The sequence below is a fragment of the Rosa chinensis genome, chromosome 1 (assembly GCF_002994745.2).
Source record: "Rosa chinensis cultivar Old Blush chromosome 1, RchiOBHm-V2, whole genome shotgun sequence".
NCBI classification, from domain to species: Eukaryota; Viridiplantae; Streptophyta; class Magnoliopsida; order Rosales; family Rosaceae; genus Rosa; species Rosa chinensis.
Window position 1 is genome coordinate 10,641,239 of NC_037088.1, and position 140,932 is coordinate 10,782,170.

At 38.8% G+C, this 140,932-nt stretch overlaps 5 protein-coding genes, 4 long non-coding RNA genes and 3 pseudogenes across 17 annotated transcripts; 3 read left to right on the forward strand and 9 right to left on the reverse strand.

Moving 5' to 3' along the window:
- Positions 1-5,935: 5,935 nt before the first annotated feature.
- LOC112200564 (disease resistance protein RPV1-like) lies at positions 5,936-7,439 on the reverse strand. Its single transcript, XM_024341603.1, has 4 exons — positions 7,317-7,439; positions 6,871-7,146; positions 6,380-6,778; positions 5,936-6,295 (listed from the first exon to the last, which is right to left on the reverse strand). The coding sequence occupies exons 1-4, from the start codon at positions 7,437-7,439 to the stop codon at positions 5,936-5,938; spliced, it is 1,158 nt and encodes a 385-aa protein (XP_024197371.1).
- A 33-nt stretch (positions 7,440-7,472) lies between these two features.
- Positions 7,473-8,828, reverse strand: LOC112200574 (annotated as a pseudogene).
- Positions 8,829-14,484: 5,656 nt separating this feature from the next.
- Positions 14,485-16,034, reverse strand: LOC112200584 (annotated as a pseudogene).
- Positions 16,035-29,386: 13,352 nt separating this feature from the next.
- On the forward strand, positions 29,387-31,300 carry LOC112200595 (transcription initiation factor TFIID subunit 4b-like). The gene is made up of 2 exons (XM_024341629.2): positions 29,387-30,373; positions 31,217-31,300. The coding sequence occupies exons 1-2, from the start codon at positions 29,387-29,389 to the stop codon at positions 31,298-31,300; spliced, it is 1,071 nt and encodes a 356-aa protein (XP_024197397.1).
- A 7,402-nt stretch (positions 31,301-38,702) lies between these two features.
- Positions 38,703-41,700, reverse strand: LOC112181868 (annotated as a pseudogene).
- A 2,670-nt stretch (positions 41,701-44,370) lies between these two features.
- Positions 44,371-53,742, reverse strand: LOC112200616 (disease resistance protein RPV1). The gene is made up of 11 exons (XM_024341643.2): positions 53,127-53,742; positions 51,743-52,841; positions 51,302-51,577; positions 50,142-51,209; positions 49,280-50,057; positions 47,674-47,747; positions 47,357-47,400; positions 46,693-46,783; positions 45,732-45,813; positions 45,583-45,629; positions 44,371-44,562 (listed from the first exon to the last, which is right to left on the reverse strand). Exons 1-5 carry the CDS (start codon positions 53,717-53,719, stop codon positions 49,437-49,439), a joined length of 3,657 nt encoding a protein of 1,218 aa, XP_024197411.1. The 5' UTR covers positions 53,720-53,742; the 3' UTR covers positions 44,371-44,562; positions 45,583-45,629; positions 45,732-45,813; positions 46,693-46,783; positions 47,357-47,400; positions 47,674-47,747; positions 49,280-49,436.
- A 23,697-nt stretch (positions 53,743-77,439) lies between these two features.
- On the forward strand, positions 77,440-98,703 carry LOC112190669 (protein PTST, chloroplastic-like). Its single transcript, XM_040513054.1, has 8 exons — positions 77,440-77,474; positions 77,728-78,031; positions 78,391-78,459; positions 79,842-79,947; positions 80,405-80,464; positions 89,585-89,613; positions 98,455-98,567; positions 98,638-98,703. Exons 1-8 carry the CDS (start codon positions 77,455-77,457, stop codon positions 98,669-98,671), a joined length of 735 nt encoding a protein of 244 aa, XP_040368988.1. The 5' UTR covers positions 77,440-77,454; the 3' UTR covers positions 98,672-98,703.
- On the reverse strand, positions 80,020-87,114 carry LOC121051095. Its single transcript, XR_005805082.1, has 3 exons — positions 86,329-87,114; positions 83,709-83,908; positions 80,020-80,446 (listed from the first exon to the last, which is right to left on the reverse strand). It is a non-coding gene; the product is annotated as an uncharacterized LOC121051095 (long non-coding RNA).
- Positions 89,624-93,411, forward strand: LOC112190681. 8 transcript variants are annotated; one of them, XR_005805080.1, is made up of 5 exons: positions 89,624-90,423; positions 91,098-91,199; positions 91,565-91,685; positions 91,788-91,934; positions 92,778-93,411. It is a non-coding gene; the product is annotated as an uncharacterized LOC112190681 (long non-coding RNA). The 8 variants fall into 8 exon arrangements; XR_002932531.2 differs by having other exon boundaries at positions 89,625-90,423; positions 91,608-91,685; XR_002932527.2 differs by having other exon boundaries at positions 89,626-90,423; positions 91,608-91,685; positions 91,827-91,934.
- On the reverse strand, positions 94,031-97,285 carry LOC121051094. The gene is made up of 2 exons (XR_005805081.1): positions 96,633-97,285; positions 94,031-94,387 (listed from the first exon to the last, which is right to left on the reverse strand). It is a non-coding gene; the product is annotated as an uncharacterized LOC121051094 (long non-coding RNA).
- A 22,994-nt stretch (positions 98,704-121,697) lies between the features above and the next one.
- Positions 121,698-127,411, reverse strand: LOC121051645. Of its 2 annotated transcripts, XR_005806366.1 has the most exons (5): positions 127,271-127,411; positions 122,878-123,101; positions 122,670-122,698; positions 122,398-122,555; positions 121,698-121,870 (listed from the first exon to the last, which is right to left on the reverse strand). It is a non-coding gene; the product is annotated as an uncharacterized LOC121051645 (long non-coding RNA). The 2 variants fall into 2 exon arrangements; XR_005806355.1 differs by having other exon boundaries at positions 121,698-122,555.
- Positions 127,412-132,208: 4,797 nt separating this feature from the next.
- LOC112190651 (TMV resistance protein N) lies at positions 132,209-138,060 on the reverse strand. The gene is made up of 6 exons (XM_024330101.2): positions 137,357-138,060; positions 135,991-137,086; positions 135,551-135,826; positions 134,370-135,458; positions 133,454-134,275; positions 132,209-132,597 (listed from the first exon to the last, which is right to left on the reverse strand). Exons 1-5 carry the CDS (start codon positions 137,857-137,859, stop codon positions 133,673-133,675), a joined length of 3,567 nt encoding a protein of 1,188 aa, XP_024185869.1. The 5' UTR covers positions 137,860-138,060; the 3' UTR covers positions 132,209-132,597; positions 133,454-133,672.
- Positions 138,061-140,932: the final 2,872 nt, after the last annotated feature.

A 140,932-nucleotide genomic window follows, 5' to 3' on the forward strand; every position in this document is an offset into this window, starting at 1 on the left:
GACACCAAAGAAAATATACCATTCTTGCAAAGAATCCAAGGTGATATTTGTGGACCTATTCAACCACCATGCGGACCATTTAGATATTTTATGGTGTTGGTTGATGCATCGACACGCTGGTCACATGTCATGCTATTGTCCACAAGGAACGCTGCATTTGCTAAACTCCTAGCACAAATAATTAAGTTACGGGCTCACCACCCTGATCATCCCATTAAGTCTATAAGATTAGACAATGCTGGGGAGTTTACATCAAAGACTTTTGATGATTATTGCATGTCCATTGGGATTGATGTTGAACATGCTGTTCCTCATGTTCATACCCAAAATGGTCTCGCAGAAGCCACCATTAAACGACTACAAATGGTTGCTCGAGCATTGGTGATGCGCACCAATCTCCCTATTTCTGCTTGGGGCTATGCAATATTGCATGCAGCTGTGCTTATTCGTCTGAGGCCCACTGCCACTCAACCCTTCTCTGCGTCCCAGATGGTTACTGGGTATGAGCCTGATGTCTCACACTTACGCATATTTGGGTGTGCAGTCTATGTGCCTATTGCGCCGCCACAGCGCACCAAAATGGGTCCTCAAAGACGATTAGGCCTTTATGTTGGATATGATTCTCCAACGATTATCCGCTACATAGAACCCTTGACAGGCGATCTCTTTACCGCTAGATTTGCGGATTGTCACTTCGATGAGACAGTCTTCCCATCGTTAGGGGGAGATAGGAACATAAATGTTCAACAGGAACGACAGGAATTGTCGTGGTCTGTCCCCACTATGTCTCATCTTGATCCCCGAACCACACAGTCAGAAATTGAAGTGCGGAGAATTCTCGATCTTCAGAACGTAGCAGATTCGATGCCTGATGCATTTTCTGATATCGCTAAAGTGACAAGATCACACATACCTGCTGCAAACGTGCCTGCAAGGATTGATGTCCCTAAAAGTAGAGGACATGACGCCAACTCAAGAATGCATGAGCATGGCGCCAACGTCCCATCTCTCAATGATGGTGACGTTATGGCTAGGCCCACGGCTCCCACCAAGAAACGCGGGAGGCCCATAGGTTCGATGGATTCTCGCCCAAGAAAGAAAGCGAGTTCGGCACAAAATAATCCATTAATCATCGATGTAAATAATCCATCTCATGAGAATATTCCGGATTATGGTTATGTCCAAGAGACATCATTGGGGGACGCTCCAATGTCAGAACCAACTCCAGAGAATAGAGAGATCTCCATAAATTACACTAGTGTACATGAGATGATGGATAGAAATTCTATGGCGATTGATGATGCATTTGCATATCATATTGCAAAAGGAATTATAGAATATGATGATATCGAACCTCGCTCTGTTGAAGAATGTCAACAAAGAGCGGATTGGCCTAAATGGAAAGATGCAATCCAGGTTGAATTGGATTCACTAACAAAGAGACAGGTATTTGGGCCTGTAACGCAGACACCCCCAAGTGTAAAGCCTGTTGGCCATAAATGGGTCTTTGTTAGAAAGCGTAATGAGAAAAACGAGGTTGTTAGATACAAAGCCCACCTTGTGGCGCAAGGTTTCTCACAACGCCCTGGAATTGACTACGAGGAGACATATTCTCCCGTAATGGACGTTATAACGTTCCGCTACCTCGTCAGTTTGGCAGTTTCCGAAAAACTTGACATGCAGCTTATGGATGTGGTTACAGCATATCTCTATGGGGATCTAGATTCAGAGATATATATGAAGGTTCCAGATGGACTTCAATTACCCAAATCAAGTGGCTCTAAACCACGGAGCGCGTTTTCAATAAGGTTAAAACGCTCACTATATGGATTAAAACAATCCGGACGGATGTGGTATAACCGTCTAAGTGACTACTTGATTGGGAAGGGATATATTAACAATGAAATATGCCCATGCGTGTTCATTAAAAGAACAAGTTCCGGATTTGCAATCGTAGCAGTTTATGTCGATGACATGAACCTAATTGGAACTCTAGATGAGTTGAAGGAAACTGCTAAATACTTGAAATCCGAATTTGAGATGAAAGATCTTGGGAAAACACGGTTTTGTCTCGGTTTAGAACTCGAGCACCGTAGTGATGGAATCTTGATCTATCAGTCTGCATATACTCAGAAAATCCTAAGGCGCTTTAATGAAGATAAAGCAAAGCCTACGAGTACTCCCATGATCGGCCGTAGTCTTGAGCCCGGAAAAGATCCGTTTCGTCCAAGGGATGAGGACGAAGAACCATTAGAGGCCGAGGTGCCCTATTTGAGTGCAATAGGCGCATTATTGTACTTAGCTCAATGCACAAGACCGGATATCTCATTCGCAGTGAACTTGTTAGCTCGGCATAGCTCTGCGCCAACACGCCGCCATTGGAATGGTATAAAGACAATCTTTCGATACCTAAGAGGTACGATTGATATGGGCCTATTCTATCCCTACAGAGAGAAAAGGAATGACGGAAAATTGGGATTGGACCCCAAGAGGCAAAACGCCCCCGTCCATGGAATGGCCGCCGGCCATGTTGCCGCCGCCGGCGCCGCCACCGCTCATGGTGGCCGGCGTTCTCCTATCTCCCTCCATCAAAACGACAATGATGTCTTGATGGGTTTTGCTGATGCAGGGTACCTCTCTGACCCTCACAAAGGTCGCTCCCAAACTGGTTATGTCTTTACCATGGGAAGCACTGCGATATCTTGGAGGTCTACAAAACAGACCCTTGTTGCTACTTCCTCAAATCATGCAGAGATTATTGCTCTACATGAAGCTGTACGTGAATGTGTATGGCTAAGGTCCGTAATTCGACACATTCAAGGAAGTTGTGGTTTGAAGTCTACCACAAATGAACCTACATGCATTTATGAGGATAATGCAGCTTGTATTGAACAAATGAAGTTAGGTTTCATCAAGGGCGACAACACCAAGCATATATCGCCTAAGTTCTTTTATAATCAGCAACAACAATCACTTCTAAAGATTGAAGTGAATCAAATCCGATCAGAGGATAATGTAGCGGACTTATTCACTAAGTCGTTACCTAAATCCACCTTCGAGAAACATGTGAAGAGCATCGGATTGAGAAAGTTATCTGAACTCCCATGATTATAGCAATCAGGGGGAGATATCGACATCAGGGGGAGTTATGATGTCTACATGTTCGATCTCGAAGAGTGAAGGACGTGTTGTGCTCTTTTTGTCCTTCGACCAGGGTTATTTTTATCCCACAGGGTTTTTGTTACCTGGCAAGGTTTTTAACGAGGCAACAGATGAAGCGTCACCACCAAGTTTGAAGCGGCACAAGGGGGAGTGTTGAAGGAATATTGATTTAGTGTGCCTTATCAAACTAGGAGTAGCAATAGGAGAGAAGGTTCTAGATTTCCCAATCCTACACGGATTGGTATTCCTTGTAACATTAGAACTAGCACTTTGTAATCCCTATATATAGGGCTCCTATTCTCAATAATAAGAACACATCTCTCTCATCAATCTCTCTCAAATACATTATACTTAAACAATGCACGAATAATCCATTAAGTTTATCAACTATGTCCAAATACAGTGTAAGGTAAAGGGAAACAGTAATATGCCAAATTGATTCCAGCAGACAAGGTCTGGCAGATTGCAAATTTCCTTTATATTTTGGTATATGTTAAGTTATGAACTCCATGATTGGAACAAAACACGAAGTTAGTGCAGTTGGATTCATCAATACTTGAAATGCACCCATAAATGACTTTACCTTGTACCCAAAACAGTAAACAAGTTGGATTAAAATCACAGATAACCCAATTGTGAAACATGATACGAATAAAGTGACTATAAAATGATAATGTATGAAATCCAAGCAGTATTATAGGACTATTGTACGAGTACTCGACTTGATTATGAAATGACACAACAGCAGCCTGAAATGAACAAATAGCCACCCTATTAGGAAGGGAAGCCGTCTGTTGAAAACAAACTCACGAATCCGAAACAGGACAGGGCATACGTAAAGCCAGAAATTGAAAAAGCAGACATTTCTGTTGCATAAAAATCTTTCAGAAAACTTATTCATATTATACTCTTTAACCATAAATTATCAAAGTTTTTGGATTTCAATTCCCCCTTTAGCCTCATTCTCTCCCATGTCAGAGTAAAAAAAAAAATAAAAAAAAAAAAAAAAAAAAAAAAAACCAGTGGTCTCACCGTATTAAAAGACAGTGTATTACATTAGAAAAACTTGGAATCAGTACCAAACGAAAGCCTAACGTGCCGTAAATGGTGAAAGCAAACACGAACACAAACAGAAAGCAATTACATACAAGTTATATATAATGGAGAAGCAATGCAAGGTTACTTAAAAGTCTCTGTAACAGCAGACCACTTTACATGAGTAAACGGTATTCAAGTATAATACTAATGCTGCAAGCCTACAAGTGTACTGATAGCTTATACACTATAATCAATATGAGAAGCTTGATATGCTTTTCCTGTCAAACTAACTACAGAGAGGCAAACTCACTACAGAGAGGCAATTCAGTTTATTTTAAAACTACTTCAATAATATCGGTTATGCAAGCAAGATTATAGTGTCATTTGGAAATAACTTGGGGAGTCCACCAATAACTAGGCAAAATATCAAAACTAGAGTGATCAAGACTCACCTAACTGTAAAAGATGACGGCAAGAGAGCTCCAGAAAGTAATTACCGCAGAAATTCAAATGAGAGAAGAGAAGGCATTGGCCATTCATGATCTACAACTCATTTCCAACCACGGAATCAGAAAGTCCTTAATTATGGTCTTTCAGAGTGGCCAGTAGTGGATCCCCTATATTTCTGCCGGACCTATAATTCTTCAAGCGTGCAAGTTCTGCTACCACTGCCACTGGTTTCGCCTGCAACTGGAATGTCAAAACCAATCAATATATCCTCATAAGGAGACATCCCACTGCTTGATTGAGTGGTTGTTTGGTTCTTGATTGAGTGGTTGTTTGGTTCAACTCTTGCACATCTTGCTCATATATCAGACGGACTCCACACTCCTTCACCTTCAGACCTAGCCAGATAAGAACTCAAACTGACTGCAACTGTTATGCCACCACTCTGTACCCAAGTATTTATCACGAGATACATAGAATAGCCACAGGTGATCTGACTTAACCTTGCAAAAATTTTCACTGAAGCGAAATGCAGGATGTCTGCCATTACTTCCAATTCTCTTCCAACGAGCTTCAGACAACATACAAGATGATGTGTTGCATTAAAAGTCTTGAATTCATCTATATATAGCTTATCCACCCGATGGTGCTCATGAAGTACAAAAACAGCACACAGAGCAAATCCCAAAACCCGACTGTTATTCCAACGTGCAGGTAGAGATACACTTACAGAACACCCAACACTCTGATGGCTGAACCACTCAGGAATACTACTTCCGAGAATTACAATTTGAAAAGTTTCCCTGTTATTAGAGATTCCCTGTGCAAGAAAAGATAGGTTGTTAGTTGATTAATGTCTATAAGTATATGAGCAGAAATGTGCGCGCACACACACTTAAGGAGTACCTGATACATGAATGTCTTCAGCATTTCGTATGCTAAATTATTGCATCCTTGATTGCCATTTAGATTGAAGCAATTGATGAAATTGAAATATGATTTGTTTAATCTGTTCAACTTTGATGCATCAAACAAGTATTTCAGTGAAGTACAACCATCTGCCCTTAAATCTAGTATACTGTTTGATGGAAGGTCTGACAACTCTTGAAGTCTCTTGCAATTCTCCAAGTTAAAGTTCACAAGCTTAGAAAGCAATCCAATGCCTGAAGGAAGATGAACAAAATTGTTCCCACTTAGATTCAAGGTCACCAAAGAGGGAAAGTAACCAAATTCGTTGGCAAATGCTCCTTCACCAAGATTGCAAATACTCAGGTTCAGATATATTAAATTACACAGACCAGATATAGGCAAGGGGAAACTCATTGGCTCTGTATTGACTTTTTGTGATATAGGCAAGTGGAAACTCTTTGGCTCTGTATTCACTTTTTGTGATATAGGCAAGTGGAAACTCTTTTGCTCTGTATTCACTTTTTGTGATATAGGCAAGTGGAAACTCTTTGGCTCTGTATTCACTTTTTTCACCAATCCAGAAGGCAAGAACTTTTATAAAGATCGCCAAACTACTTTGCATTCTTGAAAGATTGGACCTCTCCCTTTTTTTCTTGCGATCATGGGTAGACGACATTTCTATTGCAGACCCACTATTCACATCAGTTTCCTCAAAACAGTCCATGACCCTCACATTTATCTGATGTTAGCCGAGTTTCAAGCATCCAGAAAGATTAAGATCTTTAATAGACTTCAATTTATTGATGGTACTCGGAAGACAGACAAGATTTCTGCAGTTGCTCAGATTTAATGACACAAGGCTACTCAGCCGTTCAATTGACACTGGCAGTTCCTCAATGGCAGTCTCATCAAGACAAAGCACCAACAAACGTTCCATATTTCCAACAAACTCAGTAATCTTCTTAACTTTTGAGCAGTTAGAAAGAATTAATGTTTCAAGAGATTCCATTTCAATTCTACTTGGCAGACTCTCAAGACTTTTGCAGTCTTTAAGATTCAGGACAATAAGCTTTTTGAGAAATCCAAGGGATTGATGGATTCTTACCAAATGAGAACATCCTTCGAGATCTAAAGTCTCAAGATTCTGAACACCTGCGAGGTCTGGGGTCTCCACAATTTTTTGAGAATGGCAGAGTTTGATGAACTTCAACTTTTCAAAATTCTGCTCATAAAATTGAAACAGTGAGTCACCACACAGAACAGACAACTTGCTTCATAGAGATAAACAAGAAATCTACTAACTAATAGCCATACCTTTGTTCCCTTCCAAAGCTGTTCAATGTTTCTGTGGCACAAGTTAAGTTCAATAAGTTCATCTGCTTCAAAATTTTGTGGGAGAGATCTCAAGGGATACCCAGTCCATTCGAGGATTCTCAAAGAATTAGAAAGACAAGTGAGGCCGTCAGGAAGGTCCACATTACAAATATGGAGAAGACTAAGTTGAGACAAATTTGAAAAGGCTTCCGGCTTCCAATGAGCCACTTGTAATTTAGTCAACTCCATTACCATGCCTTGGATTGAATCTGTTCCCTAATAATGAAAAACAAGAATAATAACTCAAGTGCAGAACACAAAGAATTCCATGACCTAAGCAGATTACAAGTAAATCTGCCTTATTTCTTTTTTTTAACACAATAATTGAAGTGCAGAACACAAATAATAATATGCTTAGCTTCTTTTTTTCATTATCAAACTCTTACCATATTTTTCTTCACCACATTGTTGATGTCTTCATGAGACCATAATCTACTACGTTTGCCTGGCTCGTTAGGAGATTGTTCACGAACAATGTCCCAGCCCAATTCTTGTAGCAAATCATGCATCCACAGTTCGTTGTTGGAGATAGTTATGAGAGATCAATCTGCAAGAACACTCAAACCAATGACAGGGTTTAGCTGGCAATAGTCTAGTATTTGTGTCACACGATCCTTATCCTTCCCCTTGTAAAAGCAAGCAATATGTAGGAATATTTCTTTGTCTTTTTCATCCAGTCCATCAAAACTAATCCGAAGCACATCAATAATGTGTTTATCAGGTGTGTTCTTTAGCCTATCTATTGCACTTGCCCATTCATCAGTTCTTCTACCAAATAGAAAAGAACCTAAAACCACGAGAGCCAAGGGAAGCCCCTTAGCATACTCTATAATATGGTAGCACAGATGCAAATAATCTTCTGGTGGGGGGAATTTCTTAAAAGCCTTAAAACTCAAAAGTTGAAGTGCTTCATCATAGTTTAACACGTTAGCCTTGTATGTAGCATCAACATCATGTGCCTTTAACAACAGAACATCTGTGGTGGTTATGACAATTCTACTCCCCGGACCAAACCAGTTGTGACTTCCAGCCAAGTTTTCTAATTGAGTCAACTGATCCACATCATCAATAACAACAAGCACCTTAATTCTACACAACCGCCTTTCTATCATAGCAGCTCCTGTGTATTCATCCTCTATATTTTCAATTTTTGCCATCAGGATTCTAGAAAGAAGTTTTTCTTGTAGAGAAACAAGGTCATTGTTTTTAGACATTTCTCTAACATTGGAAGGAAAGCAGGTCGGGTCAAAATCCTGACGGATTTCATCATGGATAGCTCAAGCAAGTGTTGTCTTGCCTATGCCTCGCATGCCATGGATCCCTATAAAACGCACCCCACCAAGCTGCGGATATATGTAATTGCTTAATAAATCATCAATGCGAGAACCCATTCCTATGAAGCCCTTGTGAACACTTGAAGATGTATACACGGACTTCTTTAGTATATGATTAACAATTTCCTCAATTAGTATTGGTTCGTATCTGAGAAAATTTAGATAAAATTAGAAACTTAGCAATGTAACATAAGCGGCAAAAACAATATTAGCAATTGGCAAGATTAAGTAAATGCAAAATGGTAATCCAGTGAGTCTCTCAAATTTACTGGATGTTCGTTACTCTCCATTCACTTCCACATCTACTTGGTGTTCCCATTTGATGAGCTCAAAACTTCGCCTTTGGTGTCGCACATCAGAAGGATCCACGCCCAAGTAGAAGACGGGGAAGACTTGTTGGCCCATATCTTTCATGCATTGAATAATCTTGACGAATTCATCCAAGCACCATGACGAAGCAGCATACTTCTTTGAGAGAATGACAATGGCAGATCTAGAGTCCTCAATTGCACCTAAAAGTTCAGGCCTAATGGATTTTCCTTTCTCAAGCTCTGCGTCATCCATAAAGGTCAGAATCCCTTTTCGAATTAGTGCAGAATACAAACGATTGGTAAAAGTATAGCGGGTATCTGCCCCGCTGAAACTTAGAAAGACATCGTATTTCCACTTTCTAGTCATCTCCTTCGGTATCGAATCAGAGGTCGCCTGTTGTTCACGGAGATACTCTCTCTTTCTAGTCAATGACCCGACTTGATCCCACTTTCCAGCTAAAAGGATACTCGGTGGAAACTGACATGGTACATTGTTGAATATAAAATTCAACTTCTATCGTGCAGATCTGTATTTGTATCATGCACATGCTTCTTTTATTCACCCTAGTGCCCGCGTTTCTCGCGTGTGGTATTGTAATGTTAATGGAGCCGTGGTTATTTATTTTTTTAGACATAAAATAATAGTCGTTTGGCTAATTTTTTTAATTTATATATTTTTTAATTTATATTTAATTTAATTTAATAATTATGTTATTGAAAGATATTATAGACACTTTATAATTTGGTGAAACCCTCCGACATCGAAAGAGGGCCTGCATTTATAGCAGTAAAAATAGATAGTATAATTTGAGATTTTCTATCATGTAAAGTGACCCGCTAACCTTCTCTTGTTGTTATATATTTTTTTAATTACAAAATTCAAGCGTAGTGAGTTCATACCTCGAATTTGTTCATTTAATAAATTGCATTTATAAATCTATCATCTATACATGAAGGTAAGCAGTAAATTTCTACTATTCTGCTATTCATAATTGAATTATCCTTATCAGATTAGATTCACTTGCTAACTGCAAAAAAAAACTAGTAAAGAATTACCAGAAGAACGAGAAAAGGTGAAAAAAAAAACAAAAACAAAAAAACAAAAGATTTTAGATCAAGACTCAGTAGAGAAACTCCAGATTATTGGAATATTATCTTCATTGTCCGGAAAAGAATATTTAAAGTTGAGAAAAATATTAGAACTATCAAAGAAACACTTGAAGAGGAAAAAAAACTCTTGATTATTTGTGCATCAGTCAGAACCATATAAGTTGGGATCAGAGCTTGCTTTAAAGCAATTGATGAAATAGAAATATGATTTCTCCAAACTGCTGAAATTACATACATCAAGTTTCAATTGAAGAACAACCATCCGGCCTTACACAGATAACTTTTCAAGTCTCCTGCAATTCTCCAACTTAATATTTTCAAGCTTCACAAGTGATCTAATGGTTGCAGGAAGACTGATAAAAAATTTCCACTCAGATTTAATGCCACCAAAGAGAGTAAGAAGCTAATGTCATTGGGAAATGATCTTTCAACAAGATTGCAATTGCTTAGGTTCAGCCTGAGCGGTTCAGAGAGGTTAAATTACAGAGACCAGATGAAGGCAAGCAGCACTTTTGGCACTAATCCAGAAGGCAACCATAAGAAATTGAATCTTTCATATCTTTGTAAACGTCATTGGAGGATGGCAGTTCTACTACAGCAGTTGTTACTTGCACCGTTTCCTCCAACCAGTACTTTTGATGACATTTGTTTCATCCCTGAAAACCAGACTGGCAAAAATAAAATACTCATCGTTTCCCTCCCAACAATACTTTCGCATGTGTACGCCAGCAGAACCACTGAATTTCATTTTAGTTTTACTCATTCACTCCACTCAATACTCTGTTTTGGTTTTAGTCAACAGTAAATAACAGCATACAAAGTAAACAATCTATGCTATGGATTTAAGTTTGTTAAAATATCGATTATTTGAATTTTTGAAAAGTGAGTGTCAACAGAAATGGGTTAATCTCCTTGGTCATAGTTTATGCCAGCAGGTAGGGATTTGAGGGAATATTCCTTTTGGTTGCAGCGTCGCTACCTAGAACAGTTTCCTTTTCACACATGAACATTAATAGTGAGGGAGGGAGGGAGGAAGAGAGAGAGGGGTACCATTTCATCAAGGTATTATATCCAATTAAGAGATTCTCTCAATCTTCTGCACAGACAAGACCATGTTGCATGCAACTAATGACTAAATCAAAACTTGGAGCAGATTGATAAAAAAATAAGGAACTGGTTGCAAATCTTTAGGTAGTAGTTTCCACAAGTTGTGCCGTAATATGAACCAAGTTGATACCAAAAATTTATTCTTTACTTTGAAAGAATTTGAAAATTGGGCTATGCTTATTAGATCCAAGTTTGACAACAGGCTTTTTCTTTTTCCTGTTACCTTCTTAATGGAGAGTCTAAACACTATCAATCCCATGAAAACAAAAACGGCAGACCCTATTCTAACCAAATATGCATCCCGCGAATTTGAGTTTTTCCCCCAGCTCCATATGATCAAACATAAAACAGTACAAACTTCTAATCGCATGGCTCTGAAACAAATTTGGAACAAAATCCAAGAGTCATGACCTAGATATAAGGAAACAATCAATCTGAAATCAACAATGGAGCAGTTTAAGCTAATAGATTTCCAATGACGACCTACTATGATATGAGAGATAAAGATGAAGGAAACCAGTAACAGGCTTCCCTACATCACCTAACAGGAAAATTGTTCGTTGACGTCCAAAGCTTTACTATTGTAATACTATGACCAGTGATTGAACCATTGAAGTTAAAGGAAGTATCCTTCTACCATTTTATCCCTACTCCAATTGCATAGATTTACATAATAATATACATATAGCATCACTCAAACACTAGCTTTTGATCAGATATATTTATATGCCATAAAATTCAGCTTATATGATCTCAAACCAAACAATAGAGCAGTTTAAGCTGACAGATTTCCATGACAAACCTAATATGATATGAGATATAGAGATGAAGAAAACGACTAACAGGTTTCCCTATATCACTTAACAGGAAAATTGTTCATTGACGTCCAAAGCTTTACTATTGTAATAATAAGACCCCTGACTGAACCATTAAACTTTGAAGAAGTATCCTTCTACTGTTTCATCCCTACTCCAATTGCATAGATTTACAAAATAATATTCGTATAGCATAACTCAACAACTAGTTATGATCAGATATACGTACATGCCACACTACTAGAAAAACAGATCCTTTCACACGGATAATGTTGTCACAGAGGTTCACACAGACGATTATCTGTGTATAAAGTGCTATAGTACATACTGAAATCCGTGTGTATATATTTTCCACACAGACTATTGTGGCCACATAAGGTTCAAATTGGGACCCAATATTTTTCAAGTCAATTACACACGGATTCCGTGTGAAATAAAGTATAATTCAGAGAATCCTGTAAATTTGTCATAGGGTAAATTAAAAATTCACACTGTTTTCAGTGTGAAATATTGTTTCACACGGATATCTGTGTAAAAATATGATTAGTAAGATTCCGGTACCAGTTTTTAGTCATGTCAAATAAGTGTAAATTTAATTTACACACAGTATTCCGTGTGAATATGTAAAAGCATAAGATTCTAATATTTTTTTTTGGACTAAATTCTGCTTACTACCCTGTAGTTTCAAGGGTTCATCAGTTCAGTCTCTGCATTTCTAATTTAATCAGAAAAGTCCTTGCACTCTCCAATTTCATCAAATCGATCCAATCCGTCACTATTCCGTCAATTTTCGGGGAAAATTTCCAAACTATCCATCTGCATTCACAACACTAACGCGTCGGCAGGCTGTCTAGAGATGGGTAGTTTGGGAATTTTCCCTGTGAGAAGGTCCCACGTCAGCATTTTAACAGTGAAAATTGACAGAATAGTGACGGATTGGATCGATTTGATGAAATTGGAGAGTGCAAGGACTTTTCTGATTAAATTAGAAGTGCAGGGACTGAATTGATGAACCCTTGAAAGTACAAGGTAGTAAGCAGAATTTAATCCTTTTTTTTTTTTTCAGTTTACACACAGACTACCGTGTGAATCCTATTCTTATTTTTGTTTTCACACAGATTTCTGTGTTTTATTCTCTCCATCACTCTCTCTTTCTCACATATCTTTCTCCGATTTCCTCTTTGTTATCTTCTTTTCTCTCTTTTTCTTTTTACATCTTCTTGCCCTCTCTCTGTCTCCAGATCTGCTCCAGATCTTTTTCTCTCTCCTCCTTGTCCTCGAACTCCTTCCACCCCTCGCTGAACTCGGACCCGTCAGGTGGCAGAGGCAGGACTCTCAACAAGGCGGCGAAGGCGAAGTCATGGTTTCAGGCGATGAAGACGTCTTTCTGATGTGGGTATTTGGAGGGGAGAGCGACGAAGAAGTCAAGGACTTCGTTGGTGTTAGGGTCGCTGCCGCAGTAGTCGCCGAGGAAGATGACGAGGGCGGTGGCGAAGTCTAAAGAAGGGATGGAGATTTCGAGATTGGACCAGAAATTTTGGAGCTTGGTGTGGAAGCCATGGACGTAGCCGATGCAACAGACTAGTCTGGGTTTTGGGTCTGACATGGTTGGATTGTTGGAAGGTGCGATTTGGTTAAACATTAACCTCGACAAACAGATCGACTTTGCTAGTAAGTTTATTGTGGGTTTTCAATTTCTGGGTTTTCAATTGATGTCTCGAGCTCGTGATCAACTTTGCTCTTTCTTGTGATTCTTTCTCGCCTCAGACAGATTGACACCATCGCCCTCGGCAAATAGATCGAGATTCATAAAGGTATATATAATCACTTTTGGTTTGTTGTTTGTTTGGATTCAAACTTACTAATCCATATTGCGTCAGAGATCGATTGAGTAGCCGAGATGAATTCTGAAAGTGGATCTTATTTGCAACAACACTTGTGTATGATTTACTGCCATAAGATCCCAGATTTGTAAATCTCAATGAAGAACGATGGAGGAAAGATCCCAGATTTGCAAAATCTCAATGAAGAACGATGAAGGAAAGATCCCAAATTTGCAAAATCTCAATGAATGACCCAAAACAACATGAAAATAAGTGGAGGACCTAAAAATAAATATCAAAATATTTGAATAATTCAATGAATTGATGAATTATATGTAACCTGGAAATTGCAAATTAATGATTGAATGTTTGTAAATTTGAAAATTAATATAATTGATTCATATGGGACTACTTAATATAGCTCACACAGATAAGTTTTCTGTGTGAAAGTGATTTAGCAACGCTCGCAACACATATAAATTGTGAATCTGTGACTGTATTGTGTGAAACTGCCCATACACATAGATTTCCGTGTGTATTTCAATGTATTCACACAGAATCCATCCGTGTGAAAGTACCTGTTTTTCTAGTAGTGCCATAAAATTCAGCCCATGTGATCTCAAACCTCCCATATGCCATAAAGTAAAAGATAGGAACAAAAGAAGTTCACTTGCAAAAGAAATTGCACATAGTGGACAGTAAATAAGCACTAAATGTATATGTATATGTAAATAAGAATAGGACATCACTGAAATTTTATCCAATATCCAATTATAATTAAACCAATTACAAAACTAACCATATTTGTGTTGGAGTGTCATTCTTGTATTCTCTTTAATCCTCAAAGAGAACAGGTGCATAAAATGCTTGATGGCACTACTTTTTTATTCAACACGATCTTCTAAGATGGCAGAACAGTTGAGTCAGCTATGTACAAAGTAATACAAACCTAGAGAGTTCATCCAGCATTTCCAAAACGACCAAATTTTCATGGCTTACATTATATATGAAAATTTCAGGCAGGCTCCACAAGTCGATGCGTCTATTTGGGCCTTCAAGAACAGAATGGTCTAGAAAACAGGTAGCTATGACAACCCTGCACGATATCAAGCAAAGGAATAGTTTGGCATGCTTCCTCAACTGGAATGTCCTTCCATTGATTCAGTATAGCTTCAGAGATAGGAGCAATATGATGTTGCAGAACAGCCGCACCAAGGGGTCCGACCAAATTCAGCCTTGTTGCGGCAAAAATAACATCTCTCATTGTGATAAACATGAAAGCTCTTTGAGAAGTACTGCTATCCAACCCAAGCAATCCACATATAAGCCCATACATAGGAGAACGATGAAAAGAAACAACTCCATTACATAAAGAAATTTCCCTCATAGATTTAAGAGACGATATTTCTGAATACACTGCTGCAGCCACTCTCATGAGTGCAGACCCTTGTGATGTTGACGCCTTTCTAGTTTCTACGCACTTCATTAGTTATCATTGCGTCCAACATCTTGTCGTGTTTCCGCAAGGTCTCCAAATCAGCTGACATTGTTGTAGAATATATAAAAGGAAGGAGTAAGCTTGCAGTATTCTCTGACAGATGAATTACGAAATTTGGAGATCTTCAGGACTCGAGACCATCCGAGCATGGATTGTAGCCTCAAGACCAAAGGAATGAGCAAAACCCCCGGTTGGGAGGATAGAATCAATTTGATCATCAATCTCTTTAGATCATCATCAGCCCCAGTGCCCAGTGTATCAAGCTTGCTAACGCAAGCATACAAAAATTTTTTTAGTAACCTGGGTATCCAGCCTTCCGCCAAAGTCAAGCGACACACTGGCCTCTTATGGCAACATCTTTTAGCTGTCAATGCCAACTAAAAAAAAAAAGAGCAAAAACAAAACTATCGGTGCCCATTTACTATGGACGTCCATGAATATAGTCTGGCCACCCAATTGCTAGCAAACATAAGCACGACTTCCGCCATCCTTGACGCACTCGATCATCAACACAACACCCACCACATGCCTCAACGTCGGACCGACATCCTCATTCAATTGCAGTAGTTCATCTTCTTTGATCAACGTCGTCACTCAATTTAGCGTCAGTGCTAGCAAGTCTTCATTGAATCACCCCATCACCTAATGTAACGGCCGTTACTTCCTTTTTAGCGCGTCAGTTCACCTAATTGGGTCACTGATAAGCAGTCAACCAATTCCTACATCACCGTTAGCGTCACACTTCTTGGCGGAGCTTCTCGATAAAGTTTCCTCTCACTATTCTTAAAGGCGATTATTGACGGAGCTCCTCATCAAGAATATTGACGGACCTTCCTAAATGCTTTTCTTCTTCGTTGCATCCAGCCGCTAAGTCTCTTGATCTATCATTAGCGGCAAAATGTTGATGACAAGCAAACAAGGGTCTCTCCTCGTACTCCCGTTAACTCTGCTCGACGAGCAACAAAAGCCTCCTGCTTATCTGTCATCAACCATTGTCGGCCAGAAACATGACAACGACGAGCCACCACCAAGCAGCGTCTGCCAAGTATCGTCGGCCAACCTTCCTCTGCCAAACATACTCCACCTAGCTTCTCTGTTCGGTCCATGTTCGATCCATCCTCTCCCCTAAGCGCTAGCGCAAGCCTGCGCCAGCATCACTATCTGCAAGTCACCGCCAACACAAATTGATGTCAAGCTTGACTAGTTCTCATCCTTGAAATTAATCATTCAATCTCTTGAGCAAGACAACTCACTGCCACATACTCCAAGGCAAACTTACCGTGCCCGTCGGCTTCCAACAACTCTAGCACTAGCAGCAAACATAATAAGATTATCGAGCTTCTTGACGGAATTTCTTTGCGGATATTCTTGACGAAGCTTCAGTCTTGGCGGAGCTTCAATCTTCTTGGCAGATATTATTGGCGGAGCTTCAATTATGGCGGCGCTTCAGTCTTGTTGACGGATACTCTTGACGGAATGTCAAGGCCCCTACATCTTAACAGAGCTCCTTGATAGGGTGTCAGCGTCACTCTCCTTGGCGGAACTTCAATCCATAGCGGAATGTCAATTGTGACGTGACTTCAATGGTGGCGAAGCGTCAATTGTGGCGGAACTCCAAACTTCTTCTTCAATCAGCGTAGAAGAGAATGGTCCTCACCCACGAAGCTTTTAGTTAGTGTCGAGAATCTCATCGATCAACGGTCCGTCAACCGCCAAGCGACGACGTCAATCGGCAACCGCCAAGCTGCAACTCCACTAGGCAAAGCTCCGCGAACCGCTAGAACGTTGTTTGCTGCACACCAAAACCTTCTCTTCACACCCAGACATCCTCTTTGGACACCCACTCGTTACTATCTTTCTGTACCGAGCAAGAAATGAGTTCTCAAGAGGCTCCCAAATCCTAGCAGTACATTGCTCCTAGCAACAATCTTCAACGAGCAAGCATGAGCTAAGTAGCTAAGTCTATACTCTTGCCATTCTTCAAAGTTAACAGTAATCATATGATGCCTATATACGTTTGTTGCTTCTTGTGCAAGTATTGCCCACAATCCCAGTCCCTATGCATCAATCTGTTTTCCTTTGGCCACTGCTATATACTCGTATAGCTCGTTCTGTTTCTGTTGCTAAACGAAGGGCTACTATTTACTAGTTAAAGATGCATGCCATGTAGACGTGTCTTTTTAGTATGCTGTGCCTATATGTGTCTTTCTAATATGTAAAGACTTGGCACATGAGATTGCTCACATCTCATAAATTTTCAAAGTAGACTGTCACAAACATACTTGCTGATTTTACATGGACGCCACGTCCTGTCTTCATCTTCGCACAGTTTACTCACACGTCTTGCAATTACTCAGAAATATGCATGTACAATATCAGTTGGTGTGATTTCAACGAGTTCATATAATAAGCATGATAAGTCTCTATCTTATACAAACTAGCTGCTACCTCATATTACAATATAATATTAGAAATTGTGACAGCTTCTCTCTTGTGCATGTACAAACACATCATGATAGCTAACGAGTACAGCATATATACTAGCATGCACAATCATTCACAGACAAATGCTAATCTCATATGCTCATAATCATCTTATCACTATCACCATTTTTCTTTAAGTCAAAACTACAATATGTTTCGAGGGCCCCGACCAATGTATTATTTCTACTATACTTGTTACAAAGCTGCATTTTGACTCATAATTGATATCATACTCAAATTGGAATATAAGTCAACCATAACCCCTAGCATGATCACACCAATCTCGTCTCTTCTCTGCCCATGCTGCTTTACTCCTCCTCATGATTGATATCAAATATCATAATTACCAGAGTCCGCATATCATGAAGCATTGCTAGCATCCACGAGTACTCTTTGTTTATTCATTGATAGTTTGATACAATGTCATCAAGTGGCCTGATTCGCTAGCTGCCAGTTTTTTAAGGCACATTATTTTCATACAAACACATTCTATAAGTGATTTATATTTGCTTCACCTACCACATAAGCTGCATATATAAACAATCTGTTTCATATTGACAATTTTACATGCTTATATATATATATATATATATATATATATTAAGTCATCCAATTTGTTTCAAGGAACTCCCACTACCTCTTTTGAGTAGTGCTTTTCATTCAAGCAATACCTTGATGACGGATTGGTGCACTTTACCGAGATACCTCATTCGCCAAAGCAATGGAGCGTCATGGTTGGACAACTCCAACATGATTTGGGTACTTATATCAATTCCAACTCCAACTCCAACTCCAACTCACTCCAAATCGGCATAAGATAAGTAACTATATCTTCTTTTTTACGCTCTTTCAATTAGAGCTATTACCATGCCTTAATATGCTTTTAATAACTTTTAAAGCATGCTACCAATATGTATCAATTTTAGTAGCACACCTACTATGCTTACATACTATTGGCATGCCTTAACATGTCTCCATGACCCTTAATTAAGCATGTATACAAATTTGCAAAATGTTAATAGCAACTTTATTACAAGTACACATGCTATACACATATGCCATGCTTCTATTAAATTTCAACTCAATTAAATAAACATGTTACACTCACTTAAATAAATTATGTCATGCTTAGAAGCTTGTGACACTTATGACTTAACTAAACTTGCTCGGATTACAACTTGTTTGGGTTACGACTCGCTTAGGTATCGAGCATGGCCACGACTTGTTTGGGCCAAGCCCTGCATGCTCGAACAACGCCAACCCACTCAACTACACCCAACTTGCTCGAACACAACCCAACTCGCTCGAACATACCCAACATGCTTTAGTTAAGTCCTAATAGTTCACTATGCTTCATACTATTCACAGGGAACTTACCTTCAAATTTTATATGGACACCCATTACACTTGCCACTATCTAATATGCATGTTACATGGTCATAAATATCCACATAATATTACTTGCTATGCTTATTTGTTATTGTTCATACAATTAGCAAATTTTACATATACTCTATATGCAAATATTTTGCCTAGCCTCCCGGCACCATACTTTGTCAAACTCTCCCCACGGGAAAAAGACCTAAACGGGTCTAAACGTACTCCATAAGTCTATGGTCCACGACCAACCGCCAAGCAATAATGCAACGCCTCATAATGACAGTGACCGCTACACGACATTGCAGTTAAGATTTTCTCCTCCGGGAAAGAGTAAAGGGACCGATTAACGCAGCCCATGGCAGCCATTGATCCGGCAGTTAACCCCCGACGCTTGGGTATGAAAGATTAGGTTCGCTACCTAACGCCCACTGCTTATACGCAACTCCCCTCATCAAACAATTTTCCGACCATACGGAGGTCTATAGCTAGGAGTAGGGGACTCCCTAGAGGGCCTGGCAGGGGCCCACCCGAAAAGGGCAAAAGCGTTTGCTCCAACAAAATCCTAGGTGGACAACGCACTCGCACTAATTATGCTTGATATATGGCACAAAGCCACACTTTGGTATCAACCCCGCAAGAAAACCCTCCTTGACTAGGGACTTCGGGGACTTGTACATACAGCCCAACATAATTAGCAACCGTTACGCTCATGCCTCATGGCATCACCTTTGAGCTACCCGTTCATGCCTCATGGCATCCTCGAGCTCTAACGCTCTTGCCTTCTCGGCAACCCGAGTTTCAACGCTTTTGCCTTCTCGGCATCCCCAAGCTTCAACACTCACGCCTGCCTGTCATTCCCGAGCCTTACACTCATGTCTCCTTGACATAATGCCCATTAACGGAACATTGAATTCTTCTACCATTTGTTGTTTGCAACAATCAAATTCTTTTCGCGTTCCATTAATACGAGCGAAAACCAAACTAACACAAACGTTCGCATTTGAGTTACAAACTCTCGCATTCACGGCATTCGTGCAACTTATGCCTCACGGGTGTAACCTCGTCAACTCAACCTCATTCATTTTCTTGCGCACATCACGCATTTTATGCATCATATTCACTTCATATGCTCATTCTTACTATGCTTACACAATCATGTGCATTCTCGAGCTCATATGTCATAAACCGATCACATTCGGCACCATTCATATATATACATCATCATGTATCATGCACCTCGTACATTCATACATGCTAATGCATATCAATGCAACTCACATATGTTGTCCGGTACAAGAAGCATTCTACATGCGCGTGCTTCTATATTTGTTTTGCAGGTTAAAGAGTCCCTTCTTGCTTAACGAGTTCGGGGACTTGTAGGGGTTGGGCGCAGCCCGGACATCACTTATGCTTGATGACATCATGTTTATAACTCCTTAACCAAGAAGGTTCTCTTACTTGGGGACTTCGGGGACTTGTACATACCTCCATTAGTATGGAGAAATAACTTCCTCTTACTTGGGGACTTCGGGGACTTGTACATACCTCCATTAGTATGGAGAAATAACTATGTCACCAAGCATATGTAACACCCTCTTTGGGGGCCCCACAAGCCATGGCAGGACCCAACCGTGATATGCATTCCATAGCCCGATGTCCAAGCTACGCCGAGATAGTCAGAAGTGCTCAAGAGCTTGCCGGGAAGCCAAATTTCCAACCTTGCCAAGTTGCCTTCACAACATGCTTTCTAGACTAGAATAGTTGTTTTTGTATCCCACATTGGAAAGCAAGTGAAGGAAGGAGCCTCCCTTCCCTATAAAAGGGGACTCCTTCCCACTTACTCATCATCCCATTACAACTCTTGTAATCCATGTTGGGCTGCAAGGCCCAAACACAGATAGTGCAATATTCAAGTGGACGTAGTCTCCCGCTAAGGCGGGAGACGAACCACTATACTTCTCGTGTCTCATTATCTCTCTCTCTCTTCTCTCTAATGTTAATTAGAGCCTTCGCTTTCTAATGTTAACACCGCATAATCCTAATGTATTATGATTTCTTACTTTTTGCCTACTCAACTATGTTGGTAACTTAAGTTCATCTTAAAGCTTTCTATTGACTAATTGATTATGATTTCCAAGACATAAAACAACTAGATATGGTAATTGCTAGGACACAGTCATCTACAATAGCATTGGAGCATATGCCATTTTCACCTTCACACGTTATGTCATCAGACTATCCTAAGATTAAATGAAAAGAAAGCATACTTTTTTCAATCAAGCACATTCATGCAAGATCATAGTTTCTGAAGGTTGTGACCTAAATATGCATAAAGAAAATGAAAAGTTATTAAATAGAAAACTCTATCTCTTTCTAAGCTGAATAGATTCAGACTTTCACCGCTTTTAAGAGCCGAGATTAGCCTAGAATCTCAAAGCAATTGAATTTTCTTAGTTGATTCAGATAAACATTTAGAAATGGAAGCCCAGAGAACTGAGAGAACCCAGAAGACAGAAAATACAAAGAATCATTAACATTTAACCATCGAGGAGAAGTTGACTCAACTGTAAAGACAGAAAGGAGAAGAGCTGACCTTTCCGAAAAGGTTTTTGTTTTGAATTTGGTGAAGTGAAGTTGAGAAGAGAGCCACAGCCTAAGCAGAGTTTGAACAAAGGAAACATGAAATGGAACAAACAGCAACAGTGACAATTTGCAGAATTTACTGATGGAGCCCCTCAATTTCGAAAAGTTATAATTTAATTTAGACAAAAAAAATTATGAGATTCCAAATCTGAAAGGTGCGGCAATTTTTACCTTATTATTTCTTTGTTTATCCTTTTTTTTTTTTTTGAATAGAAGTTGATTGCATTAATAATCAAGCCATGAAAACAGGCCAGAGTCTAACAGAACTTACATAAGAAAATCCAGAAAATCAGATAACTTATCTAAGCCAAACTAAACTCATTAAAGTCTACAGGGACGCTCGCATGACACAAGCCTAACTAAGCAAGAATAACCTCGCTTCCTAAGGAAAAATCATTCATCTAGTCTAATTTGCCGGCACGCAATTGTGGTTCAAATCACAACTAAAAACATCTTAGAAAAGCTTATAGAGTTTACCCCTACCTAAACAAGACTTGCATCCAATTGTCTAATAGCAGAAATTAAAATCTAGTAGCTAACAACCTCGGCAACAGGTTGGTCTTCTTGCTCTTCCTTGAAAATTGCTTACTCAAATTAGGCCCAAGCCCAAACCCTAGTTCTTGAAACAGAAGCCCAAATAGGTTGCTAGGCCGTGGCCGCCGCCGCCGGCCACTGAACTTCCGGCGGTCAGCCTTTCCACAACTCCATCTCTCTTTAATTAGCAACGATCCAAAACCAGACAACTCCGGTCAAAAAAACCCCACCAGATCTGGACACTCAACGATCAGAGCACCACCAGCCAACCCAAATCTGAGCAGGGTTGTATTCGGCGCTGATCCGGGACGACCTTGACCTGCAGCGCCTCTAACCTACTCCCGTCGACTGTCGATGCTGCTCTGCAGATCGAAACCTCCGATCTGCTTCAATAAAACCACCGATCGATCTTCTCCACACACAGTCCCTCCTTGGAGGCCGATGGCACCCAAAGCCAATCTCGTAGACCTCGAGTGCCGACACTGAGCACGACATGAAACGCCGCCGTCAAAGCTAGGGTTCGCTCTCGCTCTCCCTCTCTATTCCATTTCAGATTAAGTTATCATTTCTTTGTTTATCCTACCTACTCATTACATCATATATTTTAATTTGAATATTAAATTTACTTATCTAACTCATTTCTATTTTTAGAAATATTCTTTTATGACATATCCATCTAAGGAAACCTCTCATTTGGAGTTATACCAATAAAATGATTAAAATATATTCAAGTTTTCTAACAAAATCCATGTCAAAAGATTTTTTTTTTTTTGACGAAATCTCTCATTTAATTTTCTCTTTCAGTTTCAGTAGTCGTCTATTTCAGTCTATGTCAAAAGATTAGTAAGTTAACAACTGTGAGCAATGAAGAAGAGTGATTTTATACCAAACAATACGAAAAAAAGATGCTGCTCTCTAGGTTTTCTCTTTAGGGCACAACCGGCATCTTCATCTTCTGCTTTGTCCGGTGGCGCGTTGTCAAGAAGTCGTCGCTGGACGGGTCTTCTTGTGCTCGTTTGGTTTTATAAGATGATGAACTTATCAAATATTATTGCTTCTTTGCCTTACAGAACTATTATTACTTATTTTTCTATGCAAAATCTCATTATCACTTTTTAATATGCAAAAGATCGAATGCTCTAGATTTTGGAATTGTATCATGTAGGGAATGCCATTATACCTGCATGATTCACATGGCTCATACATTTTTTTATAAGGCAATGACTCTTGGTAGGGTATTTAATTGAAAATCTTGGTGAGAATTTGCTATATAACAAAATGTTAATCAGAGGCATTGTTTGCTGTAATTATGCCTGCATGACTCATATGACATAGTCCTTTTAACAATTAATGGTTGTTTATTTGACCATGTCACATTCTTTTTTTTAGAAAATGGAAGATAGTGATGAAAATTCAGAACAAAAGAAGCAGAGAGTATAATAAATATCGAATCAGGCTTGCATTGCATAATTTAGTCCAGTAAATCATCAAACATGAGACATCACTATTGTGATTGTTCTACTCTTTAATCCTACATAGTACCAAACATGAGTCAGGTACTAGTATAGCATAAGCCAGGTTAGAGGAGTTCTAGACTGTTATAGAAATTAAGGTGGGGGCATAAGAGTCTTGTGAAACTGTTTGAGCCCAAAAGGATTTTTGGCAAGATCCTTTGGTGGGTTTAAGCCGGTGGGCCGATACCTGCGGCCCAAAAATAAAACTACTCGGGTCTGGGTTATAGCTTCGCCCATTCCGTGACTCATAAGGAGACGAAACCTTCTTGAGTTTGAGTAGTAGAGATGAAATAGGAAACTACAATTAAGAATCCTTCCAAGGCAAGGAGCAGTCGAAGCCCTAGGGTATAAATACAGGGTTAAGCAGCGAAATCAAACACCCCTCTCTCGAATCAATCAATCCCAGCGATTACCAAGCCTCCCCGGAGCAAACCTTCAACCTCGTTGAAACTCGGTGACCGCCCGCCAGTCCTAGTCTCTTCGCGAGCCGACTGTCAGCCTCACCAGATCAACCCGGCGACCGTGCTTCCAGTTCTAGTCTCCTTGCGAGCCGACTGCAGTACTACTGCCACCGATACAACCAGCGAAGCAAGGGTAACGCCCTCGCAACCCAGCGAAGCTAAAGATACGCTTTGGCAAACCTCGTGCTTTCTCAGACTTCCCAGTGATTGCTCTGCTCAACCTACAACGTTGAGTATCGATTTGGTGACCGAAGAGATCACACCCAAAGTCCTTATCCGTAAGGCAGAAGTCCTTTTCCGAAAGGCTAGAGAAGAACCCTGTGACGAGGTTGGTGCTCTCCTCGTCCACAGCGCTTGAAGAAGAAGTCAGGTCAAGGGACTACCCCAACGACTGCACCCCGCGGTGCTGGCACGCCTGCGCAATCACTCGCTCAAAAGAGACAGTTTGCACACCAACTGGTTTTGGAGCCAAACAGAAACAAACATGCCTTATATGTATGTATTTTAAAAATGGGTCTAAAAATAGTACCCAAATTTTTTTACTGATAGTTTGTCAAAGTGACCTTTGAGAAACATATATTATCCCAACTTTTGGAAGCAAAATGGGCAAATAGATTGAGGTTTATCATTGTCACTATTTAGGATGAAATCAAAAAGTTTAGGTACTACTTGCATTTGATCAAAATGTAAGTCCAGGAGTTGTTTGTTTTTGTATGACTTCTAAATTTCTTTGGTTTTCTTTCCTTTTTCAATTTCAAAGGTTATTTATAGATACCTTATTTTTTTATATGACTCAAAGTCTCTTTCCTTACTAGACCCCCTCCTATCTCTTTGAACTTTTCTCAACCGTTTCAAAATGGAGTCTCTCAAATTCACTACTTGAGTCCCATACAAATCATCATCCAGGAATTTAATGCGACTCAAATTGGTTAATCACCATGATGTGATTTAGCAAGTGGTTTTTGCTCCTTTGTGGAAGAAAATAAGTAAAAGAAATGCATTGAGGCTTAGAGTGTCAGTTTTAAATAAAGCAGGCTTGCTAGATGGAGCATTAGTTGTTGAAGATGAGAAAGACGAAGAAAAATGTGTCTTATTGCATGCCGAGAGAGATTCACGCGGCTCCGTTATTGGGTTTAATCTATCTCCCCCTAATGGTGAAATTATGATTGACAACAATGAAGATATAACTTCTCATAGACTAGAAATAGCATAAGCTGTAGGTGGAAATTATAGTTTCTACATTTTCAGCAAGTTTCTCGATAGGATGATAAAAGCTTAATGCTTTTTCATCTACCTGTCTTACTTTTAGATCCACTCTCTGATTCATCTTATCCTAGATATGAGAGTTTCTAAAAGTTTTCTCAAGTTTTCTTGAGTGGTTCTTAATTTAACTGCTTGCTGATGGATGTAATTAGCAAGATTCTCAATTCTTACTAACTTCTTTTCAATATCAAAAAGATATTGTTTTTCTTTCAAATAATCTGGCTTGATTTCAAGCTTAGCTACTGTGGAATTTATTTCTTCGAGTTGATTAATCCTTAGATTAATTCTCTTGAGTTGTTCTATGACCTTTTTAGAACTCTTGTTCCTAGATAGATGATCTAGGTATTCAATTAAGCTTGGTCTTGCATGATCAAGCTCTTCTACTCTGATCTCTCTTTGGACATGAATATGTTCGTCGTATAGAGTATTTAAAACTCTACAAATGTATTCAATGGAGTATTGATTTTCTTCAATATTCCTTGTGTGAAAGCACACTTGCCACTTCTCACTTCCTCTTTCAATCCAAAAGGCTTGGTAATTCTTACGTTTGGATTCTCTTTTGCTAGTTAAGAGAAGCCAACTCTAAGGAGTAAGCTTTTTCTTTACCTGCTTTTGTGCAAAACAAGCTCTGATACCAGCTAGAACGGATCTAACCGATGCTCAAATAATCAAGAGGCTTATGTTTTTCCTCAAGAGTTTCTTTAATTAACTTAATTTCTTCTTCAACTTGGTAGATTCTTCTCTAAACTTGGTAGATAATATCCCAATAATGGGGAGCTTTTCTACTAAGTCTTGATCTAAAATGTTTTAGTGCTCTTAACTTTTCTCGTTCTTCTCGCAACTCTTTACTAGTGACTTTGCAAGCAGAAAGCAACTCAACTCTTCTAAAGATAGAAATTAGGGCTTTTTATGGGATATGATTTTCTTATGAGCTTTTTATTTCTTTTTTTAGTTTTTATTTTACTACTTTGTGTTAGTAATAAATCACTACTCTATACCAGTAAGGCGGGTTGGGCTTTTTGTCTTGGTGTGCACTCTCATTGCCGTGTCATTCCTAGAGAGGAGACAAGTCTTTATCAGATGGGCGCAACCTCCTAGTGACAAGATGAAACAAAGTGTCATCAGGAGTTCTGGTCGACAGCATAGTGGGAAAGCAGATTTTATTGTCTTATGGCTTTATATGAGCTTTATCTTTCCGATATGTCACTATTGTGAAGCAAATGGAGTTGCCCTAGTTATCTGGTATGTCAACCCTTGCTAGTTGGTGCATGTTTTAATACATTGGATTAGTGAGAGTTCCTGTTATTATCTCTCGTTACTAATTGTTCGGGGTTTAGACTTTATTTCCCCCTTTGTATTCAACAATTTCATTAATGAAGGCTTGAGGACAGCTACACCAGCCGTTATTTCAAAAAAAAAAAAAAAAAGATAAAAGATAAAAATTATGAATAATGAAAATTAAATGTTTACCTTTAAATATAGAGGATGGATTCTAATAGTAATAAAGGTTAATTATATATTAGTGCATCTTTGAATTTTCTTTTAGCCATGAAGTCACCAACAAGTTTTTTTTTCCCTCATAAGACCACTAGATTAAAATGGGTGTTATATTTTGGATATTAAAAACCAACATATTTACATAAATGCCACTAGAGTACAAAGTCAACAATCAGTCTCTCTCCTCTCCGGCGAGGTTTTCGGTCAACTTCGGCGGGTCTCCGGTCAACCTTTGGCCAATTTCCAGCGAACTCCGCGTGACTACAAAATGTATTGTCACTAACACCAAAAGCTACTGTGGCTAGCAACAAAAGCTACTCTGATGAGATTTTCGGCAACCTCTGGCGAGGTTACAAAAGCTACTATCACTAGCAACAAAAGCTATTGTCATTAGCAACAAAAGGTACTCTGGTGAGATTTCCGGCAATCTCCGGCGAGATAACAACAGTTACTATCACCAACAACAAAAGCTACTCCTTACCAAAAAACCTATGCTCCCCAAAAAGAAAAGCTATTATTCCCGCCAACAAAAGCTACTGTCACCAATACCAACAGCTACTCTCACAAGCAATAAACGCTACTCTCACCAACACTAGAAAACTACTCTCACCATCAGCAAAATCTGCTTTTACCAACATCAAAAGCTACTCTCACCAACAACAAAAGTTACTGTCACCAACCCCAACGAGCTACTCTCACTAACATTAGGGAGTTACTCCTGTATCAAAAACTACTCTCACCATCAACAAAAGTTATTCTCACCAACACAAAAGGCTACTATCACCACCGCAAAAAACTACTTTCACCATCAACAAAATTTACTCTCACCAACGTCAAAAACTACTATCACCACTGCAAAAAGCTACAATCATCACCACCAAAATCTACCACCACCGCAAAAAACTACTATCACCACAACAAAAGGCTACTTTCACCACAACAAAAGGCTACTTTCACCATCAACAAAATCTACTCTCACCAACGTCAAAAACTACTATCACCACAGCAAAAAGCTACAATCATCACCACCAAAAGTTACTATCACCAACAACAAAAGTTATTCTCACCAACTCAAAAGACTACTATCACCACCGCAAAAAACTACTTTCACCACCAACAAAATCTACTCTCACCAACATTAAAAACTACTATCATCACTGCAAAAAGCTACAATCATCACCACCAAAAGTTAATCTCACCAACAACAAAAGATACTTTCATCAACATCAAAATTTTTTCTCACCAATAACAAAATGCAACTTTCACCAAAACCGATAGCTACTCTCACCAACTCCAAAAACTACTCTCACCAACATTGAAAACCGCTTCACTTGCTCTGTTTCTGAAATGATGCAGGTCAAGACATATATTGCCAGAATTCAACCACAAAAACAAAAAAACAAACCAGAATAAAACACCATCAGAAACATAGATACCATAACATAAAAATTGAACAATGAGGCATAAAATTAAGATCCAATTTCATTACCATAGCTCAAAACAATACAATAGCTACTCAGAAGGGTTTAAATTTAGGAGGGCAAGTAATAACCGGAGTCTGGAAGGGTCTTTTGGGATTTGGATTGGATTCACCGAAGCTTCTCTTCTTTAAACTCGACCTCACCTCACTCTCCGATCCAATTGAGAATCTGCGTGACTCACACGAAATCTCACCGCTGAAGTATGAGCACGAGGTCGAGTTCACGGAGAAACCAGAAGCCTCACTGTGAGCATTCGGTTTCTGAGAGTAGAGAATTGGAGAGATCTGAGTTGGACTCCAGTGAGGTAACTCCGATCGGAGCTTCGTCGTCGTCGTCGTCTTCAGGCGTGGCGGCGCCGTTTCGAGGTTTTGCAAGCTTGGACCGATTGGAATCTCACCATATCAGAGGCGGCGGTCGCCGAAATCGGATGGGGAGAGAGAGAGTGTCGTGCCGACGATCGCCAGAATCAGAGGCAAAAACCAAAGACATGAAAAATCTGTGGTTGAGTAGAGAGAGAGAGAGAGAGAGAGGTACCGGCGTAAGGCTGATGGAATTAATTGGGTTTCTTAAGTGGGAGGGTAAAATTGTCAGGAATGAATTAATTTGTGAAAGCAGATGGCCTTATGTATACAAGAAAAATTAAGTGGCCTTATCACTAATTAAAGTTTCAAAAGTTCACTTGTGTGTAATTTTCTATAGCAATAAATGCTTAAAATCATAAATTCAAGATATGAACCCACCAAGCTCCGTCATAAAGGAAAAAAAAAAAAATATATATATATATATATATATATATATAATATTTTTTTAGAGTAACGGTAAAACTAAAAAAGTAAAAGTAAAAAGTAAAGTGATGAAAGTTAAAAGGATAAATACGGGTAAAAGGGCAAAAGTGAAAATATGAAAATATAATGGAGTTTTTTGTCATTACCCACTCTATTCTGACCTTTCTTTTGGTCTTTCCCTGAAAATAAATAGAGCTCCAGCCTTTTTCAACCTGTATATAAAACCTTCTCTAGTTCTATTCGAACTTAAGACTTGTTTTTGGCTTTGCCTCTGTGCTTTGGGTGAGTTTTCTGCTTGTGCTCATCAAATTTTCTCGTTAGAATTATATATTCGCAAGATCAGCTCTATTGCATTCCATTTAACTCGAGCCTCAAGAAACCAAATTTCCTATAGAAATCTTGGGCAGTCTTCATCAATGGGGTTTTCACCATTCTTCCCAAACCCTCTGTTTCCTCTTGTCAAAAACCCTAACAAGCGTAGAGCTTCTCCACCACCAAGTAAGAAGCAAAAGGTAGCTGATGATGAGATCGACACAGATCAAGAAGGCATTGAGCAACTCCGCGACGTCGTTTCTGTCAGTGGAGTCAATCTTGTGGAAGAGCAAGAGCGCATGCTGTTGCTTTCGGGGCCCAAGAAGCAGCAAGCATCTCGAAAACTTGTGCTTCAAGAAAACCAAGAAGGGCTGGTTTTGCAGAAGATTCCCCTGCAGAAAAAGTTGGCGGGAATCATGGGGAGTTGTGGTTTGAGAATTGGTGTTGACAAAGATGTGGAGAGATGCTTGGCAATGTGTGTGGAGGAGAGAATGAGGGGGATCATATGCAATTTGATAAGACAGTCGAAGCAGCGAGTTGATTGTGAAAAATCGAGACATCACACTGTTTCTACATCTGATGTGAAGCAAAAAATTATGATTGTCAACAAGAAAGCTAGGGAAGAGTTGCAGGAAAAGGCTCAGAAGCATAATGAAGCTAAGGTTAGCACTAACGGATTTGAGGGTGTCAAGGATAAACATGACGACGGACATGACAAAATGAGGAGAAATACAGCAGCAGCAAATGTTGCTGCCCTTGCTGCTCTTGGAGGACATGACATATTGGCGAAATGGCAACTTAAGGCGGATCAGCTGGCCCGGGAGAAGAGTCGAGGTAAAGATGTAAATCACAAGGCTACATCAACTGCTGGAAGAACAATGAATGGCAATGTAGAAGCGGAGAAAAGGGGCGGTGTAGAAGCTTTGGTGTCTGCAGCTGGAAGTGCTGTCGGAAAGTTTGGGAGGAATTGCCAAGTTATGATGATGCCTCAAACAATGGTGGCTAGTACTCGTAGTATATCTGTCAAGGATGTGATTGCTGTTCTGGAAAAGGAGCCTCAGATGTCCAAGTCTACTCTGATCTATTTGCTAATGAACACTGCTAGCCGGTGAATAATCCGAAAGTGCTAAACACTAGTGTATATGAGAGATTCCTAGAGCTAAGGTCTTTAAACTGTTACTATCAGCTCCTCTTCATTACCTGCAGAATGGCTGTTTGGAGTTCCTAGGATCAATTTCTTTACGCCAGAAAATATGTAGCAGCTGAGCACACATATGGTCTAGGCTTTTTGATCCTTAGGTAGATTGAGAACAAGATTTACTAGAATCTGTCATTCTGTGCAAATATTAGTATGCAATGAAGGTGAAATTGTTGTGTACTTTGAATACTTTTTTTTCCCCAAACTGTTGTTGTTGTTGATTTTCCTTTCCTTTCAGTTTACCATCCTGTTAATTTATATTGGAAAGCTGCAAATCATATTAACCTTGACGACGTAGGCACACCTACAAGCCTATGTGTGTAGGCGCAACAGTGTCACTTTTCTATAATTGCTATTCATAGCTTCAGTTTTACCACATGTACAAAAGAAGTAATTTTGGTCGGGGGAGTCAAGGTGTGAGGAATTTGATTAAAGTAGGAGGGAACAGAGATTCAGATCATAAAAGCAGGGAACAGAGATGTGATTCACACTCATGAACAAAATTTGGCGAACATGTTTGTACTCAATAGGATTCTTGTTTGGAATGGGTACAAATGTTATGGCCTCTTACAGTAGTCGTTACATTATGTCTTTTTGTCTGTTCAATTTGAGAGACACCGGCAATTACATCAGCTTATAATGGCAAAACAAAATGAAACTTTTTCTAGCTTTTTCTTGCAAGTGCAGGAGCCTAGTCCTACATCACTTATGATTGCCCCAAAAATCTCTATAAAACTATGATAAACTACAAAGTCCTGAGCCTCAGCTACTATTTCTGGGCTGCATCTCTGCTTTCAGCAGAGTCTCCAGATCATCATAATGAATGAGAGAATAGTGAAATATATCAAGCTACAAGTTCTCAACACTAGGGCCAACTGCCAGGAAGCCACCATAAGTCCCAGTTTCCGAGCTAGGATCTGAGAAAGAAGAAATCTCAAATTGAGACTCCAAAAGTTCGATACATGAGCTGGAATTAATAGACACAACATAAGGGCCAAACAATATGGGTGAAATGAGTGTTGTGTCTGAATCGACAGAACATGCATATGGAATTACTTCCCAAGTCATCTTCTTGCATGCTGTTCCAATCTGGTATTCCCTCTGCTGTTCATGCATGCCTTCCCATTTGAAGCACATTAGATAATATAGAGTTCACTGTTTAGGTACTACATACACTACACCATGTCTAGTTGGGAACTCTTCTTGGTATTTGTTTTTGCATATTGGATAACTTAAATTATACATTACTGAAATGAAATGAAATTGTCTGGTTTTACCTTCTTAAGATTACCCAGGGTATAACTAGCTTCATATTTACCCTTCAATACATAGTAGAAGTATCTTTTCCTTGAATGGCTCACAATAGCCACTGAAAAGAGAAGAGCTAGCTCCTCATATGCATTCTCAGTCAAGAGGGCTGGGAGTAGAAACTATTCAAACATGTAGCACAAGTTGGTTTCTGAATTGAAGCAGGACACAACACAGAGATTCAACATAAGCTTAACAGGTCCCATGATAAAACCATTGGAACAAAAAAAGAAAGAAAAAGCACACGGATAATGAAGAGTTAACAAGAATCACTATGCATATTTCGATATCATTTGGAAAAAAGAATAGTATAAGATCAATAGTCAGAAACAAAGAGATCCAATGGTGCACTCTTAAATAAAGAGTTATTAATACACTCAATTGTATCTTGCCATAATACCCTTGACCAAATCCAATATATGAAAATAGTCATAAAAAACAAAAGAGTGTTGAAGGAATATCGATTTAGTGTGCCTTATCAAACTAGGAGTAGCAATAGGAGAGAAGGTTCTAGATTTCCCAATCCTACACGGATTGGTATTCCTTGTAACATTAGAACTAGCACTTTGTAATCCCTATATATAGGGCTCCTATTCTCAATAATAAGAACACATCTCTCTCATCAATCTCTCTCAAATACATTATACTTAAACACGTTATCAGCACGACTCTAACCACAAAACAGAAAACCAAAACTCATTCACAAATCAGCCCCTAGCCCGAGCTAGCCGAGCCTTCGCTGCAGCCCGAGCGCCCGTACGCTTGCAACCTTGCACAGCAGCCCCTGCTGCCCCCTCCCTGCAGCCCTGCGTTCCAGCCTGCTGCCACCGAAGCATCCCTGCTGCGCAAACAAGCCAACGCACACCCACTGCATCTTTTTCCCGTTCCTGTGCACATCCGTCTTCTTGCAAGCCTCGAAACGTCTAGTTCGGAAGCTCAGATCGAAAAACTTTCTTCATCAAAGTTGTTCGTCTCTGTCTCTTCCATCTAACCTCCGAATTTCAGCCTTATCGGAGTCATATTGAGATCTGTACACCAATCGAGGTACAAGCTGTTCAGAACAGAATCTACTCGGATTGCTTCGCTCCATCACGCCTGCATCGACACGCGCGTGATCCAAATACAAGTAAGTATTCAAAAGAGTAAGTTTTGAAGTTCCTATAATTTCAGAATTTATATTTCTTCTTCTTTTCTCGGGGACTTGAAAACCTCCCTTCTTCTACATCCCACCTTTCTTATAACGTGGGTTCGATTTTTGAGAAAAGCGGAATCGTGGGGATTCACGCAATTAACGAACTAAGAGCGTTCGTAAGACTTCGGACTAAGAGCGTCCGTAAGCATCGATTTAACGAACTAAGAGCGTTCGTAAGCTACGGACTAAGAGCGTTCGTGAGCATAGATTTTGACCATTTAAACATCATTGTTTCGGTCTAATCCAATTATTCTTGGAAATCGATTTCTTGGTAGCATAGCTCGGAAATCTTATTTAGTTTTCGTGGAAGCATTGACTCCGAAACTAACTTGTTTTTGTTTCATCTTTCAGGATGTCAAACACAAACAAACTCGATTTTGTTCCATTGGATTATGCAGGCAAAAGGTACTTAATTTGGGTCACTGATGTCGAGATCCACCTCATTGCCCGTGATTTATTGCATACAATCCAAGAGCTTTGTCTTATAGAAACAGCTCCAGACCCTCAAACTGAGAAAGATAATTCCAAGGCACTTGCCTTTATGAAACGTCACATGGATAGTGACCTCCAGTTTGAGTTCATAAATGAGGATAGCGCCATAAAGCTTTGGCATGCGCTTCGCGAACGATATGGCAATGTTCGTGACTCCATTCTTCCGAATACAGAAGCAGAATGGAACGATCTTCGCTTCTATGAATTTGACACTGTCATGCAATTTTATTCGGAAGCTCTCAGCATCAAAGCAATGATGCGTCTCTGTGGAAAAACAATCACAGAAGACCAATTGATTGAGAAAACCCTCAATACCTTCCCCGTCTATGCTATGAGGTCCTCTGACTTATTCCGGACTCATGTAAATGCAAGGCGAATCACAAGTTTTCAACAGCTTATTGAAGCTATGGTCACTACTGAAAGACATGGCAATGAACTTGTGAAAAGAAGATTTGATAGGCTTCAAGATAGCTATCAAGAGCATCGTCCTATGGCTAGAGAAAGTCGCCATCGACGTCATGATCCATACGATCGAAATGCTCAAGAAGGTAATCGCTCAAGGCGACAATCCCACGACCGTAGGAGGCGTGATTTTGAGGGAAATAGGGTTGGAAACCATGGAGCCAACGTTGGCCATGGGCACCACTTTCCAACGCCACCAGTCCTAGGGACTATGCATATTGCGCCAATGCGCCTCAATCAAGGGAGAATCCTCTTTATGGTGTCTATTTCTGATATGGAACGTCTGATCAATGGACCTGAATTTGCAATGTACCTACGAAGGTAGTCGCATCATGGTGATCAAGACTTCGAGTTCACAAAGACTTTAAATCTGGCGATGAAGACAAAATACCGCAGATTTTTATTTATAGTCTTTTATTTTTCCAAGAATTATGTCATGGCAATTATACCCTATATCAATAAAATGACTTATTGTATTAACTCTTTCCCTCTAGGCGTACTCAAGAGTACTTGTGATGTCTAGGCAAGGTTTGATCTGAGAGAACGGTTTTAAAAGTGAGCAACGCTCCACCAAAATCTCGCCTTACCTTACCTGGTCACAACTAAATTGAAATTGCCGAACGGATAGAGTGACTACGATTTGTCTACGATTTGATTTTTATATTGGATTAGATTATGGTCACGAAACTTTGGTGTCATCATTGGATATTATTAATAAAGTATCGATTTATTTTATCTCATGTCGTAGACATGTTTTTCGAACTTTATTATTTCAAAGATATAAGAGCCAATGGTTTTCATGTGGAAACACATTGTGAGAATGGACAAGAGTTCCTTTGCATCACCTCTAATGACTACGGACATAAACGAGTATTAGAGAAACTTATGTGTCGCTCTAGTGGGTTGTATGCAACCACTATTCGAGTCATTGAATCCAACCATGTCATGAGAGATGATTTATGGGATTCCGACAAGTACAGGCTTTGGCACCACCGTTTGGGACACCCAGGTCGTGACATGATGATCCGTATATTAAAGACTTCACCCGGACATCCCTTTTTCAGAACGAAAGGAAGTAAAACTCGAAATTTGGATCAAGGAGGAGCACCTGCGCCTCACGGTGCCTTCCCCCTTCAAGTCCGGCCACCACTAGCCGGCGCCGCCATCCCCCTGCGGCTCAAGGGTGGCTTTGACGCCACCTCTGCTCCTCTGACTCAAATTTCGACTTCTAAAGTCCATTGTGACTTCATGGCTCAACCAAAATCCTCATTGGTTGTTTCCAAAGCCCATCATTCGTTCTGCAAAGCCTGCTCTTTAGCAAAGTTAGGATCGAGACCATCCTATGCAAAGGACACCAAAGAAAATATACCATTCTTGCAAAGAATCCAAGGTGATATTTGTGGACCTATTCAACCACCATGCGGACCATTTAGATATTTTGTGGTGTTGGTTGATGCATCGACACGCTGGTCACATGTCATGCTATTGTCCACAAGGAACGCTGCATTTGCTAAACTCCTAGCACAAATAATTAAGTTACGGGCTCACCACCCTGATCATCCCATTAAGTCTATAAGATTAGACAATGCTGGGGAGTTTACATCAAAGACTTTTGATGATTATTGCATGTCCATTGGGATTGATGTTGAACATCCTGTTCCTCATGTTCATACCCAAAATGGTCTCGCAGAAGCCACCATTAAACGACTACAAATGGTTGATCGAGCATTGGTGATGCGCACCAATCTCCCTATTTCTGCTTGGGGCTATGCAATATTGCATGCAGCTGTGCTTATTCGTCTGAGGCCCACTGCCAATCAACCCTTCTCTGCGTCCCAGATGGTTACTGGGTATGAGCCTGATGTCTCACACTTACGCATATTTGGGTGTGCAGTCTATGTGCCTATTGCGCCGCCACAGCGCACCAAAATGGGTCCTCAAAGACGATTAGGCCTTTATGTTGGATATGATTCTCCAACAATTATCCGCTACATAGAACCCTTGACAGGCGATCTCTTTACCGCTAGATTTGCGGATTGTCACTTCAATGAGACAGTCTTCCCGTCGTTAGGGGGAGATAAGAACATCAATGTTCAACAGGAACGACAGGAATTGTCGTGGTCTGTCCCCACTCTGTCTCATCTTGATCCCCGAACCGCACAGTCAGAAATTGAAGTGCGGAGAATTCTCGATCTTCAGAACGTAGCAGATTCGATGCCTGATGCGTTTTCTGATATCGCTAAAGTGACGAGATCACACATACCTGCTGCAAACGTGCCTGCAAGGATTGATGTCCCTAAAAGTAGAGGACATGACGCCAACTCAAGAATGCATGAGCATGGCGCCAACATCCCATCTCTCAATGATGGTGACGTTGTGGCTAGGCCCACGGCTCCCGCCAAGAAGCGCGGGAGGCCCATAGGTTCGATGGATTCTCGCCCAAGAAAGAAAGCGAGTTCGGCACAAAATAATCCATTAATCATCGATGTAAATAATCCATCTCATGAGAATATTCCGGATTATGGTTATGTCCAAGAGACATCATTGGGGGACGCTCCAATGTCAGAACCAACTCCAGAGAATAGAGAGATCTCCATAAATTACACTAGTGTACATGAGATGATGGATAGAAATTCTATGGCGATTGATGATGCATTTGCATATCATATTGCAAAAGGAATTATAGAATTTGATGATATCGAACCTCGCTCTGTTGAAGAATGTCAACAAAGAGCGGATTGGCCTAAATGGAAAGATGCAATCCAGGTTGAATTGGATTCACTAACAAAGAGACAGGTATTTGGGCCTGTAACGCAGACACCCCCAAGTGTAAAGCCTGTTGGCCATAAATGGGTCTTTGTTAGAAAGCGTAATGAGAAAAATGAGGTTGTTAGATACAAAGCCCGCCTTGTGGCGCAAGGTTTCTCACAACACCCTGGAATTGACTACGAGGAGACATATTCTCCCGTAATGGACGTTATAACGTTCCGCTACCTTGTCAGTTTGGTAGTTTCCGAAAAACTTGACATGCAGCTTATGGATGTGGTTACAGCATATCTCTATGGGGATCTAGATTCAGAGATATATATTAAGGTTCCAGATGGACTTCAATTACCCAAATCAAGTGGCTCTAAACCACGGAGCGCGTTTTCAATAAGATTAAAACGCTCACTATATGGATTAAAACAATCCGGACGGATGTGGTATAACCGTCTAAGTGACTACTTGATTGGGAAGGGATATATTAACAATGAAATATGCCCATGCGTGTTCATTAAAAGAACAAGTTCCGGATTTGCAATCGTAGCAGTTTATGTCGATGACATGAACCTAATTGGAACTCTAGATGAGTTGAAGGTAACTGCTAAATACTTGAAATCCGAATTTGAGATGAAAGATCTTGGGAAAACACGGTTTTGTCTCGGTTTAGAACTCGAGCACCGTAGTGATGGAATCTTGATCCATCAGTCTGCATATACTCAGAAAATCCTAAGGCGCTTTAATGAAGATAAAGCAAAGCCTACGAGTACTCCCATGATCGGCCGTAGTCTTGAGCCCGGAAAAGATCCGTTTCGTCCAAGGGATGAGGACGAAGAACCATTAGAGGCCGAGGTGCCCTATTTGAGTGCAATAGGCGCATTATTGTACTTAGCTCAATGCACAAGACCGGATATCTCATTCGCAGTGAACTTGTTAGCTCGACATAGCTCTGCGCCAACACGCCGCCATTGGATTGGTATAAAGACAATCTTTCGATACCTAAGAGGTACGATTGATATGGGCCTATTCTATCCCTACAGAGAGAAAAGGAATGACGGAAAATTGGGATTGGACCCCAAGAGGCAAAACGCCCCCGTCCATGGAATGGCCGCCGGCCATGTTGCCGCCGCCGGCGCCGCCACCGCTCATGGTGGCCGGCATTCTCCTATCTCCCTCCATCAAAACGACAATGATGTCTTGATGGGTTTTGCTGATGCAGGGTACCTCTCTGACCCTCACAAAGGTCGCTCCCAAACTGGTTATGTCTTTACCATGGGAAGCACTGCGATATCTTGGAGGTCTACAAAACAGACCCTTGTTGCTACTTCCTCAAATCATGCAGAGATTATTGCTCTACATGAAGCTGTACGTGAATGTGTATGGCTAAGGTCCGTAATTCGACACATTCAAGGAAGTTGTGGTTTGAAGTCTACCACAAATGAACCTACATGCATTTATGAGGATAATGCAGCTTGTATTGAACAAATGAAGTTAGGTTTCATCAAGGGCGACAACACCAAGCATATATCGCCTAAGTTCTTTTATAATCAGCAACAACAATCACTCCTAAAGATTGAAGTGAATCAAATCCGATCAGAGGATAATGTAGCGGACTTATTCACTAAGTCGTTACCTAAATCCACCTTCGAGAAACATGTGAAGAGCATCGGATTGAGAAAGTTATCCGAACTCCCACGATTATAGCAATCAGGGGGAGATATCGACATCAGGGGGAGTTATGATGTCTACATGTTCGATCTCGAAGAGTGAAGGACGTGTTGTGCTCTTTTTGTCCTTTGACCAGGGTTATTTTTATCCCACAGGGTTTTTGTTACCTGGCAAGGTTTTTAACGAGGCAACGGATGAAGCGTCACCACCAAGTTTGAAGCGGCACAAGGGGGAGTGTTGAAGGAATATCGATTTAGTGTGCCTTATCAAACTAGGAGTAGCAATAGGAGAGAAGGTTCTAGATTTCCCAATCCTACACGGATTGGTATTCCTTGTAACATTAGAACTAGCACTTTGTAATCCCTATATATAGGGCTCCTATTCTCAATAATAAGAACACATCTCTCTCATCAATCTCTCTCAAATACATTATACTTAAACAAAGAGAAGACTCTTTACCCTCAAGCCCATCCCGATGGTGCCTGTTGCTACCCGCAAGATTGTTACATAGACTGCCACCAATCACTAGATCAAACCCACCAAAGGAACTGATATAATGCTCTAAGCGGTTAGCATTCAACTCTTGCACATCAGCAAGGTGATACAAGTTCCCTCTCTGGTTTGTCTGCTCCCACCAACACCTCACAACATTTCTGCTCAACTCTGATATCTCCACTGACACAACATTCTTCATCGGGATACCAAGACGATGAAGAGCTATCTCTGCACCACCAATCCCAGAGAAAAGAGAGAGGGCATTGATGCCATTGGGAAATCGATCTTTCAAAACTAACAGGTGATAAGTCACTGTATCAATCTGAAGAAGTGGAACCCATAAGTAAAATGTAATAGCAGAGTATGCAATAAAAGTGAATTACTATAATAGAAAGTGTTCAAATATAAAGTTCATTAGATAACAGCGAAATATACAAGTCTACTCAAAAACTGTCATGCTTCAGCAGACCAGAAGTGAAAAACGAAGCAAATATAACTGCACGTGGTAAAGTGAAACTGTAGCAAATATAACTGCACGTGGTAAAGTGAAACTGTAGGAAATATAAATGCAAACGAACCCATGAGCAAATTTAATAGCAGAGAATATCTAAATGCCAATGAATCATTAGCAAAGGTAATTTCTAAATACTTGGACAACTGATAGAAAGGTTGAAACATAAAGTTCACTTATAGAGATGTTGAAATACAGATCATGCTTGGGAACAGAACAAAAAACTAAAGCAAATGGAACTGTCTGAAAATATTCAGTATTATTCATTACATGAACTGAACAATAAGGAAGAAAGAAATGTTCAATGCATATGGAAGTAGAAAGAACTTTACCTGGAATGAATTTCCCATTGACTTGTATCTAACTGTCCTGCTTATTCCCCTTGTGTGGTCCCTTAAGAACCCCAAAAGCATTTCAACTTCATCAAGCTCAAGTGGGGCCACCTTTTTCTTTCCTACCCAAACAAGATTCCACTTGCGGCATTCATAAAGAACATAGCGACGGACACTTTCAGGTGGGATTTCATCTTCGTCATAGTCTTTAAGAGCCTTCATGATCCTCTCAGTAATTGTTGCACTAGCAAGGCAAGTCTGTAAGCAATTTAGCTCATCCCAAGTAGGCCACCACCTCCTTGTCATGGGAAATGCATCAAATATAGTTTGTGGTGGAAGGGGAACGAGAGGAAATCTGTTTTTGATTGGAAGATTGTGAACATAACCCCTTTTTCTTGCAGCAGCACAAAAATATTTCTAATCAACAAACTCAGGCTTCACATCATACAAAAAGTGGGTTATTGTGCTCCAAACTCCTTTAGGAGTCAATGCCACATTCTCATAGTAAAAATAAGGAGGTCCTATGGGATTTGACAGAGATCAGCTGGAGTCCTAAACCTAGTCATTGGATTTGGGAGATGAATTGCATCAGCATCTTCCCCTATGATCTGGTTTCCATATCCCATAGTCCTTTTCCTTTTCAGCAATGGAGATTCATAAAGTTTCATTTTATTTCTTCTCAGGATACTCACTCCGCAGATGTGTACGCTGTAACAGTTGAACCAGCAGTTATGATCTACCAGAAAAGGAATATGTAGATAAACTGATTCTTCGTCCAAAATTTAACATTGAATATCAGCAAGAAAGACAAATAATACCATCTTTTGAAGTGGAAAATGGGCATCTTCTGCCTTTGAAATTTGAGCAGCTGATATGAAATCAGTCAAAATCAACAAGTGACGAGTCAATACCTGCAATGTTTGAATGAGAGAAAACAGGAGTAAGTTAATAGAGATAGGTAACAACATATATAGAATTGACAAAGAGACTGAGGATGAATGGCATCACCAACTGACTGAACTAGCAGAAAGTGGTTTATTGTCCAAGTCAAAGAAACTAGTAAACCTGGTTGGATTTCCTACTAAACAACAGATAATATTAGGAAGGAGTTTTGTGGCCCCAAAATCACTGGCCTTTTTATGCTATGAAAAACATTGTAGCCTAGTTCCACGAGATTATCCTACCATACAGCTCCAGTTACATGATTGTGATACTGATTCCTGACTACCCAGAAAGGAACCAATATAATTTTTGGATGTGTTGAAGATGAAATCAGAGTGTTAGACCCTAAACGAAATTGTTCTAGCTATACTTCTGAAGTTTGGTTTTGAGCTAAAAATATGCATATACCTAAAGGAAGTAAATAGCAGTATACAGAACATCAACACAATCATCAAAAAGAATTAAAGCATAGAGATAAATCTGTACATGAGAATTCTCCAAGAAATAAAGTTATACCGCATCTTTCTATTGCCATTGAAGCCTCCAATTCATTGTACCCCATTTTAACCAAGGACATAAAGTTTTGTCTCCGCCTCAGATGTAGGATCGATGGCTACCTCCAAAAATAGTTGATTAATTTTCTGTGAAGTCCACATATGTAACATGCAAGTGTCATTGCCATGAACTAATAATCCCATGTAAATTGATGTACTAGCCTATAGATGATGAGGAAGTGCCATCAGTATTGCAAAACAATGTAATATCATGTGGCGTGGATGATGGAGATTCTTATCAAAAAGGGCCAATGGCATCTACAGTATTCAAGACATTAACTACCTCATCATCAGAGCTATCTGACAAACCATTTAGAATGCCCCCATCATAGTCTGAAGAAAAGAGATCCGGGTCAATTTGTTGCTGTTCTTGAGGAGAGCACTGTTGTGATGCCCCGGAAATTCGTAATTATTTTCCGAGGATTTTCCGGAATTAATTTTATAACAGTTGGACGATTTCGTGGCTTGTGGACGGAGCGGAAGTGTTTCGGACGAATTTTTATTCGAAAAGTATGGTTTTAGGGGGTTTGAAAAGGTTGACTTTTTATACGTTGGGATTCTCCGAAAACTTCCTTCACAAAAGTTGTAGAGCGCGTCGATACGAGTTCGTGGATATGTAGAACGCGAGAATCGGAGTTCGTATGAGGAAGTTATGGCCATTGGAAGGAATTTCCATTTTGGTATAAATAGAAGTTTCCCAAGTTGGAAACTTACTATTTTCATTTCTTCCATTTTCGGAAGTTACTTCTCTCTCTCTTCTCTCTCGGCTGCTACCTTCAGAATCGAAATAAACCGCCTGACCCGACCCGAACCCGGCGTTCCGACCCGGCTTTTCCGGCCAACTGCGGCGGTCTCCGGCCGTGAAACTTGACCAGCAGGGTCGTCTCCTCCGTCTGGTCGTCCCTCTGGTGGTCTCTATCGCCGATTCTTCTCCACGGCGGCGCTGCAAGGCGGTGCAGCCTTGTGTTTTCGGACCCGGCCGGAAAACACAACTCCGGCGACTTCATGGCTTCAACGATTCCTTGGTTGAGCTCAGAATAGCTTCGCTGATCGATCCTTGGTGGTTGTTTGGATCGATTCACGTGAAACTTCGATCAACTCGGATTGGATCACTGTTCACGGCTTGTGAGGTAGTTTTCGATCCCTTAAGCTTGTTTTCTGACTTCGATCCAGTTATGAAAGTTCACAAGCATGCTTAGATGAAGCTTTTTGATGTTGGGAGTTTTGTGAAATAATGAGTTTTTGGCCGGCGGCGGTGCACCACCGTCTGTGGTGGCGTTCCGGCGGTGTTCCGGCCACTTAAGGAATTGGTTTTGGTATTATATATGTTCTACTCGTTGATACGAGCGTTTCGATATATAATATGAAAATTTTGGAGTTCGTATGGAATTGTTATGATTTTTGCCGTTTCATACCGATCGATTTATTCGATCCTTGAGGGTTCGAGCGTCCGATCGACTTGTGGTTTGGTCACATCGATCGTGGACATATTCCGGGGACTTTGGGAGGCCTCGGATGCGGTTTCGCCTCATTTGGCGTCACCTTGGGAACTTTGGTTCGATTTAGGGTTTCTAACCCCTTGTGATTCGTTGACTGAATGAGAGCTGTAATTCCTTAGGTACGTGACGTAGTACTCCTTGGACGGCTATTTTGTGGATTGGCTGCCTTGTCCTGAATTGAAGACGCAGCGGGAGTTTCGAGGTGAGTAATCTCACAAGGTTCATTAATGAATGAAATACCTTTATCGTTTGGTGAGTAAATCTCACGATATGTGTTATGAGCAGGATCGATATTTGTTATGAGTAGGATCGATATTTGTTATGAGCAGGATCGATATTTGTTATGAGTAGGATCGATATTTGTTATGAGCAGGATCGATATTTGTTATGAGCATGATTACCCTATTGTCTTGGAGTTATTAGGTTAACTATGACTATAGTTGGTGTTAGTGGTTTTCTGTGTGGATGGATGACTATGTGTGTATATATACATATTATGGGATGTATATATATACATATATATTCATGTATTAGTGGCTTCGTTGTAAATCTATGTGATGATCGCTATCTATGTGATGACCAGCGAAATCTATGTGATGATCGCTATCTATGTGATGACCAGCGAAATCTATGTGATGATCGCTATCTATGTGATGACCAGCGAAATCTATGTGATGACCGCTATCTATGTGATGACCGCTATCTATGTGATGACCGACAGAATCTCTGTGATGATCGCTATCTGTGTGATGATTGGCGATATCTTTGTGAATCTATGTGATGATCCTTGAAATCTAAGTGATGATTAGTAGGATGATGCAAATCTAGGTGATGATCGGTGGAAATCTGTGCGATGATCAGGGTGATGACTGCTCGGTAGCGGAGCTGAATTGTTATTAAGTTAACAAAGATCGAGAGGACTGCTGTGATGGTTGGGGCTACCTACAGACGTCAGAGTGTGGGACTTCGATGACTACTTTGTCTTGAATTGTTTGACTTAATGTGACCTCCTGAACTAAATTATATGCAGGGGTTACTATGAATTGTTTTGCTTGTTTTGATATGTGATTGCCTTGATTGTATTGATTGATGGTTTGATTTACATTAAGAGCCATAGCGGTTATGAACTGTACTCTGTAGTGAGGATAGGAAGGTGATTCATTGTTCTTCACCTTTGATGTCATGTTGATGACAAAAACTCCTAGGGGGGGGGAATGGGAAATGAGTGTGAAGTTGGAATTCGCTGTAGGGCGTTAGGATGGTGTTAAACATTTCTTGAGGAAGTCTTGTTTGACCGAAATTTGTGTAATTGGATGCTAGGATTGAGGTTATGAGCAGAAGGCTTTTGTGAAATTTGTGTAATTGGTTTTGAGTTACTCATACGAGCTTCATAAGCTTACCGGGTTTGTTGTGTGGAACCCGGTGCACTATTCAATGGAATGGTGTAGGGGTTAATACTGCAGGTCGAGGAGATCGTGGCTGAAGCTGAGGTGATGCCTGTGCAGCTTTATGGTAGGAAGCTATCTTTGTGACTTTACCGTTGATAAGGACTTCCGTTGTATAGTTACTCTGAGCTGCATTTACGTTTTATTTTGTTGTTGACAATTTAATTCGTAAGCATTGTAATATATAACTCTATGGAGCGAGTTTATATTAACTTTGAAGGTTCAGGGCATCAATATCTGTGTAAGTTAAAGGGAAAAAGATTCCAGGTATTTTGTATTGATGACTGGACGTTCACGCATATATAATTATGGGGTTATATATATCGATTTTCATGTGTGTAAAATCAGGGGCATGACAACTGTTCTGGAGGAGAATATAACTCCGGAAGAGAATGTTGCTCTGGAGGACTACTTTCAAGAGCCTGCAAAATAATAGCAAGAAAGCAGAAGAAGGTAAAATCTTCTTTCCTTTTATTGCATGTCATCAACAACTTATAATCTTCAAGTATGGGAAGATGAGACCCAGAATACCTGGGACCAACTCATCTTGCAAAAACAATAAATATGTGCATTATACTACCATGAAATGACAGATGAATCTGAACAATTGGTTAACAATCTAACAAGATAGCAATTGATTATGCACTCACAAGACAATGTACATTAAACACCATTGCTTAATTTAGAGATCTTAACCAGGAATTTTGATGCCAGTTTTTTTTTTTTTTTTGTTCCTCTTATACTCATCAATTTCATTTTGATTTTAGAAGGATAGGTAAGAAAGATGGAAAAATGGGCACAATGTTGGACGCTAAAGCAAAAGCAGAAGTAGAGCTTCCACGGAGTGGAAATGAAAACATTTTGTAAGAAGACAATATCAATATGTGCATGAAATACAATTAAGGCGAAACAATTAGTGATACGATATGAAAATTAGGCTTAAATGATGTAGAAATATATGACGCAGACAATCAGAGACATCTGCAATCAAACGAAGACTTGCTAAAGTAGAAGCTAAGGACCAACAGGCCGACTAAAACAATCATGCATGATTATTATTCCTGGATATGCATTACTATGCAATACAGATTAGACAATGATTGAATACAAAATACATGGTTATACTCCCCACAATCCCACATGGATTATTATTCCTGGATATGCATTACTATGCAATACAGATTAGACAATGAATGAATACAAAATACATGGTTATACTCCCCACAATCCCACATGGATTATCTACCGACCTAGTCCAATATATTATAGGCAAACACAAAATGTGAATACTGAAATTCATGAATGCGCATTACATGCAAGTTAAGCTTGGCAGAAGATAAAACTATAATTATGTAACAACACATCAGACACAACCAAGCTCACATTCTGAAGTTATCTTCATCAAAGAAAGCATTGGCAAATGAAGTCCAGCTAATACTCACGTTATATAAGAGGAGGGTTTCAAGAATTGAATCTGCATCTTCAAGTCCTGGATATTCTCATCAAACCAGTGTGTTAAATAGGGACAGGGTTAAACTGAAGCATTTCAACTAAAAACTTGCACTGGAATGAAATGGTCCAGTGCTCATACCATGTTCTGGGATGGTTTTGGCAACCATATTGACAAAATGATCAGAAACTTTGGTTTGGGACGGTCCTGATGATGATCTAGCCTGTAGGAAGAAAAAAAGGAATTGCATGTTGAGAATACTATATATATGATTATATAACCATCTAAGTGTAATACTTGCTTATACATTATACTTTTGTGCATACACATTAATTGTGTATGTTTGCAAGTTCACTGAAGTCATGAAAAGTAACTAGACAAAAGAGGACAATAGTGTGCTCAGGGAAACCAAATTAATCAAACACAATTAGATGAACAGAAACTATGATGGGAAAAAGAAAATAATCATTATGAATTCCATAGGGTTTACAGTTTGGTTGGGTAGAATAGAATGCAATACTTCTAGTTCAACCTTGGATCCAACCTTCCCATACCTTAATTCCACTCATGTAGTCTCAGCTAAACTTTGAACCATAGCATGAGATTATAGGATGCCAGCATGAATTTTGAAATCTTTCCGCTAAAACCGAAAAGGTGGATAACTAAATTTTGTGGAAGCAAAAGCACCAAAACCATAGATACATCTTTGATATTTGAGATATTCAATCACTGCTTTTCGAGGAAAAAGAATAAAAGAAAAAAGCCAATAATCTACAGATAAGAAACTTCGTTATGACACCTAATGAGCCATAGTCACGTCCAATTCTGTTACTTGTAGCTTGGAATGCTTAGATCTCTATAAAAAAAAAAAAAATGGAAGAAACCTGAATATCATCCGTATGCATTTTACTAGTTAATTAGATGCAGCATTTTCAAGAATATCCAGTGAAGAAACACTTTGCACAGTTGATAACATACAAAGCAAGCAAGTATCTCATCTGCCCCAATGAACTTATCACATAATAGATTCATATCGTCAATCTCCACAGAAATATAAATCTGCATGTCCGATTATGTGTTTAGCTCCCCAGAGCCCGATTACCTGAAGAAGATAAAGTGAAGTTTTCAATCTCAAGCTCATCTTCAGTATCCCAGTCAACATCATCACCGCCTACCCGAGATGTATTTCCATCCTTAACAGGATATATAAACATAAATGAGAAATAAAGACGTACATGAACTTGCAAATACTATAATTTTTACATACACAAAGCTCAAGCATTTAGTCCAATGAGGGTTCGCTCAAGCATTATAACCAGAGTGAACCAGCAATACAATTAACAAATATAGCTAGGCAGACCTTATACCGAAGAGCCAAAGAAACACTACCTGCAGTCCACATTCAGAAGAAAAGGCAATTTAAATTTAAAAGAGACCAAAGCCAACAAGGGCCACAACAATGCCTATTATGAAATAACCCTGCAAGCACTGCCTACCCACATTCACCCTAAAAGTCCTGGTTTTCATTACATTCAATTAACCTTGAAAATTGCCAAAACACACTACAATTTCACAAAACGTTGTCATTAAGCATGTCATTGCCGCAGCTCCGCAAACTAGTCATTTATTTTACTTCCTTATTACTATTAGAATATCCTTCAATCACAACAATATAATAAATTTCAAATTGAAGAGTGAGCACTTAAATATTAACCAGGGACTAAAAGAAATGAATGAATACAAGAACTTAAACAAAAAACATGTACCATTTCTCTATATGTATGTTCAGCCCAGTGCAAAAGTTTCCAAGCTGTCCAAGTTAAACACAAAATGAATAAGTACCATAATAAAGAGAAAACTAAAAACTTTAACTGTAAAAAGCAAGATATAATTTAATTCCTTGACTTGGATAAAATACTTTCGGAAACCAGGATTACAGTATTCGTTTGCAACTATGTAAAAGATATTCTTGAAGATTCAAGGTGTAGTAAAAGTTGTTGAGCCATGAAAAAAAAGACTAAACTGTGCTATTTTGGCTGTGCATACAAATTTTATCATATGGAGATTGATGATACGAACTTACATGGGTGCAAGATTAATCTGATGCCAGAATGAATATCAACCCAGCTACAGATCTATCCCTAGCTAGCAGTGTCGCTGCAGAGATTTTTCAATAATTATCATAGTGTTAATAAAGGAACGGTAAATAATTTTAAACACATTAGATTACACATACAAGTACATATAACATAGCAATTCCTCAATTAGAAAACTGTACTAGAGACAGAGTAGCCTAAAATTAATAATGAGTCAGTTCATCGATTGCAGAACCGTCACAGGAAAACATACTTGGTGCCTATGGTTCACAGCAAACCAGTAAGATTATTTAAACATAAATTTATATTCTTATTGTATCTTGAATCACTCTAAAATACGTGCAACATTTTGTTTAGAAAATTTATGACTGAAATTGTGTGTATCTTGCAAGAGTACAAATGCTGAAATTATCTGGAAGCTACCACGCTTAAGGGAGTTTACTTTTACAAACAGCACACAATTATATGCATGAATAATCCAGGAAGTTTATCAACTATGTCCAAATACCGTGTAAGGTAAAGGGAAACAGTAATATACCAAATTGCTTCCAGCAGACAAGCTCTGGAAGATTGCCAAAATGTTCTATATATTTGGCATATGTTAAGTTATGAACTCCACGACTGGAACACAACACGAAGTTAGTGCAGTTGGATTCATCGGTACTTGAAATGCACCCATAAATGACTTTATCTTGTACCCAAAGCAGTAAACAAGTTGGATTAAAATCACAAATAACCCAATTGTGAAACATGATAATCTATACCTTGAACAGAATGATACGAATAAAGTGACTATAATATGATAATGTATGAATCCAAGCAGTATTATAGGACTATTGTACGAGTACTCGACTCGATTATGAAATGACACAACAGCAGACTGAAATGAGCAAATAGCCACCCTATTAGGAAGGGGAGCCGTCTCTTGAAAACAAACTCAAGAATCCAAAACAGGACAGAGCATACGTAAAGCCAGAAATTGAAAAAGAAGACATTTCTGTTGCATAAAAATCCTTCAGAAAACTTATTCATATCATACTCTTTAACCATAAATTATCAAAGTTTTTGGATTCAATTCCCCCTTTAGCCTCATTCTCTCCCATGTCAGAGTAAAAGAAAATAATAATAATAAAAAATAAATAAAAAAACCAGTAGTCTCACCTTATTACAAGACAGAGTGCATTACATTAGAAAAACTTGGAATCAGTACCAAACGGAACCCTAACGTGCCGTAAACAGTGAAAGCAAACATGAACACGAACAGAAAGCAATTACATACAAGTTGTATATAATGGAGAAGCAATGCAAGGTTACTTAAAAGTCCCTATAACAGCACACCATTCTACATGAGTACACGGTATAAAAGTATAATACTTAATGGTGCAAGCCTACAAGTGTACTGATAGCTTATAGATATGAGAAGCTTCATATGCTTCACCTATCAAACTAACTACAGAGAGGCAATTCAGTTTATTTTAAAACTACTTCAATAATATCGGTTATGCAAGTAAGATTATAGTGTCATTTGGAAATGACGTGGGGAATCCACTAATAACTAGGCAAAATATCAAAAACAGAGTGACCAAGACTCACCTAACTGTAAAAGATGAAGGCAGGGGAGCTCCAGAAATTAACTACTGCAGAAATTCAAATAAGAGAAGAGGAGTCATTTCCAGCCATGGGATCTGTAAGTCCATAATTTTGGTCTTTCAGAGTGGCCAGGGGTGGATCCCCTATATTTCTGCCAGTCCTATAATTCTTCAAGCGTGCAAGTTCTGCTACCAGTGCCACTGGTTTCCCCTTCAACCGGAATGTCAAAATCAATCAATATATCCTCATAAGGAGACATCCTACTGCTTGATTGAGTGGTTGTTTGGTTCAACTCTTGCACTTCTTGCTCATATATCAGACGGACTCCACACTCCTTCACCTGCAGACCTGGCCCTCTGGTTTCAAATAAGAACTCAAACTGACTGTAACTGTTATGCCACCACCCTGTACCAAAGTATTTATCACGAGATACATAGAATAGCCACAGGTGATCTGACTTAACCTTGCAAAATTCTTCACTAAAGCGAAATGCAGGCTGTCTGCCATACATTTCCAATTCTCTTCCATCGAGCTTCAGGCAACATACAAGATGATGTGTTGCATTAAAAGTCTTGAATTCATCTATATAAAGCTTATCAATCCGATGGTGCTCTTGGACTACAAAAACAGCACACAAAACAAATCCCAAAACCCGACTGTTTTTCGAATGTGCAGGTAGAGATACACTTACAGAACACCCAACACTCCAATGGCTGAACCACTCAGGAATATTCCTTCCAGGAATTACAATTTGAAAAGTTTCCCTGTTATTAGAGATTCCCTGTGCAAGAAAATATAGGTAGTTAGTTGATTAATGTCTATAAGTATATGAGCAGAAACGCGCACACACACGCTTAGGGAGTACCTGATACATGAATGCCTTCAGCATTTTGAATGCTATGTTATTGCATCCTTGATTGCCATTTAGATTGAAGCAATTGATGAAATTAAAATATGATTTGTTTGATCTGTTCAAATTTGATGCATCAAACAAGTATTTCAGTGAAGTACAACCATCTGCCCTTAAATCTAGTATACTATTTGATGGAAGGTCCGACAACTCTTTAAGTCTCTTGCAATTCTCCAAGTTAAAGTTCTCAAGCATAGGAAGCAATCCAATACCTGAAGGAAGACGAACAAAATTGTTCCCACTTAGATTCAAGGTCACCAAAGAAGGAAAGTAACCAAATTCGTTGGCAAATGCTCTTTTACCAAGATTGCAATTACTCAGGTTCAGATATGTTAAATTACACAGACCAGATATAGGCAAGCGGAAACTCCTTTTTTGCACCAACCCAGAAGGCAAGAACTTATTTAAAGATCGCCAAACCACTTTGCCAAAGATTGAACCTCTCACATATTTTCTGCGATCATGGGTAGATGACATTTCTATTGCAGTCCCACTATTCACAAGAGTTTCCTCAAAACAGTCCATCTCCACCACATTTACCTGATGTTTGCCAAGTTTCAAGCATCCAGAAAGATTAAGATCTTTAATAGACTTCAATTTATTGATGGTACTCGGAAGACAGAAAAGATTTCTGCAGTTGCTCAGATTTAATGACACAAGGCCACTCAGCCGTTCAATTGACACTGGCAGTTCCTCAATGGCAGTCTCATCAAGATAAAGCACCGACAAACGTTCCATATTTCCAACAAACTCGGGAATCTTCTTAACTTTTGAGCAGTTAGAAAGAATTAATGTTTCAAGACATTCCGTTTCAACTCTACTTGGCAGACTCTTGAGACTTTTGCAGTCTTTAAGATTCAGGACAATAAGCTTTTTGAGAAATCCAAGGGATTGATGGATTCTTACCAAATTCTCACACCCTTCAAGATCTAAACTCTCAAGATTCTGAACGCCTGTGAGGTCTGGGGTCTCCACAATGTTTCGAGAATGGCAAAGTTTGATGAACTTCAACTCGTCAAAATTCTGATCATAAAATCGAAATAGTGAGCCACCACACAAAGCAGAAAATCTGCTTTATAGAGATAAACAAGAAGACTATTAACTAATAGCCATACCTTTGTTCCCTTCCAAAGCTGTTCAATGTTGCTGTGGCACAGGTTAAGTTCAACAAGTTCATCTGCTTCGAAATTTTGTGGGAGAGATATTAAGGGATACCCAGTCCATTCAAGGAATCTCAAGGAATTAGAAAGACAAGTGAGGCCATTGGGAAGGTCCACATTACGAATATGGAGAAGAATAAGTTGAGACAAATTTGAAAAGGCTTCTGGCTTCCAATGAGCCACTTGTAATTTAGTTAACTCCATTACCATGCCTCGGATTGAATCTGTTCCCTGATAATGAAAAACAAGAATAATAGCTCAAGTGCAGAACACAAAGAATACCAGGACCTAAGCAGATTACAAGTAAATCTGCCTTTTTTTTCCCCCCACACAATAATTGAAGTGCAGAACACAAATAATACTATGCTCATCTTTGTTTCATTACCAAACTCTTACCTTATTTCTGTTCAGCACATTCTTGATGTCTTCATGAGACCATAATCTACTACGTTTGCCTGGATCTGTAGGAGACTGTTCACGAACAATTTCCCAGCCCGTTTCTTGTAGCAAATCATGCATAGACAGTTCTTTGTCGTCGGAGATAGTTATGAGAGATCTATCAGCAAGAACACTTAAACCAATGACAGGGTTTAGCTGGCAATATTCTAGTATTTGTGTCACACGATCCTTATCCTTCCCCTTGTAAAAGCAAGCGATATGTAGGAATATTTCTTTGTCTTTTTGATCCAGTCCATCAAAACTAATCCGAAGTACCTCAATAATATGTTTATGTGGTGTGTTCTTTAGCCTATCTATTGCACTTGCCCATTCATTAGCGCTTCTACCAAACAGAAAAGAACCTAAAACCACAACAGCCAACGGAAGCCCCTGAGCATACCCTAAAATACGGTAGCACAGATGCAAATAATCTTCTGGTGGGGGACATTTCTTAAAAGCCTTCAAACTCAAAAGTTGAAGTGCTTCATCATGTTTTAACCCGTTAACCTTGTATGTAGCATCAACATCATGTGCCTTTAACAACTGAACATCTGTCGTGGTTATGATAATTCTAGTCCCAGGACCAAACCAGTTGCGACTTCCAGCCAATTTCTCTAATTGAGTCAGCTGATCCACATCATCGATAACAACAAGCACCTTTATTCTACACAACTGCCTTTCTATCATAGCAGCTCCTGTGTATTCATCTTCTATATTTTCAATTTTTGCCATCAGGGTTCTGGAAAGAAGTTTTTCTTGTAGAGAAACTAGGCCATTTTTTTTAGACATTTCTCTAACATTGGAAAGAAAGCACGTTCGGTCAAAATCCTGACAAATTTCATCATGGATAGCTCGAGCAAGTGTTGTCTTACCTATGCCCCGCATGCCATGGATCCCTATAAAACGCACCCCACAAAGCTGCGGATGTATGTAATTGCTTAATAAATCATGAATGCGGGAATCCATTCCTATGAAGCCCTTGTCAACACTTGAAGATGTATACACGGACTTTTTTAGTATATGATTAACAATTTCGTCAATTAGTTTTGGAAGAGATCTGAGAAAATTAAGATGAAATTGTGAGTTAGAAACTTAGCGATGTAACATAAGCGGCAAAAACAATATTAGCATTTGGCAAGATTAAGTAAATGCAAAATGGTAATCTAGTCTCTCAAATTTACTGGATGTTCATTACTCTCCCTCAATCATTAAAATCCCAATTTAAATCATAAAGAATAGTTCAATTTAAAAAGAAGAGATTATCCTGCTTTCAAAAGAATAGTTACTTTAGCAAGGAAACATATTAAGGTATGATCGAGTAGTATGGAGGAAGGAGATTTACCGATAATTGTCGAAATCCCAACCAGAAAGATTGGCTACCTCAGTTAAAGCAGCTCTCCACGCATATAGTCTGTCCTCATTCTTCCTATAAACTTCTTCATGTTCCCTTACTTCTACTTGGGGTTCCCTTACTTTGATCTCAAACCTTCCCCTTTGGTGCCGCACATCAGAAGGATCCACCCCTAAGTAGAAGACGGGGAGGACTTGTTGGCCCATCTCTTTCATGCATTGAATAATCTTGACGAGTTCATCCAAGCACCATGACGAAGAAACATAGCTGTGTGAGAGAATGACAATCGCAGTTCTAGACTCCTCAATTGCAGCTAAAAGTTCAGGCCTTATGGATTTTCCTTTCTCAAGCTCTGCGTCATCCATAAAGGTGTGAATTCCTTTCCGACTTAGTGCAGAATACAGATCACCGGTAAAATTCCAGCGGGTATCTTTTCCCCTGAAATTGAGAAAGACATCGTATTTCCATTGACGACGACGAGAAGAGGTTGACGCCATCGATTTCCTAATCGGAATTGAATCAGACTCGCCTGTCGTGTTGTTCACGGAGATACTCTGTCCCTTTTCTAGTCGATCCCCGGACATGATTCCACTCTCCAACGATTTAGTCAAAAGCCAAAGCCAAAGTCATCACTATTCATGCAATTTTTACATCTCCAATCATCTTTAGTTTAAAGAGAAAGTCATTTAATAAATTAATTATTTTAGAGAATTAATTAACTACAATATGAATTTATATATTATACAAAATTATGCTATATAATATATCGTCATTAATTGATTTTTAAATTTTTATTTATTTACTTTTGAGAATCTATATATTCATGCGACGTGTCAATGCTATTCAGATTCGGTATCTTATTTCTATCTCGGTTGAGATTTTATTTACTACGTGATAAGATAAGATTTTCTATCTCAACTTTATTGCCGATTTTAGTGCCACGTGTCAGTCGTTGAAAGGCTGGTTAGATTACATTTTTTATTTTTATCTGCCACGTGTCGTATCCTATCTTCAGATATCCTTATCCAACCCTCCATAAATACAGAGTCATTCACTCCATCATAGCTCACCAATTCACAAACACATCTCTTCCCATATCAAAAGCTTAGAAATTCTGAACTTCCTTTTCATTTTATATTTTTGGTTCCTTGTTGCAATGAATAGGTTCCGGAAATTGCTGATGCAAGAGAAAAAAGATGCAATTATAAGAAATCGTCAAAGAGCCCTGGTGATGCATGCAGCTTCCTCTCATATCTTGAGGATCCAAGAGGAATAATCACAGTGGGGTGGTTCACAGCCTGGGTGCCAGTACATCGCAAGAGATAGAGAAGCTATGGATCGATGACTGAAAGCTCTATACTTCACTTTGCCGTGTAGGTTCCGAGCGATGTATTTCGCAGAAGGTACAGAATGCGACCTCATGTGTTTAACCAAATGATGCATGATGTCGCCAACCACGATCCGTACTTCGTGCAAACTGATGATGCCTCCAGCAGAGTTGGTTTGTCTACCGAACAAAAGCTGAATTGTGCTATGAGGATGCTTGCTTACAGGCTTCCGGCCGACCTGTGTGATGAGTTCCTAGACGTAGCTGAATCTATAGCTTTGGAGATCTTGTCACACTTTACTAGAGTAATCTAGAATGTGTACCACAAGCATTACCTTCGTTGACCAACTCCGGCAGATTTGCAGCGGTTGCTTGATGTTGCCGACAAAAGGGGGTTCCCCGGAATGGTGGGAAGTCTCGACTGTATGCACTGACAGTGGAAAAATTGCCCAACCTCATGGCAAGGGCACTTCACTAACCATAAGTGAAAAATCACAATCATTTTGGAGGCGGTCGCATCATACGATGCTTGGATTTGGCACTCCTATTTTGAACTTCCAGGTTCCCTTAATGATATCAATGTACTTGGAATGTCTCCATTATTCAACGAAATATGCACAGGTGAGGCTCCTCGAATTTCGTACCATGTAGGTGATAGAGAATAATATGGCCAATGCTACTACCCAATGTTCTAAAAATCGGCCTAGGCACTGGGCGTGGCTTCACAGTTCCGATTAGAGGCTAGGCGATCCTTCTGGGCGTTTGGCTTCCCGGGGGCTGCCTAGGCGGTATTAGGCAGGCTTTAGGCGCTGGGCGTTGGACGTTGGACGCTGGCGCTGGGCGCTTTGCCTTTTTTTTTTTTTTTTCCCAACTTCGGCTTCGACTTCGTATATGAATCTCAGACTCTCAGTTTCAGAGTTTCTCACTCTCTCAGGCAACGACATGGTAGGCCAAAACTCAGAAAATAAAATTGAAGAAGCAATGAAGAAGAAAGGTACTGTCTTGATCGGACGGTGGTGGTTCAGTCAATCAACCAATGTGAGAGAGAGAGAGAGAGAGAGAGAGAGATTACAGACATTATTGGAGCTTACAGCTTGAGCTTGATGGTGCTGGGTTTGATTGATAATCTTCAGAAGCGAAGAGCCCAGGCCAAAGTGGTTTGGTTTTTCTTTATTTCTTCTTATGTTTATCTAAATAGTAAATAGCTTAAATATGCTTTGCAGATAAGGTCAACACTAATGGATTAAGATCATGCTGGTTTCAAATACAAAGAATAAAAATATATATTATCTTATAGTATATAAGATAAGAAGTATCTGACATTTGCTTTAAAGTTTAAGCCAAAAGAAAGACTGATTCGGTGGGGAGAGAGAGTGGAGATAATTAAGACCAAAAGAAAAAAGAAATGTTTTAAAAGAAAAGAAAAAAACACACACACATTAATTAACACTTATTTATTTATATGTGTTATAAAAATAAAATTAATACAAAAAAAAAAGAAAACCGCCTAGTCCCCACCTAGGCTCCTGGGCGCTAGGCCCCGGACTACCGCCCGACGAGCGCCTAGCGTTTTTTAGAACCTTGCTACTACCTAATCGATGGGATCTATCCTAAATGGGGATCTTTTGTGAAAGCAATTAGAAATCCAATTACACCAGAGCAAGCTCATTTTACAAAGATGCAGGAGTCATACAGAAAAGACGTGGAGAGGGCATTTGGAATTCTCCAAGCTCGTTTTGCAATAGTAAGAGGACCCGCCCGTGGATGGGATAGAGAGGATCTCCAATACATCATGATGACCCGCATTATTTTGCACAACATGATTGTCGATGATGAGCGTGAAGAAGATGAAGAGTCGCCTATTGACCCTGATGCTATCCCCACCAGACCAAGGAAAGCACAAATATATGAGAGGTATGAGGATGATCATGAGGTTGAGCGCAATCGTCCAGAACTTGAGGAGTTCATGACCCATTACCAGGGGGTTAGATGCCCAATTGTGCATAGAGTCCTTCAAGGAGATTTGGTTAATCACCTCTGGAACATGAAGTTGCAAGCAGAGCGGAACCGCAAATGAAGAGATTGTATTTTCATGCTTTCAGTAATTGGCAATGTGGCCATTGTGTGGTTTGATTGTTTGTGTGTTTATGCTTTGTAATGTTGTGTGGTTTTATTTTATTGTTAGTGTGTTTATGTTTTTGTAATGCAGTGTGTTTTATTGTTATGAATAAAAGTGAGATAAAAACAAGTTTTTGTTTTTATTTGTTAATTATAAAATAAAGCAACAATTTTATTTCATAATTGAAAAACATAAGTGAAAAAGTACAACCAATAAAATATTTCTAATTTCTCCCCATCCATTGAGTCTCTTGAACTGGCACGTAGAGGTCCAAGTTAGAGTCATCTTCACTCTGTGGTGTATTTTCTCCAGGAGAAAAGGAGGGTTGACGAAATGCACCAACACTAGAGCTTTGTTCCTCCCTCCCAATAATCCGTGCTTGCTTCCTCTCCCAATAACTCCTTTTTTTGGGTGTGAAAATTGACGGATCCACTGTCATTGTGCGAGCATCATCCCCGTGCTGCTAAGCTAATCTTGTCTCCTCCCTGAGTCGCAGCCTATATTTGAGATCGCGCTCTCCTTGGTCTGCAATCCTTTGCATTTGCAATAAGAGTTCACCTGTTTCGTCTTGAATTGATTTTTTCTTAGCAGCCTTCTGAGCTTTTTGACCTGGGGGGCGTGCATGCACATTTGAAGAGCTTGGGTTGCCGTCGTCCTCTAAGTTGATAGAGGTAGGAAAACTTGAGCTACCGACATTCATGCTCGGAGGATTGCTAAACTTTTTGTATCCTTTAATATTGGCCAACAATGCTCAAACGTAAACTCCTCTCCTTTAGCTAAGGTACGATATATTGACTTAGCTTGTAATTCCTATAAATAAGAAGATATTAATCATGTACTATATATATTTATACGAAAGTCAATAAACATAACATGCTAAAATAACGGTAAAATTAATTTAAAAAATAAGAATTAAACATCAAGAATAGTGATGATTACCTCGTCGGTGGCGTTATCACCACTTCCTCGAAGAAGTGCCGCTTTGTTAAGAGCTTGACGCCATCTTTGGCATGCCGGTCTAATCCTTTTCCAATGGACAGTCACACCTCCTCCCAATCTAACCACGCCTTTGGGAGGCTTGCAAGTCTTGTATACTTCATGTATACGCTCCCACAATCTTTTTTTCTCTTGACTAGTACCTTTAGAACCGTCTTCACCAACGGTAACTACAGCTACGTGCAAGGCTATATCTTCGGCGGCCTTTCAACACTCTTTTCTTGGGTTAGACATCTTCTAAAAAAATTGAAAGCTAGCTAGATGAAGAACAATGGTGAAAAAGAATGAAGTTTGGAGGAGATTGGAGATGTTTTGGAGTGAAAAATTATGAACAAGAGAGTTAGTATTTATAGAATTTGTTAAAGTTACTGTTCCAATGGGCAAAAAACATTTTTATGATTTTTTAGAAAATTTTCTTTTATTTTTTTAATTTTTTTTGGTTTAAAACACATTTACTTTATTATTAACCATTGATTTTAATCCATACAATTTTTTGAACCATCAGATTAGATATTCAGTAAATATATATTTACTTTTTCATTTTTAGAACCAATTAATTAATCTCGGCCTTTCATTTTAAATCGAATTAATCATAGCTGAATCTCGTCCGTTGGTTTGAGGACCGTTGGAAGCCCCAACGGCTTCTGTCACTGGACGGGCCCAGTGTCGGCCACATTACTGCTCGTGTAAGGCGCGTTAAAGGCTGATTGATCGTTTATGGGATTCAGACTCTCACTGCGCGTTGCCTCTATCTTCCTCTCACCACCCATGTGCAGCTGGGGCCCACCCTATTCCGTCCTCAGCGAAAATGACTTTCGTTCCAGCTTCCTTTCTCATTTTAGCTCCAGTTTTGACTAATAAGTCAAAATGGCTAAGAATTGGGAATGGTTGGAGCTGCGTTCTGGAAAAGCCAAAATGGTTTTGGCTTTTGACCCTTGCAGTTGGAGATGCCCTAAAAGGGTCCTCACATTCTACTTTGAATATAATATTCAACTTAGAAATTCTTGCATAGGGGCTACCGCACCACGTGGAGGTGCGGCCCTCCAATCAAAAACTAGAAACTTTCTCCATTTTTCAAAACTGTCCCTGCTTTTTAAAGTAAAATATCAAAAACACTCCCTGCTAGACAGTGATTGGTCAGCCGCACTACATGGCCGTGCGGTTGCCCCACGCAAGAACTTCTCTATTCAACTTTATATCTTTTTGATAATCCCCAATTATCTATCTCATTTGAAGCCAACCCATTTGCCTTTTTACGCACGGTCTCATGAATGGGTCGGCCATTAAGCTGTAACGTGATTGAGTTTACTGTTCTGAATGCTTTTCATGGTTTTTGCGTCTTAATTTTTTTGATGACATTTTGCGTCTTAATTTGAAATACAATCATATATGTCTTTCAACAATGTAAATGACAGTCCCTTATTTTTACTTTCTATTTCCTATGCTTCCAGTAGAGAGTACAGACTCATCTTGGCTACACATCTCCTTCAACATTGCATTTGGTTTCTCATCTCGGGAAAATTTCACAAATGGTTACTGAACTATGACTCATTCGACACTTTGGTCACTGAAGTTTCAAATATATCACTTTGGTCACTCAACTATTACATTGTCAATCACTTAAGTCACTTTGTTAATTTTTTTCATTAAAAAAAGGGCTAAATACTAATTACTACCCTGTAGTTTGGATCCAAAATCAATTCAGTACTCCCTGAACTTCTAATTTCATCAAAAACACCCCTGCACTTTCAATTTTGATATAATAGGTCCAATTTGTTAGTTTTCCAATAATTGAAGTTATTTAACTTGTTAACGTGACTCATATATGGCCTATGTTTTATGATGTGGTGTCGAGGTGGCCTGCATAGTCAATTTAGGAGTGAGTCCTACTATAAAATAAATAGTTTTTTTAACAAATAATCCAACTATAACTTGAACTCATAATAGAATATTAACGAATTGGACCTATTAGATCAAAATTGAAAGTGCAGGGGTGTTTTTGAAGAAATTAGAATTCCAGGTATTGAATTGATGTTGGACCTAAACCACAGGATAGTAACTAGTATTTAGCCCTTAAAAAAATAGCAAATTATCATTAGGTACAATTTCAGCACATATATTACCATTAGCAGACTTTTTTTTTTTTCATATCCCCTACGGTACTATTGTTGATCCATGCGCAGGCCTTAACCCCATACGGCCTTTTCCTTCCACTTTTGAATTGGTTTCTATTAATGTGTAAATTACCAAACTGACCTTTGCAGAGTTAGTGTGATTTAATATTATTGACCTTCAATATCATTCTGAAGGATACTTCATTCTTAGTTTTGTTATTTTCTTTGATTGTATTGTTTCTCTCTATAGTTCAATTTGTTGGCTAATAAGGCATTCTACATCTACATATACTGAATAGTTGAATGCATCAATAAGCTCAGTTTTCTTTGCCCATAAATCAATCTCTTCCTACCCATTACATGAAATAGAGAATTGATCAATAACTAAGTGTTTCCAGCTTAAGCTGAGAAAACTGATAGATATAAGTAGAAAAATAGGATATACAAGCTCAAAATTTGATCATGATTAGCAATGGTCAACTTAAAGTCATATAACTTTAAACACTCATCTAATAGAGCTGAACATATAATCCCAAAAATTTCTTCAGCTTTCCTAATCTTCTTTCCGATTGTTGTTCTGTAGGAGTCTAAGATAGCCCAGAATGCATGCGAATTGCATTTATATTGTATGTAATTGGGTCTCTACGCTCTTGTCTTCTTCCTTTTAGTTGTTGTATATCCTCTTCTCTAATTGCAGCAGCCCTTCTCTTTTGTCTTTCGTTTGAGTACTTGTTGCCCCTTCCACAAGTGAATTCCTCTTCCTCTTTGCCATTGCGATTAATCTATATATATGATATGCTAAAATATGAGTATTGACCCTCAGTAGAACATCTTTATGAAAAAATACTGACCCTCAGTAGCTTACTCATTAAATACTGACCCTCAGTACCTTATTCATTATCCATGTATCTAATCCTATCTATGCTGTGATAGAAACATGAAGGAAACAAAAAGAAACACAGCATTCTCAAGCATAACAATCACAAACTAGTCACACATGTTGCACCAAACATAGAGGACTAAAAAGGAACACAAGCCTACTACTCAAAAATCAATTCTTTAGTATAGATGTTCAAATTTCAATCAAGATGAGCTCTTTTTCTTAGAATACAAACAGAATAGAGCAATAGTCAAGCAAAGATGCACACATATTTCACCCAAAGCAAGCAAAGCTAAGAAGGCTTGAACACAAAGCAAAGGAATGTATCAAAAACTATAGTTATTGACCCTTAATAAGTATATTGACCCTCATTAACTTATAAATTTCTTAGAATGTTTATAAAATGGCATCAAATATAAAGTTACTGACCCTCAATAGGCTACTTACCCTCCTCAATACACAATCATGAGGTACAAAGATAAGAAATATAAAGAAATCATATCATGCATCCCACATTGTCAAAGCAATGAAACATACATATGCTAGAAATCAGCAGCTTTAGTGAAATTCTAAAGCTATTGAAATACATTCAAAGAATTGATAAGATGACTATATCTAGCTGAGCTAGCTAAATTCATAAACAGAGGCATGCCTTTCCATCAATGCAGATTTCAAATAGGAAACCCAACTGCCTTACAGAAAATTACTACTAAGATTGCATAAAACACAGTGAATGCAGCATGCACTCAGTTACATTACATCATTCCACTCAAGCGTATACCACTCACTGTTTCAAACTAATTCTATAGAGAATTGGGCTTTGTGATTGGCGCTACTGATCCTCAATAGGCTATTGTTCTCGAATAGACTACTGACCCTTAATAGGTTACTGACCCTCAATAGGATTAGTAAGCTGGCTTTTTCCATAGATGTACTGAAGTTTATAAATTCTTCCACAACTCAACATACATATATAGCCAGCCTATAAGAATGCAAACAACTTAGTCACAAACAAAAGACCAGAACAAAATATTATCCAAAACTAGAAGTTGTCTATACATCAAAATGAAAATCAATAGCAACAAGAATGAAATAAAAAAGTAGAATAAAGGTTGATAATTCTTCAAGAAAGATGATATGCATGCTTGTCAAAATATCACTATTACAAAGCATTGTAAAAAGATTTAAAAAAAGAAGGAGAAAAATTACTCTCAGTAGGATACTGACCCTCAATAGGATTAGTTCCATATATGTACGTCTAAGACAAAAAAACACTCGGTGCTTCAATTTTCACCTGATAAATAGAAGATAAACTCAATCCAAGACTATAAATTTGATAACAAAGCACAAGAATTAGTATACAAACTAAAATAATCAACCGACATTTGAAACCCTAACTTTTTATGGATAGCATGATCAAAAGAGATAAAGAGATCTACAAAATTCAACAAAAATAGCACAAAAATCAGAGGCTATAACTACTGACCCTCAGTAACTAAAAATTTCTTAGGTTACTGACCTTTAAGGCATTAATCTAAGCTGCTTACCCTCAATAGGCAACTGACCTCCAAGCCCTAGCCTCTCTGCACCTAGCATCCCAGCCCAGCCTCGCCGCTCCTAACTTTACCGCCCAGCCTCTCTGCAACTAGCTTCACTACCTCGCCACCTTCAAGCCCTAGCCTCTCCACACCTAGCATCCCAGCCCAGTCTCACGCGCCTAGCTTCGCTGCATCGAACTTCTCCGCCTCGCCTCACCATGCCTAACTTTGCCGCCCAACCTCCTCGCGCCTAGCTTTGTCGCCTAACCTCCTACCTTCATCGTTGACCCTCACCGCCGAGTTTTGAGAGGCCTAGTTTCCCGTCTTTCTTCACCAGAATGGAAGAAAGGTTTTGATTTTGGGAGAAATGGATTGGACGGGTTAGGTTTTGGGAGAAAACATAAATGAAAATTGTGGCAATTGTCTTAATTAACTAGAAGTTGCTGTGCCCTTTTTATTTTTGTGTAGACGGTGTAATCACCGCATGGGTTACAAATTTTGAATCTTGCTTGTGGTAATAAACTATAGCCCATTGTAGTTATTGGTAAAAAGCTCAAAAAAAAAATTATAAAAAATACTCTTTGGGTGACTTAAGTGATTGACAGTGTAATAGTTGAGTGACAAAGTGATATATTTGAAACTTCAGTGACCAAAGTGTCAAATGAGTCATAGTTGAGTGACCATTTGTGAAATTCTCCCTCTCATCTCTGAATCCCCTTTTATACTTTCAATAATAATTATTTTTTTTTTAAAGAGAGAAATAAAAGAAAGCTGAAAGAGAGTAAATCACAAAAAAAAGTAGAGAATTTCTATTGAGACCCCCAATCTGCTCACTTGACCTCACTCTATTATGAATTATTAAATGACATATATAACCTACTATAAAATAACTATTAAGGACAATAATTATACCCAAAAAATATTACATTTATTTTATGTAGACTTTTCAATTCAATAATATTAGATTGTATTCCTTATTATTTTCCTTATCTATTTTCATTTTCCAATTTCACTACATACTCATTATAACATTCATATATATATATATATATATATATATATATTTAATAAGAATTAAATATATAAAAATGTATTAAGATCATGTGACATAAAAATGTATGATATATATGTTGAACGCATATTAGTGAGGGAAAACAAAATTATTCCTCTTATGATTTATGACCTAAATCTATGTCAATCCATTATATTTGCGAAAAAAAAAAAATTAATGATGTGGCACAAAAAAATACAGAAAAAAAAACATTAAAAAAGCTAATGATTTTTTTTTAGAATAAAAACAAATGATTTTTTTTTTTGCACAGCTAAAATAGAAATTAAAAAAAATAATAATAATAGGTCATGGCATTTTCTTATTGATTAGACATTAATTTTTGAAACTCAAGTTTGATTAAGAAATGTATATTTAGTTAAAATTGATAGAGTGATTAAATCATTGAAATGACAAAATTATTTTATTTTAAAGATAATAATTTGTTTGCAAATTATATGAGTGAGGTTATTTGAGGAAGTTTAGTGAGGTTTAGTGAGTAAATTTAGTATTTGAAAATTTGATAAGAGGTGTAAAAAGCATAGAGGTTAAGTGAGTAAATTTGGAGGTTCAAATAGAAAAACTCAAAAAAGTAAGCAATCTTCAGTTATTACATCTCTAATTAAAAGATTACAAAATAATGGTCTCACCTTATTACAAAACAGAGAGTTTATACCACACTAGAGAAACTTGGAATGCAAACGAAACCTAAGGCGCTCAATCAACAACTAAGTAACTAACATGGAGAGAGAGAGAGAGAGAGAGAGAGAGAGAGAGAGCAATTGCAGACAACTTATATATAATAACGAAGTTATTGAAAGATAATATATAAATAAATTTTTAAATAACATATTTAAGTTGTGACATTTTTATCCCTGACAATTAAATTGATATATATATATATAGCTATTTAGTATTTTGAAGGTATAAAAGTAAAAAAATTTAATTTTGGCTAACAAGTCTATTCTCTCAATAATAGTATAGATGAGAATACAATATCATGAATTTAATTTAATTACGGACCACAAGTTCATATATATTTATTATGTCTCCTAGATTTGGCTATAGTTATTAATTTATATTTCGAACATATAATTATAGGGAGCTTCTATTCATACCTCCAAATTTAGCATTTGGACCTCCCCACTTAATAGACCTCCAACTTACTTTTACAAATAACCAATTTGCTATCTACATCTCTCTAATTTTCCTATAATGCCCATCGTCCAATAAAATCAAGAAATGTCTTTTTTTTTTTTTTGGGAAGTTCATCCTTTATGTACGAGTAATAGAGGAATGGGTGCGAGTAACTGAAGGAATACCAAAACTTTTATGATCTTCAAGAGGAGCATCATATTAGGTTAGTGATTATTTCGTTAATTTGATATGGGTGAAGAGGTATTTCGTAATATGTTGCTTCCAGATTTTGTATATGAGACCTCTATGTGGAGTTATGCTTTGCGTCTTATGGCATGGAATGAATCTGTAGGAGACCTCTATGTGGAGTTATGCTTTGCGTCTTATGGCGTGGAATGAATCTGTAGCTATTTTTTGCCTAGATCATGGTATAACTTCTCATGAATCCTGGGGATTATGGGTGATGAACGACTTTGGTGGAGTTACGAGTTCTTGGATAAAACAATTTTTTTTTTTGGAAGTTCATCCTTTATTTTACGAGGGAAGTCAAATTCTGAAAATTTTGACTACAACGTTAAATAACGTTTGGTGATATATATTTTAGTGTTTATATTGGAGGAGAAAGTTTTTCCCAAGTTGAAGACTATTACTGTTTGTAGACTTCTTTTTTTATTTATTAATGTCTTTATTGGTAATTTGACATGAGTTGACAAAGTCAACTATTACTTTGAAAAAGAGAGAGGTCTGAATACCAATTTTGGAGGTATGAATAGAAGCTCTCATAATTATAAAAGTTTATATATTTTACTTGACTTCAATTCTCCGTCTAGTAAAAAAAAATGTAACAAAAAATGAATAGTGTGAATGAGAGAGAAATGGAGCTCTCTTCCTTTGGCATGGAGTGATGGGAGAGAGTGAAGTGTGTGAGTAATTATTCTATGGTATGAGATTATCATATGGTATTGTCATGTGGTGATCCAAGTTAACAAGGGACAAAAATGTAAATAGTACCTAACCTTTGGCCCATTAGTAACTTTAGTACCTGAAAAAAAAATATCACTTTGGTACCTGAAGTTTGGACCACGACCACATTAGTACCTAGAACACTGTTGGCCGTTACGGCGTTAGCCACCTGCCAAACTTTGAAGGGTATTATGGTCCCTTCACTCTTCGTCTTCTTCTTCCAGTCTTCCTCACTCTCTCTTCGTCTTCTTCTTCCTCCCAACTCTCCCTGTTTCTCCCTTGAAGGTTTTGTCCAAATCAAAGAGACCTTGAGTAAATTCTCAAAGGGTGTAACAGAGACTAAGCAAGCAGATTAGGAAGTGAACATAGGAGGTATGATTAGGCTTCAATGGCAATAGCCTCGTCTTGGCCGCAAAGGATTAGGAGTTTCTTCATGTTGAGTCAGAGAATTGAAATGGGTATGGAAGTATGTACAAGGAGAAGAACTATTCTTTGATGGGTCCAGCTTTCTTTCTTTCTTTGGTGGGTATTAAAGTCTCAATCTTTCTTTCTTCTTCTTCAACCCCTTTCGGCTTTAGACGTCGAGTCCAGCTCTTCGAGTCTGAGATCAAACAGCTCTGTGTTGCTTCTAGGGAAATCTTCTCCAGCAGGCCAATTTGCTGGAGCTTAAAGCCCCAATCAAAATTTGCGGTACGTCGGAGTTATTACAGAGAGAGAGAGAGAGAGAGAGAGAGAGAGAGAGAGAGAGATAGAGCAATGGGGGTGTGATGGAGTGGTAAAGAGAGAGAGAATACTGAAATGGGGTTGATGAGGAAAGAGCAAGGGAGCAGAGGAGGTGAGCCATGAGTTGGGTGTTGGCGGTGAGGCCGGATACGATGATTTGAGCATGGGCTTGCTTGGTTTTCTTCACCGAAACAAGTTTTGAATGTTGCTATCTTGCCCTCCTTTGATAATTCTTGTCATCTCCATTACTTTAACCTAGTAAGTGTAATTGATAAGGTTCTTTGCAAATGCATCTTATGTTCCTGCAAATGCAACTAGGAATTGCTGGTGGTCTCTGTGTGTGTTTTTTGGTTGGGTTGTCATGGAATTGCTGGTGGAGCTCTTTGTGGTTTGTATCATAGTTAAATAGGGTCGCATACTCTCATATATGTAACAAACTCCAACCCGCCCCTCATAGAAGGGAAGTGGCTGCAATGAGGAAGCCGGCGAAGAAGCGTGAAGAAGGGTGAGATGGGTGCCCAGAGCAAATTTATGGGTGCCCAGAGCAAATTTATGGGTGCCCAGATTATTTTTGAACTAGAAAGTGGAGGAAAAAAAAACACAAATAACATTAGTAACTCAAATTACCTATTTACCCTTTATTATTTATCAATTGACAAACGCAGTAATGGCCAACAGTGTTCTAGGTACCAATGTTGGGTTGTGGTCCGAACTTCAGGTACCAAAGTGATATTTTTTTTTTCAGGTACTAAAGTTACTAATGGGCCAAATGTCACGTACTGTTTGCATTTTTTTCCCAGTTAACAATATAATTGCTTCTCAAAAAAAAAAAGAGTTAATAATATAATTCGAATTTAGTGAGGACCATTACATGGGTAAAAAAAAAAATTTTAAATTAAAGAGAATCAATCAACAATAAGTACAAACCTAATCCGTGTGCAGCTCTAATTACAGGGGTAAAAAAAAAAAAGGCAGAAATATCACTTTGGTCATCGAACTATGGCTCGCTCGACACTTTGGTCATCCAACTTTCTTTGGTCATCCAACTTTTAAAAACTTCATTTTTGTCATCGAACTATATCATCGCATATCACTTTGGTCATTCCATCTGTTTTCTCTTTTAACTCCAAGGGTATTTTGGAGATTTAAAGGTTTACTCACCATCTTTATAACTTAATCCAACTTTTCCTGCCTGAACATAAAACTTCATCCAATTTTGCCAACTTTTCCCTCCTTTTATAATTCCTCGATTTATTAAATCAATATTTTTCTTCCTCTTATATTTCCCTCACTTTGAATCATTCTCTGACTCGATTATTTTTCTTTGTTGTATGCTTTGATTATTGATGATGAATGCATGAATAGAAGGACGGAAAAGTTGGTAAAATTGGATGAAGTTTTATGTTTAGGCGGGAAAAATTGGATTAAGTTATAAAAATGGTGGGTAAAACATTTCATCTCCAAAATACCCCTGGAGTTAACAGAGAAAACGAAGAAAACTGATGGAATGACCAAAGTGATATACGGTGATATAGTTGGATGACCAAAATGAAGTTTTTAAAAGTTGGATGACCAAAGTGTCGAGCGACCCATAGTTCGATGACCAAAGTGATATTTCTCCAAAAAAAAAAAATTAAATCAAGAGAATCAATTAGGCCTGGGACTTAGAACCGTAAAACCGGGAAAACCGCACCGAAAAATCCGGTTCGGTTCGGTTTTTCACAATATTAACTTATGTATGTTTCGGTTCGGTTCTTCAAGTAGAGTTTACGGTTCGGTTTCGGTGTGAGTTTTTTTAACCTATGCGGAACCGAAGTACATGTGTCATTGTATAATTGGGTATTTTTCCGAGCTTATATGCCTAAAATAGGCTAGTCCGCATGGGATCATGGACGTTCTATAACCCTAATCCAAAGCAGAAATTGCGTCCATTTCTGCACTTCCCTTCGATGAAAACCCCAAAGCGGCGATCAAAAATTCCTCTCTGAAAGACTGGAAACCATCTCTCAAACCCAGTAACCCACGACTCCATTCAATCCATTCAAACCCAGTAACCCAGTGACCCTCTCATCTCCGTTTTGTTCTTCAATCAGCGCTCGTCGTCCAAGTACTTCCTCTTTTGGTTTTTAATTTTTGATTTTTCTCTTGGGGTTTAATTTCTGCGTTTCAGTCGATTATTGAGGTTTATATTTAATCAAGTTTTCTTTTCGTTTCAATTTTGTATATAAGAGAAGAATCTCAGGAGGTTGAAGTGTTGCACCCTTGAAGGCTTGAACCCAGTAAACCCTTGAACCCAGAACTGGTAAGAAAGTAAGAAACCACATCTATCAGATTCTAGATTTTGAATTTGTCAATTTCTTACTCTTTGTTTCAATTGTGTGAAGGCTTTTGGTACTTCCTATTTTGGTTTTTAATTTTTGATTTTTCTCTTGGGTTTTAATTTTTGTGTTTCAGGCTAACATGGATTCAACAATGGCTGTTGATATTGTCCCTGTAATTGGAAGTGGAAGTTGAACTGGAAGTGGAAGCAGAAGTGAAGAATCAAGCGAGTGTCCGAAGAACGCAAAGGAAGTGCCTACTTCGAAAAAGGCAAAGTCTGCTGCAATGAAGAGGAAGAGAAAAGGCAGAGCTGCTGTGACAAGAGAGAGGTCCAAGGTCTGGCAGCATTTCACCAAGGAAGATCATCCCATCATTGAGACCATTGATGGAAAGGAAACGGTTGTTGGGAACACCAAGAGGGCACAGTGTAAGTATTGCCCTACTCATCTTGCTTGTCATTCTACTAACAATGGCACTAGTAGTCTTAGAAAACACATTGAGCAAGTTTGCCTTGGATACCCTGGGAGAACAGATTTAAGCAAGGGTCAGACTCATTTGAACTTCGATGGGTCTGATGAAGTTGTTTTAAAATGGAGTTAGGATAATTGTGTCATCGCTGCGACTGAGATGATTGTAATTGATGAACTCCCTTTTAGTGCCATTGAAAGACCAGGATTCAAAAGGTTTTGTAAGGTAGCAGTCCCTAACTTCACCCTTCCCTGTAGGAAAACCATAGTGAAAACCTTCTTGGGGATGTATGATGCAAAGAAGGCAGAGCTAAAGAAGGAGCTAAATAACCATTGTGTGTGTTTGACAACCGATACTTGGACATCGGTTCAAAACATAAACTACATGGTTATTACAGCTCATTTCATAGATAATGGATGGAGAATGCACAAGAGGGTGCTTAATTTCTGTCTAATTCCAAACCATCAGGGAAACACAATAGGTAAGATTCTTGAGTGTTCGTTACTGCAGTGGGGAATCAAGACGGTTTTAACCATTAGCATAGATAATGCTTCAGCCAACAAGGTGGCGATTGATTACATTAAAAAAAAATTGTCCAATCTTGATCAGCAACAATTATTTGGAGGGAAGTTTCTTCATGTGAGGTGCTTGGCTCACGTTGTGAACCTCATTGTTAAGTCTGGTTTGCATATGTTGGACAAGTCTATAGCTAGCATTAGAAATGCAGTTAGGTATGTTAGAAGCTCACCATCTAGGCTTGATGCTTTTAAGGTTTGTGTCAAGAATGAAAATCTGGACATCAATAAGGTTTGTGTTTTAGATGTTCCAACAAGGTAGAATTCCACCTATATCATGTTAGATACTGCATTGCAGCTTAAAAGGGGGTTTGATAGGATGGCTGAGGAGGAGGATGGGAGGTGGAAGAGTTACTTCGAAGAGAATGAGGAAGTAGATGAGGAAGAAGAAGAGAATTTTGTTGAATCACCTCGGCGAAGGATAGGACCACCTAATGACGCAGATTGGGACAAGGCTGGTGTTTTTGTGAAGTTTTTGAAGATTTTCTTTGATGTAACAGTGAGGGTGAGTGCAACAAACCACCCTACTTCACCCAAAGCCTTCCATCACATGGTCACGATTAAATCAGAAATTGAGGACTTGTTTATGCAGCCCTATTCATCGGATGGAAGTGATGGTGAAAAATTGTTGTTTCGCATGGCTGTGAAAATGAGGAGCAAGTACAAGAAGTACTTTGGATCCATAGATGACTGTAATCAGCTGCTGCTGGTTGCTCTAGTATTGGATCCAAGGTATAAGCTGTTGAACTTCCAAAGAATATGCCAAAAAATGCTGAATTTCGATGATGAAACGGTGAAGAAAAAAGTCGGAGAAGTGAGGGAGTTGGTAACTACTCTAACAGATATGTATGCTTCTGCATTTGGTACTCAAAGCGGCCAAAAAGGCAGCAAAGTGGTGGAACAAGCTGCTGGCAATAGCAGCAGTAGCTATCGTTCGACTGGTGTGAGTGGGAAGATGGCTGAACTTCTTGAGGATTGGGATAGGGAGTTAGAAGAGGGTGATACAATTGTTGTTGGTAATGAAGTAGATAGATATCTACTTGACCCCATTGAAAAGCCTCCTAAAGGGACTAATTTTGAGATATTGACTTGGTGGAAGCTTAATGGAAGCAAGTATCCCAATCTGCAGTTAGTAGCTAAGGATGTGTTAGCAATTCAAGTCTCCACAGTGGCCTCCGAATCATGCTTCAGCACTGGCAAGAGAGTGATTGATCCACATCGGAGTTCTTTAACTCCTAGATCCGTGGAGGCCTTAATTTGCCTCCAAAATTGGCTAAAGTCCGATAGTATTCAAGGCTTGGAGTACACTCCTACACCTGAGGAAATGGTGTGGCTTGAAGCTGTTGAGAAAGGTAAAATATATGTTAAACTGTTACGTTTAAGCTATTACTGCTTTTCATGTTAATCTATAAATGTCAAACTGTTATGTTTAAGCTGTTACTGCCACCACTTTTAAACTGTTATGTTAAACTGTTGTAAATGCAGAACAAGAGAAAGAAGAAACAGAAAAAAGAGAGAAGCGTGCTGCAGCAAAGGCCCCAAAACTGCAGAAGAAGTCTGATGCATCAAAAGCAGCCAAAAAATGATCAAACTATAAGTATAAAGTGTATATTCATGTTGTTAATGTCATTAGTTAATAACTATGAATGCAGTGAAATGTATGTGTGTACGAATGCAATGAAATGTATGTGAAACTATGAAGTCTTATGTGTGAATGTAGTGAAATGTATGTGTGTATGAATGCAGTTGCAATTGCTATATTTTTTTGATGAATATTGAATGCAGGTTTCTGTCAAGATGTTTTTTGTAAGTGTCTAAGTGAGGTTTTGCATAGATGCTATCCTAGCCAAATCCAAATCCGTCTTCTTTCTTTTTCATATGGTTATATTGTGCTTGCTGATGATATCATAATTTCTGTTCAAACTATAGTTATTCATAATGATACTGCTTGTCTTCTTGGCTAGGAAATATTGATCGAAGTTGGACATATGCTTGCTGCCTTGGAGACCTTCTTGCTTCCTTGATGCCCAGCTGCATTCCTACTTCAAGATTTTAATCATGAATTGAACTTAATGTCTTTTCTATGTTATTTGTTAAGTTTTCAATTTGTTATGTTTGAACTTTGATGTTTGAAATGTAGACCTGACTTTGAACGAATTTGTATTTCTGATATGACCTTGAACTCTGAAAGTTTTTATGCAGCCAGTATTTGACTATTTGTGTTAAGTCCAGGCAGACTAGAACAATTCTTAAGGAACCGGGAAAAGGCAGGAACTGTACCGTTTAGGTTCGGTTTGGTTCCAAAACGATTCTACAAAATTATTATCGTAACCGAACCGATTTTAAGAGTTAGTTTTTTTTTTCGGTTCCACCACTTTTTAACTAGAACCGACCCGATCCCATGCCTAGAATCAATCAACAACAAGTACATGTCATATTAATTTTAAATTTTAAATTTTCTTCCTCAAGAAACCCTAAACCCAAGACTGGTTTCCTTTCCGATTGATAACTCGAGCTCGTCCGGCAGCGGCCCGACTAGTGTTGGCTGTAAGGCCTCGCCGACGTTGGGATCTGCTGCAGGATGGGTATTTGACCAGTTTTTTTTCCAGAGTGCTTCATGGGTGGTTGAGCTCAAGGTAGGTCCAAGTGGCTTGTGGCTTGTGCTCTGTGGCCAGCAGCGTGCTGTGCTAATCAAGACCGATGCTATGGTTTTGAATCGGTGGTGGTGCAGACGGTGGGATGCTGGATCGGCGTGATTCGGAGTTGGGCCTCTACAACGGCATGGAGCGCGGCAGTTGGGGTCAAAGCGGCGGGTGGTCGCGGTGGAGTAGATAGAGGCGGCAAGGTCGTGGCAGTTCGGGTCGGGCGGAGGCGCTGTGCTGGTGACATGCGACATGTCGTTCGGGATGATGGGCTCCAAGTATGCTAAATAGGCTATGGAGTTGGACTACCATTTGGATGCACTTGGGCTTACTAATTTGGGCTAGGGTGTTTTATCCTAGGCCCATCCTATGTTTTTAGTTTGTCTAATTATAATAAATTCATTGTATTAGGAAGCTAAGCACCTTTTTTTGGCCTACAGAATGTTGGTAATCTACATCAAAAGAGGAAGAGTTTCTTGATGCACCGCAATTGAGCGCATTGGCTTCAGAAGCTTTTCTTTGGTATTATTCCTAGCTAGGATATTCTTGTTCTAATAGGCTCTTGAATAGAGGAGCGGAAATGTTTCAAGTGTAATGACACCTATCACCCCTAGTGAGAACTATATACCTGTGCCATTCTGGCCTATGTTTTGCTATTAATGAAATAATTATATTTACCTCAAAAAAAAAAAAAAAATACATGTCATGTGAACAAATGACATTAACCCGGACTACAACGTGTACTATAATATGAAATCATAGAATATTTTTTTTGAAGTGTGAAAGTGGCTTTCTAAAACAAAGGAAAAGGGGTATAAACCTTTCACTCGAAGTCTCGAATGATAACACAAGTGAATTCATTATTTTAATCTTCAGCAAAGTAATAAATAATAATAAAACTTTAATCCATAGGGTTAAACGATGTAAATAAAAAAGAAAAAAAAATGAAAATTTAGGTGTTGGCAATTCGAACACTCCACTTTTTCGTTTCCCTAAGAGGAATACAGTGGCACCATCATGGGTAAGTTGTCGGCCAGTGTGTTGCACCGCCGCTGCTTGAGGTTTCATTTTTCAAGGTCTAAAATAAAAGATGGTGATTCTAGTTGGACCTTCAAATTTGATATTTTGACCTCCAACTTTTTTCAATTATTAATATACTTTGTCAAGTCATATAAAAAGACAAATAAGGACAAAGAGATAAAACTGGAAAAAACAAAAAAACAAAAAAACAAAACAAAACAAAATTACCTCCCTAAATATAACATTCAATTAAATTGATTTTTTATTTTTTATTTTTCCGGAATTTCCTTATATTGACATATAGTTTTAAAATTTACCTAAAATAATTAAGTAAAAACAATCTTTTCTATACATGGCCTATCATTTAATACAAAAATAAATTCAAAACAATCTGATTTAGAATTTTCTTAAACTAAATTCATTGAGTATTATGATATAGTTATTACTCGATCTTCCAACCCAAAACCCTTGAAATTCCTTCTTTTGGCAAATTCAAAAGGATTCCAGCAACATATCAAGATCGAGAACCTCTTATTAATTTTGGTGGAGGAGAGACCTACTCATAAGAGAGCAATATCATATGATTTTGATTTATTCTTCTTCTCATGTTGAAGATAGAGATAAAAAGTGGAGTAACATATTAATGTTGTATCTTATGTTCAATGGTCACTACAACAAATATGGCCTATAGATACCATTCAATCCCCACAATTACATCAATGGTGACAACACCCAAAAAATACTCACCATTCCTTTTTTTTCTTTGGTCCGACACTCACCAAAGCCCACAAACTTGTCCTTGCAATTTAAAACAAATATTTGTCTAACTATTCACAACTCACCAAACGCGTCTTTGTGTAGATAAGCTGATAAGGTGAAATCAAGGGCAAAGCCCTCTCCTCAGAAACAAAACGCTAATTCCTCTCTCTCTCTCTCTCTCTCTCTCTCTCTCTCTCTCTCTCTCTCTCTCTCTCTCTCTCTCTCTCTCTCTCTCGATCTCTCAATCTCTCAATCTCCTTCTCCTTCCTGTATCTCTCGATCTCTCAATCTCTCAATCATGAACAAGGTAGTAGATCCAAAATCCATGCATATCCCCACTATCGATTTTGGATCTGCTCCGATGGTGAAGTTTCTGCTGGAGCATCTGGAGAAATCGATTTTCGATCTGCTCCGACGGTGAAGTTTCTGCTGGAGCATCAGTCTTAATCGAGTTTGGATCTGCTCCGATGGTGAAGTTTATGTTGGAGCATCTGGAGAAATCTGGGTGTGGGATATTAGACGGGTCTTGCTGGGCCGTTCATTGCGAGAAGAAGATTGCCGGAGTATACACCCGCCGCGGATGGGTACTATACATTTGACATTTTCTCTTTGTTTCGACTACTTTGTGTTGAAATTGAAATGATTTTGATTATTACAAATGTGACAAACTTCACTTTGTAGTTGAGGAATGACTAAAAAGTCATTCCTAGGATGAGTGTTTGCGTCATTTGGGTTGCTCTCTAGCTCTTTTAATTTTCTCCTTTTGTGTTTGTAAGGGTGTGTTCTGTGGCGGTTCATAATAGCAAGAAATTTCGGGGATTTGAACAAAATGGCTAATTTCTTTGCTGTGTTTTGTGAATGATCATATTTGTCTACTGTTCTGCTTGAATTATGTGTTTTTCCTTTTTTTCTTTCCCTCTCCCATCTTTACTTGAAACTTGGAAGTAGAAGATCAAGGTTTTATCACTTGAGAATTCCTTGCAGTTTGCATCGGCATAGGGTTGGAAAGGGTGCAACTTTTACTAGCTTGGCTTATTTTGTGTGATAAGGCTGAAATTTATACAACTTTTGGCCTAGATAAGATTAATGTCCTTTGCTTAAATTTATACACTTTAAGGTGGTGTCATTTGTTGGGGAGCTGTATCTTCTTTGCTTTTAAGGAGGAGTAGTTTGTTAGTTTGCACTCATTGGTCTGCAATTTAGTTAGGGAGGAGCAGTATAGTTTTCATGCAAGGGCTTATAGATTTGCCTATTGTTATTGTTTTCAATTCATTATTTGTTGTAAATTTGTCTGCAATCTCTAGGGAGGAGCAATGTAGTTTTTATGAAAGAGGTTATAAATTTGTTTGCAATCTTTGGGCAGTTTAAATTCATTTTAATTTTTGTTATTTTACAATGAGTTGTTTTAAAAGGTTTTTTCTGATTCAATGATGTCCAGTTTGTATTTGGATTATATTCACATTATATTCACTTTTAGGTAAGATTTTGGTTTTACATTTGAGGTTTGCGATGATTTTCATGTAAGATCGTTTGAGTATTTTGATTTTATTTAGGTATCACTGAATTTCAATTTAGGAATAGGGGAGGGTCTATCTTAATACATGTGAATTGTTTTTTGGCTTTTGTTTTATCTGTTTTATAATTACTTTCATGATCTCATTATTGTTTTTTTTTTTGGGTTTTGCAGATTGTGTTCGACGGAATTTTGTATCGTTTCACTGCCATTGTTCTTCTGTCTGTTGATTAACATTATCTTCATCTCTTATTGTTATTCAGGTAGACCTGTCACAGTTTATTATCTTGATTTTTGGTTTCGTCTGTTTTAGGTGCTTTTCTTTTTCGTATTCAGATCAAGTTTGTGTGATAATGCTGCTCTACAATTGTCTAAATTCAATTGTTTGATTCTGTAGGCATTGGGAACAGTGTGCTATCAGCTTCTGTTACTTTGGATTCAGGTATGAATTTTATAGGAACAATTATTTGCTGCACTGAACATTGAACAATTATTTGTTTAAATCATAGGTTTTTATGTGAACCATGATTGCTGACATTCAAGAGTTATTTACTTCAGTGAGTAATTTCAGTATTATATGGTTCGGTTCTTAAGATTTGTTCATATCCTGCATTTCTGCTTTATCTAGATCAACGGAAAAAAGAAACAATGAATGGAAGAAAAGTAGGTTTGTATTTGTTAATACTAACTACTTCTATTTTCGTTTTCTCTTCTTCATGGTTTTTGTGCTCATTGCGCTCTTCTCTTCTCTTAGCCTGTTGCTCAAAACATAAGGGTAGATCATCATCCTGGTGGTGGGCATTGGTTTGCTGCAGGTCTCTCTCCTAATGTAAGCTCGCTGCTCTAACTGTTTGGTTGTCCACATCTTTAACCTATCTTTTCTATAACAATGCTTGCTCCTCTGCAGATTCCAGGCAGAAATAGGGTCTCCATGCATAGCAGCCCACATTTTCAGGATTGAAGGAGCGGTGAGTCTTCGTTATCCCATCATCATATCAGATTGTAGTTGTTTTGTCCATGGCTTTGTGTAACATAATCCCTTGAGAGTACTCGAGAAAGTTAGATGAAGCTCTTGAGGTATATACTTACAAGTCATGTGCTGCCGTTTTCTATATGACAGTCTTTAGCAATAGTTTTTCTTCTAGACACTGTTTGGTTGTGTAATTATTTGATTAAAAGTACTTCCATGTGAACTCAATAACTTTATATGAATGTTAGGTTGCTGCTCATAATTTTGCTCCTGTGTTCATAATCTACAATGCTGGAACTGATATTCTAGATGGCGATCCTTTGGGCAGGTTGAAATTAACATCTTTCTCTGATCTTTTTCAGTCTTGGAGAATATTACTTGCAGTCATGACTATGATCTATGAATTGTAGATGTGATCTTTGTTTATGTGTCTTGTTTATGTAGTCATCCATGGAGGAGAAGTGGAAGTTGCAGATATCATGCCTAGATTTGTTTATTTTTTCTTTCACAAAAGTGATTTGATAACAACTATTGAGGTTGTATATTAATTTTCATTTTTTTTTTAAATTTGAAATATTGCAGTCACCATTGTTAGATAGTGTGTTTTCTGATGATGGGGCCCACAGTTTGAAAGTCACCAAAAAAATGATAGTGCATTTTTGAGTCTTTGTCACGCCAGCAATGGCTACCCTTCAAATTTTGGTGTCTAAGATGGTGACTATTGCCATTACACACCAATCATTGTTGTCTTTTACTTCAATCCACACCATTGTGAATGGTGTTTATAGCTCAGTTTTGTGGTAGTGGGTGTTTTGGTAAAAATAAGGAGGTCTACTTTGCCTTTTAAGTATTCTACAAAGTAAAATAGAGGTGTGCTAAGTATGGGAGGTCCAAATAGTAAATTTAGAGGTCCAACTAGAACCACTCTAAAAGATTTAAGGAAAAAGAAGGAAAAAAAGAAACAATGTCATAGTTTTACGTGGCATTATTTCATTGGCCTCATACACTGCTACGCTGCTCCACATCACTAGACGATAGGCACCTGCTCCCTCCCTCTCCCTCTCTCTCTCTCTCTCTCTCTCTCTCTCTCACACACACACACATCAGACTCAGAGCTGCCCTGCTGCTTGAGAGTTGGCGCTATCTCTCAGTAAGTCCTTTTCTTTATTGTCCTTTTCTTTATTTTGCAGGAGTTCTAATCTATCAACATGGACATAGGTAGCACGAGGTTAGCTTTCTTCACATTTATACATAATTCCAGTTGATTCCTCCATTTCAGCAAAAGTGCTGTACTTTTACCAACTTTCATGGCATGAACCTATGAATTCTCCGTCTTTATTTCTTAAACCGCAAATCTGCTCAGTTTAGCATTGCTGAATATAATAACATAATCTCGATTTTAGTCTTTCCAGTTTCACTGAATTACTGTTGTAGTTAAGCATTTGTGAATTTTGTTTTTATTTCTTTGATTGTCCGTATAGGTGTTGCCTTGACAAACAAGTGTTGTGGTTGTCGAGCAAAATTTCAAGAAAATTGGATTGGAACAACATCCACCTACCTCCATATACTGTGAATACTTGGAAATTAAAGTCGGGCTTTGAGAGGTTGATAAATTCTCAAGTGTTCAACGGGGAGCATTCCCTGAATCATGTCTTGTGGAGAAGATATTCAATTCCCACTAGCTTGGAGGAATCATCGTCAGTACCAGCAGAAGCTTATGGTAGCAATGATGAACTTAAAGATTCAGTGCAGGAGCATCTTGCTCAACCTTTAAGAAGTATTGAGGTATAATCATGCACTAATATGTCATAGACTGTAAATTCAATCACAAAGAGAAGTTGACATCCTTTGTTTCATACTTATACTGTCCACTGTCGTAATCTATCTATCTTTTTAAAGTGGTTTGATGAAATCTAGAAATTGGAATAAACTATGGTAATGGATCTTGGAACTAGTCAGAACAATTTACTAAAAACAGATCCTTGACAACATTCAAATGCATGGAGTTCCTTTTTCCCTTCGTGTCTCATTCCTACCTACCCGGCTACCCTTTGGCTCATTAAGCATTCTCATATGGTGCTTTTATATAGTATAAATGAGCATGCAAAATGACATTTTCTCTTATTGATTTCTTGTCTGTGCAGTTGCATATAAGGGAGGATGCGTTGATTAACTTCAAAAGTGAACTTGCTGTCATGGAACTTGAACTTCTGGTTTGACATTTTACAATTGACTGCTGTCTGAAATTTTTGCATGATTATAATGTTATCACATATGACTTATTGAAGTCCCAAGAGATCAATGCTGCTATGACATGTGACTAATCTATGTCCCAAGGAATCAGGATTCTTGCTTCCATGTTTGGCAGTTTTAACATGATAACAAATCCTTTTGTTTAGCAATAATGGATCTAGTTCAAGGGCCAATTTGGAAGGAGCAAATCATTATCATCTTGATTTTGATCTTGTTTTACTCATATCCCATTGTGAGCACATTTACATAGATGTCTGTAATTACTTGGTTTCAACAGTGGTCTAGCTTAAAGTATTCTCAAACTAGTAATACTTCTTTTATTTTAACCTTTCTATATCAAAACATAGGCTCTATATGTCGTGATATTTAAACACTATGTTAACTGTTACTAATAGTACTCCATCATAGACCCATAGGGCAACAAGCTTAGGTTATGGGCAACAAGCTTAGATAACAAACTAGTATTTGGTCATCTCGAAAGTTATGGGACAATATATTTCTTAAGAAAACTTAGTAGGAAAATAGAAGTGCAGAAGACTACTTTTCATGGTTGTGTTTGGAAAGCAGGAAAAGGAATCCTGAAATATCTAAGTTTTGTTGTTTTTTTTTTTTTTTTGAATAAAGGGCTGGTGCGGCTGCCCTCAACCCTTGATTAATGAAACTGTCGAATACAAACGGGGGACATTGAGCCTAAACCTCTGATTATCATAAGCATCTAGAAAAATTTCTGAAATAATATCAGAAATATCTACAGGAGACTTATATTCTAACAAGCACCAACTAGCAAAGAGTGCAAAAGCTACTCCATTTGCTTCACTATAGTAGTGACATAGCAGAAAGATAATACTATATGTACCCCGCGTACAACCTAGCATAAATACCTGCTTTAGCACAGCTTTCCTCCTATGTTTTATTGTTTGCTTAGCTAGAAGGTGCAGCGAAGTGATTTACTATTATGATTACTTTTATAGTTCTTGTAAGTTAATGATTCTGGTCCACAGTTTCTGTCAAATAAGTAGGATGGGATTTCTAAGGAAGTTTAAAGTCTCTTGCCCTGTGGGGCATAACTATAAAGTATGCAAACTTGCAAAAGAAAAAGAAAAAAGAAGCGTAGTTACTTTCCTTAGTCTTACTTTCATCTTCTTTTTTTTTTTTCTTTTTTTTTTCCTTGGGCCAACCAAACAGACCCATATGGACCAACTTACACTCATAGAATACTTTCATTGGAAAACATTGTGGAGGGCGTGGAGAAGATTAAAGGAAGTCCTGCACTTGAAATACATTGTAGATCAAATGGCTAATGTTAAAGGTTATGTTTTCATGCATCATGTTATGATGGCAGGCTTTGGTGAAATTGGCAGAAGAAAATGCAAAATCTGTCATTCCAGTTGGTTCTGGAAAGATTAATGGAAAATACATTCAATCTCATCTTCTTTCCCGTTTAGAAGGTAACTTGCTCAAGCATGACTTCTTTATTTTTTCATCATTAGTCGTTAGTTTCTCCTGCTACATTTGTTTCCTTAGGTTCATAAGTTAAGAATATTTTATGAAAAAGCGTCTTTGGATGGGTTGCCTTACAGACAAAGATAAAAATGTAAAAGGAAAAAGTATATAGACAATATAAAGTGTAAAGCTAGCCATCTACAACATAAATTTTCTCGGTTTTGACTCAAAAAGAGAATAGTATTCCTTTTTAAAGCGGCACTTCTGATGTCCCTTAAAGTGTATGGGTTATTCCTTCAGTCGCATGTAGACGGCTGATTGGATGAGTCGTCTTTGCAGTTGTTTTCATTGTAACTTGCATGAAATTTCTTTGAATTGTAAGGCTTCCATATAGTTGTTTCCATGTTTAATCTTTCATATTTTCTGACAAAGATACTGTTGCATGTGTCTGTCTGTGTGAAGCCGTACATGAGAAGTTGAAGGAACAAATTAAAGATGTTGATGCTGCACAATCAAAGGAGGTTTCAGTCAAAGATAATAAGATTGAGAGAATAATTTGTATATTGATGTTTAACAGAAGAAGATTGAATTCTTCTCTACACATTTGCTCTTACTGAGAAGAGGTAATTATATACATGGTGCATACTAATCCAACAGTGGAGATAATAGACAAAGATCCACAAAACAGGTTGCTTTTACTTTTCCATGTTTTGTGCTTTCCATGTTTCCCTCACGTTAACACTCCCCCTCAAGTTGGCGCATACACGTCAACCATGCCCAACTTGCTTAGTGAGTCATAAAATGCCTTCCTAGAAACTCCTTTGGTAAGTATATCTGCAAGTTGCTCTTCAGTTGGAACAAAAGGAAAGCTAATAATTTTGGCATCTAGCTTCTCCTTTATAAAGTGACGATCAACCTCCACATGTTTAGTACGATCATGTTGTACTGGATTCTGTGATATGTCAATGGCTGCCTTGTTGTCACAATACAACTGCATAGTACTTTTGAGTTTGAAACCCAGATCATGTAACAGATTTCTTAGCCACAGCAATTCACACACTCCGTGAGCCATACCTCTATACTCGGCCTCAGCACTAGATCGTGCCACAACTTTCTGTTTCTTACTCTTCCATGTAACCAAATTACCTCCCACAAAGGTAAAGTAACCTGATGTTGACCTCCTGTCTGTAATATTTCCAGCCCAATCTGCATCTGTAAAGCCACAGACCTCAAGGATGTTGTTATGTTTAGAGAACAAAACTCCCCTTCCTGGAGCTGACTTCAGGTACTTTAAAATTCTCATAACTGCATCCATGTGACTCTCACTTGGGTTATGCATGAACTGACTCACCATACTCACTGCATATGCAACATCTGGTCTAGTATGAGTCAAATAAATCAAGCGCCCAACTAACCTTTGATAGCGAGCTCGATCAGTAGGTACCTGATCTGGATACTCAGTTAAACAATGATTCTGCTCAATCGGAGTATCAACAGGTCTACAATCCAACAAACCTGTTTCTGTTAGTAAGTTAAGAACATACTTCCTCTGGCACAGGTAGATCCCTTCCTCCCCCTGGCTACCTCAATTCCTAAGAAGTACTTAAGTTCACCCAAGTCCTTCATCTCAAACTCAGAGGCTAGCTGTCTTTGCAGTCTATCCATCTCAACAGTATCATTGCCGGTGATTACCATATCATCCACATAAATAATTAGAGCTGTTATCTTCCCTTGTTGATGCTTGAGGAACAAGATATGATCTGAGTTGCTCTGTTTGTAACCAACCTTCCTCATGAATTGTGAAAACCTCCCAAACCAAGCACGAGGCGATTGTTTGAGACCATACAAAGATTTTCTCAACTTGCATACAAAATCACCAGGAGAAGCAACTACATACCCAGGTGGAAGGCTCATGTACACTTCCTCGGCTAACTCTCCATGAAGAAATGCATTCTTAACATCAAACTGTCGGAGTGGCCAGTTTAAACTAGCAGCAAACGAGAGCAGAACCTAAATAGTGTTCATCTTGGCAACAGGAGCAAACGTTTCATCGTAGTCTATACCATACGTCTAAGTAAACCCCTTTGCTACAAGGCGTGCTTTGTACCGGTTTACTGATCCATCTGCATTATGTTTCACAGTAAACACCCAACGACAACCAACAGCCTTCTTGCCTTCTGGTGACAGCATAAGTTGCCAAGTATTGTTCTTCTGCAATGCCTCCATCTCTTCCTCCATTGCCTTCCTCCACTTTGGATTCCCCAATGCATCCTGCACTCTGTTAGGTACTGATACAGCCAGGGGTGGGCATAAACCGACCCGGGACTCAAAAACCGGCCGAACCGGGCCGGAAAAATGAGTCGGTGACCGAACCGCTTGCAAAATACACATAAAATAATATTCACCGAACCGCACCGAATCTTTTCGGATCGGCACCGGTTTCACACCTCACACCGACCGAACTGACACCGAATTGACCGAATAATAGCACAATCACCTTTTTTTATTAACGTGTTGTCACTTTACTAGTGGGGGAGGTTTGGTTTACTATGGACCTTTCCACACACAATCTTGATCACCTAATATAAACCTAATAACCCTAGCTGATAGCCACTCTCTCTCTCTCTCTCTCTCTCTCTCTCTCTCTCTCTCTCTCTCTCTCGCAGCAGCAGCAGCAGCAGCAGCAGCCTCTTCATTCTCTCTCACCGTCTCATTCCTTTTCTCTCAATTCTCTCATTCTCTCTCACAAAAATCTTCCACAACAAAAAGTTTAGTCACTATGTATGTTCATGATCTATAGGTCATCATTAAGCGAGTCCGATTTTCATCAAAATCTATTGGTAAGCTTCTATTTTGAATATGAACTAGGCTATAGATCTGGGTTTTAATTGGATGATTTTGGGTTTGCTTTGTAAGGATTTGGATTCAAGGATTGATTATATTCATTTGCAAAGAAAAGACGATCTGCACAAAGGAATATTTATGAGTGTTGTTCGACTAAGAGTTTGATTGTTAGGCTATTGAGATCAGTGGTGAAGTTTTATGCTCTAATAATTTTGTATGCTTGTACCAAGATCAGTGGTTTTCATATTCATCTGCAGGAGCCAAGAGATTAGAAGCTGGGAATTGAAAGTTGTCCTCCAACCTTTGATATATTTCTGTTGTTATATTTGTTTTAATGAACTATGATCCTTTGCTTCCTTTGATCTGTGAAATAAGTTAATTTGTTCTTGCACAAGTTTGCCCAGATTGTTCTAAACAAAGAATTATCGAAGAGTTGGCGTTAAGTTAATCTATTGTTGAAGTGTAAAACAGAAAATTGAAGTTGGGCCTGGATATTGGACAATTGACTCAAAGAATTTTGTTAAAAAAAAAAAAATAATTTAAGCCCATTAAAAAAAACGGTAACCGAACTGGGCCGAACCGCAATTTCGGCCCACCGAAAATATCGGTACATCTCATTAATAATCGGGCTGCGGTTTGAATTTTGGCCCAACCGAAATGGGTGGTTCGGAAACGGTTTGGGCCCAACACCGATCCGACCCGACCCGCGCCCACCCCTAGATACAGCAGATATTTGATTCACAAATGATTCATATGACTTAGACAATCTCCTAGTGGACGTATAATTAGCTACTGGGTATTTTGATTTGGCAGTAAGAGAAGGTTCATATCATTTGGCTGACTGTCCTCGAGTGGTTCTATTTGGTAACACATATTGCTCAACATTAGACTCACTATTGCTAGTACGAGTGGATGGACATACCTCAAATGGGTGATCTTCAGTACCAGGGAGTTGTGGGTCAGGGGTAGAAGTGATGGTAGGAGCTTCTGCTTCTGGAGGTGGTGATGAGCTGTTGCTTTCAATTGGATCAGTCAAAATACCTCCTGCTTGTGCGACTTCTTCTGCAATGCCTGATTCCTCCCTCTTCCATGATACAGCTCTTCAAAATATGAATTATCCCCCTGTCACACCCCGAATTTTGAAATAAGGATTCAAATCCAGAACATGACTAATAACAATACAAATAACGTTCTGAATTTTTCTCTCAGAAACAACCACACCTTACACCTCTTAATATTACATAAACCAAATCCTCAAGTTACTTATTACAGCACACTCTCACCAAATCAAATTATAAAGCTAAAATGAGTATAATTCTCCTCACAAAAACAAATGCTGTAAATCTAATACTAATACTCTAAACTGCACGATCACTGCCCTGATTCTCCTGACCTGTGAGATTACCCGCTACACAATTTGAATTGTGTACCGGGATTGCAACAACACAAACCCGGTGAGCTTGACAGCTCGTATGAGTAAACAAGAAAGAACTGTTGATTTTATTACATTACAATTCTTATAACTCAAGTAAACAATCAACAAATATTGCAACATTAATATGTGAAATAACATTTAAAGCAACGCATGCTTGATTCTCTTTTTACTAACACCTTCACATATTCAAAATATATCATAGACAGATATTTGATCAAAATAACATAAGTACACTTCTCTTTTTAGTGAATTTTCAGATTAACTGGTAACAAATCATAAATCCACGTGTTAGGGTCCAACGTACTATACCCAAAACACGAGAAAACCAGGTTGACTGGTAACAAATCATAAATCCACATGCTAGGGTCCAACGTACTATACCAAAGCATGGGACAGCCATCAGCATACCAAGGACACTACCAAAGTATGTATACTCAAAGTAAGCAACCTTCCTAACAGTATAATAGTGCACTATCTGTAGGGACTAGGGCCCAACAATTCATAAATCATAAATCCACGTGCTAGGGTCCATAATACCAAAGCACGGGTAAGCCAGATTGACTGGTAACAAATCATAAATCCACATGCTAAGGTCCAACGTACTATACCAAAGCATGGGACAGCAGCATACCAAGGACACTACCAAAATATGTATACTCAAAGTAAGCAACCTTCCTAAGAGTATAATAGTGCACTATCTGTAGGGACAAGGGCCCAAGGCTAACTTCCACATAACACTAAAACACATTTACCAGTAATTCACTCATGCACGGGGTAGTAGATAACACCCGGCTTCACAATTGTACTTCTCAGACATAATCAAATCCACAACATACAATCTTTCTGATTTATAGATCGTATATATGTATATATACACCCACATAAAGAGACATTATTTCAAGACAAATCTTTACTTCTTAAAATAATCTCCACATATTCACAATTGGGCATATAAAATAACTTTCACACCACATGATCAACATTTCATTATTCAACAATTAAATGGGAGATTAATAGCTTGAATAATATCCAACCCATTCTCAATCATTTCATCACACCAATCACACACGTCAACCAAAATATATATTCCACGTAAATATATATATATATATACGTAATCATCCGCTCAGGAATGACCACTAATACCAACTATAGTTCAAGCATAAAAACCGTGAAATTCATTTGTATAATAAAATCATTTTACTTACCTATGGACCGTAGTTGATCAAGTCCATATGATTTAAAACAAATATTTATTCCACAAATATTTTCACACAATTGCGACAAAAATAAAGTAATTAAATTTATTCAGTTCTTAATATGAAACACGTGAGGTTTACTCACCTCTAATCCAGCTACGTCTTCTAAAAAGTCATATATAACAATATTCCAAACGCTCGTCAACTCAAACCGTCAAGTACCAAATCAAGTATGGTCTTTGCTTAGTAAACGAAACACGAAATAAACTTAAACGACGATCCAATGGTCAGATTCTAAAATAAAGACGATCCAACGGTCGGATCGAAATTATATGATGATCCAACGGTCGGACGGATCGCCCTTAGGATCATCCTCCAAAATTATCACGAAGATCCAACGGTCGGATCTTCCTGAATCGTCCTTATAAACATCTCCACAAAATTTTATGAAAATCCGACGGTCGGATTCTCACGAATCGCCTCCCGAATCACTATTTCACAATTATACGAAGATCCAACGGTCGGATCTTTTCCCGTGACCTCACAAAGTCATCGGGACAGTCATACGATCAACATATTAAAATTACAAGTCCATCCGACGGTCTGATCTTCACAGATCACAAATCGAACGATCGAAATCAACAATTTCATAACTAAATCATACGATATCTAAAAATTGAGTATAATATATCGAAATGATCGTATTGAAATTTAGAATCTAAAAAGTAAAGAAATAACATTTTTGACCCCCGGAGGTGACCGGAAAGGGCCGCCGGAGTTAGGGGCAGAGCCGCCGCCGACCACCGCCGATGGTGTCGGGGCCAGGCTGCTCCTCTTCATCTCATCAAGCCCAACCACTTTCCTAACTAGCATGAAGTCTGAAAATGACCGGAAGGGATAGAAATTACCTCGAACAGTCGGGTTGGCCGGAAAATTTCCAGAATCCGGCGATAATTTGCAGAACTGGCGAGCTTGATTTCGACGTAAAACCTTCACTTTCAGGCCTCTATTCCTTCTGGAGAGTTGTTAATAACATCAAGGTGAACTCACTGGTTCAAGAATCACTCAAAACGAAGCTCTACAACTCGAGATATCTTGATCGAAAGCTTCGGTGGCCGGAAAAATTCCAGAATCCGGCGAGCTTGAATTCCGACGTAAAAATTCAACAACTCGCTTTGATCCCTTCATGGAAGTTGTTCAGAACTTCAATCGGAGTTCACTAGCTCAAGAATTACAGGAATAGGTGGTCTGTAACTCGAGATATCTCGATCGAAAGGTTGGTTTTCGATCGAAAACCGGTCGGCTCCGACGACGAACGTGAAAACCTTCAAACCAGGTCCAGTCCTTCTTGGTGCTTGCTAAGGAGGTTGAGGCGAGTTCAGGAAGCCAAGGATCGGAAGTTTTGGTTGCCGGAACTAGGAGAAAACCGGCGTTGACCCTTTTGTGGTTCAAAGCTTGCAGCTCCGATCTGCCGGATTTGAGGCCGTCCCGGTGGAAAAGATCACGTCCAGCAGCTAGGAGAGGTCAAGGCGAAGCTGTGGTGGCTCAGGGGCGGCTTGGCGTCTACGGACGGCGGCGCTGCAGGCGGAGGAAGGAAGCCCAGAAAGAGAGGAAGTATCGGGGGCGAGGAGAGAGAAGAGAGAAACCGGGGGAGGAAAATAGGGAAAAGAAAAAAAAGAGTTTTTATGAAATTTCAGAAATATTTTTTTTTCTTTCTATTTATAGAAAAATCTCAAGTTTTCAAATATTCGAAATAAATTCATACGAACTCCGAATATTGCGTTCCATATATGCACGCGATCGTATCGACGAGCTCTACAACTTTCATGAAGGAAATTTTCCCAAATTCCATACGTATAAAAAGTCACTTTTTGAGACCCCCTAAATAACGTTCGTTTTCGAAAATAAAATCGTTCGAACTACTTCCACAACTTCTCCAAACTTCGTACTCACTCCAAATACCGCGAAATCAATTCTAAAAATCCACGGAATTTAATTTAAATTTTTCGGGGTATTACACCCCCTGAAGAGTGGTATCCGAGGAGGAAAAATAACTCATGTCCTCAAAGAAAGTAACATCCATAGTGACATAGTATTTTCTAGTTAGTGGATGATAGCACTTGTACCCTTTCTGATAACCTCCGTAGCCCACAAACACACACTTAAGCGCTCAGGCGTCCAACTTAGACCGCTGGTTTTTAGGAATATGGACAAACGCAACACAACCAAAGACACGAGCTGGAAGGTTATGAAATGAAGGTAAGGAGACATGAGATGCAAGAACCTGAAATGGAATTTTTCCCTGAAGAACACTAGATGGAAGACGATTGATAAGATGGGAGGAAGCATGGACAACATCGCCCCAAAGATACTTAGGCATATGAGCACTAAAGAGAAGGGCACGAGCCATATCAAGTAAATGACGATTTTTCCTTTCAGATACTCCATTTTGTTCTGGTGTTTGTGGACATGTGGTTTGGTGAACAATTCCATGGGTTTTGAAAACAAGTTCTTTTTCCTTCTGGTACCACACAAGATCTTCCTGATTCTTGATCTTGCAAGGACGCTTTTGATCAATTTCAGCCCATACATTCTTTAGCTTGGTGAAATACACAGCTACTTGTTGCCCATTCTGTTGCATACTAGCAGCTTTGCACATCAATTCATGAACCTGTATAAAATCAGACTCATTTGTATACAGATCCCCTAATGTCTTCCATATTGCTTCCGCAGTCTCACACCCTTCTACCAACTGTAGCACATCTTCAGTCACAGTTTTGAATAAGATCGCCATCACAGATCCATCATCATCCTCCCACTTAATATAGCCATCCACATCCTCCTCACTAGGAGCTTTGGTTGTTCCAGTCACATGCCCCATCTTGTGTATGCCATGAAGCTGGACAGACATAATCTTCTTCCATGTTCGGAAGTTAGTACCATTGAGTTTCGGACCCCCAAAAGAACCACCGTCTGAATTTCGGACAGAAACCTCAATTTTTTGGACCTCATTGATCTTGGAACTCTGACCTTCACTTTCATCACCACCCATTGCAATAATATAGTAGGGATAAAAAAAAAATAACAATAACATCGTATGCAGCGGAATAAAAAAAAAAAACAATTACAGATCGTGCAAATATTATTATTATTATTTTTAAATTTTTTTTTTTTTTTTTGATTTGATTTGCACGGGTTGAAAACTTATATCCTCAGAACAGAGTGAAGTTCTGGTCTGGTCCGGATTCTCCTCACCGTTTGGACCGGAGAGAGAGCATGAACTGGAGATCGTCTGGGCTGCTAACTGAAGAATCCGGTTGACGACGAGGAACGATGATGGTCTGGGCAGAGCAGCGAAGTGACGCAGTTGATCTTTGGCACCGGAGGAAGACGAAGGCGGTCTGGAGAGACGAGGCCGGTCTGAGAAGCTAAAGGCGACCACTCTTTGCAGGCTGGTCGGGGAACTGACGCCACAGATGGAATTTCGAGGTCGGGCCTGGAGCTGCAGGTTCTGGGTTGAGGTAGAAAGTTGGCGTCCAATCTTTGCCGGAAATGGGTTTTAGGTTCGAGAAAGACGATGTCGCTGGAATTCGGTGAGCCCGATCTGATGAGCGAGTCTGGTGAGCGAGTGAAGAAGCTGTGGAACGAGTGAAGAAGATCTGGAGGCGAACTTGTTGGAATCCGGTGATCTGTTGTAGATGAGGACGAAGTGATGCCGGATCCGAAGTGATGCGACCCGAAGATGAGGACGGCGATCTTCACAGATGAAGCTAACCTGGAATAGATGGAGGAGGCTGACAATCTAGAAGATGGCAGACGTCGTTGGTTGAAGGCGGCTGGCCTGATAATCTTCGAAGTCCAAGAAGAAGATGGTCAGATCGTTCTTGAACAGACAAGAGACAAAGTCCTCTCGGATCTTTGCTCTGATACCAAGTCAAAGATAATAAGATTGAGATAATAATTTGTATATTGATGTTTAACAGAAGAAGATTGAATTCTTCTCTACACATTTGCTCTTACTTAGAAGAGGTAATTATATACATGGTGCATGCTAATCTAACAGTAGAGGTAATAGACAAAGATCCACAAAACAGGTTGCTTTTACTTTTCCATGTTTTGTGCTTTCCATGTTTTGTGGTTTCCATGTTTCCCTCACGTTAACAGTTTCCCTATTTTGGTGTGGTATGGCTGAGGTAAACATACAAGCCATACTGTTGTAATTCCTTTGTGGAAGAGGCTGGAATACGCAGGCTGTAACTTACAGCCACCGGCAGAGGTTAACGTGGCGCGAGGAGAGCCACTTAATGGATCAACGTAGGGGTTGAACGTCATTTCACCGTTGACGGTGCCGTTAGAGTAAAAATGTTTTACAGCCCTCCTCGTCAGCCACCACAATCGAACTAGAGTTCATCCCATCCTTTCCTCTCCAAACCCTCCTCAGACCCAAAATCACCTCTCTCTCTCTCTCTCTCTCTCTCTCTCTCTCCTGTCACCACTGGACCTCATAACCAAATCACTCCCTTTCGCTGTGTAACCAAATTCCAATCTCTGAAAGACTGCACAGAATAAGCGACTCCTGTTGGATACAGCACCACGTATCACAAAACCAACACCCAAACAAGGAATTGGATCAAGACATTGGAGCATAGCGAAAAGGAAACACAAAATCAAAGATCAGAATTGAAAAAGAAAGGCAAGAAGCCGCAGAAATAGGCCATCGCCTGAGCAGAAGCGCGAAGGGCGAAGTTTATCTCCACCGGCTCTTACGAGATCGAGGAGAGAGGAAACCCAGAGCGAGAGGAAGGGGAATAAATGGTTGCTGCTTTTAACGGAGCCCCATGTTTCATTACAGCCTTTGCAGAAGCGATATCAAGATTCAAGAGTCAAGGTCGCTGTTTCATTATAGCCGTTGCAGAAACCGTACCAATATCGGTGGTGTAGGGGTTGAGAAGATGCTTTCCGGTTAGCGTCTCATCCCGTCCCATCTCCCATCATCTTGGCCGGTAAGTGGTTGTTAAAATTTCAAATATATATATTTTTTTTTTTTATATCTCGTACTGGGTAGAGGACGGTTATTGAGTTTGGGCTCTAATTGAAACTTAAAAGACATTGGGTTGAACTGGTATATGGTAATCAACCAGGTTTCTATGAGTTGAGTATGCATTCATTTTTTGTGGATTTAAGATGTTATAGTCTTACCGTGTTAGTCTGGGGAATGGAAGTTGTGTGTTTTTGCCTTCATTGTTGCTTTTCTTCACTATTCTGTTTGATTTTGATATTGGTTGAACTGGGTTATAATATATCATAACAAATGATCAAGGTGAGGGAAGAGAACAAGAGTTAATTAAATTTTAGTACCTGGGCAATTTTGGTTCCAATAAATGCTTTGATAATACTGTGCTCGAACAAAGGTGTGCCATTGCACACTTGATTGTCAAAGATCAAACTTTTATGATTGAATTAGAATGCCACCGTCAACCCTTTTTCTTTGATCTTTCTATGTCACCACCTCTTCACAGCTTTTAGCTTTATTGTCTTTTGTTGGCCACACTTTGATACCAAGCAGATATTAATAATTAAGTTTCCTTCAATCTACGACACTAGCGCCGCTTTCACTTTTTCTTTCTGCTTTGTCAACTCCTTAAGGATTTTAATTTTGATGAACCCTTTTGTGCAGGTATAAGGCAAGGACAGCAGCTGCAGTCAAAGTTCTAGAGTTTCAATTTGAGAGTGAGCCTCTGTCTATTTAAACTCAAATATGTAATAGTGCCCTGCTGAGGTACTTTCTTTTTCCTCAATATTTACTATTTCCAAAACTGGGTTTTTTCTTATTGATGAATGAATATGCTTTTTTTGTTTGTGTCTCTCTGATCGATAGTATTTGATGTATTTGCTTTCTGGGGATGTTTCCTTCTGCCCTTACTTTGGTACCCAGTTACGATTTTCATGCCAACTTAACTTTTGTTTTTGGTTTCAACTAAATTTCTGCTTTATGTATTTGTTTTTGTTTTCGGTTTCACTTTGGTTCCATAAATGGTGGTCTTTCCCATAAATGCAGGTTACTTTAGATTAAAGCATTGCTTCCTTTATCATAATGTTATGATAGTTTTGTCTTGTTTGTATTTATGTGTTCTGTAACTTCAGTTTAACTAATGTTATGGCTCATGGGAGCTGGCACTCCTGGCAGGAGTAGAATCAGCATATAGAAAGAACAAGTATTCTGGTATCTAGTCCTCCGGTGGTTGGCTTCTTCTGTTTTACACAGGTCATATTTTGCCTTTTTTAATTTTCTCTACCTTTTCAATTGGGTTAACAAATTCTAAACTGTGACCCTTGATTCCTAGACCCTAAATATTTTCTGTTACAGACTGCATCAGGAGATGTGATACTTTTCATTTATATGCAGTAGTTTTCAAGTGGAACTGGAACAGATGTTTGGGGATTGTATGGAACGTGGCACAAAATAAAAGGAATGTGCTCTGAGGCTTTGTTAAAGAAAGTGAGATTGTACTAGGTATCTCTTGCTCTATCATACAGATATAAGTAACAATTATTACTATCGTGACTCCTGTTCATGGATTCATACAATTTTTTTTCTTCACTTTTTCAAAGATTCATTTCTTTATAAGTAGGATATGCTCTTCTTTACTTACTAAAATAGCTCTCCTAGTTGTTAGTTGTAGCTATTCAGCGATTTTCTTTTTAGTGCATCTTTTCTGTGAAGTAAATTGGGAATTGTTGGATCTTGGCATAGTTGAGTGAATTGAGATGAAAGAATTCTCAGTGAAAGCTTGTCCCTTTTATTGAAGAGTTACAGACAAATTCAGGATTGTGTTCTCATTAATTTCAAAAATCAAAACATGGGTAATTTCCTGCACTGATGTATAGTGTTGAGAGTAGAGGCTGTTCACTAATGAGCAGCGCATAAGATGGTCATTTCTTGTCTAGTGCATAGTATTGCATGGAATACCTCTTTCTCTTATTCAATGGGTGTCTATTTCTGACACATAAAATAGCATCTGTTTGCTGAAACTTACACTCAATCATGAATGCTTGGCAATTAAATGCAGATATATTCAATGTAGGAACATTAACATGTAAGCTTGTGTTTAATTCAATGTTTGCACTGATGGCATGCAAGAAAGTTAGCTACTCGAGGTTTAATAATTTCCTCTGAGTTGCGATGAACCACCTCTTGTTACTTGCCTCATTCCATAGAGATTTGCATTTATAGTTTTATGTACTTCACTTGCAAATTCTTGCTTTCGCAATTCAACAATTTTGGTCAGAATCTATAATGCAAATAGCTGTTAGTATTGCAAACATATAAACAATGAGATGTGCCTATTTTTTTCAGGTGATGTGTCTGCACATTGTGAAAATCATGACAGGAATATGACCTCAAAATGCAGTCAATGCACCTATTGCAGCCTATGATCAGTTTGTTCTGGTTCTATAATTACAAGAGATCCACAGACGGGGAAGTTTTGAGAAATGAGATGGGGGAATTAATGGGTGCTTTCTTAACACCATATAAGGATTTTTTCTCCTTTGACAATGGAGTTTGATGGCCTGAAAAGTAGGTATCTGATTAGCCTTTGAAGTTGAGCTTGATAGTAGAGTGGCTGGTAGCTTGGTAGTCTCTAATGAGATGTGCTGACAGAGAGTGGGATGATAATAGTGTCGTTCTAATTTTATCAGACATCCCCAAGACCCCAGAGGGATCTAAAAGTGCTGTTGAAGAATTGTGATGCAACCAAGGTCTGCTTCTAACTGAGGGAATGCAACAAAGTGGTTCATGTGTTGGCTAGATTCATAGTGAAGGAATGTATTAATATATTTTGTATTGAAATTGGGCCGGGCTTATGTGATTGATAAATATCAATGCTAATATTTGTAAGTTTGTAACATTTCTTATGATTAATGAATGATTACCTATTCGTTTGAAAAAAAAAAGTGTAAGATTTAAGAGAACGATAGCTGTTTTATAACCACAGGAATTGCTAAATTTTCTTTTCACAAATGTCAAAGCATATGATTAAATTGCTAGTCATGGCCAGCACCTTTTTGCAGCAAAAATGCGGAAGATAATGTTCCTCTGATAAGTCCAATCCTGTGCATAAGTCCAGGTGTAGACATGTTGAAACTGATGTTCACTTCACCAGAGAGACAGTTCTGCGAGGGGAGCTCACTCTTCAGTTTGTGCCTTCACTTGATCAATTCGCAGATATCTTTACCAAAGGCCTCAGTTCATCCCAATTTCATTACTTGTGCTGCAACCTAGTGCTAGGTGCTCCCAGCACTAGTTTGAGGGGGGATGTTAAGATGAAGAGTGTAGATTCATCTATTAGTCAGACTCAAGGTCAACCAGATCGACGTACAACTTTGCAATCTGATCAAGAGACTACACGTGTTACAAGTTCAAGTCATTACTCAAATGATGGAAGCCAGCTAATAGTACCAGTTGCGTCAACGAGCCAGTAAACACGTGTTATATTAATCCAACCATTCAGTTAGGAATTAGTTAGTGGAAATTAGGCAATCTGTGATGCATGAATAGTATAAAAGCCAATTAGCATTTTGTAATTAGATTAGCTAAGCATTTTTTCCTGTAACAAACACCCAGTGAAATACTCAATATCGTTTAGCTCTCTCTCTCTCTTCCTTCGTCTTCTTCCTCTGTTCTCAGGTTCTAGGGTTTTCAGTCGTATCTTCACCACTCCATAATTTCTTACGATAGTGCTTCTCAACACTCAGCTAGTTACCAAAAAGCAATATTGTCCCATCTTTCAATTATAGACTACATACAATTTTTTCACGTATAAAAACATATCAATAGGCTCGATATTGGCCTCTGTTTTTCTTGCAGAAGTCAGAGAGGATAAAGCAAGTTTCAAGCTCAATTGATGACTGCAAAATATGAATTGACATCAGCAACCATCTTCCCTGCCTCTTACCCGTCTTTTACTGCAAAGAAATCATAAAAATAAAAATAAAAATAAAAAAAATGAAGAAAATGTACCTAAATGCAGCTGTCACTTCTCAAAGCAAGAAGCAAAGAAATTATTCCAAATTGAGCAATTTTTGGCCACTCAAATGAACACACAGATACACAAAGATAGCTTCCCAGTAAAGGATTACTCCAAAATCCCTTGTGTTTACATTTTCACAAACAATCAAACTCATAAGAATCTACATTAAATCTACATTGCCATGACAAATTGATTTAGGATCGATAATGCTAGAATCAAATATACATGTTTCTAACAAAGACCAAACTTCGCTAAGCTGGGATACACATCCCTATATAGAGGAAACTATTGATTAATTTGTGATTATGATGAGAGATATCATAAATTGTTAAAGGTTAGTTTATGGTTAGGGAACAATCCATTTCAAGCATGTTGAGAATTTCACTAGAGCAAATTCATCAATGTACAAAATATTAACAGAAGAGATAGAGATTACAAAATCATATGGAAAACAAAGCTGAGGTCATTTGTATAAAATTACACCCTCTCCATGTCCCACTGTACTCTGAAGAGGAAAACTGAAAAGCAAAAATGAATCTTCTTTTGCCACAATTAATTCCACATCAGGGAGAATGCAACTACATGTTCGCTCATTGAGCGAACAATCACCTCATAATCCCAGAGTGAAGTTGATGAAATCGCTGGTGCTGAACTCCTCCACACTCACCACTTGCTTAAATTTAACCTAGACCAAATTATGAAAGGGAAATCTGATGGGCGATGGGTGTCGAGTAAAGGGAAGCTGCGAACAAAGAAGCGGAGGTGAAAGGTGAGAGGTGGAATAGAAATGAAATGAACCTGACGGCGGATCGGGTTAGCTAAGAGGAATTGGGAGGGCTTTAATGACTATACATGGCTGGGGAAACAATATGGTGGGAATCTTAAGTTTAATTTCAATTTTGGAAGGGCTTTTTCAATTTTGGCCGTCATTTTTCTTTGGATGGAGGCGGGTAAGCTTCCCTCCCCATGGAATTTGCAAATGAATACGTGTCATGAAAACCCTTTTGCTTTAATAATTGCAAAATTAATTAAATTGTAATCTCTACTAATACTATATATTATTCACGACTATAGATTTTTTTGTCAAATAAATAAAAAAGAAGATTTTTATTTTCAGACAATAGGGTTTCTCATATCAAATGTAAAAATGAAAAATAAATAAAGTATAACTATATTTTAAGAATTTAGCTGGGTCATTTTTTGAGACAGTAGGTTTTGTCGGTGGATCAACCTTGTCCATCAAGGATGTAAATGAAATTTTATAATAAAATCATAATAATGCTACAGCTCATATAGGTATACATTTCCTTATTATCAATGAATATAGTAGGCAATACTAATAGGCATATAAAGATTTCGAGTGATCTGAGAAATAAAAATGTTCATAGTGGATCCGACCTGACCGCTCCAGACAGATTCAACTTGACATCAATAACAAGTAACAGAGCACAGGAATGAAGAGTCCAGCATTGATCCTTCAAATTTATAGATAGACTAATAGTAAGAAAATATGCAAGAGTGAGACAAAACAAAACAGAAGAAGCTTCATAGGCAACATGATTTCACAGTGCAGTAATCCAGATACAAACAAAGCCATGAACTAAGCCAATAATCTGGCCCAAAGCAACTACCACACAATTCAATTAACTAAGCCAAACACTAGCACTACCTAAAACCCACAAACTTTACAGTAACTCATCCACATCCTCACATTTTTCACCTAACCAAGCATAAATGTAAAAACACCACAGTAAAAGACAAATCTTTCACAGCTCAATTTAGTAATCCAGGCACATTCCAAAACCCAGAAACTCAACATTTCCAAAAACGAATCTGACCAAATAGAAAACGAATTTTAACCCAAAACATTGAACAATGCGAATTCAAAACAAACCAAAGCAAACTCTTATTGGAATCAAAGCCCAAGGGTAAGCAGAATTCCGAAGCAGTAGAAATCAAACCCAAAGATCATTAAAGAAATCAAACGCAGACCCCAAAAACAAAATGCATACCAATACAGAACTCACACAGATCAACAAAAGCAAAAATGCGACTCCATCATTCAAACCCAGAACCAATAACACACTCAGAACCCCCATAACAGATTACAATATGCAATACCCAGATACAAAAACTCCACGTAATCGACGAAAACCCAAAGCAAAAGACTGATTCAATACCTTGAGAAATTGGGCGCGCAGCAAAATCCCAAAACCATAAGAAAGCGAAGACCTTTGGAGAAAGGAAGCAAAACACAGAGAGAGGAGAGAGAGAATAGGGTTTTGGCTGCTGTGCTCTCGGTTTTTGGAAGGCTTTTAACGGTTCCAACGGGTTCAGCACGCACGGCTTCTCAGCTTCATCAACGCCATCCTCTTTGCATTCACAAAACCCTTAACTTCCTTTCAAACAAAAACCCAAGTGCTTTCCCGGAAAACCCACGAATCGTTTTGTGTTCAAAGAGTGGATTTTGGTTAAAGAGCGGAAAAGGAATGGTTTGGTTGTGAAGTCTTGAGTGGTGAGAGGAGAGAAAGAACAAAAGTGATTTTGGGTCTGAGAAAAGTGGGGGTTTGGAGAATTGGAGGGGGAAAGGATAATGTTGTGGTTGCTGATGCGCCAGTGAGAAGGCTAAAAAACGTGTTTTACCCTAACGGCACCGTTAACTGGGAAATAATCTTCAGCCCCACTTTGACTCACAGTGGTTCTCCTTGCCCCCCGTCGCCCCTCACAATGGCTGTAAGTTACAGCCTGCGTATTCCAGAACTCCTCTTCCTTTGTTCTCATAGTGGAGTTTGGTAATAGGCATTGACTTACTGAAAGTTGATGAGATGGGTCACTTCATTACAAAAGAAAAGGGTTGAAGGATGATTAGGATTTTAAGAAGGTTGTTTATCATAATAACTCAGAAGGACTTTAAGAAGAATTGATAAGAAGGAGATTTATAAGTTAACAAATGATGGAGTTCTCTCCAGTCCATGTATTTTGAGTGACCTCAAAGTACAAGTTTGGACCTATTCTTTAAAGGATAAAGTTATCAAATGAAAGAACTTTCAAAGATGATGATAGCCGACTCATGGATAAAGTTGTCAAGTGCTAAACCTTTTGAAAGTATATACGGCTATTCCTGTCACACAGATCAATATGCCATACTGGTTTCAATGTATTTGATAATATTAGCTAGTTTATGGTAAAAGGTCAAGTTTGTAAGACTTTTTTTTCGTAATTTACCCAAAAGAGTGCCTTGATCAAACAATGACCAATTCACCAAAAGGCTGACCCTGTTTATCAAAAGAACATGGTTCAGTATGGCATACTGAACCATGACAGAAAGGCTTTGCTAATTGTTTATACATCATGTTAAAATGTAAAAGCAATTAACTTTGTGTAAGAGCTGCACAGAAAGTGCTTAATCTTAGTGGATTGCTCTCAGTATTTCAGATGACTTCGTATTTGTTTATTTAATTTTCTGTTATGAAGCCATTGAGAATGATCAGAATGCAAGATTTTGACTTGAAAGTAATATTGAAAGGAGTGATTGCACCATTCTTGGACTCCTGGAAACATGTCAAAAAAATTTGAATGTTTGAATTGGAGTTCTTTAGTGGACTAATAGCTATTTTTTATTGCTATTCATTGATGTTTGGGGTTTTTCTGTGGCTGATATTGGGCCTTGGATTGTCTTGGGGTGTGAATATAAAAGTTTTGGTTCTCGGTATGGAGGTTGTCCCAAGTTTCTTTGAGGCTGTTAACAAGGGTAATGTAGGGTTGATTGACAATCAACTGACTCCAACAATTCCCGTGTAGATTTTCTCAATTTTCATGGTCTAAAGTGTCATGATGAAATGATTCAAATGATGGACTGGTGCCAGCAGCCTTTTTAGCTGAGCTGACTTTTCAAAAGCAGGCACAATAGAAGCCAAATGAAATTTTAATGTTCAGCTGATTTTTTTTTTTTTCAGACATTTAGGTATAGAACTTAAAAAGCTGTCTGTATTTTGGCATCAGAGTGTGCAAGTTATGGGCACTTTTGATGGTTGGAGTCAAGGAGAGCATTTATCTGCGGAGTATGCAGGTTCTTTTAGCACATTCTCAACAACATTAATGCTGAGACCTGGAAGGTACTGGTCACTCAAATTTCCTCTTCTTCCTCCGTTTATTCATTCTGAATCATAACTTTATGATTTGAAGGTATGAAATCAAGTTCTTGGTGGATGGAGAATGAAAGCTTTCACCAGAATTTGCTACAGTTGGTGAGGGATTAATGAGAAATAACTTGTTGGTTGTGGAATAGCTCGAGGTCTGTCTGTAATTATGCTTCTGATGTACAGCAGTAAACCATTAACTACCATCCACAAAGAAGAGAGCATTTTAACTAGAATGTCTAGAAAACTGTACTCTTGATAATCTTTCAGGAGAATCTTAACTGATAAAGATGATGATACTAGCTTGTACTGGCCCTTTCTAATATTGACTAGTGGACTTTGTGGTTTAGTTTTAATGGCTGGTGCTTAATGTTTTTTTTTTTTTGGGGGAAGACTTGCATTTCGATCATTTTTTTAATCTCCATGTTGTAGTAAATATGCACCTTTTACCCAGAACCTTGTTTCTCTTTATAGACTTATGACTGCACACAGTAATACGATGATGATGCAAAATATCACAGCAAGAAAACCACAGCACACGAACACAGAATTTTATAGAGGTTTGACAAAAACTTTGCCTACGTCCTCTGTGTGATCTCTCTTGAGAATCACTAGCACTATAGAGAATAACAACTTGATTACAAGTACTTATTGAAATCCTTATGCTAATCCCCAACCCCTTTGCTAGATCTCTCTATCACCCTTGGCTCTCCCTGCCTCTGTGTTTGTATGTTAACTGAGAACTCTCTGAGATCTCTCTTTGATCTCTTCTCTGATCTGAGGACACATTATGTGACCTCCCTGCAGCCCTATTTATAGATTATAGGTGCTGGTTACAAACATGTTACATTAGGATTCCTAAAACTATTAGAACAAGGAAAGAGAGCTAGCTTTCCTATTCCTAACTAGAATAGAACTTACTTTCCAGGTCTAACCCATTAGGATACTAGAAATAGGAATAACTCTTCCTATTCCAAAACCCATTAGGATACTAGAAGAATTCCTGTGCGCACTAATCTTCATTTACCCATCTGATTTTGCCTTGAATCCTAATCAACTTAGGCATATCAACGAGCCAAATTCACAAACGTGTAGTGTGCATCCAAGTTTGTGTACCAGAGGAACTTGAATTCTATAGTAACTTATAGTACAGACTTGAAAATTAGAAAATTGGTTTAGGTAACTTCCAAATAAAATACCTGTTGTTACCTTTTATCGTACAAGTTATAAATTACAAATGTGTTCTCTCTCCATTCTTGACAACTCACTTATTTTGATCTTGAATTTAATTTATAATGGTAGTCTTCCCCAGCCTTGCGTACCTAATTTTGAGAACTAAAGAAACGTTTACCGATGTCTATGAAGGGTATACTTGATTTAGTTGAAAAATATTGGTCAGGTTGTCCTCATTGACTTATTCTCGCATGTAGGCTAGTGTTGCCAAGCTGGAAACTTCGGTATCTGTATTGAATGACAAGCTGGAGCTAAAGGTCTGCGGTTTCAATGACAAGCTTCCAGCTCTGTTGTCAAAGATTCTGAAAACAGCCAAAATTTTCATGCCAATTTCTGATCGTTTTATGGTATGCTTAGCCGTTCATCCCTGCTATCCACTCTTTGTCTGGTTTAAGTTTCATATAGATAAGAATACCCCTTGCTGGTTTCGGGCTTGTTTATGACAGTTACACCTAACAGGTTATTAAAGAAGATATGGAGTGAAAGTTAAAGAACACCAATATGAAGCCTCTGAGTCACTCTACATGCTTGAGAGTGCAAGTTTTGTTCCAGAGATTCTATGACGTTGATGAGAAGTTGCATGTTTTAAGTTGACTGTCTATTTCTGATGTGAAGTCATTTATTCCCCAGCTTTGGTCCAAGGTACAGTACACACACAGTCCAGGATTGTTGATTTCCTTTTTTTCCAGTTTCATGTGTAACCATCAAGTAGAGAGTGGTAAGAAATACTGGAGGAATCGGAGATTGGCTGTCAGATGTGATGTCTAGTGATTATATATTGTAGTTTCCTGTAAAATGGATAGAATTATTTCAACTTACTGTCTCCTCTATATGCACAGGTGTATATTGAAGGCCTCTGTCATGGAAATTTGTCAGAAAAAGAAGCAATCAGCCTTTTAAGATATATTTAAAACAAATTTTGGTGTACAACCACTTCCAATTGAACTGATGCGTAGTGAACAGTGTATTTGTCTTCCTCCTTCTGCTAACCTCATTAGAGATGTCAGTGTGAAGAATTAGTCCGAAACAAATTCGGTGATTTAGGTTTTCAGTTTTCTATACAAATTCAGTGAATAAGTATTCATTATTTATTTTTTGGCTTTCTATATTAATGTGCCTTTGGTTTATGTGTGGCCCTTGGTTTTGATTTCACATTGCAGCTGTATTTTCAAATTGAGCGGGAATCGAGGATCGAGTCCCCCAGATTGAGAGCCCTGATTGATCTTTTCAATGAAATTGTGGAGGAACCACGTTTCAATCAGCTAAGATAATTTATCGAGTCTGAGAGTATTACATTTACTCTTATTAGCTAAAGAATTTGTATGTGATATTGTAGTCGGATGAATTTATAATTTGATGTATAGTCTTACGATTGCCCTTGTACTTCTGGAAAAAGGACGAAGGAGCAGCTTGGTTATACCGTTCATTGTGGCCCGCCGGTTACTTGCAATATATTTGGATTTTATTTTTGCATTCAGTCAGCTGAGTACAACCCAATCTACTTGCAAGGGAGAGTTGAGAACTTTATAAATAGACTGGAGGAGTTGGTAAGCATTTAAGGTTCCTTTGAAACTGCTAGTTTAAGGGGCTTCCCCGCCCGCCCCCCCTTTTTAATAGCCAAAAGATAATAATAAATTAATAATAATACGAGTTTAAGGTTTTTCCCAATCTTTTTTATAAACACTTCAGAAGCTAGTATGAACTTTTAACTGTAGTATACTATGTATACACTTTTTTTAAAACCAAGATTATAGGATCTTGCAACTTGAGGTGCCATAATGAAATGTACAACGGCATTTCTTGATCATGGGAATCTGATTTTATTTTGTTATGCTCACGTACTTGGTTTAACTCGTGTGGTTTTCTTATTGAGCATCTGCAAAATGATATATCATGATTGTTGGACATGGAATTTCTTATAACTAAAATGTGGTCGCATTTGCAGCAAGGACTGGACGATGACTCTTTTGAGAATTACAGAGCTGGGCTAATTGCAAAGCTATTGGAGAAAGATCCATCCCTCCATTATGAAACCAATCGATATTGGTTAAAGATTAGCGATAAAATGTAGTGTATATATCCTCTCTACCTGCTGGAATGCTTTGCCTAGAGCTTTCTAATGCTTGTGCTCTGACACTCATTCAAATAAATGTTGATCTGCAGGTATATGCTTGACTATGCAAAACAGGAAGCAGAATGACTCAGAAGCATTCAGAAGGAGGATGTCATCGATGTACAAAACATATTTGCAACAATCATCTCCCAAGTGTTGGAGATGACTTGGAATTCGTGTTTGGGATGCGAAACAGACTTGAAAGATGCTGAAGCACGGCCGGAGTCTGTACAAGTCATTGAAGACCTTGCTGCCTTTAAAATGCTCAGTTGTTGAAAATTTATAGATGGTTTCTGAATTTTTGATGGAAACTGAGCATTTTGAGGTCTTATTGTTTGCCAGGTATTATTTGTGTTGACTATAACCCACCTGGACGATGAAAGTGAAAATCAAAGTCATTGTAGATACATTGATATAAAAAATTATATTGATTCATGTTTAAGTATATTGGTATTGAGAGAGATTGATGAGAGAAGTGTATTTTATTATAGAGAATAGGAGCCCTATATATAGGGATTACAAAGTGCATAATCTAATGTTACAAGGAATACCAATCCGTGTAGGATTGGGAAATCTAGAACCTTCTCTCCTATTCCTATTCCTAGTTTGATAAGGCACACTAAACTTGATTTTCCTTCAACACTCCCCCTTGTGCCGCTCAAACTTGGTGGTGACGCTTCATCCGTTGCCTCGTTAAAAACCTTGCCAGGTAACAAAAACCCTGTGGGACAAAAATAATCCTGGTCGAAGGACAAAAAGAGCACAACACGTCCTTCACTCTTCGAGATCGAACATGTAGACATCATAACTCCCCCTGATGTCGATATCTCCCCCTGATTGCTACAATCGTGGGAGTTCGGATAACTTTCTCAATCCGATGCTCTTCACATGTTTCTCGAAGGTGGATTTAGGTAACGACTTAGTGAATAAGTCCGCTACATTATCCTCTGATCGGATTTGATTCACTTCAATCTTTAGAAGTGATTGTTGTTGCTGATTATAAAAGAACTTAGGCGATATATGCTTGGTGTTGTCACCCTTGATGAAACCTAACTTCATTTGTTCAATACAAGCTGCATTATCCTCATAAATGCATGTAGGGTCATCTGTGGTAGACTTCAAACCACAACTTCCTTGAATGTGTCGAATTACAGACCTTAACCATACACATTCACGTACAGCTTCATGTAGAGCAATAATCTCTGCATGATTTGAGGAAGTAGCAACAAGGGTCTGTTTCGTAGACCTCCAAGATATCGCAGTGCTTCCCATGGTAAAGACATAACCTGTTTGGGAGCGACCTTTGTGAGGGTCAGAGAGGTACCCTGCATCAGCAAAGCCCATCAAGACATCATTGTCGTTTTGATGGAGGGAGATAGGAGGACGCCGGCCACCATGAGCGGCGGCGGCGCCGGCGCCGGCAACATGGCCGGCGGCCATTCCATGGACGGGGGCATTTTGCCTTTTTGGGTCCGATCCCAATTTTCCGTCATTCCTTTTCTCTCTGTAGGGATAGAATAAGCCCATATCAATCGTACCTCTTAGGTATCGAAAGATTGTCTTTATACCAATCCAATGGCGGCGTGTTGGCGCAGAGCTATGTCTAGCTAACAAGTTCACTGCGAATGAGATATCCGGTCTTGTGCATTGAGCTAAGTACAATAATGCGCCTATTGCACTTAAATAGGGCACTTCGGCCTCTAGGGGTTCTTCGTCCTCATCCCTTGGACGAAACGGATCTTTTCCGGGCTCAAGACTACGGCCGATCATGGGAGTACTTGCAGGCTTTGCTTTATCTTCATTAAAGCGCCTTAGAATTTTCTGAGTATATGCAGACTGATGGATCAAAATCCCATCACTACGGTGCTCGAGTTCTAAACCGAGACAAAACCGTGTTTTCCCAAGATCTTTCATCTCAAATTCGGATTTCAAGTAATTAGCAGTTTCCTTTAACTCATCTAGAGTTCCAATTAGGTTCATGTCATCGACATAAACTGCTACGATTGCAAATCCGGAACTTGTTCTTTTAATGAACACGCATGGGCATATTTCATTGTTAATATATCCCTTCCCAATCAAGTAGTCACTTAGACGATTATACCACATCCGTCCGGATTGTTTTAATCCATATAGTGAGCGTTTTAATCTTATTGAAAACGCGCTCCGTGGTTTAGAGCCACTTGATTTGGGTAATTGAAGTCCATCTGGAACCTTCATATATATCTCTGAATCTAGATCCCCATAGAGATATGCTGTAACCACATCCATAAGCTGCATGTCAAGTTTTTCGGAAACTACCAAACTGACAAGGTAGCGGAACGTTATAACGTCCATTACGGGAGAATATGTCTCCTCGTAGTCGATTCCAGGGCGTTGTGAGAAACCTTGCGCCACAAGGCGGGCTTTATATCTTACCACCTCATTTTTCTCATTACGCTTTCTAACAAAGACCCATTTATGGCCAACAGGCTTTACACTTGGGGGTGTCTGCGTTACAGGCCCAAATACCTGTCTCTTTGTTAGTGAATCCAATTCAACCTGGATCGCATCTTTCCATTTAGGCCAATCTGCTCTTCGTTGACATTCTTCAACAGAGCGAGGTTCGATATCATCATATTCTATAATTCCTTTTGCAATATGATATGCAAATGCATCATCAATCGCCATAGAATTTCTATCCATCATCTCATGTACACTAGTGTAATTTATGGAGATCTCTCTATTCTCTGGAGTTGGTTCTGACATTGGAGCGTCCCCCAATGATGTCTCTTGGACATAACCATAATCCGGAATATTCTCATGAGATGGATTATTTATATCGATGATTAATGGATTATTCTGTGCCAAACTCGCTTTCTTTCTTGGGCGAGAATCCATCGAACCTATAGGCCTCCCGCGCTTCCTGGCAGGAGCCATGGGCCTAGCCACAACGTCACCATCACTGTGAGAGGGGACGTTGGCGCCATGCTCAAATCCTCTTGAGTTAGCGTCATGTCCTCTAGTTTTAGGGACATCAATCCTTGCAGGCACGTTTGCAGCAGGTATGTGTGATCTCGTCACTTTAGCGATATCAGAAAACGCATCAGGCATCGATTCTGCTACGTTCTGAAGATCGAGAATTCTCCGCACTTCAATTTCAGACTGTGCGGTTCGGGGATCAAGATGAGACAGAGTGGGGACAGACCACGACAATTCCGGTCGTTCCTGTTGAACATTGATGTTCTTATCTCCCCCTAACGATGGGAAGACTGTCTCATCGAAGTGACAATCCGCAAATCTAGCGGTAAAGAGATCGCCTGTCAAGGGTTCTATGTAGCGGATAATCGTTGGAGAATCATATCCAACATAAAGGCCTAATCGTCTTTGAGGACCCATTTTGGTGCGCTGTGGCGGCGCAATAGGCACATAGACCGCACACCCAAATATGCGTAAGTGTGAGACATCAGGCTCATACCCAGTAACCATCTGGGACGCAGAGAAGGGTTGGGTGGCAGTGGGCCTCAGACGAATAAGTACAGCTGCATGCAATATTGCATAGCCCCAAGCAGAAATAGGGAGATTGGTGCGCATCACCAATGCTCGAGCAACCATTTGTAGTCGTTTAATGGTGGCTTCTGCGAGACCATTTTGGGTATGAACATGAGGAACAGGATGTTCAACATCAATCCCAATGGACATGCAATAATCATCAAAAGTCTTTGATGTAAACTCCCCAGCATTGTCTAATCTTATAGACTTAATGGGATGATCAGGGTGGTGAGCCCGTAACTTAATGATTTGTGCTAGGAGTTTAGCAAATGCAGCGTTCCTTGTGGACAATAGCATGACATGTGACCAGCGTGTCGATGCATCAACCAACACCATAAAATATCTAAATGGTCCGCATGGTGGTTGAATAGGTCCACAAATATCACCTTGAATTCTTTGCAAGAATGGTATATTTTCCTTGGTGTCCTTTGCATAGGATGGTCTTGATCCTAACTTTGCTAAAGAGCAGGCTTTGCAGAACGAATGATGGGCTTTAGAAACAACCAATGAGGATTTTGGTTGAGCCACAAAGTCACAAGTGACCTTAGAAGTAAAAGTTGGAGACAAAGGACCCTTGGTGGCGTCAATGCCACCCTGAGGCCGCAGGGGGAAGGCGGCGCCGGCCAAGGATGGCCGGATTTGGGGGTGAACGGCGCCGTGAGGCGCAGGGGTTCCTTCGGTGTCCAAAAACCGAGTTTTACTTCTTTTCGTTCTGAAAAAGGGATGTCCGTGTGAAGTCTTTAATACACGGATCATCATGTCACGACCTGGGTGTCCCAAACGGTCGTGCCAAAGCCTATACGTGTCGGAATCCCATAAATCATCTCTCATGACATGGTTGGATTCAATGACTCGAATAGTGGTTGCATACAACCCACTAGAGCGACACATAAGTTTCTCTAATACTCGTTTATGTCCGTAGTCATTAGAGGTGATGCAAAGGAACTCTTGTCCATTCTCACAATGTGTTTCCACATGAAAACCATTGGCTCTTATATCTTTGAAGCTCAATAGGGTTCTTCCTGCCCTAGGAGCATAAAGAGCTTCGGTGACATTCAAGGTAGTGCCATTAGGCAACATAAATTGAGCTGGTCCTCGACCATGAATCAATTGAGATGGTCCAGCCATCGTAGTCACAGAAGATCGAGTAGGCGCCATCCATAGGAATAGCTGCCTGTTTCGAAGGATGGTATGTGTAGTAGCACTATCCACGAGGCATTCGAGCTCTCCGGGAAACATACTGAAAAATAATAAAGTTCGAATTTAGAATATGTCCAAGACATTTGAATAAGATAAATCGATACTTTATTAATAATAGCCAATGATTACATCAAAGTTTCTTGACCAAAATCTAATCCAATATAAAAATCAAACCGTAGACAAATCGTAGTCACTCAATCCTTTCGGTAATTTCAATTTAGTTGTGACCAGGTAAGGTAAGGCGAGATTTTGGTGGAGCGTTGCTCACTTTTAAAACCGTTCTCTCAGATCAAACCTTGCCTAGACATCACAAGTACTCTTGAGTACGCCTAGAGGGAAAGAGTTAATACAATAAGTCATTTTATTGATTTAAGACATAATAGCCATTACATAATTCTTGGAAAAGTAAAGGACTATACTAATCAAAATCTGCAGCATCCTTGTGCAATTCTTTGTCAGATTTGAAGTCCGCTATGGTGAGATTGACGTTGACATCATCACCATCTTCTTCTATATTTTCGGCAAAGTTGGCTTCATGCTCTCTGAAGTCTCTAAATGCCTTGTAATGCGCAGCCAATTGTTTGCTTGCGTTGCATTGTTTGAACCAGTGCTCACTAGATCCACATCGATGACACATGTCATTGTGATTTCCTCCCTTTAATTGAGGTGCATTGTTTGCACTTGGGTGGCGTCCCCCATAGGAGTTGGCGCCATTCCCACGGCCCTGGGTGGTTCCTCCATGTCCTGGAGCCCCACGGCCTCCTCTCCCACGTTGCCATGTATTGCCACGTGATCGTCCTTCATTCTGACGAGTACCTTCCTTTGTAGGGCGGTTATATGGACCAGAACGTCCGTTGTGTCCCTTATTCTTAGGGTTCCGCTCCTTGCGCCCTCCTTTGGGTGCATTATTATAATTCGCCTCTTGAACGCTCTTAGTTCCGATAGGCCTTGAATTATAATTCTTCACGAGGATATTATCATGCTTTTCAGCTACAGACATAATAGTAATGAGCTGATGAAATCTCGTGATCCGTCTAGTATCGAACTCCGTTCGATATTGCTTTGAGAGCAAAATTGCTGAGACAGGGAAGGTGGAGAGAGTTTTCTCAATTAGTTCTTGTTCTGTGACGGGTTGTCCACAGAACCCCAACATAGTTTTGAGGCGTAGAACTTCTGAATTATATTCAGCTACAGACTTGAAGTCGGCGAATCGTAGATTGCCCCATTGAACTTTCAAGTCAGGGAGGAGGGTATCCTTGATATTACCAAATCGCTCTTCTAGCGCGACCCATAATTCTCTAGCATCCTTGATTGCCATGTACTCCAGTCGGAGTGATTTATCCATGTGGCGCCTCATCAAGATGAGGGCGGTGGCATTGTTCGTAGCCGTACGCTCAAATATGAGAGTAGGATTAGGAGCTTGAATTAAGGGTAGGATCCCTTTTGAAGTGAGATGGTGCTCAACATCCGTGGCCCAACTATGATATTCCGAGCCAGTTGAGGTAAGTGCAGGAAAGTCAAGTTTCGACATCCTGAAATAAGAAGAAGAAATATATTAGTTTCGGAGTTTAAAACTTCCACGACAACTAAATATTAAGATTTCCGAGCTATGCTACCAAGAAATCGATTTCCAAGAAAATTGGATTAGACCGAAACAATGATGTTTATAAGGTCATAAATCGATGCTTGCGGACGCTCTTAGTCCGAAGTCTTACGAACGCTCTTAGTTCGTTAATTGCGTGAATCCCCACGATTCCGCATTGAATCGAACCCACGTTCTATGAAAGGTGGGATGAAGAAGAAGGGAGGTTTTGAAGTCCCCGAGAAAAAGAAAGAATTTCAAATCAGGAACTTTAAAGCTTACTCTTTGGATACTTACTTGTTGGTTTTGGATCACGCGCGTGTCGATGCAGGCGTGATGGAGCGAAGTAATCTAAGTAGAGGCGTGCAGCGGATGCGAGGCAGCAGGGGCTGCGGTGGTGATGGCAGTTAAGGATTGTAGTTGCTGCCGAAGGGTGCAGGAAAGTCAAGGCCGAGAGGGTTGCAGGAGCAGCTGCAGGCTAGCAGCTTGATGCAATGCTGCAGGTGCACGGGTACGCAAGCAGGTAGCTGCGGACGCAGGGGCGCGCAGGCAGGCAGACGAGCGCAGGTGTGCGCGGGGAAGCAGGGACGCTGCAGGGGCAGCGTGGGGTGGACGCACGGGCGCGGGGCTGCAAGGCAGCGAACTGAGCGCGGGGGCGCGCTGGCAGGTAGGCAGGCCGAGAGAGCTGCAGTAGTAGGCGGGCTAGCAAGGGGCTAGGTGCTGCAGGGGCTTGCGGCAGATTTCGGTGGGAAGAACTTTTTAGGGTTTTTGGTTTTCTGTTTTTGTGGCTAGAGTCGTGCTGATAACGTGTTTAAGTATATTGGTATTGAGAGAGATTGATGAGAGAAGTGTATTTTATTATAGAGAATAGGAGCCCTATATATAGGGATTACAAAGTGCATAATCTAATGTTACAAGGAATACCAATCCGTGTAGGATTGGGAAATCTAGAACCTTCTCTCCTATTCCTATTCCTAGTTTGATAAGGCACACTAAACTTGATTTTCCTTCAACAATTCACTCAATTTTTTAGTGAAATTATATTGCTAGTTTTTTTTGTTTTTTTTTCATTTTTTCTTTCTTTTGGTCTTAGTACTGCAGGTTAATCTCCTTGATGTGATATGGTAGGGTTTGGATTTGGTGTTTCAGATCATACTAATGGCCAGCCAGTGGCCTTTGATTGTTTCTACGTACATCTTGATGTCGAGTTATCTCTACTTTGTCTTCTTTGAACCACCATAGCTGTGTTTAATTAGAATGCCCAATTTCTTCAACTTTCTACTATCAATCACAGTCACAAATTTAAATTCATATGATGAAGCAAGCAACACATTAGATTTCTGCTCTCAGACTCTCAATTGAACTCAATAAACCAAAAGGCAATGAATTTCCATTCCTCGAAATTCAAAATAATAGTTAGTCTTATATGCTAAATAGCCTAATTATCAAGTTACTGATATCATTTTCAATTATATATTTTCTGTATTCAGATAATCTCAACCCACAATTGTGCACCATTTCAGCACAATGACCTGCATTCTTAGCCTCTTCACTTTCTAAGTCCTCATGTCCATGTAAATCACTCAATGAATTGCACCATTACTTGAAAATGGTTTTCAAAGCACATAATCACTGTTTCAGTTAATCGTAAAGCATTAAAATTAGTAGGCTCTCGTTTTTTCTTCTCGCTAATGATCGGCATTCTTTTATTCCCCCTTCCGGAAATGATCAAAGAAGCTACGGTTGACCTATAGAAAAAAGCAAGAAAGGAGAAATTGATCCATTGAAACTGATCCTTTATCTAAAAGCTCTCCAACGTGTTGCGGAGCCTTCGGCCCTGAGAGGAGAGAGGGTCTTTTGGCTTCTTCAGGGCCGTGTGAAGCTTAGCTTGCTTTAGCAGCCACATGATGATTCAAGTTCGTGGTAGGCGTAGGAGCTGGGCGAAGCGGTAGCCGTAGCTTGCTGTCTACTAAACGAGCCTTCACTGCCCGCCCGGCCCCTATCTTTAATCTTAAGTAAAGTGAAGTCAAATCAATGAAGCTGTACTGTTTTCTTGGCCTTCTGGCCTTCTATGAAACTGATCCTTTATCTTAAGTTCTGATGTATTTCTGCAAAAATAATCCATTTCATATCCCATGCTCTGCCATATTTTTCTCTACAGTTTTGATGTACATTGTTTTTGTATATCTACGATTACTCTTGGTATTAATCTAACCATCTGTTAAGAAGTTACATTGGAAACGGATTTTGTTATGTGGTATATAATCACTTGAAGTTGGGGGATTCTAATCCTTACTGTTGACTTGTGCATATATGGCTGCAAAACTGGCACTTATATCATGTTCTCGTGTTCTCAAGTTCTTGTAATTATTTTTTGGATCCCTTGTGCACACGTCACATGTATCTGCAAGTAAGTGTCATTTAAGCAACTCTTTTTCATATGTACTTATGTCTGTAGAAGTCACTTATGTTATGCAGCTTTAGTACATTGCTTGTTCAATATAATCATGTCTTTTTTTTTTTTTTTTTCCTGCTAATACTATCATGTCATTAATGTTCTTTTCAGCTTTCGAATATTTTACTGCAGTCCCAGTGATTTTTCTTTCGGCCCTTAAATATCATGTCTTCCCTAATAGGTGGATCAACTTTCATCAGCCGCTTTGGCTTCTGTCTAGCAGAGCCGGCCCTGAGATTTTCGGGACTCTAGGCGAACTAAAAAAGTGGGGCTCCCTGAAATTTTCTGAGAGTTTTAGCTTGAAGCTTAGCTTCTACATCTCTCTTTTGCGTGAGGCTTAACCAGACGATGAGATAAGAGTCCACCATTGTATGCAAAGCATCTAATTTTTTTCAATACAGGAAAGACATGTGCAAATCATTTGTTGATAACTCAAGGTTTAGATAGAGTGTATGAAAGAAAATCCCAGAAAGAATGAAAAACAAAATCAGAATCAACTCATAAAGGCACCAATCCAGCTAACCAAGATTCAATTACAATAACACAAGTGATCAAAAAGAGAAACACAACTAACCCAGTAAGGACAAACCCAACAATCCAAGATTAAGATTTAAATAAAGCAATTTCAGTTAAAAAATCATGATGAACCAAAGGCATGGATTCAGGAAAATATATTTACAAAATTTTCATATATAGATTGATAATAAGAACTTGGAGAGTTTCTTTCATATGTACCATCAACATTTCGCTTCACGATCTTTATGCGTATTTTGAGCGATGGCTTTGAAGGCTGCTGCTCAGCCTTTTGTTCAAACCCAGTACTTTCAGATGCAGCACAAAACCCTAGATCAGAACCCAAACACAAACCTTGAATGGAATCGAGAATTCGAGTCCTTTGGCGAGTGAACTCCTCTAGGAAATCAGAGGCAGCGATGGTGATGGCGTGGTCGAGAATATCGAAAATGGTGGAGTTGTTTGCAGTGGCAAAGAAATCCCTCCAGTACTTGAGCGACTCTGTTTTCTGGATCACCGCCGCCATAGAAGAAAACGGAGATGTAAGGTAACAAACAGCTAGAGATCGAGAATTGGGACACTTTTCTAAGACAAGACAAAAGCAGAGGAGAGCTAAGATTTTTTCATCTGAAATGGAAAGTGGGATGGATTAGGAATAGTAGGGGGATTATATTTATATAAGGATTTTGTCTATCCTTCTCTTGATCGGAATCCAAATAAAACTTGGGAATGCCAACGGTAAAATTACTTGGGCACCAATTAATTAAAAAAGACTAAAATTCAAATTATTATTATTATTATTTTTGTTAGAATAGAAAGTTTTATTGCACCGAGGTCCGATGTTAAACCTCAATATTGATAGTACATCACATGGTGCACAAGACACTTGCTCATGAAAGTTGGGAGTCATAAGCATCGACTTAAAAATATGAAGTTGAGTTGCCCGATTTCAATCATGAGAATCAAATAGTACAACAACAACTAAAACATGGGCAAAGCAACTTCAGCCCAGAAAATATACATCTCAAACCACCTTAATTATCAGATAAGATGTGATAACCAACTTATCCAATATCATCATATAAGGTAACAACCACCTTATCCAATGTCAAAACTACCCACATATACTCTAAAAGAAATTGCTTGCAACCACTCCTGCCATATATCCCAGTAGCATTTCCACAACAACATTCTCTAATCGATGAACTCAGCTATCATGCGATCTCATTTCCTCATATTTCACCCATGCACCATGCAAAGAAAAGTCATTTGAAACAATAGACCAATGGCCACGTTTTGTAGAGTAGACAAGATTGGATTTAGGATATCAAATTGGATTAGACTAGATTAGATTGGGTAGGAGATGCTAACTCCAAACCAATCTTGCGTTTGTGTAGTAAGATTGGGAATTGGATAAGATTTAAAAAAAAAAAAAAAATCTAGAGCACGACGATGACAATTTCAGAATCAATTGATCCTTCACATTGACAATTCTAGGCCAAAATTGAATAGATCTAGATCATGATTATGCAGTCATTGACGGCGTCGCTTGGGGAGGTGCTGTTGGTGGCACTCACGAAGGTGGTGACGACGACGATCAAGGAGGTGGTGGCGGAATATGATCGAACATCTACAAATCAATTAATTCCAAGAGAGATTTACCTGAGAGACAGCAACAGTAGGTCAAATGGCCGCAGAGGGCCAGAGAATTGTGACAGAGCATCGGAAGGTGAAGGTTGCAGAGGAAGAGAGAAGTTCTACGTTGTCGATGAGGCTGAAAGATGAAGAAATAAGTAGGAGGATTTAATTTATCACACCATTTCAACAAGATTTTTTATTCATGTTTGATTGGATATAAAATTTCCGACCCTAACACATCTGGGCATCCAAAAATCTCAAGTGATCTGATTAGATATGTTTTTTCCTATCCAATCCTTATAAAAGGCAAAACAAACGCGGCCAATATGTCTTGGGAATAACACAAAGGCAATTCTGAACCGAAGAAACAGAGGCAAGAAGAATGCCTAAATATCCAAAAGAAAAACTAGAATATTGTACAAAACCTGATGCACAGACAAATTGGTAATCAAATATAAAATTTGACAAATAAAAATATAAAAATACCCACAATCAAACACCACCCCAACAAAAAAGGTGTGGAACATGAAATGTTCATCTAAAATAACGTATAAAATCCTAATAGTAATAAAATAATTTGAGGAAAAAATGTCAAGGGTGGCAGAAACTACAATGCAAGAGTGCCAAATATGTCAAAGATACTGCGAAAGAGAAAGCCAAACATGGATCATTGCCCACAACAAAACAAATCTTGTCCATTTGTTGGAGAACCCGCAATTTTAAACTTGCAAATCATATGAATCCTCATGAAGACTAGTCACTGAACTTTTGCCAAGCAAATGTGTAGAGCCACCAAACAAGACAAGGGATAGGACGACTGACGAAGATGATCTCAATCAGAAATCTAAATATATATGGTTAACGCATGACGTCTATTTTGGGAATAGGATCTGAAAACTAGATCTGAACAAAACTACTTTAAATTCCCTTAGATATTATATTTAATTATGAATTTACAAATTAAACTTTTTTTTAATTCACAAAATACTTATTTTTTTTTTTGTCAAAACAAAATATTTAAATTGAATCTTTTTAATGTCTCATGGGACCTCTACCGTTTAGGGTACATTCTCCATTGAATGAGAAAATTCTACCCAAGTAAAAATGAATTAATTAGAGCACTGAATTTATTTTTGAGGAAATGATTAAAAAAAAGAAGTAATTTACATGTGTAAAAATAACAAAAATTACTAAAACTGACACTAGCACCTCTGCCCCTCCCATTACCCAAACCCGTCTGAACCCTTATCCATTCGCACTCGACCCTTACCAAAATCTCTCTCTCTCTCTCTCTCTCTCTGGCGTAGTGTAGATATATATATATATATATATATATATATATATATATATATGAGAGAGAGAGAGAGAGAGAGAGAGAGAGAGAGAGAGAGAGAGAGAGAGAGAGAGAGAGAGAGAGAGAGAGAGAAACTGACATGAGTGGTGTTGTTGTTGTGGTAAAACTCTGCAAGAATTGGTGAACTAATTTGTAGAACCAAGGATTAAAATATTGAAGATTGAGGAAATTCAACCATTCAGAAAATGGAAATTTCGAGAAAGTATCGATGTCAATAAAAATTTGATAGAAACTATGAAAACTTGGACAAAAACATAAAAATTTTAAATGAAAGTTTAGGATATGTTTATTTGATTAATTATATTTTCAAAAAATATATGCAGCAAATATTATTACGTAACAAATTAGGATAATTTAAAGTCAATTAGTATATATTGAGTCACAAACATTTATTGAAATTTAATTTAATGAATATTTATAATCTTGATACTTCACTAATTTTCATACATAACATTGGTAGTATTTTTAGATTCAAGGTATTTAAAGTAATAAATCACTCTTAAGTTATTTTGGCTTTCTACTATTTTGAATAACCCTAAGACTTTTCTCTCAAAAACCAGGAGCCGCATCTAGTCGTCAAGCAAGTTTGGATGCCCGGTACGACGACACGCCCTTGCGGCGGCATCGTCGGATGGACTAGAAGGGACCCTGTGTACGATGTTAATGGGTCCGGTTGAGGTTTTGGTTGCAGGATGAGGACGTTACTGTCCCGGGCTGTTGGCGCGTCTGACGGTGATGGATCGTGACTAGAAGGCGGGGTCGACGTCGCCTTGCCCTTGGGAGGAGCGCGAACGACCTGGTGGTTGTGCCTTGCTGGCGTGTGTCCGGAGATCCACGGGTTCAGATTGGATTCGAGGTGATGGAGATGGCTGGGTGAGGAAAGCCACTGGGTTCAAATCGGATCGGTTTGACCCGACTTGGTTTAGGCGTTTTGGTTCCGAGTTGAGGAGGGGCGGCGAGGCTAGATGGCTCAAGGAAGGTGGCGATGGCGTTGCTGCCAAAGTTGGGATGGCATGGGCGGCGCTGGCAGGATGGATGCATTGTGAGTTCTGCACCCATTTTCGATTTGGGCCTGTTGGACTTTGGGTCTGGGCTATGACCCTTGACCCGGTTATATTTTCTGTTTTGTCATATTTTCATTTACTTTTAATTAGCTATGGCTCAATGCCAGCAATAATTCCCTATCTCTTTTGGGTAGGGCGATATGGGCTTTGTCTCAGTATGCACACTCAGTGTGCCTTGTTCCGGTTCAACAGATTCGGAACCATTCGTATCCATTGTTGTAAATTGCAGTTTTGAATGCCTTAACGAACATCAATTTGGCTGAAATTTTGTAGAGATGATCTATACATTAGAACCTAAAAACTGAACGGTTAAGATGTAAATATGTGATCACAAAGTGGGGAAAAATGGAAAATCCGTACCTTTTGCTTAGGTACCGACGTCCGCACCTGAGAAACTTTGTGTGTGTGTGTGTATACAGTCCGGCTACGGTGCGGACGTCCATACTGTGCGGATGGTACGGATTTCCCGTTTTCCCCCACTTTCTGATCACATTTTCACATCTTAACCGTTCAGTTTTTAAGTCCTAATGTATAGATCATCTCTACAAAATTTTAGCCAATTTGGTGATCGTTGATGTGCTCATATTTTCCTATATTTCTTTGCCTCTTAATCTTAGTATTTATGCTTAGTCCTCCTTATTTCGAGTCATTTATGTTGTTATAGTGTTTTTGTAGGTTTGTCTTATAAAGAGAAGAAAAGAAGCTAAAATGAGCTAACTATGATTGAAAGACGCCAAGTCCCAGAATCTGCTTGTGCAGAACACCCAATTTTGCTGAATTACTGGGAGTTACCTAGATCGAATCAGACAATGAGCCTTATATGCATGGAAAGCTACGGATGTCTACTTTCTGTATAATTTTACGGATCTCGTTTTCGATACTGCTGGAGAAAGTTATGATAATTTGAGTGAGATAGGTCGGACAGGAAATCTGCTCGGGAATTTACAACCATTCATGGAGAATTCAAGTTTCGTGGCACAAGATCGTCAATCCTAATGTTTCAAGGAAGTTAATTCAGATGATGATTAAATGATGAATTTTTTTTTTTTTTTTGGAATCAAAAAGGTATTTCATTAATTAAGCTGCTCAATTGAGCCTGTTACAATCATAGTTTAGAACATCACGTAAAAATTCTGGCGCATGATGCAGCCATACAGAAGCATGCTCTAATTCAAAACCTATGGCATCAAGCCGATGAGCAACTCCATTGCAGCTTCGGGGAGTATGTATCAGCTGAATTCCTTCAAGTTGGTGTCAGACCTGCTTGATATCATCAATGAGACCACCATTTGCCAACAAACTATGATCATCACATTGAATATCCGCAACAGCTTCTGAGCAATCACTTTGAATAAGCACATTCTGCTGTTGGAGAGACTGAAATAGTTCAAGGCCTTCATGAATGGCCAACATTTCACACTGCTTTGGGGAGGCAGTATAAGGGATAGGACGTGCATAGGCTGCAATGAATCATCCTTGACAGTCCCTGAGCACTCCCCCTATGCCACCGTGATGTTGATTTGGAAGGAAGGCCTCATCCACATTTAAAGTAAGACGGCCTTCTGCAGCGGGTTTCCATACTCTCTGCTGCATTTGCTTTGATGCATTGTTGGTAGCATGGACTGTATGAAACTCCTCCAGCCATGTAAAACAGCTTAACACCAAATCTTGAGCTGTTTGAGTTTTGTTTTGCCACAATGTGCTGTTTTGGTTTCTCCATACCCCACAGAGAATCATCAGTAGTTTAGCAAATACATCAGGTTGTAACTGTAACGCTCTCTTGAGCATCCATTCCTTGAAGTTTATAGATGGAAGAAGAGAGCTCTGTAGAGTAAAAGGATGAGTAGATAAGATGGATTTAGTCATAGGGCACTTACAAAATAAATGTGTTGTGTCTTCAATCCTGTGATTGCATAGTACACAACTCACATCACCTTGATAACCTTTGAGTAGTAACCTTTCTCTGGTTGGCAGTAAATTTTGGCATGCCCTCCAAATGCACACTTGCACTTTGCCGGGGACCTTAGCTCGCCAGATTTGTTTCCAAAGTTCCTTAAATGGGTCACCATTTGAAGTAGAGGTCAATACATTTTGGAGTACTTTGTCACGAGCTATCCAGTATGCAGACTTTACAGAGCAAAAACCTCTTTTTTCCAAGCTCCAAATGAGTCTATTAGGACATGCTCTTCTACTTAATGGGATACACAACACCTTTGCAACAATATGTGAGGGAAATAGAGAGTGTACCAACTCTGGGATCCATTCTCTAGTATCTTCATTGATGAGGTTAGAAACAAACTCGAAATTAATATCAACTGGTCTGTGTAGGATGGTTGCTGTGGAAACTGGTAGCCACTTATCTGTCCATAAACGAACTTGCTTGCCATCACCAATCTTCCACTGTACTCCCGCTTTGAGAACATCCCTGCCCATTAAAATGCTCCTCCAAGAAAAGGAGGGAGACGCTCCCAATTCAGCTTCCCAAAAGGATGACTGTGGAAAATACTTTGCTTTATACAAACGAGCCATAAGAGAATGAGGATTTGAAATGATTCTCCAACCCTGCTTTGCAAGCATAGCCAGGTTATATGCATATATATTTTTGAAATACCTCCCTCTTGTTTTGTCAAACATAGCTATTCCCAGCTTCTCCAGTGAATCTTCTTTTTGTCATCAGTATCTCCCCAGAAGAAGGAAGCACAAAGTTGATGAATATCATCACACAGTCCTTTAGGTAACAGATAGCAGTTCATAGCATATAAAGGCATGGTTTGTGCCACCGCCTTAATTAGAATTTCCTTTCCCTTACAGCTAAGAATTTTGGCTTTCCAATTGACCAATTTCTTGGTAAGCTTGTCTTTGATATATTCAAAGATTGTTGTTTTGGATTTGCCCACATGAAGAGGTAAACCGAGGTACTTGTCATGCTCATCAACCCGCTGCACATCATGGATGGAGGCTAACAAAAGTTGTTGCTCCATTGGAACATTTTTACTAAACACCACACTGCTTTTTTGATAATTAACTTTCTGTCCAGAGGCTTGTTCATACACATTCAAGATTGTACGAAAGTTACGACATTCTGCGTCATTCGCACTCCCAAATAAAAGACTGTCATCTGCAAAAAAGAGGTGATGAAGTGTTGGGGCTTGAGGACACATGGTTAACCCTTGAATCATATTTTCTTGTACAGCGCTGGTAATCAATGCATAAAGGCCTTCAGCACATAATATGAATAGATAGGGTGATAAGGGATCACCCTGTCTAATACCACGAGTAGGTAGGATTCAGGATTCTGGATGTAGGCTCTCCCTGAATAAGAATAGCATAACTGACACTAGTGACACATGTCATAACCATATTAATCCATTGAGAGCAGAAACCCAATTTTGACAACATTGCATACAAGAAAGGCCATTCAAGTTGATCGTAAGCTTTACTGATGTCTAGCTTAAGAGAGAAGAAACCTGATTGTTGGTGTCTGAGTTTGTGCATAAAGTGCGCTGCCTCTGTTGCAACCAAAGCATTGTCAGAGATCAATCTGCCAGGTACTTAAGCGCTTTGCAGTGGTGAGATGATATCAGGCAAACATTGTTTTAATCTATTTGCAATGACCTTGGAGATAAGCCGACAAATAACATTACAGAGGGCAATGGGTCTAAAATGAGCTGCCTCTTTGGGGTCTTTAATCTTGGGTGTAAGACATAAGTATGTGAAGTTGGATTGGTGCCAAAATTCCCCCTTTTCCAAAAAGTTTCGAACTGTAGTACACACATCCAAACTAACCACCTCCCAATATTTTTGGTAAAAGAAAGGAGACATACCATCTGGTCCCGGACTTTTTGAAGGATGCATTTGGAAAAGAGCTTTTTTAATTTCCTCGTCGGAGTAGGGTTGCATGAGCATGTCATTCATGGCTACAGTCACTTTTGCTGGTGTAGCTGCTATAACAGTTTGGATAGCCTCTGTGTTGCAATGTTCAGAGTTGAAGATGCCTTGGAAATAATTGAAGAGTAGCCTCTTGATGTCTGTAGGCTCCGAAACTCCATACCCCAGCCTCATCAATGAGACCTTTTATTGTATTTTTGCTCTTTCTATTGCTAGCTCTCCTATGGAAATATGCTGAATTCCGATCGCCTTCTTTGAGCCAAATAGCCCTAGATCGTTGTCTCCAATATCTCTCTTGCTGAGTTAAGAGTTGGTTTTGTCTAATATGTAGAGACTTTTGTTCTTCATATTGCTCTGGTGAGTATGGGGCTTTCATGATATCAGCAAGCTTCTCTTGAATCACCCTCAGTTCCACTTTCTGTTTATCAAATGCCTTTCCATGCCAATCCATTAGTTCTTGTCCCGCATTCTTGATCTTAGTATCAAGCTGTTGCAGAGCATTGCCAGTTGTCAGTTGCGCCCAATTTCTTTGAATGATGCTTCTACAGTTTGCACTTCCATGCCACAACTCCTCGAATCGAAATAGTCTGGCACTCCTTCTACGACAAATCTTCTCAGGGTTAACTTCAATAAGGAGAGAGCAGTGATCTGATTCCGAGAGGTCAAGGGTGATTATTCTACTATATGGGAACCAACGTCGCCATTGAGTAGTTTGAAAACCTTTGTCCAAACGCTCTTTTGTGAACTTATTACTCCATGTATACCTACTGCCTACATATCCCAGATCGATAAAGCCACAGCTCCTCATGGTGCTTCTAAACTCTGTCATTGGCGCTTGAGCCCTAGGAGGGCCTCCCGATTTGTTTTCTTGTGTCATAATTTCATTGAAGTCTCCAGCTATAAGCCATGGTAAAGTACATGGTTCATTGGCTAGGGTTTTTATGAGAGACCAAGTGCGCTGCCGATCACTTTTGGCTCCAAAACCGTAAATTCCGGTGAACCTCCACTTCTTAGGTTCCTCCGGTTTACCAATTATAACATCGATGTGATTCGCTGATTTGGATCGTATTTCTGCATGAGTTTCATCACTCCATATTAGTGCCAGACCTTGCAACTCACGTTGTTGTGGGAAACATGTGTTATCTTTGAAACCCAGGCTTCTTGTGAGTCGATCAATAAGTTCTTTCTGAGCAAGAGTTTCTGAAAGGAAGATTAAAGATGGTTTACGAGCCTGGACCATATTGAGTAAGGCTCGTTGGGTTTCATTGTTGACAATTCCTCTACAGTTCCAGACCATAATCTTTCCCTGTAGCATAGCTGAAGGGTTTGAGCGCTCCAAACAACGAAGCTTTACGGCGACACAAGCAGAGCGTCGCTTAGGGTTTTTTTAGGATTAAATGATGAACTTATTCGTACTTCTACAAGAGATATTTCAAGGTTTTCCCATTCCAAATGAAGAAAGGAATCTAAACCCAAGTTTTACAAGGAAACTTGAAGCCAAAGATGAGTAGAAATCTTCCCTATATAAGGGAGCACGAATTTACATGAAAAACGAGTCTCGGGAGCACAATCTAGATGCCTAAGGAGCAGAGACGACTCATCCATCTTTCCTTTCTTTTCCCCTTCCATTCTTTTTATGTTTTTGCTATGTTTTATTTAGTTATATTTTGCTAAACCTTTTTCTAGGGTTAAGATGATGCCCTATCATGATTGTTTATGTACTTTGATGATTTATTGATGGATTTATAGTTTCTTTATGATGAATGCTTAATCACTATTTGAATTGATGCTTTATGTTTAAGTTCTTTGATTGATCACCTTAGGGCTTTGCATATAGTAATTGGAAGACAAATTTGAAGCAGAGATGCAATATAATTTGATTAGCTTCTTGTGATTAAGTGTGGTAAATTACATTACTTGAGAAAGACTAATGGTTTGCTTGATTCCCTTGTTTTCTAAAGCGTAATGAGTCTTGCATGTTAAATTTGTACCTGAGAATGATAAACTGCATAGTTAGGATATAAGATCTTTACCCGAGAGGGAGAGCATCATACACTTAAGGAAAACTATGGTCTAGAGTACCTGAAAGGACTTAGATATTGGAATTACACTACTAGAAATATGCCCTAAGGGGACACATTTGATGTGTCCCTTTTGATGCCTATAGGGACAAATAAGTATCCCCATTTGAGCTATAGAGACATATAAGGTATGTGTGCCTATTGCTAAATGGCACACATAACACATACATTATGTGTCTCCAAATAGAATAGTGGGCCCCATGATCTATTTACACTACAAATCTGGATTATGTATCAAGTACTATACTATACTAGTACAAATACAGCAGAAATATTTCACTTTTGGGGACACTTGCATCTGTGCCAATGACTTTTATTTTTTATTTTTTGGTCCCCTAACCATAATAGATTCAAATGTGTTCTGCTAAGCAATTGCAACATTACAGAAGTACTCCAATACGCATTAAAAACCATATCGAAGAAAAAAACACTGATCTTTGTTGAATAAGTATTTCAATGTTACAATAGAATAAGTTCAAATATCCAACTACAAAACTTCAATTTGGTGAAACATTAATACATGAAAAAGCTAAGTACTTCAGCAACACTCGTTCCAATAGTCTGGCTCGCTCCAATATCAAATCAATTTCCCTTACGCACATTTTTTACCTGAGTAAAGATTGCAACAGACTGCACAAGTATGCAAATTATACAATCAAAGCAGCACTTAATAAGATGAAGGACAGTACTAAACTATTGAACAATAAAAAATTAGTTATCACTTTATATTCAGCTCATTTACAAAAAGAAGAGCCAATTAAAAAGAAATTGCAGATTTTGTTCTCAAGCAAAAGTAGCATGTAAGTAAAGACTTAAGAGTTAAAATTGTAGAACACTTTAGGGTGCAGCCAAAAATAATTAGTTAACTGAAAGTTTTGTGCGCCTGCAAGTCATTACTGCTTAACAAAGACACAATTCAGAACAGATTAAGAACCAAACTAAGTGTCAAAAAGAAACTAAATGAATTACATGTAATATTTAAGTTATGAATGCAAAACTAGAAAGAGAGACATTTTCTAATACACCATAACATAATTCATGATTGAACAAGAATAGAAAAGAATCAGTATACTCACAGATAAGATAGTTTTTCTTTGGATTTAGGAAAGCATAAAATAGTTGGAATGACATCATTCACTACCAAATAGGGGTGTTACCTGGCCATATCCAACATCAACTCCATAAACAAATGATGCACCATACTTAAAGTAAACAGCCAGTAAATCCACCAGTTGACCACCCTGAATCAAGGGTTACTTTGCCAGCAACATCGATACCTAGCTGTTCAATGTCAGCTTCTTACTTGCGTCCTACTCTGGATATACAAAATAGAGGAACAAATTAGCATAACAGGTTTTACCAAAGTTCGAGCATAAAATGATTCTCATATAATGTAGTGTAGATTGGTTTGTTGAAGTGAAGTTATTACCTACATGCATATATCCATATTCATTGAAACTGTGGAGGGACGAACAGCAAATCAAAAAACACACATGATTACAATTTCTAGATAGAAGAAATGGGAAAAACAAAGTACACCCAACACCAAGTATGGATTGACGTTTTTGTTTCAAAAAAACCCACAATGATTTGAACTTTCAGACATTGGAAAAAACCTAAGACCCAGAAGCACGTACCAGTAACAAAGGTGAAAGTCCTCAAAACCTGGCTTTCCCAACAAGTGTTTAGTTGAACAAACATAAAAAATTAAAGAAAATTTCAAACCCAAGTAGAGTAAGGTAAAGAATGGAACTTTGAAACAGGGATTGATCAATTGGAAGACAAATTGCATACCCAAAAAACAAAGAAATGGATTGTCCAGGTAAAAGCCTTTTGTGTATTGGGTTCTTCTTCATCGTCTCTGCAAAACAAGAAGAACTTCAGTAAACCCTAAACATCAGTTATTCAAAAATTAAACCCAGAAGTGAAATTGAAACCCTAATTCAGAAATTAAAAGCATAAAAAACTCTTGGAAGAAAATTTAAACCCATGAGAAGAGAGACCCTAAAAGTTTGCGGGAGCAAAAGACTGGATGATGACGACGCCAGTGATGCCAGATCCAGATTGAGAAGCTTTAAGAGAGAGTGAGAAATAGGTTTTTTATTTTGGGTGATTAAGAGAGGTGGTTGGGGTGATTGTGGTCACGGTGGCCACCGAAGAGAAGACCGAAAAGGCAGAGAGTCCTAACTTTGGGAGAGACGAAGAAGAAGAAGAAGAAGAAGAAGAAGAAGAAGAAGAAGAAGAAGAAGAAGAAGAAGAAGAGGAAAAGAGCGAGGCCATATGGCTAAGTCTAATCGGTCTAGATAAGTCGGTTTTTTTGTATAGAGACCGAAAGAGAGAAAAATTACTTACCAAAAAATGAAAAAAAAAAGAAGAAGAAGAAGAAGAAGAATACGTAGGGCGAGTATAAAGGGATTTGTTTATTGTAAAGAGGTTGCAAAAGTGGGTCCCATATTATCAGCAGGGACACATATCTGTGCCTTTATTTTATGTGAGGGACAAATATGGACTTGTGTGCCTATTGATCAATTGTGAGGGACAAATATGGACTTGTGTGCCTATTGATCAATTATAGAGACAAATACTAGATTTGTCCCCAAATATGTGTGCCCTTTGGGCATATTTCTAGTAGTGTTATCATCTAGAGAAACAAAAGAATCTGTTAATTGCATTGAAACATAAATAGGATTGTTAGTGGTTGATTCCGAAACCCTAGGTTTTATCATTATTTGTTTGTTTCTTTCTTTCTTTAAATTTCACATTATTTGTTTAGTCGAAAACCTTAAAACCATATCTTCTTTAGTTTGATTGTTTATGTGTTTTTGTGTTTGGATTAATTAGGTTAGGATTTAAATTGATTATCAATCCTCAGTTAGAACGAGCTCGTACTTGCACACTATACTAACGACGATTCGTGCGCTTGCGAGTTTTAATTAAAATTTCACAACAAATTTTTGGCGCCGTTGCCGAGGATCAATGATTGATTTTGATTCTAACTTGATTACCAATCTGATTTTATATTTTGTTTATTTAGTTTCTACAATTTTTGGTTTTAAATTTGCTAAATATTTATCTTTTTGTGTTTCAGGTTCTGTACCTTCTTTGTGATGTACATTCTGGACTTCTTCCTGGTACTTTTAATAGGCTTACTGCATATCACCGGAAAGCTACATGAGTCTAGTTTCCAACGCACTAAGCAGATCATCATTCGGAGCTGTGAGCTAAGAGGTATTTGAGAAATACCGAACAGTGATCAATCTAAGCGGAAATTTTTCCTGATGACTGCTGCGATCTTTTTTTACTTCAACATCGGCTTTGTGCTAATCTGCACTAAATCCCAGGGAGCTCTAAACTCTTCTCTTTACTTTCTTATTTTTTTTCACTTATGTCTTTCCCATGCTTTTATGTGCATTGCATGCTTTAATTCTTTCAACATTGAGGACAATGTTAGATTTAAGTGTGGGGGAAGAGATTTTGATTTTTGTTTCTATTAGGTTGTTAGTTTTGTGGGTTTTTAAACAAAAACAAAATAAATAAAAAATGAAAACAAAATTGTGTTTTCTTTGTTATTTGTGCGTCATTATTTTTGGTTTTGTTTTCTTGAGTCTTAGGCCATTCAACAACTATGATGAGTATATATTTCAGAAATCATGGCTTAAGAGGATCATAAAATTGAGATGATGTTTGACTTTATTCTTTGGTTAATAAGGATGTATGATTGTCATATATATATATGTGTGTGTGTGTGTGTGTGTGTGTGTGTGTGTGTGTAGTGGATGTGGTCTTGCTTACATGGTACAAAAAGGAGCATGTTAGGATAAGTTTTTGATTCATTCATAACCTATGTGAGATATTTGAGCCTATTTCCCTTTTCTTTGTTGAGTACTAAATGAAAAAAATATATATGTCATCTTATTTTCTTGGTGATGATTTTGTTGATCTCATTATTATTTCATTTTGATTGATTGCTTGCCATAGATTAAGTTTAATGGACTATAAAATGCTAGAATTCACTCTTATACTTGTCGAGACTTTTATCAATACGTTTGGACCTTGGAAAGGATAAAGGCACCCTAGGAAATTACCACCATTGCCAAATTGCCATGTATCCTTATTTGTGTACACAAGATGTGCAACCCCTTAGATAAAACTCTTTGAGCCTACATTAAGCATTTTATTTCATCACCCTCATAATCCTTAACCCCTAAACCTTAGTATAGTTATATCTTTATCCTTTGTTCTAAAGACTTAGTGGAGCTAATTTTTGAGACATACAAGAAGTTTTTGGCGTCAAGAATGAAGATGGAGAAGAGAAGGAAGTTCAAGTGCGGGGGTAAGACTTGTCCATAGAAAAAAAAAATGTATGTATATGCCGTGAAAAGAAGAGAAGAAGAAAAAAATTGAAAAAAATTATATGTGACGGCAAAAGAAAAAAATATGATAATTGTTAATGGATTTTAGTCCCCTCATTGTGGATTTGGAGTTTGCTTTGAAGTGAAGGCCCATTCAAGAAAAATTTGGTCTTTGTCCAATTCACAAGTATTCAAAGAAAGTTTAGAATGAAGTGTGAGCCCTACATGATGACATTTAGCCCTTTATAAAGACTTTGAAGGAGTCTATGACATTTTTACTTTGTGGAATTTCAAGATTGTCTCTCTACATCAACAAGAGCTCTACTAGGTTTTTAGGATACTTTGTGATTTTCCTATCCCTTCGTTTCTATAAACCCTAAGCCTTGGCCCTATTACAACCTTAATTATAAGACCTCTTTGATCCTTGAAAAGGGCAGCCTTTGATGTGTGGAGATGAGTTATAAGAGTTGAACATATGGCTTGGGTTCATTTGTGCAAGTAGTTGGTATCCTTCATGAGATCATACATGAAAAAAATATTTTCATAAAAAGCTTTTTCTTTCTGTTATATGTGAGCTATTTGTTTGTCTTATATATTGTCTCTCTCACATATAACTTGAGTGAATATATGCTTATGCATGAGCCAATGAATCGGAGAGAAGAAAGAGGGTAAACCGGTGAGAATTTGAGTCATAACTTGTTTGAAGCATGCTGAGATTAATATCACCAATGTTGCCCCCATGTCCTACATGTTTATATGTTAAGTTATATGTTTTTGTTGACTCTCGAATAAATGTTGGATTGATTCTTAGTTGTTGTGCTAATCTTGATGCCATGAAAGTTTGAGATTTCTAAGACTAATGTTGAAAGGCTTAGTGTGTTTTTGTTTGTTTTGTTTTGTGTATTTGAGTTTTTAGTTTTTGTTGTTTTGCTCGAGGACAAGCATTCGTTAAGGCATCCAAAACTGCAAATTACAACAATGTACACAAACGGTTCCGGTTCAACAGATTCGGTTCGTTCATGTAAATTGCAGTTCTAGATGCCTTAACGATTACCAAATTGGCTGAAATTTTGTAGAGATGATCTATACATTAGGACCTAAAAACTGAGCAGTTAAGATAAAAAAATGTGATCGGAAAGTGGGTGAAAACAGGAAATCCGTACCGAAATTTTGGTACGGACGTCAGCACCTGAGAAAAATCTTTTATATATATATATATAAACAGTCCGGCTACAGTGCGGACGTCCGTACCGTCCGCAAGGTACGGATTTCCCGTTTTCCCCCAATTTCCGATCACATTTTCATATCTTAACCGTTCAGTTTTTAGGTCCTAATGTATAGATCACTTCTGCAAAATTTCAGCCAATTTGGTGATCGTGAAGGCATCCAAAACTGCAAATTACAACAATGTGCACGAATGGTTACGGTTCGACAGATTCAGTTCGTTCGTGTAAATTGCAGTTTTGGATGCCTTAACGATCACCAAATTGGATGAAATTTTGTAGAGATGATCTATACGTTAGGATCTAAAAACTGAACGGTTAAGATCAAAATATGTGATCGGAAAATAGGTGAAAACCAGAAATCCGTACTGAAACTTCAATACGAACGTCCGCACTTGAGAAAAATCCTATATATATATATATATATATATGTATAAATTCAGTCACCGACTCACCGTCCCCAAACTATGCTGCCAAGGCCAATTTGATACCTGAACTCTCAAAAGTATCAATGCGATACCCAAACACATATTTTGACATCAACGTGATACTTCCGTAAAAAATTCCTAACGGCTCCGTCTATTTGCTGACGTGGCAAGCACGTGGGTCCTGTGTAATATTTTTATCAAAGGTAGAATAGTCTTTTACTACTAACTAATTAAAAAAAAAAAAAAAAAAAAAAGGGAGCACAGAGCTCCATCTCTCTCTCTCTCTCTCCTCTCTCTTTCTCTCTTGGTTTTGGTTTTCGGGTTTCTGGGTTTTGATGGCTTTGGATGACAGGATCCGCCCCAAATTTCACCCTGAAATCCGAGGTGACCCTGTGGGCCCACCTTAGGAATAGCTCTACCAAAAATTCGGCAGAATCACCCCCAAAATGGACTACCCAAAAACCCGTAAAACACACCAAACACTTCAAGCAAACCAACCTTATACTCCTGGAGCCACCATGCTCCCAATTACCATCAACTCCACTTTCACAAAACATAAAAACTCAACTTAACAATACTAATCTCAAAGGTCATCAGAGCAATACTAATACACAAGGATATAAAAAGAAGAGTAAAGGATCAAGGGATCCTACACTGCGGAAGTAGTGACAACTATGCCTCTAATGCCATGTACGCCCGACCTCTACTAATAACGCCTGCAAACTGGGCATTTGAAACCGAAAGGCCCAGGGGAAAGTAGACGAAAAACGTTAGCGTGAGTGGACAAAAATAAACAATTTAAAAGAAAAAGGATTTCATACTTTCCCACATTTATTCTCTTAAAAATCTGATGCATGCAACCATAAGAAAACACATTTAGCCTTAAATCCAAGAATTTCAAAACGATACATTGACTAGCCTCGCTAGTCACAATATTCGAAAATTATAATGAAAAACGGAAATCTCGTTTCTCAAGAAAATAAATAAGACCAGCCCAGCTGGCTACAATGAAAATCGGACTAGACCCCGCTAGCCCAGCAATAATACAATGAGTAGGGGAAGATGATAGCCATACGAATGAGCCTCCCAGGCTCGGGTGATAGCCTCCCAGGCTAAAGTACTCCCATATACTCCCATTATATACCCACACGCCACTATGTGTAGCGATTAGGATACTGGGCTTCAGCATTACTGTCACAAAGACAGTAACCAGCGCCACAAAGGCGGACGGGCTTCGGTGATCCCATCACCTCGCCGCAAAGGCGGACGATCAATGCTAGCAATGATAATAGTCACCCAAAGTATGGCAAAAGGGTAATCCGTAACCATATAAATCCATAAATACATAAGGCTTCCCCAACTCTTGCAAATGAATTTCCAACGACGTGTCCCACACGCCAAGATAATCTCAAGTTCAAAACTAAATAGGAGAGAAAATAATAAAACATAAACTCCATAAATCGAAACAAAACCAATTCCAAGATCATCATCAAGGCATTCCCAATGCCAAAACCGAAGGTAGATAAATAAATATGAAAGCTAACTTCATCGAAATCTCATTTCGAAAATCTCTTATAAAATCTCAAATCGACGAATAGAAACATAATATGAAATTCCAGAAATCACCTTGGAAATATATTCGTCGAAAAATCAACATGAATCAAAATTTCAAATCTGAGCATAATAAGTTCATAACCGAAATTCACAACCGGAATAAATCGTAATCACTTCATGAAACTCATCAATGAAAGTAATTCCTCATGATAAATCAAAATCAGAAATCCGAAAACAATTATATGCTCAAAATGTAATATGATAAATAACTAGAGCATTACTTTAAAAAATAAATGCATGCATCATTATTTAAAAACAAAAGTCCACTCACAGTACTATTTAGGCGTTCACGCGTACGAGTTCCTTCATCGAGCGATGAGTCGGTACCTTGTCCTGTACACAATTATTGGTATATAAATAATTATCGGACGGAAAATAATTTTACGATAATCAATAATTAAATCTCAAAACCCATAACCTCAACTTCTCCAATCCTCTTCCGCATCCAACCACACTTCACCAACACTGCCCACTCGTCGATTTCAGACTATATAACAATTATGGAGGAAATCCGACAATCGGATCCACGATTACATTAACCGAAATCCAAATCTTTAGAAATTTATAACCGATTCAAAACTCTACAAATCCTCACCAAACTTCATATATAAGCTCTAAGATAATTATAGAATTTAACTAGCCAGAAATTGAAATTAAAAAGCTACCCTAGCCGCTGTTACCGCCGTCCAAAGTGGCGGCGCAGCCGCCACTGCCACCAACTCCAATGGCCACCAAAATTTGGCAGTAACACCTACTCACCACACCCATTAATTCTTTCAACTGTGACCAAGTTAGAAAATGAGCGGAAGTACCTCAACAATTAAGGGGAAGGTTGAACCCGAACCGTGAATAGTAACTTCAAACCGTCGATTCTTCCTCCACGCTTCAAAAATCTCGGCAAAAGCTTTTGGGAGCATCATCTACGTCCCAAGGCGCTCCCAAGAACCTAACTTGGTCGTCTGGGGTGGCCGGAATCGGAAGATATCAGCCGGTGAAGGGAGGCGATTTCCAGCTCGAGCTGTGCGGCTTCTCGGCCTTGCAGCTCCCTCCACAGTTCGTTTTTCACCCCGATGTCTTCAGAGAAATTATAGGCGACGTCAAGGTGAGAAAAATTGCTTTTGGAATCAAGTCGATTGGAGGCCTGTGGAGGAAGATATGGCCGGACAAAGAAGACCCCAGAAAGCTCGGTAAGTTTCTGGAAAAATATCCAAACTTACCACAGTACTTTCTCTATATATAGAAAGTTACTATAAACAGTAATTTTAGTATTTTGGCCATAACTTTTGCATACGAACTCCAATTTTTACGTACCACATATGCACGCGCTTGGTTTAACGTTCTCTACAACTTTCATGAAGAACTTTTTCTCAAATTTTTACCCGAACAGAAAGTCATCTTTTAGGGCCCCCTAAAAGTATCGAAACGACAGTAAAAGTGAAAGTAAAGGTCGTTTACCGTCCAAATGACTAGTAAACAGGTAAATTAAGATACAGGACGTTACAATTTGGAGGCTATCAGTCTCTCGCTCTCTCTCCTTCTCTTGACCCCCCATATCTCCTCTCTCTCACCAACTTCATCCTTGATTTCTTCGCTATCCACCATGCCTCCATATCCATAGTAGCTATTGGTACTCCTCCACGACCAGTCGATTCGGACACCAAAATTGACGACGACGATGCCGCCGCAGCCATCAATTCCGAAAACGACGTCGTCGTTTCCCACTCGCAGTTGCTTCCCAACAGTGAATTGTGAACCAGGGGCAGAGGGGAGTGTCGTCACTCAGATTAAACAACGACGTTAAGGGTGATAATGGCGGTAACAGCGAAGAAGAAGAAGAAGAAGAAGAAGAAGAGATTGGAGGAAGTTCTGATTCAGCGATCAAAGAGGATCAGAGTCGCCGGAATGCACCGTTGACGCCGGAGAATGCTACGAGGGTTATGGGCGGCTGCTAGCATCGAAGTCGCGGTGGTGGAAGTGGTCGAGCGGCCTTGATGGTGGCGGACAAAATGAAAGAAGCGATTTTGATGGGGGAGAAGGAAGAGGTGGAGGAGGAGGCCTCGCATGGTTTCTGGATCGAAGTCTGGAGGTGGTTCATCTGCTTCTGCTTGAGGTGATTGATTTGTAGGGATGAGAGGTTATGTGATTTTCGCCATTGTTGTTGAGGCAGTGGAGCTTGCTCTTCAGCTTCAACTCTTCACTCAAATAGAGCAATTGACAATGTGTGGGAGAAGCCAAAGGTACCAAGTACCAGCTGCCAAGTCTTTTTCTTGGTCTAATTGTGCTCAATTGCTATCTAGGTTGGTTTTGCTTTTTTGGTTTATGCTGGGTTTGTTTTTAATTCTGGTATACATGAATTCATAGTTATATGTTGCTTTGGCCTTGTGAATGTGATTTTGATCTGAGTTTCTATTATCTGTTGTTACTGACATGACGGCGGCAGTGGAGGAGGAGGACACTGAGGCTGTGGCGACGGAGGAGGAAAGCTGCTGAGCGAAGAAGAAGGAGATCGGTTTTGGCGGATAAGAAGACATGGGCGTCTCCGGGTGCCCAGAGCAGTTTTCTGGGTGCAGAAAGATTTGATTTTTTTTTTTAATCATGTCACCCAACTTTCGTTTTGGGTCCATCCGCCGGCAGTTGAGTGCGAAGAACATGGATTTGTAGCAGGAATTGGAGAGGATGATGGCAGCGTTGGTGATGGTTTGGGCAGAGGAGGAGAGAGAAGAAGAAGAGGACTGAGGTTGAAGAAGAAGTAGAAGCCATTTTTCTTTGATTCTTGGGTGGAGGAGGAGCGGAGCTTGCGGCGGTTTGGCTAGAACAAAATTCCAGAAGAACAAGAAGAAGAAAAAAAGAAGAAAAAGAAATGAAAAGAAAAAAAATGAATTAACAAAAAAATTGGTAAATTGGTCACTTCACTTTTTTTAGGGCCCACATGTTTGTCACGTCAACAAACAGACGACGCCGTTAGATATTTTTGACGGAAGTATCACGTTAATGCCAATATAGATATCTAAGTATCATATTGATACTTTTGAGAGTTTAAGTATCAAATTGACCTTGGCAGCATAGTTTGGAGACGTGAGCTGAAATTTTCTCATATATATATCATTTCAGCGAAGTACATTGCCAGTTTTACAGCCTTGGTGCTTGTCTCCCTGTTTAAAACAGTTTATTGAATCTCTTAACCCATCTGTATTTGTCATTTTCCACTCTTTCTATTTTTCATTCTTGTAGCACAGAGACTCATCTAAGCCGAGCCTTTCTTTTAACATCAGATTTCTTTTGCTTTTCTTTTACAATATCTCTCGATTACTTCAATATTATGTAGAACATTATTGAAAAAAGAACAAAACAAAACCGAAATGAAAAGTTATGTACTTCTCTTCAAAATACTACGTTACATCCAAACAGAACTTTGCACAAACTGGTGAGGAAGATGTTAAGCAATACACATATTATGTCCAGCCAAAAGATGTCAAACGTACAGACAGGACCATGTGGCAGGTAACTTCTACAAACTTCTAGCAGTTAAGTCCACTTTCAAGCCAACTTTAGTTAAAACCAACATCAAACCATTTTACCCCTTCTTGATGAATTCAAGTTCCATTTAGTGAAAGCGTACAGAGGAAAGTAAGCTGATCAAGTTCACATGAATTTGCAGTACTCAAGGACAGTTCAAGTAATCTTTATACATATGTACTGCCTCGACCCTCGCTATCTATATCAAATGGAATACCTTGAACCTGCAGAGAGCATAAAGACAAGACTTATACAATCAACCTGGCATGTGAAAGTCCTTATTGCCAGAAATATCACAACATAATCCGATTTACAGACGAAGGTAAAAATCGAAAAAAAAAATTCAGTAAAAATATATGAGCAGGCAAAGGGGTGTCCTTTAGAATCTCTCACAGCACTATCTTCATCATATACACTGAACATCAATTTTGTATTTAGAGCAACGATGAACGACAGCAAATTAAGAAAGCCAGTACAGAAAATTCTTTCTATTTTCCCTGAGCTAGCTATTTTAGATGGAGCAGAGATGGACATTTTATTCAGAAAAATCCAATGCCATTGGTTATTTAGATCCATGCACAGGGCTGTAGGTGCAATCAATGTATTTTTATGGACTATAGAATCGATGGCTAATGGCAACATAAGATGGCACAAATTTGTACCAGCAAATTGCAAAATATGTGTCCAACGGTACAAGGATGGACTTCCAAAGAAAATTTAGCATCCGTACATTTTGTTGGTTTACTGTATAAAAAGGCCTGGTCATCATTTTCAAGGGGAGCCACATAATTTCATACAAATTGCTAAAAATGCAATGCAAGGTGACTTAAAATTCTCTGTAACAGCACACCATTCTACACGAGTACATGGTATAAAAGTATAATATTAATGGTGCAAGCCTACAAGTGTACTGATAGCATATAGACTATAATCAATATGAGAAGCTTGCAATTCAGTTTATTGTAAAACTAATTCAATAATATCGGTTATGCAAGTAAGATTATAGAGTCATTTGGAAATAATTTGGGGAGCCCACTAATAACTAGGCAAAATATCAAAACTAGAGTGATCAAGACTCACCTAATTGTAAAGGATGAAGGCAAGAGCGCTGCAGAAAGTAATTACTGCAGAAATTCAAATGAGAGAAGCGGAGGCCTTGTCCATTCATGATCTGCTACTCATTTCCAGCCATGGGATCAGAAAGTCCTTAATTGTGGTCTTTAAAAGTGGCCAGTGGTGGATCCCCTATATTTCTGCCAGTCCGACAATTCTTCAAGCGTGCAAGTTCTGCTACCAGTGCTACCAGTTTCCAATGTAGCTGAAACGTTGAAACCAATCATATATACTCTTAAGAGACATCCTACTGCTTGATTGAGTGGTTGTTTCGTTCGACTCTTGCATTGTTTTGTTCGACTCTTGCACATCTTGCTCATATATCAGACGGATTCCACACTGTTTCACCTTCAGACCCGGCCCTCTAGTTTCAAATAAGAACTCAAGATGATTCAAACCGCAAAGCCAACTCTCTATACCAAAGTATTTATCACAAGATACATAGAATAGCCACAGGTGATCTGACTCAACCTGGCAAAATTCTTCACTAAAGCGAAATGCAGGCTGTCTGCCATACACTTCCAATTCTCTTCCATTGAGCTTCAGGCAACATACAAGATGATGTGTTGCATTAAAAGTCTTGAATTCATCTACATAAAGCTCATCCACCGGATGGTGCTCATGGAGTACAAAAACAGCACACAAAGCAAATCCCAAAAACCGACTCTTATTCCAATGTGCAGGTAGAGATACACATAAGGAACACCCAACACTCTGATGGCTGAACCACTCATGGATATTACTTCCAGGAATTACAATTTGAAAGGTTTCCCTCTTATTAGAGATTCCCTGTGCAAGAAGAGATAGTTTGTTAGCTGATTAATGTCTATAATTAAGTATATGAGCAGAAACACACACATACACACACTTGGAGAGGGAGTACCTGATACATGAGTGTCCTCAGCATTTCAAATGCTATGGTATTGCATCCTTCATTGCCATTTAGATTGAAGCAATTGATGAAATTGAAATATGATCTCTTTAGTCTGTTCAAATTTGATGCATCAAACAAGTATTTCAGTGAAGTACAACCATCTGCCCTTAAATCTAGTCTACTATTTGATGGAAGGTCTGACAACTCTTGAAGTCTCTTGCAATTCTCCAAGTTAAAGTTCTCAAGCTTAGAAAGCAATCGAATGCCTGAAGGAATGCGAACAAAATTGTTTCCACTTAGATTCAAGGTCACTAAAGAGGGAAAGTAACCAAATTCATTGGCAAATGCTCCTTCACCAAGATTGCAATTACTCAGATTCAGATATGTTAAATTACAGAGACCAGATATAGGCAAGCGGAAACTCATTGGCTCTGTATTCACTTTTTGCACCAATCCAGAAGGCAAGAACTCATTTAAAGATTCCAAAACTACTTCGCATCCATGAAAGTTTGAACCTCTCTCATATTTTATGAGACCAAGGGTAGATGACATTTCAATTGCAGACCCACTATTCACATCAGTTTCCTCAAAACAGTCCATCTCCCCTACATTTACCTGATATTTGCCGAGTTTCAAGCATCCAGAAAGATTAAGATTTTCAACAGACTTCAATTTATTGATGGTGCTTGGAAGACATACAAGATTTCTGCAGTTGCTTAGATTCAATGACACAAGGCCAATCAGCCGTTCAATTGAAACAGGCAATTCCTCAATGGCAGTCTCATCAAGACAAAGCACTGACAAACGTTCCATATTTCCAACAAACTCGGGAATCTTCTTAACTTTTGAGCAGTTAGAAAGAATTAATGTTTCAAGAGATTCCATTTCAATTCTACATGGCAGACTCTCGAGACTTTTGCAGTCTTTAAGATTTAGGACAATAAGCTTTTTGAGAAATCCAAGGGATTGATGGATTCTTACCAAATTCTCACATCCTTCAAGATCTAAACTCTCAAGATTCTGAACACCTGTGAGGTCTGGGGTCTCCACAATGTTTTGAGAATGGCAGAGTTTGATTAATTTCAACTTGTCAAAATTCTGCACGTAAAATCGAAACAGTAAGCCACCACACAGAGCAGAAAATTTGCTCAATAGAGATAAACACATAGACTATTAACTAATAGCCATACCTTTGTCCCCTTCCAAAGCTGTTTAATGTTGCTGCGGCAGAAGTTAAGTTCAATAAGTTCATCTGCTTCAAAATTTTGTGGAAGAGATCTTAAGGGATACCCAGTCCATTCGAGGAGTCTCAAGGAATTAGAAAGACAAGTAAGGCCATCCGGAAGGTCAACATTACGAATATGGAGAAGAATAAGTTGAGACAAATTTGAAAAGGCTTCTGGCTTCCAATGGGCCACTTGTAATTCAGTCAACTCCATTACCATGCCTTGGATTGAATCTGTTCCCTGATAATGAAAAACAAGAATAACAACTTAAGTGCAGAACACAAAGAATACCAAGACCTAAGCAGATTACAAGTAAATCTCCCTTACTTTTTTTCTACACAATAATTGAAGTGCAGAACACAAATAATAACATGCTTATCTTTTTTTCATTATCAAACTCTTACCTTATTTCTCTCCAGCACCTTGTTGATGTCTTTATGAGACCATAATCTACTACATTTGCCTGGCTCATCAGGAGACTGTTCACGAACAATTTCCCGGCCCATTTCTTGTAGCAAATCATGCATCGACAAATCATTGTTGGAGACAGTTATGAGAGATCTATCAGCAAGAACATCTAAACCAATGACAGGTTGAAGCTGGCAATAGTCTAGTATTTGTGTCACACGATCCTTATCCATCCCCTTGTAAAAGCAAGCAATATGAAGGAATATTTCTTTCTCTTTTTTATGCAGGTCATCAAAACTAATCCGAAGCACGTCAATAATGCGTTTATCTGGTGTGCTCCTCAGCCTATCTATTGCACTTGCCCATTTATCAGCCCCTCTACCAGAGAGAAAAGAACCTAAAACCACGAGAGCCAACGGAAGCCCCTGAGCATACCCTAAAATATCGTAGCACAGATCCAAATAATCTTCTGGTGGGGGATGTTTCTTAAAAGCCTTCAAACTCAAAAGTTGAAGTGCTTCATCACAGTTTAACCCGTTGGCCTTGTATGTAGCATCAACATCATGTGCCTTTAACAATTGAATATCTGTGGTGGTTATGATAATCCTACTCCCTGGACCAAACCAGTTGCGACTTCCAGCCAATTTCTCTAATTGTGTCAACTGATCCACATCATCAATAACAAGAAGCACCTTTATTCTACACGACCTCCTTTCTATCATTGCAGCTCCTGTGAATTCATCCTCTATATTTTCAACTTTTGCCATCATGATTCTGGAAAGAAGCTTTTCTTGTAGAGAAACTAAGCCATTGTTTTTAGACATTTCTCTAACATTGGAAAGAAAGCAGGTTCGGTCAAAATCCTGACAAATATCATCGTGGATAGCCCGAGCAAGTGTTGTCTTACCTATGCCCCGCATGCCATGGATCCCTATAAAACGCACCCCACAAAGCTGCGGAAATATGTAATTGCTTAATAAATCATCAGTGCGGGAACCCATTCCTATGAAGCCCTTGTCAACACTTGAAGATGTATACACGGACTTTTTTAGTATATGATTAACAATTTCGTCAAATATTCTTGAATCTTCTCTGAGAAAATTTAGATAAAACTCTTGAGTTAGAAAGAAACTTAGCGATGTAATAGCATTTGGCAAGATTAAGTAAATGCAAAATGGTAATCCAGTGAGTCTCTCAAATTTACTGGATGTTCGTTACTCTCCATTCGTATCCATCCCTCAATCAGAAAAATCCCAATTTAAATCATAAAGAATAGTTCATTTTAAAAATAAGACATTATCCTGCTCTCAAAATCAGCAGAAACATATTAAGGTATGAGTAGTATGGAGGGAGGAGCCTTACCCATAATTCTTGGTATGCCAGCCAGAAAGATTGGCGACCTCAGTCAAAGCAGCTCTCCAGGCATCTTGTCTGTCCTGATTCTTCCGATAAACTTCTTCATGTTCCCTTACTTCCACATCCACTTGGGATTTCCTTTTGAGCTCAAATCTTCCACTTTGGTGCCGCACTTCAGAAGGATCCACCCTGTAGAAGACGGGGAGGACTTGTTGACCCTTCTCTTTCATGCATTGAATAATCTTGACGAGTTCATTCAAGCACCATGACGAACGAGCATAGTTCCGTGAGAGAATGACAATCGCGGATCTAGACTCCTCAATTGCAGCTGAAAGTTCAGGTCTAATGGATTTTCCTTTCTCAAGCTCTGCGTCATCCATGAAGGTGAGAATTCCTTTCTGATTTAGTGCAGCATACAGATTACTGGTAAAAGGATGGCGGGCATCTGCCCCCCTGAAATTTAGAAACACATCGTATTTCCATTGACGACGAGAAGAGGTTGACGCCATCTCTGTTAGGGTACTGGCCCTAACTTCTAGAATCAGAGAGAGAGAGAGAGAGTACAAAGGACAAAAATCTAAAGCAAAAGTGAAGTATATTTCAATCGATGATGATAACCTAACAGCTAATAGCTAACTTCCTCCTCGAGGTACATCGAACCGGTGCGTTTGGAATAAAACAGAAATAAAGAAATTGAATCAGAGTTGCCTGTTGTTGACGGAAATACTCAAGTTTCTAGAAATACTCTGTTTCTAGTCAATGGTCGGACTTTGAATATAATATTCAAATTTAGCCTATATCTTTTTCTCAATTTTCAACTTTCCATCTCATTTGTATACAATTGCCTTTTTACGTCTTGGATGGGTTGGCCATTAGCATGAGTGGGTTTACTGTTCTGAAAGCTTGCCGTGGTTTTTGCATCTTTGAGATCCAATCATGTCTTTCAACAATATAAGTGCCTGTCCCCTACTTTTACTTTCTATCTCCTATGCTTCCAGTAGAGAGTAGAGACTCGTCTTAGCTACAGTTTACCATGTTTCATCGAACTCGTATAAGCACCAAGAGTTACTAGACTAAAACAACCAAGGAAAGCCTTTAAGTAATGCCGTCTGTATCTATTTTTGGACCCTTGACTTTTGAAAATCTGTTTAAAATTAATTTCCTCTTCCAATCTATGTAGATAAGAATATAAATGAGTAAAATCATGTTATTCACTTGGAATTCAACCAAGTACCAACCATATTTCATATTTGTGTTGGATTATCACCCTTGTATTCAATGACCCTCAAAGAACCAAAGAGAACACATCCATAAGATGCATGCATGAGCAAGTTTTCAGGACTTACATGATATGTAAAAGTTCAGGCAGACTCCACTAGTTGATGCATTTATTTGCGAATTCAAGAGCAGAACAGTCTACAAAACAGGTAGCTATGACAACCCTGCATGATGTCAAGCGAAGCAACAGTCCGGCATGCTTCCTGAACTGGATCATCCATCCACTGGTTCAGTATAGCTTCAGGAACAGGAGTAATACGATGCTACAGAACGGCCGCATCAAAGGGTCCAACCAAATTGAGCATTGTTGCTGCAGAACTAACATCTCTCATTGTGATAAATATGAAACCTGATGAAGGAATGTCTACAGCATCGCAAATGATATGTTATAGTCGCCTCGATCATTTTAATTTAAAGGAATTGATGAAATTGAAAAATGATTTCTCCAAACTGCTAAAATTACATACATCAAATTTCCAGTGAAGAACAATCATCCGCCCTTACACGGATAACTTTTCAAGTCTCCTGCAATTCTCCAACTTAATATTTTCAAGCTTCACTAGTGATCTAATGGTTGCACGAAGACTGATAAAAAAATTTCCCACTCAGATTTAATGCCACCAAATAAGAAGCTAGTGTCATTGGGAAATGATCTTTCAACAACATTGCAGTTGCTTAGGTTCAGAGAGGTTAAATTACAAAGACCAGATAGAGGCAAGCAGAACTCTTGGCTAATCCAGAAGGCAACCATGAGAAATTGAATCCTTCATATCTTTGGAAAGGTCATTGGAGGATGGCACTTCTGCTACAGCAGTTGTACTTGCATCATTTCCCTCCAAACAATACTTTAGATGACATTTGTTTCATCCCTGAAAACAACGAACCGGGAAAAATAAAATACTGAGTTATATACCAATTGCACTGTTGAAAAGTCCCATTAAATCCAGTGTAAGACAAGTCTAATTCAACAACAGCCACACTTGATTTGTTTCTTAATCTGTGCATAATCACCATGAATTAATATTGCTGAGTCTATGTTTTTCAATATTAATGGATCAGAAAACAGAACAGTGCAATGTATGCAAGTCGAAAAACAAAGCCAGAACTACTAGTTTGTCAAAGCATCGCTCCATTTCGAAACTTTGTCCCCATTATTCAAATAAACTTCTTCATGCTCAGTAAACTCCGGCAAAAATTGCCCTATTTCTTGTGCCTTATAAAGTTCTTCCGAATGACAGATGGCTGCAGCTGATAAAAGACTGGAAGGACCGCTCGCCCCATGTCTTGTTTGCATTGCATAATTGTCAAAAGCTCATCCAAGGACCATGATGAAGAAGCATGGTTTGAAAAAAAGAAGAACAAGGGCAACTTTTGAATCCTCTATAGCATTTAGAAGTTCTGGAGAAATGGATTTTCCCTTCTGAAGCCTCTTGTCATCTGTAAAAGTGACAATTCCACTCTGATCTAACACAGCATATAGATGTCTCACAAAGTTGTTTCCGGTGTCTTCCCCTCTAAAACATAGAAATACTTCATATTTGCATGGATGACGATGGGAGGATGACGATGATGATGACACTGTTTGAATCCAGTGCCGTTCAGCAGCCACAATGCATGTAACGCAGCCCATGTAGCTCAGCAGCCTGGCGTGAATGTGACCGCTATAGCTGTATATCAGGTAAAGCTTTGTTTCTATAGTCTTGGATCGTCCATCCTTCCGTGCCATGTCTTCCAAATATTAGAAATACATATATGAATGTGCTGCTGTGCTGCTCTGCTTTTGGATGTGTACATTAGCGGACCCACTGAATTTCATTTTAGTTTTACTCATTCACTCCACTCAATACTCTGTTTTGGTTTTAGTCAACAGTAAATAACAGTATACAAAGTAAACAATCTATGCTTTAGACTTGAGTTTGTTAAAATATCGATTCTTTGAAAAGTGAGTGTCAACAGAAATGGGCTAATCTTCTTGGTCATAGTTTATCCAGCAGGTAGTGATTTGAGGGATATCCTCTTTGGTTTTGTTGCCGCTACCTAGAACAGTTTCCCTTTCACAAATGATTATTAATAGTGAGGGAGGGAGAGGGGTATCATTTCATTAATGTATTATGTACAATTAAAAAATTCTCTCAAACTTATGCACAGATAAGACCATGTTGCATGCAACTAATGACTAAATTGTTGTAAGAGAATGGAATTGTGTCTATTATTGATAATATGAGCCCTTTAAATAGGGAGTTACAAGGTACCCAAAAAGGTAATAAAATCTGATTACAATTGAATACCTCGAACACATTCCTA

Coding starts and splice junctions, on each gene's coding strand:
- LOC112190651 (XM_024330101.2), bottom strand. CDS start 137,859: ATGGCGTCAACCTCTTCTCGTCGTCAATGGAAATACGATGTGTTTCTA. Junction 135,827..135,990: donor AGGTGCTGGAGAGAAATAAG/GTAAGAGTTTGA, acceptor TTTCATTATCAG/GGAACAGATTCAATCCAAGG. Junction 135,459..135,550: donor AGCTTTGGAAGGGGACAAAG/GTATGGCTATTA, acceptor TTTTACGTGCAG/AATTTTGACAAGTTGAAATT.
- LOC112200595 (XM_024341629.2), top strand. CDS start 29,387: ATGGGGTTTTCACCATTCTTCCCAAACCCTCTGTTTCCTCTTGTCAAA. Junction 30,374..31,216: donor CTACTCTGATCTATTTGCTA/ATGAACACTGCT, acceptor TCTCTATAAAAC/TATGATAAACTACAAAGTCC.
- LOC112200616 (XM_024341643.2), bottom strand. CDS start 53,719: ATGTCCGGGGATCGACTAGAAAAGGGACAGAGTATCTCCGTGAACAAC. Junction 51,578..51,742: donor ATGTGCTGAACAGAAATAAG/GTAAGAGTTTGG, acceptor TTTCATTATCAG/GGAACAGATTCAATCCGAGG. Junction 50,058..50,141: donor TGAAGGCATTCATGTATCAG/GTACTCCCTAAG, acceptor TTTCTTGCACAG/GGAATCTCTAATAACAGGGA.
- LOC112190669 (XM_040513054.1), top strand. CDS start 77,455: ATGGACATAGGTAGCACGAG. Junction 79,948..80,404: donor TCTTCTTTCCCGTTTAGAAG/GTAACTTGCTCA, acceptor GTCTGTGTGAAG/CCGTACATGAGAAGTTGAAG. Junction 98,568..98,637: donor TTAATGCTGAGACCTGGAAG/GTACTGGTCACT, acceptor TATGATTTGAAG/GTATGAAATCAAGTTCTTGG.
- LOC112200564 (XM_024341603.1), bottom strand. CDS start 7,439: ATGCATGATTTGCTACAAGAATTGGGCTGGGACATTGTTCGTGAACAA. Junction 6,779..6,870: donor AGCTTTGGAAGGGAACAAAG/GTATGGCTATTA, acceptor TTTTATGAGCAG/AATTTTGAAAAGTTGAAGTT. Junction 6,296..6,379: donor TGAGCAACTGCAGAAATCTT/GTCTGTCTTCCG, acceptor GGCTAACATCAG/ATAAATGTGAGGGTCATGGA.